This window comes from Phaethon aethereus (genome assembly GCF_964289735.1).
Source record: "Phaethon aethereus genome assembly, chromosome: 3".
In the NCBI taxonomy this organism is placed as follows: Eukaryota; Metazoa; Chordata; class Aves; order Phaethontiformes; family Phaethontidae; genus Phaethon; species Phaethon aethereus.
The window spans coordinates 65,294,863-65,437,532 of record NC_138576.1 but is presented as its reverse complement, the minus strand read 5'-3'; the positions used below and the strand labels follow the sequence as shown (position 1 = coordinate 65,437,532).

Here is a 142,670-nt window from a genome sequence, read left to right as displayed (position 1 = left end):
ATCAGTGTCTAACTACTTACGTGATTGCACACACACAATATTTTCTATCAATCACAAGTGTTGTAAAGAGCCACCTTTCCTTCCCTCCAGTCCGAAGGCATCTTAGCATGCCAGAAGCATTTTTATAAAGGCATGTTAATATGTGCTTTTTTGTTTACTTTCTGCATTTCTCTCAGCTCGTGCAGCGAAAAAAAACAAGCAACTTTCACTTTTTTAGTTTCACTTTTAGACTGTAGTTACTGTAAAGTTTCAAATGCAGTTGTGGTATTTTTATCATTGAAAATCAGATGTTTTTTGATATTTTGGCCAGAAATATTTTCAATAAATATTGCTAACACATTTGAAGCAAAATAAAAGCGCATGTTTTCCTTTAACGCAGGCTTCCTAACATAAGTTCCTCATAAAAGAAGGTAAGAGGGTTGATTAAAAACTCTGGGGAGGCAGGCAGGAGACTGGGGTTTAATGCTGCTTGTATCACATACCAAGTCACTCAGAGGCACGTATTTAGCCAGATTCCCCTACTCGTGGATATAAGTTATGTCCAACAGCGTGCATGGACATTTTTGTTCCAGCAAAAGGTGTTGCATGTGGGCGCCAGCCTGGTGGCTGCACTGCTGGCTTCGGGAGGGGTACCTGGCCTCAGAGGCAGCTGGATGTGTCGCCACCCAGATTTGCATGTGCGACCGGGGCTCCGAGAACAGCCAACACGTAGGTGTGAGTGGCAACCACCTGCCCACTGAAAATGGACGCTGTTGTGGACCCGGTTAGGGCCAAAAAACATGGCAATCCATGGGGCAGCAGGAGATGCGGCTGCTTCCACACCATCATACCCACGTTTTCTTGCAGCCAGGTTGAAAAGCCAGAGAAAGGGTAGTGAGGTGAGAGGAAAATCTTTCGGCCGATCCCCCCTAGGCTATGCATGTGCTCAGAGAAAGAAGGAGATGCTCTGCTGGCTCCTACTCCAGCTGTGTATATGGCATAGCCTAGATCTTCGGGTTTGCACACCTGGTGTTAACACATACAGTTCTAAAGCCCGCTAGACCACTGTTACCCTGTGATTATACCAAAGCCCCTACACTGAAAATCTGCAGCGTGTTCTGGTACAGAACTAGAATAAGACTGCATCGATGCAGGCTTACCAGTTGACTGCATTATTTCTTTTTGTTTATTTATTTTTGAAGTATATTTGTCCTTAGCCCAGGTCTGGTAGCAGTAAGAATCTGATGATAAGGCTAGACTGCACCGATTGAAATTTGATATGAAAAGGATCACCAACAGAATAAGATATCTGTTTCCTTTCTGATGCAACATCTGGATTTTTCTGATGGCAAAATCTTGGATGATCATGTTGGTATAAAAGGTAAGGGGAAATCAAGAGGGACCTGTGCTGGGAGAAAACTTTAGGTTATCGCTATATAATATAGAATGAAAGGAAGGGACATAACTTGATGAAATTAGGTTCTTGAGTGAGGGAGTGAAGGTAAACCTAACACTCTTCAGCAGAGGCTCTTTTTTGTGGTAAACCCTCTTTGTTTGTGTATGGCTTGGAAGGAGAGCAATGCCTGAGGCCTTCCAACTGCAAAAATAGCGTACTATAGGAGCTGAACATATGTTGTACAAAAGCTGTTATTTCATTTGTTCTGAAACAGCACGGTGGTATAGTAGGTGCAAAGTGAGGCTCGGGGCAAGTGGCACCAGTTCCTTGGACACCAGCAGAACCACACGTCAAGTAGGCTGCCCAAGTGCGGTGGGCTCGGTGGTGCTCTGGGTGCAGTGCCCCCCTGTGAAAACTAGCCCCTTTCCATGTAAAAGCCTACCTCATCATACAGAATGATTTAATTTCTTTTTCCTTTGTAAAGCGCAGTACTAACAATAAGAAGCATTCATTGCTTATGCAGCTCCATCCTTTTAACCTGTAGCAGGGCACTGACATTCAAAGCAACAGAAAATTAGCAATATGGTGGGGTATTGACATTGTATGTTATCGGCATACCTGGAGCAATACAACCCTTCCAGCTACTCTCGTCACACAGGAGGCTATGTGTTTTCTTGCCTTTATTTTATTGCTAGCAACTAGTATTTCAAAGGCAATCGTGGTCTTTATTTATTTATTTAAAACACGATGTGATAAAAATATTAGACAAATTTGATTAATAGCAGCAGAGAGGACAAATAAATGTAAACATAGGCAAATAAGTTTATTTTCTTAAGTGATTCATTTAAGCATACTAATGTGTCAAGAAATAGCAATATGCCTTTCAAAATGATAAAGTAAACCCTATTCACAATAGAAGTGATTTGCTCTATGTACATGGTTCACCTAGAAGGGTGTGGTTACTATAATGTATGCCTGGCTGGCAAGCAGAGAGGCTTTTGTTCTGTAGCTGCTTTTAAAATTGTCCTCTGACAGAGGTGCACCTTTGCACCGGTTTAACAGAGAATTCAGCCTGCTGCTGGTTCTCTCCCATTTTTGCTCTTGTAAATGCAAAGCCACTCCAGTGATGTTTCTTGAGGTACTACTGATACACCCGGCTGTACCTGAAAGCAGAGCTTGTGTAGTTGAGGGCAAACGTGTAAATGAGTTTAGAACATAGCAAAGTGCCATAGGCACCAACGGTTTACGTTTACCCTTTTTTCACTGTCTCGCCACTGCGGAGGCTTGGTTCTCCCTTACAACAGTCTTCCTTCCCTCTTGTTTTATTGACTTGGTACACGGAAAGGAAATACATTTGATTTACACCAGTTTAAAGAAAAGGGTGGGCAGACTTGTCAAGCCCATTGTCTGTAAAATTCATACATTTCTCCTTGCACTGGAAGATATGTAAAGGAGATGTGTCAGCTTCTGTGGTCCTAACTCACTGGTTGCAGTCTTTTCTTACAGGTTTCCTTTTATAGGTTAACCCATTATGAATCCCATCTTGTAGATTTGTCACGGACACTTACACTTCACACACAAAACCCTATTTCCCACCTAGTCCATTTTCCTCTTGTTACAATCCAATATTTTACAGGCCTATAACCTTCCCCCTCTCAAACTTTCTCCCAGTGTTGGACTAACTGAATGTGAAGTGGAATCAATCCCCCCTTTCTTTTTTCATTTTCCTCCACACTTACCCTATTGCTGTGCTGGCCTAATGTAGGCTAGATGGTAAAGCTTTTCATTTCTCACTATATTTGTTTTACATCCTCAGGCCCTATGTCACTGCTTTCTGTATTAGTCAGTAGGAGGTGCCAAAAGATTGGCAAGAAAAGTAATTTTTTCAAGCCGAGACAGAATTAATCACCTCCATTTTATACCTTGCAACCCTGGTTACCCACTGCTGTTCAAGAGCCAGTCAAATTATGTTTGCAGTAAGGTTGTGTACACAAATAAAGCTGTGCTCCTTCCTGTCTTCCTTGTGCCCATAAGTGCTGCCATTTACTTCATTTAAGCTACTCCTACATCACACCATGAGTTCTGAAAGAAGTTTACTGGATCCTAACTAGAAGCAAGACTAAGTGGTTAGATAGGTGCTTGCTACCACTTCGAGAACTCTGAAGCAATCACTATGTTATTACTGAGTATTTGTGTTCAACAAACTTTGTGTATCCTGCTTGAAAATGCATTCACCAAATGTTTTTTAGCAATAACTCTTCAAATTGCTTGTAACATTGCATCTGCATTCATTTACATGCCCTGGTTTTCGATGGTTGGAAATGTTTCGAGGACCTGCAAAAATATTTCCTGAGGCACCCTGTAAATGTCAATTGACAACGATTGAGAACTTATGGTTTGAGAGCTCAACCAGATAGGAAAAGGATAGTCAAAAGTATTGAAAAGACGCTCGGCTTCCTGAGCAGAGGGCACCTCAACAGTGGCTGGATGCTGAGTTTTCTTTAGGGATTTGAGTCCGTATTGGGTTTCCATGGCAAGGTTAGCCTGAAAGTTAGCCTTGGTGCCTAATTATGAAAAGGAGTTGGTCCAGTGGACCGGTGACATGGGCGAGTAGAAAACCAGAATGACTTGCTGACAGCGCTCGCCTTTGGGAGCTCTGCTGTGCAGGAGCTACAAAGACAAATTGTGAAAATGAAAACAGCTTTAAAAGACAGGTGTCAAAGTGGAATTTTCTGTGCTTTCCTTTACTTCTCCCTTTAGGGAAGGCCGGTGAGTTATACAGAAAATGATACTTGGAAGACTCTTTCATACATTTTCTTATTTAGATACCACGGTCTCTTGCCGTGCACTCTCTCACAGATGTAAAAGAAGCCATTAACTCTTGCATTCACACTTCCAGTCCTTTCATTACGTTCATTACTAATGATTGCACTTTCTGGACACACTGGTGTTTGCATCCTTTTTCTTTAATGATTTATTACTTCTGTTTTGTGCTTCCCATATGTTTCCGGGGAGAATTCCCTTCTTTCTCTTACTAGTCTTGTTTCTGCTTGCTCTTTCTGTGTATGCCAATTAATAATGAAGGCTGTGCCTGTGCTTCCCCTCCCTATGGCACAATGTGGTTTTCTCTAGCTCTCACTTTTTGTGAAAAGAAGGCCATCTACTGTTGCTTTCTAGTATGGATTACAGATCACCCAGCAAATGGCCATATTATGCATGCAGCTTCAAAGGTGGGCTTCACAAGTGGCTATTCTCCTGTTTATAGGCACTTCTTATTTTGCAGGCGTATCGTGATGCAAAAGTCTCCATAGCAAACTGAAAAAAATCTTCCTTTTTTTTCCTTCTTCAGAATAGTAACCAATATATTTGGGTCATCTGTTCAGCTGCCATAAACTTCTGGTTTTTTATTTTGTAAAATAGATAAGTGTTCAAGTTTGTTAATCTGAGAGTTTTCCCCAGATGGATTTTTTCCACAGTTATACATCAAGCACCTTTCCCCTTTCCCATCCTCACTGATGTTAGAGGGCAGGACATGATCAGCTCATGATTTAGACAACTATTAGTGACAGGTTTTGTCAGTTTAGCACATTTTTGTTGTATGGTGGTTGTTGGTTTGTTTTTGGGTTTTTTTTTTTTACAGTGTGGTTATGAACAGAAAAGTAACTTTAAAAATTGAACCTTGGTAGTACACATATCTATTCTCCATATGTCTTGTGAGTCATATCTGGATAGTATACTGACAAAAACAAGCTCTAGTGTTGTCAGCACTGTAAAACACAGAGAGCCATGAAAAGGGAGCTGGCCCATCATCTGCCTGTTGTACCACCAGGTCAGCAGTTGGGTTCTGATTCCTCAGCTATTTTTGGAGATGCTACAGAAACTGAGCATCAAGAGTGATTAATTTCTTGTTGGCAGTGAACTTGCTGTGGGGACAATTGTTTGGACTTCGGTTTGATGGGGATATTATTGTTAGATTAGAATCAGGTGCAGCCAAAGACAGCTTTTCTGGTTTGTACTTTTAGGTCAAGGTTGGATATTTCTTCCTTTCCTTCCTGTGAAAACTGGCTGAGGGACTTGTCATGCAACATTATTATTAGAGAAAATTTCCTTTACTTAGTCACCTATTAGTCTTAAGATTGTAATAAAATATTTACTATTTGGTTCATTAACAATAAAGCATGAGTACAACAATTTTATTATGCTTAGTTAATTTTTTGTTCACTTGCAATCACATATGATTTCTTAGTGCCTTGCCTCTCTTGATGTTTTCACATGGGACTTCAATTTTTTTTTATTTCAGTTTTAGGTAAATCGCGACTTTCAGAGATATTCCCTTTTCTCCATTAGAAATACAGCTACGATCATAGGTCCTCTGGGGAGTGATTTCTTTAAATACATCTTCTTTACATAAGCAAAATTATAGAACAATTCCATCTTCTTGAGTATCTGACTCTTTAAATTGATCACTAACAGAGAGTCAGTCTTGCACCGTGTGTGATTCCTGTGCAAAAGAAAAGGAGAAAGAAAGTAGGCAAAAGCTATCTTTAGTAGCTCTGAGATTGATAAAACAAGGTGGATCCTTAGTGCTTAGTGCATAGAAATAGAAGACAAGTAGAGGCAACTCACTTTTCTTAAACAAGACAATTAGGGAACCAGGTAAATTGCTGGGGGGTGCATATGAATAAGTAAAGCATCCATCCTTACTGATCTATCACTTGTCAGATGTTGTTTTAATTTGATTAGGAGGCCAATGTCTGCTTCTGCTCCCACTCTGCCCAAATGTAACTGGAGAGCAGGACTCAACTCTTTAGGGTGAGGTACTAGAAGTCAACAGTGGCAACACACCAGCTAAGTGCCATTATGGAGCTGTGACAAATGACTTCTTGACAGACATGTAGGAGCTATCTGATTACACAGGAAGGGGCATTAAAATTAAACTCAGATGCTCTAAATCTCAACGTAGCAAGCTAACACGCACACACAAATTCTCTCCTCTGAGGTGCCAGTGCCTTCTAGAGGTCGAAAATGAAGCTGAAGACATCTGCTCTGGGTTAGAAGAAATGTAATTCTGGAGGAGTTTGGACAGAACTCAAAACGTTTTAATGTTTCTAATATAAATGACGAAGTAGTCAATGACAATGTTTAAATGGTCCATCTCTAGTTTTCAGACTTAGCCAAATGAATGTCATGACCTGATTACAGGAGCTGTTCCTTCAGGCTGCTTTAAACATGGTCATAAATCCCATACCAGTTCATACTGCACAAGTTCCTTTGACTATGCCACTGCAGGGGATACAAAAACATCCAACTGAAGTAGATATATATTAAAACTATTTTCACACTACCAGAGGTTGCTTTTGTGGCAAATCATGTGATTTTTTAATGTCAGATACCTCTCAGCTTTCCAAGCAATAGAGGCAATGTTGCTGCTTCTGTTCAAATGTGAAATTTTAGGTACTCCTGATAATGCTTCAGCAACTTTTGTAGAAAAGTACTCACATGATTTTACTGAGAAAAATTTTCCTGTGATTTTGCAGACAGTGTTCACCTTTGCTCTTCACCTAAATTCCCATCTAAATCTAAATGGATCAGAGACAGCTGGACTCTGCCATAAGCTCCATACGACCTCTACCTTCTATACCTAGATAGGAAGATAGATAGATAGACAGACAGACAGACAGAGTTTCTTTAAGCATCAGTCACTGAGATGGCAAGTGTTTCTCTGCAACGTCTGTTTTATTTAGCTGACATAACAGGAGCTGATCTGTATATAACTATGCCAAGGAAGGATCATCTTGTCTGCACATTTCTTCCAGTCTCTGCCTTTGCTTGAGGATATTGAGGGCTGGTGATAATGCAGTAGAAATTATATCTTGCCAAAAAAGCTTTGAAACCTTGCCCTCTAAACCATGGTCCTTTTTTTTCATAATAGTTCCTCTGGAATTCCCCAGTAAGAAAACATACTCTTAACCTTCCCAGTGACATTTTAGTTGTACTTGGCAACAACACAGTTCATAAGTATTTTGGCTAATATTCTAGCCCAGCTGGCTATTGCTCTCCTTCTAGTGCACCAAGATTGATATCCACTCTTCTGGTCTTCCTCAGACAAAGCTGGTATTATCAGAAAATCACCCTTTTTTTTACTGCCTTACTAAAGTGTCAGACTTCAGAGATTCTCTGGCTTTTTTACATGCTGTAGGCTACTCTAGAAATGTGGGGTTTTTTCATCAGTTTCTAAAAGCCTCAGGGCCATCCTGCCTTCTATTTTCAGTTTCCTCTCCAGGTTTTAGGGATTACCCTAAATCTACAAAAGAATATGCTTTTTTTTTGCTTGTAGCTAGCAATTCACTACTGTTTGAAAAGGCAGGGGGTATTTTGTGACTATTTACTCTACTCTGTAAGGTTCTGATCAGGAAAATGTAGTTGGTTTTGACTTTCCCAAAGAGCAATGGCCTGTAGATATCCCTGACCCTGTGATGTCTGTGCTTTCTTCCACAAGATAAATACATTGAGATTTTTGTTTCTGTAACTGGATGACAGGTTGGGATATCCATTGTTATAAAAACTTTCCGTAGGACAAGGTCATGCCTGGCTTTGGAGTAATTATTTACCCCAATACTCTATTAGCAGAAATCTTGTGTAAGGAACGAGTCATAAAAGCTTCACATGGTTTCATATAAGAGAAGAAAGAAAGAGGACTGTTTTACATGGAAAGTAGCAATACCAAGAATATTCTTTGTTTTACAAGAAGCATTTTCAGGCAATTTGGTACACTACACAATACTTTTTTTAATGGGTGTTGCAAAGACCCCGTCATTCTGTATTCCTTTCCTTTCTGACACAGATGAGCTGACTGCGGAGAATGACCTCAGGGTTATTGTAGGCAACAGTGAAACTCACAAAAGATTCATTTGTAGAATAAGTGTCTTCCACTGGTCCAATTCAGAGGAGACCAGCATGAAACACACCAGTTATTTCTCTTTGCGTGAGGAAGATGTTCTCCACTTGCAGTTATCTCCTGTGCTTTCTGAATTAGTAATGGTGATGTAGGCCCTGATTCAGGGAAACACTTGCGCACTTATGAACCTTAAGGCAACACTGAAACTATCTTGACTTCCTTTTGATTAAGCACATATACTGAGTACAAAAGTATGAAAGGTTTCAGGCATTCCTCAGTTAGCTTCTTGGGTTGGAAGAGGGGAAATATTGCCAGCACTGGAAGATTAATTGCAAAATTAAAAACATTGGCCAAATGGAGAAATCTGAAAACAAGCTGTCCTGGTTTCAGCCAGGGTAGAGTTAATTTTCTTCATAGAAGCTAGCGTGAGGCTGTGCTTTGGATTTGGGATGAGAAAATGTTGATAAGGTGCTGATGTTTTGAGTTGTTGCTAAGTACTCAAGGACAGTCCAGCTTCTCATGCTGGCCTGCAGCGAGCAGGCTGGGGGTGCACGGGAAGCTGGGAGGGGACACAGCTGGGACAGCTGACCCAGGCTGGCCAAAGAGATATTCCATACCATATAACGTCATGCTCAGTATATAAAGCTGGGACACAAGCACTATTTGCAAGAAGGAAGCTCTGCCCAAGTCCACGTGAAATACCATATCTTAGGGGAAACATATCTGCTTGCCTGGTGTCTTTGGGGGAGTAGTTACCTGAACACATTGCTGTCCTACCAGGATTTTGACAGTTTGTTTTTGGTCTAGACATATGCTGTGTTTCATCCTGCAGGATCTGTTACTGTGGCACTTGGATCTCTTGGCTAGAGATTTGATGCTCTGCATCACTGCTGCAAAGGAATTGCCTCTCCAGATTTTCATCCTTCTTGCCTCGCATTTCAAGAGACCCACATCCTTCAGACGCTCCCTTTGAACTTCTATCTCAGTTGCATTGGTATGACAGCACAGCTCAACAGACCATTAACCTGTACCCTTCCTATACACTTGGCCTCAACAAACTGCCACTGTGCGGTCTCTGTAAAATGCCCTTTCAAGTCCAGTTCTCCTGCTGAGCTACCAAGGGCAACACTGGTTTATTTTAGTTTTTATTAGTGATGAAGATTGTTGTATACTAACTCTGACAATAGAAACACCAGGCCTGTTTCAAAGCTCCTATGCTTACCATGAAGTAGGAAATCCACTTTCCAGGGTTCATGAGACTTACCGACACAAGTAATAGAACCTGAGAGGATTGGCTCTGCATGCTCCTCCTGGGTGCCTTGTGTTCAGCACAGGACTGAAAAATGACCCGTCCTCTGGCATTTTCTATAGTTTGCATTTCTAGCACATCTGTGATCAACATCAGTCTTCAAGGATTGCCTCCTGCTTTGATTACATATGCTTGCTATGCTTTTCTGTGTCCATTAGCTGCAAATACTTTTGTAATGTCTGTCTCAAATACTTTGTTAAATGACTGACTTCTTATTTCTTAGGGTCATCTCAGTGGTGTTCTTTCGAGTGCCGATGTGATATGACTAGACCATCCATCAATCCTTTTCAGAAATAACAATTATCAGGTTGTCTCAAATTTAATTATTCTCATAGAGGTACATCTTGGGAAATACTTTTACCATCTCATAGAGCTTTATTTGGACATCAAGTTATAGTTAAGTTTCCTGAGGCTTTTGTCATACCAAACTTTTTTCCCCCCTTGATTAGGAAAACTGTGATTGGCAAAGCAATGTTCTCCTCTTCCTCCCCTACTGCAAACTGAGGGATCTCTCCCCTACTTTTAATTGTCCTTGTGTTAAAACTTGGTGAGAATTCCTTCTATTATGGCTATTCTGTAACTTTGTCAGTGTTTTAGTGCTTTGGAGTACTGAGACCAGAGTTAGGTTTTTGTCTTTACCAAAGCTAAAGTTGTTTAGCTTGAAATCACACTGGAAAGCAAATTAGTAAAAACAGTGCAAAACATGGTATAAATGCTATTATTTTTGCTCAGCCTGACTCATATTAATTTAGCTTAACTATCCATTTGAGATAAAAATTTGTATGAATCACACATAGTTGGAATTAATTTTACTGCATCAGTTTAACTGAAAATGTAATTTTAAAACTATATAACTTTTAATACAGACAAACCTCACTGGTAATACATAAATAATACTATTTACATTCATTTAAACTCCCTAGTTACTACCCTTCTCAATGTACTTAGTTAGTAAAACCTACAAGCCAAAGTACTTGGAGAAGTTACTAAGTACTTCTTAGAGATAATAAGTGATTGACTTAAGTGTTTATTGATTAGTTACTCCATTCCTGTATTGAGGTTTGGGCATATAAACTATAATTTCAAAAGCTCACTTAAACTTTAGAGTGGCAGAGATGGTGGGTGAGGGTATGTAACAAATCAGGCAGAGGAGGTAAAAGAGTAAAGTGGTGTAAGAAACAGGTTGTTAGATACTGATCTAAAAAGATGTGTACATACATGTATATCTAAGTATACATGTTGGTCTAGACAGAATTCAGACTCAGATGCAACCCTGAACTTAGTTATTAGTTCTTGAATAGGGTCCTTGCATGATGTCGTCTTCCTGCTTCTGTCTATAGCAGAGTCAAAAGGGTTTTTCTAATCATCTAAACGAGAGTAGGACAAAGACCAGAAAATAACACATGAAGCTCAGTCCTAAATGCAATGACTTCAAGAGCAATGGCCAGCAGCAAATCACATAGGTACAACTTCCTCAAGTGCTCAAGTGTGATCCTGGAGTTGCTGAGCTCACTTGACAGATTAAGAGCTTAAGAGAAGAGGCCTGCATGCTGCCGTAGATCTGTTGCATGACCCAAAGCACGTCATCTAACTTCAGCAGGTCCAGCTTAAGGACTGTCACAAGGGGTAATAATATTTCCGTTCCTTAGATGACATTGCAAAAGTTAATCCATTAAAGTTAATGAGAGTCACTGAAATGATCATGGTATAAATCAAATGGAAAGTTACTGAAGCAAAAAACTCTCTGAGAGATATCTTTCTTTTAGAACAGTTTCTCCTGCTCCACTTCCTTCTTTCCACACAGTGGAGGTCAACAGGGGCAGAGACAGCCCTATTAATTTTTCCGATCTCTATAGATTTTTATTATATAGTATTTAGGCAATTTTCTAAAAGGGGAGCCATATTTATGCCTTTTTTTAAGCCTTCAACATCTCCAGCCTGAGAAAGTTCAGCTTGGGTTTTTATATCAGATATTTAGGTCTGTTTCTTCCTGGAACACAATGCAACATGAAGGATAATGGTATCAGTGTCACCCATACAAGTGAGACCCGATTAAGTAAGGTGGGACAACTTCTTTCATCTGAACTATTCTGAAGTCTTTTTTCTTTAACACTTAATCACCGCAAATGCCTAAACTATTTGTGAGAAAAAATTCCGTGTTGATTTTTAATATTCTTATCTTTCTGTTGAGGCTTGAGAGATCTCAAGGAGGACCTCTAACAAGGGAACATCTGAAATGTAAAAGCAGCAAAGAAAACAAAGCAAGCAAAAAGTTGCATGAAATTAATGTTCTTTTAAAACAGCAGAGAGAATCATACCATCTCACATGTGTTTCTTATTCTTACAAAACATACTGTACAGCAATGCTCAGAGCCTCCGTTACAAATGATAATGGTAATAATATTAATGTGGGTCCTTATCTAAGACCTGCTGAAGTCAGTTAAAGGCCTTCCATTGATTGCCGGGGATATTAGATCAGGCCCTTTCAGAACATATTTTGGTCAACTCTTGTCCAACCGTTATTTTATATAGGAGAAAGGAGTTTTATCTCTCTTCTGCACTCTGGGCTTCTATCAGCACAGTGACATCCAAGCGAGTGATCCAAACACGAGAAAAGCCCAGGCTGTCCCAGTGGTGAAGTACGGAGGGTGTGGCAGTTTTTAAAGAGCCTCAAAACAATGACACTTTGGAGAAAAAGACAGAATGAGGGAAAATAAATCACAGAGCAAGACTGAAAGGTAAAGAGAGAGAGAGGTATAAAAGCAGTTCTTCAGTTTTTCTAAAACAAAAATAGTCCAGTCATGTTAAGACGTGAGCAGGTGGGAAAGTACAGCTTCGCAGCTTTAAAATTGTATATTGTTTTTCAGCTGTAGCACAAAAGAGAGTTTGAAAAAAGTGAAAAACATTCCAGCAAGTTTCAGAGCAGGAAGGAGGCTATGCCAAATTATTGCTGATCAGTCTATACAGGTGTGCTTTCTCCCTCACCTTGATGGGAAATCCCCTCATTTAATCTCATAAAATGTAGCAGAATGATTGTAAGCAACTTCCTACCTGCTGTCCTTTTCTTCTGCTTTTCAAGCCACAGCAAGGCAACAGCAATTGAGACCCTGCAGGTTTCAGCACATGGATGAAACCATATCGGCTTGCACAGCGACAATAGCAGTGGGGTTATGGAGGGACACCAGCAGCCCTGTGTAAGGTAACATTTAACAGAGCAGGGTCTAGCTTAAGCTGTTTTCTGTGTGCTTGGTCTTCCCCCGAATACTTCCTCCCACATTTCTCAAGAGAGCTTGCTTTACTCTTAAAGAAAGAACCATGTTACATGATGGCCCATTTCAGTAGGGAAGTGCTGACTGTAAGTGGGATGGACAACATTTGTTTTATATTATTTTAGAATAAAGATGAGTCACAGGGACAAATACCTTTAAAACCGTATCCTATCATATCCTTTCTCCATTATACACAAAAAACTAGATACTAATATTTCCTGTTGCACATTTGATTGTCCAAAAACCAAAATGACCAAAAAAAAAGGAAAAGACAAACACAACACAAATGTATACTTTTGTTATGATCTTCATTATCAGATTCCTTCAAAATATTGGAAAATTATGAGAAAATGCCATTCTGCTGTCAAAATACAAATATTTTGCAAGATTTTATTTTATTTTTATATAGTTTGACTCTTACTCTCAATATCAGCTTCTATGTTATTTCAGTTTTCTTGTGCTATTTAATTTTTGATTCATACTTTTATTTTTTAAAAACCTTTACATTAGTGCTAATATGATGTCCGTATTCTGTTTAACATTAGAAAGAATAATAACACCTTCTATTGCTAAACTGACATCATGTAGCTGAACCATTCCAATATTTAGTATTTTGACACTGTTGTTTTGATGTTTCCCCAGAAACCTTTTGGAATTTGTTTTATACAGTAAATCTCAATATTTTGACTCTTTGTCCTAAATTTGGAAATGCAATTTCTTCTTACCTGGCAGTGAGCTTATAACCAGCACCATTCTCTTCTCAGTTTTCATGGGGTGCATATGAGATCAGACATTCTTCTTGTCTTTTGTTTTCATTCCTCTTACCTCACTCATTCCCATCCTAATGGTAGAGCCATAAAACCAGCACTAAGTCTCTTCCCTGTGCACTCACCCAAATGCCTGGTACTAGAGCTCTGACATTTTTCCCCTCCTGTAGGAGCTCAGATGCTGGAAGCCTGATAAAAAAACTTAGACAGTTGGAAAAAAACAGGGCCACATCTTACTCCATATAATTTTGGTGAGATACTGTATTTTTTTTTTATGATTCGTTAGTATAAAGGACAGAATGTGAGATGAATAATTCAATTAAATCTTGTATTAATTTTGCAAACATACCACAAGAAAATGTATACATCAGAATATTTGGTAGCAATTGACATATACATTGCTATTTCTGCATGCGCAATGAAAACATACAGCGTATTCCTCTGGCACTGTAATTTACAAAATGTGAATTGTTGAAGAGCTTATTATAAATACAGAGAAAAATATTCCATTAATTTCAATTTATTTTTAATTATTATAGTTTTTCACTGTTTTTGATACCAAATAAATAAAGTATTATAAATGAAATATTTGACTAAAGTGAACTAAACAACAAGTTAGAACAAGTCTTGAGAAAAAAAATCTATTAATTATTTTTTATTAATTTCCATCTCTTTAGATTTTTACTGTGATGAAAGATATAATTAAAGCTTTTTCACCAAAGGCCTGATCCAAAGCTTGTGAAAGGTAATAGGTGCTATCACAGTTTCATTAAAACTAATTGGCAAGGCTCTTCCATCAGGAGGAGCAAGATTTTGAGCATCATAACTTGCCTGAGTTTTGCAAATTGAAGCTTTATGTTTTGAAATTAAAATTCCTGTTCATGCAAGTACAGCCTGTAAAAAGTAATGAACAGAAAGCTGGGTGGAAGTCTTGAAATGCTTGTTCAATTGAATTAAAATATTTTCATGTGAATGTACTGATTTTTTTAAAGATTTTGCAAGAAATTACCAAAATGGTCTATCATTTAAATTTTCATATGCTATATATTGATGTACTAAATACACAGGGCATTCTGTACTTACTATTTTAGCTTTTTCTATCATAGCATTAGCCAAAACCTCAAGGCCTAAAATAAATATTGTGACTTAATTGAAACAAGTACTCACAGCATATTTCAATTAGGAAAAAAAAAAAAATTAAATTTTCCTGCTCATTTGGGATGAAACAAAATGGTGGCATCGCTGAGTCTCACAGGGAGCGACAGTTCTAAGTTGCACGTCGGTGGCCCACTTTCTTCGGTCACGCGCACGGCTTGTCAGCCAGTTATCGTGTTGAAGTTGGTGGAAATTTTGCCATTGAGTGAAATGGGATGACAGCTAGAAACTTGATTTTCTTTTGAATAAATACATATCTTTCTTAGCTTTTCCTGTTACCTCACCACCTCCTTTCCTCTTGCACCTCCACAACCATCTCTCATTTCATACTGCCGCAACCATGTCCTACCTGATAGACCACTGTGGGCTCTTTGCAGCTTGTGACAGGCCACGATTTTTCTTTTGCAAACAAAGTGTCTCCCTTTCAGTAAGAGCTGTCTTACAGCAATGCCTCTCAAGGTCCTATATCTCTGTAATCAAAATACGCTCCTGTTATGTGAATTTAAGCTGATTCTGACTAGCCAGGAGGAAGGAGAAAAGAGGAAGGACGCTGGTGCGGTTATGGTGGTAGCCAGAGCCTCTGGGGATGAAGGTGCATTTCCCTGTTGGGCCACAAATGGCTGTGGTGGCTTCAGGCAAATTACTTAAAGTGCTATACAGGTCTCTAAAATGTTACTTAGGCAGCAAAATAATACTTTAAAAACCACGGTCCTGAAACCACTGCTGGTCAAGACCTGAAATTCATCAGGCCCCTAAGCTTTTGTTTCTCTCCGCCTGTGTAAGAAATGCTTCAGTGTGGACATGACTGAACAGCTCGGTGCCTGGCTCATGCTTGAGCTTGCCTGGCCAAAAAAGCCTTGGCACTTCTCCACCTGCCTCCCATCGGGGACGGGGCCTGGCTGGCAGGCTCACCTGCTGCCAGCTCCCCCGGCTGGGTCCCAGGTGAGGGGACAGTCAGTGCCTTCGCTGTAGATCGTGGTCACACTTTTCAAGTGCATCGCCGCCATCTTCCACCTCCGCCGGCTCTGCTTCAGTCGGCGTTGCAGAGCGGCCGGGGAGTGCACAGGCTGGTGGTTCTCTCGGGTGGAAGTAAGCCGGGCGGGCATGGCAGGAGCACACCGAGTGCGCTCCTGCGCTAATCGGCTTCCAGTGCCTGGTGCCAGACTACAGCTACTTGCAATTAGACCTCCTGGAACGCTCACCAGGTGGACACGGGTCCCCAACGTCAACCATTTCATGCAGCGAACCTGCGCCCGTTCAGCTGCTCTGCTTGCTAATGTAGACACAGAGTGGGAATTAGGTGCTGAGATGCCCAGCTGTGTCCCCTTTGTCCCCAGCTCCCCACCCAGGAAGGAGGACGTCAGTGCTTTTCTACCCGTTCTATGTGCAGCTACCGGATTTCACCCTGTGGCTGTAAGTCAGGTATTATCTTCCTTGAGTAAAGGTTTCATAAAAATAAAATGTTTTTTCTCTTACAAAGATAAATGTTAGGCCAAGTTCTGCACTTAGAAACTCCAGGATCTTGGAGTTTTCTTCCTCTGCTTAAACCTTTGTAAAAAGAGTCAGAAAACCTGTTATTCTACCCCAATTTCCTTTACTAAAAGGCAGGCAAATACTGTTGTGGTTTTTCCAACAAGATGGCTGGGGAAAGATGGGAGCTCAACAACCTTTTCAGTGTCTCATGGACTTTTACATTTCCTTGGTTTTTCTTAAGTGAACTCTTCTCCACACTTCCCTTCTCACAGGTGTATTTAACTGATGCACATTTGACCTTTCTCACCTCTGTGTGCACTCTACCACTGTCAGGTGGTTAGTCTAACTTCTCCAAAACTGTCTTTCTGTCTATATCATTAAAACATTTTATTTCCATATCCTGACTCTCCTGGTGATAACTTAAAAAAAAATAAATAGAGCCTTCCTTTTGTTAAGAAAAAGGATCCATTTCAAGCCATGTTAATTAATCTTTGATGAAATCTTGAGGAAGACAAGACAATTGAAGTTTTTAAGTCCTGTAAGAGGGAGCTAAGAATTTTAACAGAGTTGTAAATATAGTAAAAGGTTAAGATGTTTTGAGTTTTTAAATCTTATGCAATAAGTCTTTGAGTAAGATGAAAACTGAGTCTGGCATCAGAATACTTGAATGGCAGGTATCCAAGTGACACTGATTTTGCAGATTGTTTTTAGCTCCAGAAAGTCCAAGAAAACTCAAAAAAAGCTAGGTACGCTTTCTAAATACCAGTCACAATGATTATAGTAGGTTCCTTGGGCACTCCTTGAGTAGCTGAGAAAGATTGTCTTTTCCTTGGTTTCAGGACTGTAGCAGAGATCATGAATGAACTGGATTAAAAACAGTCTTAATTTTTTTTTTTCCTTTTTCTTTTTTAGAGAAGATGAAGTCTGTATACCAAGTATGTAGCCAGGTGCATAGAAAAGCAATATATAGTTTCAGTATGAAAATCACCACCTCTCTGCCTCAGAACCCTATAACATACACATTATACTACACAATCTGGCATACGCTGTGATTGCCACTTCCAGAGACATGAGAGTCATACAAGCCAACCGTGTCCTTCAGTCAATTTTGGATCAGGCCCTTGGTTGCCTTTTCTGAATTGAGCACTGGCTCACTCAAAATCCTTGAACAAGTCACTTGGGGAAATCTTTTCTAAAAAGTCCCCCACATTTTAGGTTCTTTTTTTAGGTAGCCTAATTTAGACACCTGCTGGTAAGTGTTTAAAGCCAGACAACCGTAAACAGAGGCATGCAAAGTCAGTGAATACTTTTGAGCCCTTTCAGCCTTACCTCTGTATGGCTGATTAATTTCTGGTGTGATTTGGGAGGCCCAGATGAGTTACATCAGGGCTGAATTGTGAAATTTAATTTTGTATGTTTAAAATTTGTTGAATTTTTATCAGAAAAGCTGATCAAGATCTTCCAACTGGAAGGACTAAAGGTAAGTCCTCAATCTACTCATCTATCTGTCTATGAAATATGGCCTGCTTTGATGAGGTTTTGTGTCTCCTGACCAAAAATGAACAAGAATATTGGTCAGCTTCCATAACTTTAGACATTTAAGATTGAACTGAACCACTCACTTCAGACTGTTACTAGCAACAAGAAGTCCTGAATTACAATTTATTGCAAAAATACTAAGGAAGACAGGATGAGGAGAAAGCACATTTGGTGGTAACCTTTTTACTGCTGAGCTTATCACTGTCACATGGAATTAAAAGCAAAATCAAGAAACAAAACTTTGAAAACAAAGCAATCCACAAGAAAAAAGAATCTGACTCATGGAAGGGATACCTTTACTTGCCTTATTGGTAAAAATGAATCACTTCTGTGTGTGAGAGCTAAGTGAAAAAAAGATCAACTGTAAATATCGCTTTCTTTTTCCTCCCTTTTACCCTGTTCTTGTACCTACATAGTGGTTGCTATGAAAAATAAATTACATTTGCTGAAGTGATATCCACGGAGGCAGATTCCCCACAACACTCAGCCAGCTGACCTGGAAGTTAATCTAGCTTCCCTTATTTTGTTCAGTTGTCCAGGCTTTGGGCCAAATAGCATAAGACTAATTTTTAAGACTCAGCTGATCTGCCTTTGTACTTAAAGCCAGCATCTTGCTGTTTGGGAAGCTCTTGTACTCAACTAAGATGCAGGAGTGGTGTTTTGGCTGAGCAGGCTTTGATGTCTTTGATGCAGAAACTTTGTGCTTGCCATTTTAGTTTGCTATATTTGATGAAACTTTCTTGTGCCTTGGTGCCTCTGAATAAGCCTGGTCTTTTCTCTGTGCAGTCTGTGATAGTAAAATAAAGAGATGCAGAACTAAAGGTGATTGGACTCTGAAGTTAACAAAAAGGTATGGGTATCATTCAGTGACTAAAGGAAATCCTCAGCTTGACTTCAGTGGATGTTGACCTATGATACAAGGGCCTAAGTATGTGATATGTACCAATGTCCGGTAAAAACAAAAGCAAAACCAACTCTATTGATTAATAGATTTTTTTTTTTTTCAATAAAAGATGGCATAAAAACAAGAAATATATTTTTTTTTCCTTTTTAAGAGACTGCTATAAAACTAAAAAATACTTGCAAATAAAATAGCACCAAATTATTCACATAATACAGGTTGACATATTCACATTCGAACAGTTGGGGCCAGATCCATGACCTCTTATAAGTCAGGCAAACTTACTTTTTCCAAGCAGAGCTATAGCCAGTTTTCCCTCACTAAGCATGTGACTACTGTTTTTCAAGTACCTGAGTGTAAATTGATGATGGAAGTATGGAGCCATCCCCAAAAGACTACCGCCACTAGAGTAAAAACAAGTGTCAAATTAGTGTCCAACCTGTTGTTGAAATATTTCAGCCACTCTGCTAGGGAAGCGAGTAAAGTCTTCTAGAATCTGTCCAAAAGACTTTATCACCCGTCTTCGTACCATTATCACTTGTATTAACAGAAGTGGTCTTTGAGTCAGATCCATAGATCAATTTGTCAACTTCACAATACAATATGCCTCTTCAAAACTCCCCAGCACAAGCAATATCCTTCAACTTCTTATTTAACAAAGAGAACTAGGATCTGCAAGAGGGCAGAGAAGCATGATACGTCTAGTATGCAATATGGATGTGACTAGGATACTTTTGGGGGCTCACAGTATAAGAACAGATAGGGAGAGCATCATCAGAAATCTCCCCAGCACAGAATAAATAAATATTTGCTTTTTTCCTGGACATGTGATATTGTTGTCTCTCATCCAGTTTGTGAGCCACTCCAGTTATTGGTCTGCTGCACTGCCCAGATAGTTCCTCCTTTTGTGTTTGTGGCGTTCTGCTCCTGTGCAGCATTGTGCAGGTTTCTTCTTTTGATCTGCAGCACACTAAATTTTGACCATTGTTCCCATTTAAAAATATTAGTGTGAACTTTTCACCAACATATTTGTGGCTGCCCACAAGTTTTTAAAGTATGATTTCTGTACTGTGCAAGTCTTTATGGAAATATTAAATATTCAGAAGACCTGAGATACTTTCTTTTTTTGGTGGGGGATCTCTTATAACTAGATTTGAAACCAATTTTTTCAGCCAGCTTTATCTGCCTGACGGTGACTATATCTAGATTCTGCTTCCCTATGAGAATGACAAGTGGACAATGACAAAACTTTACTTCAGTTGAAATATAGCCTAACTTCTGCTTCTTCCTTCTGTGCCTCGTCTGTTACCTATCAAATCAATAAATTAGTTTGGTTTTAAGTGAGCTGTACTCGACACACCCTTGTTGCCTGTTTTTATCACTTTATTATCTTTAAGGCACTTGACATGGATTGTTCAGTAATTTGTTTCAGGATTTTTATATACTGATTAGTTTATGATGCTCAGCATCTTCACATCTTCCTTTCTCCCTCTTTAAAAGGCTTCTGCCCTTTCTTATTTTCTGCAGCCTCCTTTGTCCTCCCCAGGTTCCCACAGGCAATCACTAATATTTGGGAAAGTATCTTTATTAGTTCCAAAATCAGCTAGTTTGGCTACTTCCAAGTTTGGGTAGTTTTGTCAAGAGTAATTTTCATCTAGCTCTGCCAGCTAGAACATAACTCACTTGACTAAATGTTCTTTAACCTACTTTTCCTATGCTCTGTATGGTACTCTTCTGCCCTTGTTAAAATATATTTTCTTCCAAGTGGCTGATAGCAATTATCTTTCATGTTTGTGTGTGTGTGAAGGCATGCTTGCTTTCCTCCTACATTATGCAATGGATCTATACGTTGTTTTCCTCTTCTTTCTAATATATTCATAGCTACTTTTTTCTTGCCTTCTATGCCTTGTGATAATTTAAATCTGTTTTACATCTGAGGATTTCTGATTTTTCCCACTTGAACATGCTTGGAAATAATGCTTAGAAAATAATATGCCTTTCAAGAGTGCTTGCTGTTACAGTAGAAATCCTAACCTGAAGGCCAGGAAATACAAGTTTAAGTACTACTTCATTTGCAAAATAAAGTTTCAAAAGCAATGAGAATTAAAGTGAATGGGAAACAGACTGCAATCATTATTCAAAAAAGAAAGTGACCTCTACATCTCACTCAAAGCTGAAAACCAGTATCTGTATATCATATGTCATTATGAACTAACTCTAAGATATTGGATAAAACACTTCTATTTTTAGCCTTTGTCTTTTAATATAAGGAAATTACAGAAAAAATAAAGCGACTGATGTTATTAGAAAAGCAACGTTAAGATTACAATATTTAAAAATACATTATTTTTTCCATAGAAGATTATATTGTGGGTTTGACATAGGAATACCATAGATATATCATGAGATGGTTTATGTTAATCATGTAACTGACCTAAGATGTTTGAAAAGTATCATACACACTTCATAAACAGCTTCTGTGAACACTTATTGACCCTTGCATGATCATGCACCTTTCTCTCCTCTGTTTAGAAGCCTAGACTTTTCTAAAGAGGCTGTGTTTTCTTTTAAAAGCTGCCATGATATGCCTTTGAGCATGTTTCATTTGCTGTTTTGACTGGCTTGACTTCTCACTTCAACAATGTAGCTGAATTACAAGTCTTGCATTAATTTCAATTCATCCTTTTGATAACATTAATAATAAAGAAGTCAGTCTTATCAGGAGCGAGGATCAAGGAGGATTAAGAAGCTGAAGCATGTGGGATAGAATAGAGTGTGAATCGGGTCTGCCAGGTGGAAAATTAAAAGATGAAGAGAGAGGAGCAGGGGGTGGCTTATGAAACAGAGGAGGAGGATGAAATTGGGGAGCAGGGTGTTACCCTGAAACTTCAGGCTTTGTGGGAATTCACAGGCTATCAGACTTGCCTTCAAACATGCCAGCCTTTTCTTAGCGGCACTATGAGTATAGGCCCTGCAGTTCTGGTATTGATTACAATAAAGGTGGCTAACATCGTTACTGTACTGCATGAAATTGGGAGCAGGTCACATGTGGCTGCTATGGTGAGGTCATGGTTATGAGTCTGTGACGGGGTCTGAATTGCTAACTACTCCAGGATGCCTAGGGTAAACAGGTTCAGACACAGGCCGCCTTGTGACCTAGCTCCAAGCCCTTTCCCACCCATTTCACAGGGCAGTGACAGGACAGCTGAAGGAAAAGATGCTTCACATCCCACCTGTCACCACATCCTCCCCCAGAATCTCTCTGCCTGTTCTCTGGAGATATATATTTCTTGCCTGTGGCCACATGCAGATTATTTTAAGTAAGTGGCCTGAAGGAGCAGGAGAACTGGCTGCAATAGATGGGTATCATACAAGGTTGAAGGCTAGCTATGAATTTCTGGATGCTGTTGTGGCCACATTAATTTAAAACAGGGACTAAGTTGTTAGCATGTTACTATTCATAAGGGAATTTTCAAAACACCGAAGGGCAGTTAGTGCCTAGTCCCCAGTGAAAGTCAATGAGGGCTAGAAACTTGACTCTCAGCAGCATCTCCCTTCTGAATCACTTACAGGTTTGAGAGAAAATTAAATTAGGGAAGAGGCAGACTAAGGAGTGTTGCAGGGGTGAGTAGGAATAAAAAGGGGGAGGACAGGAACAGCAAAACTTACCCAAATCTTGGACTTAAAGGAGTAGTGCATTGGCCGGGATTGGCAATCAGCAATGGGAAGTATGGCAGGCAGGAAAACACATCTGCACGCATCTGTGGAGAGAAGTAATTTTTTTTAAACAAAAGAGTATTTAATGTACTTGCAGGTTTCATGTGTTAAAATCAGTTGTTGCTTCATTAGAGCATTTGCAGTGTGGCTGGTAAATTTGTAGATATATATAGATATCCTTTGGGGTCCAAGCAGCTTTTCTCTGACTTCTAGTGCTATGTTTAAAATAGCATGAGGGCTGTTACTATAACAAGGCTTTATCATGTGCACAATTTAAATTTGCCAAAAAAATGGGGATGCAAAGGAAAGAGAGGGACGGTGGCTGACTGAGTAATGTTCAAACTGTCAAATTCCTTATGAACAAATTAGCTGATCCTAATCTAGTTGACATTGGGAAACCATCCAGGATTTTTTTTTTTTTATATAAGATGACTACTTATTGGAACCGAAACAACTGGTTCTTTGGCTCTGATTATATCCTTCCTCACCACAGACTGCTTGGTATGGCTAGCAGAGAGAAGCCTTATTCCTTGTCTTACGCATCCTGCCTGTGCATCAATGCAAAGGGTTGGGGAAGGGGAAAAGGGAAACCTCTTTGCTGAAGGCAGCCTGGAGAGGAAAGGCTACAGTAGCCTGGTGTAGATGTAAGAATGCTAAAGGGCTGGTAGAAGGCTAAGCTAGAGGTAGGCCATTCCACCATACAACACCAGGTGGGATTTTGTTGTGATCTTTCCGAAACGGGGCCTTTCCTTTTCCATCGACTTGGAATAATTATGTGCTCGTATTTTGTCCTCCTTGAACGTGTTGGAATCAAACCTCTGACAACAAATGCGTAGAAGATAACTCCTGATGTGAAAGACTTCTGTTGTTATGTGGGTGAGCTGTGCCAGTTTCAGTCGTCATGGGAAATATCTCAGTGTGCATATGCTGTACTTAAATGTGGTGCTTGGGAGAGTTCTTCAGAAGTCTGTTCTTCAAGTTTTGTTCCAGTTCCAGCAGGCTGGTCCACCAGCTCAGCTTTCTGGTTGAAGAATGAACAATTTGTTACTTCAAATACCTTTGGGTTATAGATTAAAAGTGAGGTTTGGCTAAATATCAGCAGATGGTTGCTGGATGCTGGGGAACTAAAAGGCCACAACCAGAGGGAAGAGAAGGAATCTCACGTCTTCTGTTCAGAAACAAAGAGGAAAAAGAAAACCCTTGAAAGGGGAAAATTAAGAGTTACAGCAACCACATATTAGAGCTAATTGCATGGACACTTTACGAAATTTGATTTCAGTGTGGGGGGAGCTTAATTTGCTCTTGGCAACAGGGTAGAATGCTTAATTCAACTTAACAAAAATACGTTTTTTGAAAGAGGAAACAAGACTGACAGAATTTTGGCATGTCAACAAAAGGCAAGAATACAAAAAGAAAAGGATTAGTGAAAATGAAGATCAAGAAAGGATCAAAAATATATTGGCTAGAGTCCAGGAAACATTTGTTACATTTTATAAGCAATGCTATTCTTCCCAAGTGTGTAGAACAGAGGAACTAACTGATCTTTACCTAAAGCGATATTGGCCACCCTGTGTGCTAATGAACAGATGTCCCCAAAGGAATCAGAAAAGCGTTGATCTCCATACCATAACCGAAATGGCATAAACTGCCAGGTCCACGTGCATTAAAAACAAATGGAAAATTCAGTAAGGACTTGCACAGTTATATTGATTTATAAGTAAAGAATAAATGGCTAATACACAATAAGCTGGTTTTACATTTAGTAAAAGCTTTTCTTGTCTTCTATTTCTTACAACATAAGGACTTGAGCAACTTCATAAAATGACCAGACAGCAGGCTTAAGAGAAGGAGAATATTTTTTCCATGTGATGCCCAAGTGTGTGGTATCCCAGTGCCATAGGATAGCAAGAAGGCCAAAATATAGATTAATTAAAAGAGATCAGTCAAACAAGCATAGGATGGGTCCATCAGGAGGTTTCAGACTGAGAGATCCCTAAACTGCTAATTATTGACTGCTGATACATGCCAGCATCACTCAGTACTTGGCCTTGTTCCTTACATCCTCCCCTCAGCATTTTTGCTAGTGGCCAATGCAGACGTTGGATACTGAGCTAGATCAGTCTCAGGTCTGACCCCGTGTGAATATTTTTACAGTCTACTCTTGCATTCCTATGACCTGATCGTATTTCTGCCATAATTTTATAACAAACAACTTAGGAAAAATTTACTCTTAGCTGCAATTCCCAGCTGAGACTTGGTAATTAAATATATAATCATTCCTTTACGAAGTCAAACAGATTAGCTCAAACCAGGTTAGTAGTTAGCCTCTTTGATATTGCACTGAAATGGACTAGGAGTGTTCACACAGTCAGCAATGATAGGAGCAACAAATAATCCAAGACCAGCTTTTTTTTACATGTGGTTGCAATCACTGATGTATGACTTGCAGTAGAATAAAAATTCAGAGCAGAATTACTGGAAGAATTATCTGACTATTGGTGTTTCCCATCCAAAATTTTCATATTACCTATATGTAACAAGATGCAGAATGAACAGACTGAGGAAATTCTTCCTGCGGTCTAAACTGGGAAGTGTATAATTCCTTTTATTCAAATAATTTATCTGCAAAGCAGATTAAATTTGAATGACTTTCCCAAACTATTCAAAGGTACTCCAAAACTGTATGATACCAATTTTCAAATGTGTTGTCTGGATACCTTGAGACTGCTGGGACATTTTTTTACCATGCCTAAATTCAGATCAAGTGAGGAAAGAAAAGGTGTAGGTCAGAAGACTGTGGGAACTGTCATGAGGACTAGTAATTATAGAGCTGAGTCTTTCATGGCTAAACTCTGTCCACATGGGCACTGCTGAGTGTGTCAAATTACTTTGATTTAGCTAGACTCAAACAACCCACAACTGCCTCTTTCTGATATGGAAAAACTTTTTTTTCAGTTTACATTATGTCATTTGGAAAGGGATTCACGCTTGACTGGGAGGAACATTCTCATACCTGACAGAACGTCCACTGAGCTATTTTTATCTGAGCAATGATACTGGTGTAAGCAAGTGACTAAACATTCCTGCATAAATAACGCACAAGTCACTAGTCAGAGGCCATGTTAGTAACTAAGAGACGTAATCTGGTAGCATTCCAGTGGTCTACTAACATGAGCTCTGTTCTCTTGGTCCCATTCCTGGGAGATGACCACCACCACCAGAGTTACAAGTAATTTACAGTCTGAGATGGAGTAGTTAAGATCTTGATGCTCAGCAATAGAAGTGACCTTCCAAGATACAAAGGGCAAGAAATGTAAGCAATCTTAAGCTACTACAGCCCATTAATACAGCTGTTTAGAGGCTTAAAAAGAAAAAAACTAAATTGCAGGCTTTTGATATGAAAAGCTGCCAAAGCCATTTGTTTGCCAAAAAAAAAAAAAGTTTTTGGAAACAACTAGAGATTGTTATCAGAGTTTTAAAAAACGGCAGTGAATCATCAGAAGTCACTTGCAGTGACTCATACTGTTGTCAGAGTTTTCATATGTCAAGCAGGTATTTTTCTCAAAGAATACATTCTGGTGCCTTTTTTTTTAATTTCAGTTATTCGGGATATTACTTTGTATTTAGTCTGCTACAGCAGTCCATACTATGAGCTCATACAGTTCAGTCTGTCAGACTAGCTAATTGTGCAACGCTATGTTCTGTACCCCTTTCAGGTCAGCTGTTAGGAGCTTTGAATAGTCAAACCAGAGACACCTGAACTCACCTTTGGCTTACAGAAGAAAAATCTATGTGTAGGTACCCGAGAAGCACTCTCTTGCCAATTGCTATAAGGTGGGTTGTGTGGGCTTCTTCCCTTCCCAGGCCCTGAGTGCAGCATCTCTGCCTTGTGCAAGCTGGACCTAATCCCATGCCCAGCTGAAGCCCACTTACGTTTGACTTCACTGAGCTTTGGATCTGGATTCTCGTGTGGAGTGTAGCAGCAATATTGTTCATTGACATTACCACCTCGAACATTGCCAGGATGATTTCAGCTGTCTCCTGGAGCAGTGCTAAAAGTCTTTTAAGTAGAGGGATGCAGTTGTGCTCCAGACTTCCTTCTTTGCTCCTGCCTTATTAACCACCTGTGCAACGATAGTTCTTAGAGGTTCAACAGCAGCTAGGTGGGTAGGATTAAATTTTCCTGTAATGCATGATTTGGTGTGGTACCATGCTACTTCCTTCAGGATATGAGCCTAAAACCACTCCACCCCATTTTCAATAACACCTGTTAATTATTTGGTAGAATTTTTTAGTCTGACTGTACTCAGTCTCTGGGGAAGAGTTTTGCTGCTGATTTTAAAGTTGTTTTTCCATTTGGCTGGTTTTTTAGTCTTCTTTTCTATATTCTACATGACAGGCTTATCTTTGGAATTTTTCATTATTTTAACTATTAGTGCAGAATTGTACCTAATAAATGTGATCCATCAATGTTATTCCTTATACCTGCAGTCACATCTGGAAGAATGTATGTAACATATATAACAAAAGGGCCAGAGAGTTTCTCTGAACATTTTTTTTTAAATTAAAATATAAAAAAATGCATTTTTAAAAGTTGCTGTAGAAATTTTTGAAGAAATTAATTGTTGGTTAATTTTAAGGTAATTACTTCATTTTACAGTAATTCATTGCTGGTTTGTTGATTTGGGGAGAAATATTTTTCATCAGTACAATACACTGTTTTATATGTAGGGCCTGATACTTTATGCAGGTTCAATTTAAAATCAGTAAGATTAACTGTCATGCAGTTTTGCCAGTAGCTGCCCCCACACTTCTCCCTCCAGGCATTCTTGGAGTGAAATCCAAGGGTTTTGCTGTAGGTGGAAGGAGCATGTCCTGGGGCATCTCAGCCGGGTAGAGCAGCCGGGAGCACACACTAATCTGCAGCAGTGACTAAGCTGACTCCCCACTGCCCTTGTTAATACTAATCTCCTTTACAGACAGTTTTGCCCTTTTGTCGGACTCACCAAGGCTTGCACAGAGTAGCACGTGGCTGGATTTGAGGAAGCAGTCATTTTGATTCTCCTCTTCTGACATATTAGAATAAAGCTGTGGAGGCATGTATGAAACAGTGTGGTCTATGGATGTGTTATCTCTTTTCTGTTGTTTGACAGACTTTCGATCGCCTGCTGACTCATTAAAAAAAGAGTTGGCAGATGAGCCACGATGGACCATGTGCCCCACTGGTGATAGGAATGAAAAAACAATGTCTTGGGCTGAAAGTTTGTTTTAGCCTTTGCTTCAGAAGATACCTTTCATTATCAGTCTTTGCTTTGAAACACATATTCTTACAATTAATTATGTTCAATTTTGGTCTTGTACTAATTTTGAAAGTCTTACTTTGGTAAATATATATATACATTAAAAAGCTTCTGGGACAGTTATTCTTTTTTAATTGGACTTGAGATTTTTTTCAATATTCTGAAGAAAATTGATAATGCTAATCAAACTGAAACAATAACCAAATTTTCTGGGTGCCTATATTACAAGTGCTGTAATTGTACATTGTATTTGTATATGCAAGTAAGCATTTGAATGTTTAGAATTGATGCATAAACATATCAACATATTCCGTAGCTATTTTGCACACATATATAATTGCATTTAAAGATGCATTTGGGGTACATCTTCATGCATATGCTTATTGAATAGCCTACTGCATGCTGAGTATTTCTGATTGCAGAGAGGTTTTGTATGTGTAATTAATAGGTTGTTCCATAAGCAAAGGAATTGCTGGCTTCCTACAGATTTGAATCCTTTGTCCCTTAACCATTCGCACCACAATAGCCCCTGCTCAACAGTAATTCCCTCAACACCTCCAGTGCGAAGGAGATGTTGGTATCATGGCTGTCCTGGAGACACTGATGTGCTTGGTGGCTAGCCACGATGTGCCGGTTCATTGGCCCATGAGACAAATATTTTTTGTAACTGCTGAGTTCTCCTCCCTTTTGCTCTACTGAAGTATTAATGTGGGATGGTATTCCACCTAGGAGTTGAATTCCAAGAAACACTTAGGATCATAATTATCATTGAGATACTTGCCGCACTGAAATTTCTAGAAGCTGCCTAGTGAAATCAGAAGGTATGGGGCAGGAGACGTACACAGGAAGAGTTAGACAGACCTCTGGACAGATAGCACAATCAAATCCTCATTTCCTCAGGAGATCAAACTAAAAAATAGAGAAAGTTTATGACATTTGACTTACAGTAGCTACCCTAACTTTTCAACAACTCTAGGACTGAGTTTTCCCCAGACTCTGTCATTGCCCTGGAACCCACGTCCTGAAACTAAATTTTCACTGAAAATGCAACAACTAGAACAACAAAGACAAAATGTTGCATGGTTTTACTGTTACAAGCAAAATCTTCCAAATAAGGAGCAGTAAATAAAGATTTTTTTCTACTTAGTCCTAGAGAAAGTCTGATGTAATAGACTAGGGAAATCTTATAACCACATGAAGATATGGGCTATAAATACACCATTCTTGCATGGTGTTTCCTCAGATCTAGCCAGAATGACCTACAATTCTCCTGGCCTGGGTTCTTTTTACCTTGTAAATAATTTTCAAAACTTTTGGTGCTTTTGTACCTCCTTGGCCTAACTGTGGTCTTTCTTTTATTTTCTTTTTTTTCCCCTTGCTTCTAGTATTCAAGGTCTCTTAGCACCTGTTGACTGTCTCATTTCCCACACTCTGTGTCATCATGTGATAACACCAGCTGAAGGGCTTCTTCTAAAACAACAACCACAAAGGCAGACTGTGGTTTTGAGAAAGGCACATCTTGCAGAGGGTGACATCCAACACTATTGTGGTGCCACCTGCATCTATGTTTGAAGTAGTCTCAAAAGTAACACGAACCATGTCTGAGTTTGTATGAGTGTGAGGGGCCCAGTGTAGGACCTTGAAGAGAAGATTAGTGGGCTTTAAAGAAGTTAGTTACTAGCTAGCAAAAAGGAACACATTTTAAGCATTGAAGTCAGTTACCTCCATTAAGGTAATTTGAGGCCCTAGCCATATCCTCACATGCCATGACACCTATTCCTTAGCGTTTTTCCAATAACTACAGCCCCAACTGTACCACATTCCCATCCTACCTTGGGATCCCAGTAGCAGCTGTAACCACAGAAGGTCTTTTTGCTTGAAGCTTCCCCTCGTTCAAGGACTGTGAACATATTTTTTCCTAAGACCTCATTCCCTGCTTTCAGATATATTCAGTGAAGGAGGAAGTGACATCTGCTGCTTACCTGAGAAGAAAACTCACCACCATCATGACAGAATTATGATTGGGCAGCAACAGTCAATAACTCCCTCCTTCTTCCCCAAACGGCCAGATAAAACTAGGATGGTATCAGTAGGTGTCTCTCAATGTTCAAGCACCTCAGCTTGAAGGGTGGGTTCTTCTCACACCATTACTTTTTACTAGAGGGTATGACACTTTCTGGAAGAAAGGTACTGCCAAAGAGACCCCAAAACCATGAGAAATACTGACAAAACCCAAAAGATGCTTGGATGACTGAATAAAATTTAAAATACTTTCTATTATCCCTCCCACAAATGAATGGGAACAATGGATGGTTCCCTCTGCCCACCTGAACCTGTGGAGAAAATTCAATGCCATAAAAATTAACACTATACTCAAATGCATACTGAAAGGTTATCTACATAGTAAATCTTGATTTCCTCCCCTGACAGTCCAGAAATTAGGTTGATTTTAAGACATCTTCGGAAGACAGCTGTATAGAGTTGTGGAGCAGTCTGTCTTCTTCAGAATCGTTCATCTTCCCGTAAATGCTCAGGATTTTCAATTCTCAAAACGCTGCTTTGTCATGTTATTACATTTACCGTGATCTCACGACTGTATGCACCAAAGCTGTGACCTTTCCCTCACAAATTTGTTTTCATTTGCAGTAAAACTAACCTACCATCAGTCAGGATGGACACCACCTGTACATTCCCTCAGCACATAGAGCCAGCTCGGCTAGCTGTTAGCTTACTTTTAAGAATAGCTACCACATCACATATTTACTTGTGGAAACAAGCAGGAAACAAGATACTCAAGAACTGGGATGCAGGTTGAAGCTCTAAGAACCCACATCTCGGCGATCCTGAGGCCCCCAGACTGCAGTAGGGTGTACTAGATAAGTTTGCTAGACACACAGTAGTCCAGACAAATAGAAGGGAGGAGTGAAGGGAGTATGTACACAGGGAGTGTTGCATAAATGACAGAGAAGTAAATTGCAGATGGAGAAACCTTAGAGAATGACTGCAAGCTTAGATAAAGGTCATGGAGCTTTTCGTACACTTGCAAATAAAATAGGGCCAGAGCTCATACTCATACACCCTTCTGCAGTTGCTGATACTTTCACAGTTTTAGCACGCTTCCCAGCATGGTTTTGGCCCTCACCAACTAGCACTACTACCCTGGAAAATGTGTGGGCATCACTAAATGGACAGCATGTTACCTGAACCTTTCCCATTAGGAGGTTTGGATAAGATTAATCTGTTTGGGATGGGGTGGTGGGGATTTTCAGACCCTGGACTCAAGCCATGGCACGTGTTTTCTGGCCAAGAGACCTGTAGTAGAAAGGAGGCAGAACAGAGTGATCCGGGGCTTTGGATGCAGGTTTTGACCTTTTTTTTTTCTGGCTTTGAAGCATTTACTCATGAGATCAGGATAAAACAATACATCTAAAAGTCATGCACCAATTCAAATAAGAACTGATTTGGATAGTTTATGTAGGAGGCCAGATTATGTGGTAACATCTATAATATGATCAGTATTCCTAGGCAAGACAGAAAAGAAAGTTTGTCAGAAAGGAATGATAAACTTGCAGAGGAACCATGTACAGGTAAGTTTAATTCATGTGAAGATGATAGCTGCCTCAAGGTTAAAGGTAGTTCCATTATTACTGAATGTGGAAGTAGAAAAATCAGTAAGAAATAAGTACAAAATCACCAGGAATCTGTGTGTGGGTCATAAATGCACATAAAGTATTGTTTTCCTGCTGTCACTGGTCTTACTAGGAAAAGCCTCACAGTCCTCATTGGCTTTTGAATGAAGCATAAAGAACTGCAATCTTTCTAGTTAAACAAACCACACATATTATTCTTGACAGATTACTTTTTGTCTTTTAGACACAGACAAGAGGTTTCATTCATCTTTTTATAAATTTTTTCTTGCTTCTGTGGAGATCACTTTCATTTTGTGATTTTTTGAGGGGAGACGTTTTGATTTTTCAGAATCAGGTGGGTTTGTGAGAGCAGAGGTAGAAATACTGAAATCACCTCATTTTTGTTTCTTAGTGGGAGGCCCACAGGGAAGAGCAAAAACAAGTTTCCTCAGCCCAGACAAGTTTAGCCAGATAATGTGAGGTGAGGGCTGAAACATATTCTCTGATCATCTGCAGGCCATGTATTTGATGAGCATAGAGCCCTTACTGTTGATGGTGTATAAGTGCCCCAGGAATCATCACACTAAAATTGCATAACCAACCACTCGGTGTTCAGTAGAACAAATTTGCACTAATGAATGGGGACGCTCTTTGAGAAATATTGTTATGTGAATTCTCATGTCCATGAATCAAATGACAAAAAAAAAGTTTCTTGTATATAGTGCTTTTTTTTTTTTTTTTAATTGTTGGTGGCTTAGCTATAATCCTTTACCAGAAGGGGCTGTCATGACTGCGCTGTTAAGACAATGGTCTTACACAGCTGCCTGCAGATCACCCATGTCTGTCCCCCGCTTCACAGACAGACACCCGAAGGCCAGCATCTGAACCTTGCTTCTTCCCACGATCCCATCTGACTCTCCTGCCAGTGAGTCACGGCAACATTTTTGTTCTACCTCCAACCACCTCGCCACTTGAAAGGCGGGGTGCCGGCTTCATTTCCTGGTTTTCCGGGCTAAGTTTAGTTCACAAAAGGCTGCCGAACTACTACAAACAGATAACATGGAGCTGGGGCTCACCACAGTCATTATGGGTGAAGCCAGGGTCACCGTCACACAGCAGGAAATCGCCAGCTGAAGACACAAACTCCATTAATGTAAAAGTTCTGCAACATTTGCGAATGTACCTGTAGCTGCTTCTACTCACAGAGGATGGATGGATGGATGGATGGATGGATGGATGGATGGATGGATGGATGGATGGATGGATGTACAATGCGCTCCCCAGAATGAGCATGGCAGTCCGACTTCCCTTGCAGCTCATGCCGTCCCAGACCCTGAGGAGGACCCCTAACTCCGACCAGCAGAAAGCCTAATAACAAGTAATTTTAAGCTAATATTTGCACACTCTGACAATTGACATCTACATTTTGAAGCACACACTCACTTTTCTCCACTCATCTGCTGAGCGGTCCTTATACAAGTCTCTCCGTACTTTGTTTTTCATTAGACATTTATCCCCCAAGTCAAGAAGGGAAACAATAAATAGTAAACAACTACATATGTACTGCATATAATGGATAGAAATGATTGATTTTTAAGTAATTATTTAATTGGTTGGCTTTTAAAAGGTGATTATTTAAAGATTTGGAATCTTTATTATTACAAATGTCCCTTTTCCTTGAAGATTCAGTCATGGGGAAAATGAGTATAGAAGAATTCATTATTCCCTTCTTCCCTGGGGCTGCAATTATAATGTTAGTCCAGATAGTACCTATTACCTGCCTGCTTCCTGTTATTTTTGGAACGATCTTAAACAGGGTGAAAGTGCTTATTCAGGGTGTGAGAATAGGAAGGTTTCATTTCACCTCTCCGAATATAAACTCTATATTGAGCCAGTATTTTACATGACAAGCTAAGGACCAAAATCCATTGACTTTTATGTGAGTCTTTCTTACAATAACATCAAATAAATTTGGAAGAGACCCTGAAATAACAAGAATATACATCCTGTGGGGATCTGGAGGAGATGTTGCATTATCATTCTCAGCAAATGCAGTACACCATGTGTCAGTGCTTGCAAACAACAGTTTTTTCACTTTCTTACTCTCACAAAGTAGTTACTGTTCACATAGTTAAGTATGTTAGGTCTGTATTAGGCTCAGACTATAAATAATCACATTGCTTATACCTTGATCAGATTGTTTGTTTGAGCATTTTCATGGAATAAAACTTGTTACATTGAAGCAACACATTCATCCATTCACCAGCTAAAATAGTGTAATTTTCAACATTGCTGATGCAAAGAGATCACATTTAAACTATACTGAAAGCCTGTCTATGTTTTACCTTTCACTACTGCTATAAAGCACTATAAGAGACAACTTTAGCTTCCAATCAGAGAGACGGGATAGCATAAAGACTAGCAATGTTTGGGTAAAATGCAATGTAGACCGAGTTTTACAGGTTTTGCACTTTATGAAGGAAATATATGCAACCATTTTGGCTTCCCTCAATTACTATTTTCCCTTCTTCCTGTATACATCTTTCTCACAGCTACTTGGTTGGACTTATGATCTTAAAGGTCTTTTCCAACCTAAATGAGTCTATGATTCTATCATTCTACAATTTTGCCCTCCGTTCTCATTTATTTGATTTTCCCCTGGCTATTTTCAATAGAGGAACATCCTCAAAAGATTTCAAGAGCTTATTCTGTGTTTTGGAATAGCTCATAACCATGTGACTAATTAAGGCTTCTTTAACTTGCATTGGTGAGTAATATGGTTTTCTACTATTTCACTCATAGGCTGGGATTCTTCTCAGAATGAGTGCATGATGTAAAAGACAGGAACATCAATTCCTCTGTGTCTATACCTGGATAGAATTTTCCTTAAAAAAATACTACTTGTATCGAGGTTATGAAGTGGAATATTTAAGTCCTGCAAATTTAATGTGCAGCCATGCTAAAGGTGTCTGCAGACTCAAGAAACAATTCTCATTTGAACAACGTTAATTTATTTAAGGAGCCTACAGAAGTCATATAACTTGTAGAAATGCAAAACTACTGCAAGATTAAAACTGGACTTTCAATACATTGACAGTCTTTTGGTTAGCCATAAATATATATGTGTTTATATCCATCTTTGAGATAACACTGTTTTACTGCAATTGCTGTTGTGTGCCAGTCTTGGAAAAGAACTGTGCTGTACTCAGTAGGGTACAAATACAGAAAAAATAAAGATGTTCCTTTTTCAAAGAGCTTATAACCTGAGACAAGCATTTTTTCTGGTTGAGAAATAGCTTTCACCATACAAGAAGTTTTTTTAAAAAGTTGAAATCAATGAATCACAATCTCTTTTTCCTCTTGAGAGGTGATCATTTTTCTTGATATGCACTCAAAGATAATGTGTCAAGTCTGCTTTAAAATACTGGAAAGCATCATGTCTTTATTCCAAGGTGAAGGAAGTCTTGTACAAGCACATGGTATTTGCTAAGCCCCTATATTTTTGTAAACTGTCAGGCTCCCTCACCAGCCAGGGAAAAAAATCCGGTACCACACCCAAGCCTCTTTAAGGTGCTTCCCTCAGGCACAGTTTATTATCTGAAATGCAAACTTTACCAAGCAGCACAACACAAGGTTTTTTCCCCTGACTAAAGCTACTCCCAAGGACCCCTACAATGAGGAGTCAAAGGATCCAGTTGAGTTTCTTGGTCCGTAGCAGGGCTCACTTGATGCCTTCCCTTTTGGACAAATAATGGCTCAGGAGCGCTGGTTTCAGTGCTCCTCTCCCTCTTCCTCAGGCTCAAAGTGGCAGCCTCGGTTATTCGCCTCCTCTTTTCTGTGTTTCACTTTTTTTTTTGGACTTAATCTTGTGTTTTTACAGATAACATCCATTGACATTTTCTCACTGCCTGAGAACATAGATAAGAAATTTTCTATACCTATTATTATCTTTTGTTGCTCAGCTCGTGGTTCCTCTAGCAGTAGCAGGGTGTCTCTCTAAAACAATTTACTCCACTGGAACTCGATGTAGAATTTTGCAGTTTTGTTCTACCAAAATCCTCTCCTTTATATGTTTTGTTGATCTAGTTAGTGTCAAATTGATTCATGAAAGCAAATGCAATTATCTCTATTGACTTTCATGAGGTTTGGACCAGGCCCCAAATGAATTTCTATAAAAAGATGACCAGAATCTTTTAGTTGGAGAGTATTAGTAGAATTCTGCCTGTACCATTTATTGAGAATTACATGTGAATTTCCACACGACCTGAACGTGGAAAAAAATTCCACAGCTGAATTAAAATGAAGCAGGAACGTTTTTTGTTTCTATTGTTAATAATGGTCTTACTGATCCTGCTTGTAACATTTCCAATAATTCTAAACTTTCTTTTAACAAAATGACCAATACAGAGTGCTGGCATTGCATCACAGCTGTAAATTATAATCTCAAATTTATGAAATAGATCAAAGCACTGATGCATCTACCTAATGTTCCACCAGAATAAGGTTTCTGGATGGCAAGTAGATACGAAAATTTATTCCTATAGGGTTAAATATGTTCCCAGTTAAATTTCATTGAAGCCACTTTTACGTGCCTTGCCAAATAAATTATACTGATTTAATTAATCCACTCTTAATACTGCCGAGTATCAATTATTAAATACTGAATAGAAGTAATTTTGTTAACTCCTGAATATCGTACCATCAACTTAAGCAATGTGGATAGGCTGTGACTATTTCTATAAAATACTTCAGATTGCAGGAACAGTTTCTGCCAAATAAAACAAGCTGTTCAACAAATAGCGAAGGGCTGAAACCTAGATTCTTCTGCACTGCATCTGTTGTCCCCCAGCTACCCTTCACAGCAGTAACCAGAGCAGTCTCTACATCTCTGCGACACCATCATAGGGCCCAAACTGTAGCTAATGTGAAACTCTGCATACACGCAGGACATCTCACAGTTCAATTTTAGATGTTTTTCCATCTGAGGGAACACTAATTTGAGGCGCTCTCTCGTATCTAACCACTGAATTTATGAAGATTGAAGGAATATATGAAAACAGTTTTTCCATAAGCCTTGCTTCCATAGAATCTTGCAGAAAACCCCACCCAGATAACTGATGTAGAAGGAAAAATGAACTTAATTCTTGATTTCCATGAGTGCAGAGCAGAGACTTTGCTGCTGCAGGGATTTGCTCCATTCAAAGATGACGTAGTTGCTACTGTAAGTCAGATATGTTAGCTTCTTCAGAGGTTGTCTGCAGGAATGATTGGTGCAAGGTACACCTGATTCAGTATGAAGTCTTATGGGAAATTAATTTATCCATAGCAGAGGGACAGAAAGAACCATTTCTTCCCACTGTGACCAGGCATATTTATGAAAAATGACTTCAATGCTAACTGAACTTGGCTTACACCACAAGATGGTTGTGTTTTTCAGGGAATTCATTGCATGGAGACAACCATTAAAAATATGTGGACTTCATTGCAAAGATGAAAGTTCACCACATCTCCAATCAGCAACAAAATCATAAAAAGCAAATTATAATTTTAAGCATATTAAGCAAAATTTTATGTTCATTAACCTATCCTCAGACACAGCTTAGAAAGTGAGACGACAGCCTTTTCAGAAGGTGATACTTTGGAGGTAGAATAATATTCTAAGTAGAACATTAAGTTAAGCTTTTGACACCAGTATTAAAATACTGATTCATAAAGCCTAAACCATGCTTGCTTTTATAAGCAGTGCAGATATGAAAATGGGAGAGATGAGTAAGTTATCTCCAGTTAAACTGAAATCCTGCTATCGCCCACGAGGTAGTTGCTGCAGCACTCTAAGGCCAAAAAGCTTACATGTTCCTTTTCGTAACATACAGTGTACAGGCTAGGGAACTTTGGACTGGTACTGGGTTTTTTTTTTTTTAATTGGTGTTTCTCCTTTACACTTTGTGGCTAATGTTTTCCTATTATCAAGGTCTTGCATATTTGCAGCACCCACCCAACTCTGTGGTATTATGTGTATTTTTTTAAAGGTCTGAGTGACAAGTACATTGATATAAGTGAATCATCATTTTGCAGGCATAAAATTTTATCAGATTGGTTTTCAAGTAGATTTATACATTTAAGACAGTACATCTGCCATACAAGATTAGCTCATGGAAGATAGGACATTTGTTGAAATAGCGGGTGATAGAATTTTATAGTTCCAACGTGTGAAGCAAACTAGATAGACAGTAAATGAGCATCTTGTTAAGTAGTTCCTTGTTATCAGATAAAATAAATAAAACTCAACTAAAAGGATATAATTCTGCAAGATTAGGGCAAGTTTCCATTCCCTGCTAGTGTCACTGCTTTGTGCTCCAGGACTACATTTGACTCTAGGATACAAAAAAAATAACCAGATGACAAAGCAAGGAAAGCAAAATAAAAGCACATCTGAAGTGCATTATCTCCTGTGATTGTAGGATAGATTAGCAATACCTGCTATGGGATTCTTCAGTCTGCAGGACATGAGAAGTAATTGAGAGATAAAGAGGGACTTGAGAATTACATGTAGAATTACTCCTTTAGAGCGAAAATTTTTGGGGGAGGAAAACAAAGACTTTAGTCAAAGACCAAAGTATAGTATCAGTCTGAATGAAGCAACATTTCTTATTCATCTAATGATGCTCCCTGTCACACTTAATAATACCATATACCTCTTTTCAGCCTGATATATCCCAACTTTACAGATTTGGTTCTAAGTCTCATGTGCAAATGAATGTGACTCAGGAAGACCCTGCAGGTAGCAGATTCTCAGAGGTGAGTATGGTGGGTTTCCCTGACTCGGTGGCCACGCCATCCCTGCCATTCGGATGCCTGTAGTTTGTCCCTCCTCCATCACATAAAGGCAACGGCATCTCAGGCTGCCTACAGACCACAGACGGCTGCTCAGCCTTGCGACATGGACGCATGGAAATGCTCCACGCTCCACGGTACTGTGCACACTGCCAGTGAGGCTGTACTTGAAATGAGCCTAACGAACACCACGTAGCTGAGATTTCTTTTTCAGGATACCCCACGACTCGCCCAGGCCCCATGTGTGAGTCTGCACTTCAAATAAAATGAGCAGATTCACTGAGTTTGCCACAGCTTCAATTAATATATGAATATCAAACAGTAATTATTCTGGATGTCTTCTGAAAGTCTGAATTTATTCTTCTGCTGGAAGTCTTTGTTGCGTTTTCCAAGTGTTAGGCAATTTCTGCTGCCCTCCCACCCCCAACAGCTTTTTTTTTAAGGTCAGTAACCAGAAAGGGCAAAAAAATAAGTCTCTGAGAGACTAGCATAGAGAGTTTTCTTGACAACATATTCAGTCTTTTCTGCCCAGCATATATAGTTGGGTTTGCCAAAGGCAGGTCCCAAAAATTTAAAAGTGCAGAACACAGAAAACAAAATCAGAGTAATTGTAAGATAATGCTTAGAGTTTCTAAGAAGCTGCCTTCCCAACAAACCAGCTATAATTATGTCTCCCACAAGCATACATGTGTCAGCATTTGCTTTTAATCTAAGGTCTGTATGAAGAGATCAGTAGTGGAATGTCCTGGTCAGACTTCTATCATGAATGACTTTATCCAGAAAAGTGAGGGACTTTTCAAACTGTATTCACCCTGCTTTGATTTGCACCTGTGGACGCTTGTGTAATGTTTCTGAAAAGATACTTTCCACAATCTACATTCTTTTTTTCTATTGAGGCAATAGAAAAAGATCCTGCTGGTGTTACTGGAAGCTTGACTGCACCCCTGTGTTTGATAAATACATCTCACCACAGACATACTGGTGAAGACACAGTTTATGGTAGTAGCCAGGATCCATGACAAATTTTTAAAGTGCTTACTAAATTGTGTATACAATCATATACAACAGAATGCTGCCACTACATGTATATGTGAGTCATTATAATATGCTTTAGCACAGACACGTGCATCATATTCAGCCGAGTCATAATGACAGCCTTGTTTTGCCTCTTCCTTATGGCTATAGCTCCCATTAATTTGTCCTGTTAGTCATCTGTAACAATTAAAAGTAGATCGAATCACTAATATGAAGATTTCCATACCTTGCAGAACTTTTACACAGATTTTAAATATTTACTGTGATCATGTTTAAGTATTCTTGTCATCTACAAAACTATCTAAACTGTTTGGATCTGCTCAGTTTTCGGCGTTGATCATTTCTTCTGGCAGTGAATTTTACAGTATAATTCTGTGCTGAATGAAAACTGTTTACTTTTATCAGTTTAAAATTTGCCTTCTTTCAGTCTCGAGGAATTTCCTCTTTTACTAAGAGGGAAAAAAACAGCGGTTATTTCTGAACCATTCCCTAGTATATACTTTGGTCATGCCCCATTTTATACACCTCCTCTGTAAGACAAATTCTTAATCCTTTTAATCGTCATGTGAGAAATTTCCCATGCCCCTGATGTTTCTCATCACTTATCTCACTCTGTAGTAATATACTTCATAGACCAACTAGAAGTGAATGCCACGTTGTGTTGTAATCATACCTTGTTTTTTCATTTGCATTCAGTGGGAAAAACAATTGATCAGGGATTTGCAGTGAGTGCTTCACAGCAGCTGTAGCTACCATGCTCTTGGCAACTGTGCTTGAATTTGAACTCTGGCTCTCGCAGCCGTCTGGTTCAGGGTGGTTCCCCGCCTTGCAGAGACTGAACTTCCCTTTCTGGGCTGACGTTTGGGTCATTTCAGATGAGAAGCAGTCTGAGAGCCAGCAGGGAGGCAGCAGGATGACAGGGGAACTTCAGATTATGCCCAAAGTGTTTTGGGAAGTATAGATATAGCTAAAGTCACTGAAGTGTCTTATTTCTTATTGTAACAGTAAGTTTACATACACAAATGGCTCATGTTAAACCATCCAAGTAGGCAACTTTTCCAGATCAAATTGCCATTACATTACCCATACATTTAGTTTAGCTAGATCCTGTTGAAATTGTATAAAGTCTTGGCTAATGTAAATCACTAACTCAAATGCGAAACTTGTTCTGCAGACTAATCCATTCTCAAAGAAATAATAAATATATTTAAAATCTTGTTCACACTGTGGAAAATTGGAGACACTTGTTATTTACCATATGTACAAAATGATCATTTATTAACACTCTGCTTTCTGACTCCTAAATCAGCTTCTGATCTACATGGTGTCATTTTAAAGAAAAATAGACATGTATTTATTAGCTGCAATTCTTTTCATCTAGTCAAATAATTTATCAGCTGGAAAAGGGCTTAGTGACTTTGATAATATCTATATTTTAAAACTTAAAACCCACACTGCATAGTGTGGTCTAACATCTGGAATTATGCTTTTTTTTTTTTTCCCAGACCATGTCTTGCTTAACTTTGGTTGAAAGGGAAACAATATTGAAATAGACTGAATGTTTTTTAACTAAGTACTTTAAAACTGCTAAAAAGCTGGATAACTTCACTTTAAGAAGAAATAATAAAATGGGAAAGACTTTCTGCTTAACTAAAAGAAATTAATAATATTTTATTAATCGATGCTTACTATTACAAAAAAAAAAAAAATCAGTAGTGCTGGAGCTGGGAGTGCCCAGGAGACTGCTGAAAAAAACAGGATTACCAGTGATGCTGCCACTTGGATTGAGACCGGTGGTCTTAGTTCACTTCTTAATGAACATGCCTTAAAGTAATATATAATCTCAGTGGGCAGGAAGGAAATGAACACTTGTAGTGTTTACCAGAAGTGACCTGGCTAGTCATTCCTTGGGTAGAGCTGTTGGAGCCAGACTGAGGAGGTTCTTTGATGTTGCTTTAATTGCTGCTGAAGGAATAATGTTTAGTAATAGACTGCTTTGCTATCAGATGAATACCTTTCCTGAAGCTTGCATTCACTCACAAATAGCACTAACTGAGGTAGAGCTAGGGCTTGAGGACTAAAGCTTATTATTTTTTAAACACTTTTCTGTAAAACGTTTACACAGGTCTCAGAGTGAAGGAAAGGCAAGGAAAGACCACAGCATACTTATGACTCTCTGAAGATACTACTGTAATATGAAATAATTGTGCTTCTGGATGAAATTGTTGTTGTTTTTTTCCTCAAGTCTTCATATGATATAACCTACTAAACTTTAAATGAAGAAAAATACCAGCCTTCCCAGTTCGCTCTTAATGCCATGGAAAGACTATATAGTGTATCATCTCCCACACTGGGCTTAGATAATTTTTATATTTTTACAACTATTATTTATTTTCTTCTTTTAAATACTAATCTTGAAATCTTGACAACAATGTTGCATTTGAATATCAAGCAAATGAAATGTGGGTCATATCTGTGGAGGCCACAGTCACTGAAAATCAAGAGCGATAACATAATAAATGTGAACATAAAATTCAAACATAAAAAATGATTATTTGATAAGCAGCTGATGATTTGTGTAAAAAGCATGAATAGGAAGGATAAAAGAAACATCTTTGCATTAGGATGGTCAGGTGTGGAATGAGAAATGTCACTACTTGAAAGAAAAGAAGTGCCAAATTTACATGATTAAGATTTACTGGTGTTTTCAACATTTGGAAAACGGGATCTAAGTGATTTTGGAGGCTGTAAAGAGTGCCATTTCCAAGGTAAAGCTGTAGGAGGCAGGCTGGAAGGACACTGTGAAGGCTGTAGTGCTAAAGTGTCTTTAAGTTACTTCACTAAAGGCTCAGATAGCACATACTGGAACCAGGTTTTGAATTTAGAAGTGTGTCACCCTGGCTGTGTAATATTAAATCATAATGTATGATAGCAATTCTTCACTTTTGTATCTTTGACTCATATTAAGAGATTGGGATAGATAAGGATCAACACAGCTTCTGTCAAACGTCTGATGTCGAGAATATTTGGGTCGCTAAAGGTTAACAGGACACTAGCATTAATTACAAATCTTTGTTTCCCATTCTATTTTAATCTTAGTCCCATATGAAAGATATTATACAGATGCTAAGTTTGTGCAGCTGCATGTGCTGTTCTGTACAAATTAATTAGAAATATACAAATAACATAAGGAAACAATCTTCACATTTGCATATAATTTGTATATGAACACAAACTTTGGCTTGTGTTTAACACACCCTGCCTCTGGCAGTGACCAGGAAGGATGTGGAGTCACAGATAGTGACAGTTTTGGCATGTGGGCCAGGATGAGACAATAGTTAGGTGGCAGTTACAAAACCAGGGTATGTGTGTTTGTAGGGATGGGTGGCTATGTGGTGGGATATCAGAGGACACCTGGGGCATGCAGGTGGCTGGAGGAGGCTGGATTTCTGGTGTTGTTAAGACCGGGTAAAAAGATGGTAAATAGAGTATTAAAGGTCTTGAAGATGGAGACACCTGACTTGAGAAATAGTAACGGGTTCTTCTGCCTAGCAGCTCCGGAGGGTGTAGATGAATGCAGGTCTCTCTGGGGAACAGCTGGGCTGGAGGATGTAGAAGCAGGTGAGTCTGTCAGAACTGTAGCTCAGCGGGGAGCACTGGTAGGGCCTGTGAACAGGGATCTCTCTCCCATCTCCCTCTGCCACCAAAGCTTATGTTCTTCTCTGCTTGCCCTTCTCTCCCTGACCCAGCAAGGGGAGTAACTGTAGGGATGTTCCTTGATTACCTGATCCCTTGGCATTGCAACAGCACTTCCAGGCTGAAACTCGGTTTTAGATGGTGCTTACAGTAATGTGCCAATGACATCAAACCAAGACCTCCGCAGAGCCTAATGCTTTCACATTTTGCTGTTTAACACTGCCAATAGCAATGCTAATTAATAGTTTGCCTTTACCTACAGCCAGCTCATTTAATCCTGGCCACTAGTCAATCACTGGATTGTAAAAGTTACTGGTCACCAACAAGCCAGGTCAATTATTTGAGCTGTTTCAGATCCAGAATTGAAAAAATCTTGTAGTTAGTTTCAAAAACTCTGTTCCTGCAGCAGTAGACAAATACAGAAAGAGTATTTTGAGAGTATGTTTAAACGAGCATACCCTTCAGTGAACTTAGGCCAACCCAGAATGCTGTGGTGACATGAGTGATGTAACTGTTTTGAATAACCTTAAATATGCTTGCTTACATATGCACACATATGCTTGCAGCAGTTCATCACGTTAACCTTGAGGCTTGAATAACGACGTAGCCATGAGGGTTACACTGCAAAGGCCAAGACTGCACCCGGTTGTCTGACAGACCCGCAGCAGCGCCGGCACCGGGCCGGCTGGGTTACCCCGGGCCGGGCCTGCTCTGCGCGGGACTGAGCACGACGCCACCGGAGGCTGCGCGCAGAGACCTCCCAGAGCGCGGTGCCGCAGCGGCTCTTCCCTCACCACCTCCGAAGAAGCCGCGGGAGGCGAAGGGCGCAAGGCGCAGCGACGACGCAGGCCCTCAGTCTAGCCAAGCCCGCCTCGCGCCCGCCGCTGACGTGGAAACCGGCCCAGCGCAGGGGCGGGGCACGAGCGGCTTAGGGAGCCGCCCCCTATCGGCCCGCGCCACCAACCGACCAGGAAGCGGCCGGGCGAGGCGGGGGACGCCGCGCATGCGCGCCAGCAAGACGAGGGCGGAAGGGTGCCCGACGCGCATGCGCAGGGGGATTCCGCCAGGCCGGACGGACACCAACATGGCGCCCTAGGTCCGCCGCGCCAGCACCAGCGCCACTGCGGGCGAGCGAGCGAGGCGGCCGCCGCCATCATGTCCCGGCACAGGAACGTCCGAGGCTATAACTACGACGAAGGTAGTGGCGAGCAGGAGCCAGCGGCAGAGCTGCGAGGGACGCCGCCCCAGCAGCTGGTGTCATTCCCCCCCCCCCGCCCCGGCCCGCACCCCTTACCCCGGCGGGCCCTCCTGCCCCGCGAGGGTGCGCGGCGGTAGCCTCGGGCGGGGCCCGCACTGGTGGAGGGGAGGGCGCGGGGGGCTGTCAAGGGCGGTGGGAGGGGAGAAGCAGCCCCCTCCCCTTCGCGGGGGTTGGATGAGGCTCCATGCGAGGCCTCGCCCTGTCCCGTCCGTTTCCCCCACCCCCCGCCGGTTTCCCGCCCGAGTGGCGGGCCGGGCGCACGTGGCCGCGCTGCCGCTTCCCTTCGGGGCCACCTCCTGCTGCCAGCGCCTCCCAGGAGCTTCCAGGCGCGGAAAGCGCGGCCCTGACAGGCAGGCCAAGCCGTGGCAGGCTTTACCAGCGTTGCGTTAAGCTGCCGAAGTTGACCGCTTTCCGGGCGGGTGGGCGTGACTTGAAGAGCAACCTCGGTACAATTGAACCCGACCTTCTTCAGTAAAACCTAAAAGTTTGTGTTCCCAGTCTAACTCTAGCAAATTGTTGCTGATGTTCAGCCATCATACGTAATTCATACAAAAATTGCAAGAAATACTTCTGCCTGCTTCTGGGTTTTTTTGTTGTTGAGTGGACAGATGCAATGTGTATATGTATTGTAGTAGCACAAATTGGGTTGTGCATCTTGGAATTTTTGTGAAAGTTATGTAAATCCATGTGAGCCATGACATCTCTGTGGCCTACCTTGCAGGTTTTACTAGTGCTAATTTACCTAATATAGGCAAAATCTTAGGCTGGATTGTGATTTTACAGCTTGATCCTTTTGTCCTCTATGTTTTCTTCATCACAGGTTGAAATGTTGATTTCAACTGAATCTGTCATCTGTGAAATTGAGTGCATAATCTGTAGAGTTCATTTCAGTGTTTGTACACTCATGAGTATCTTGTTTAATGAGGTTGCAAGAGATACATAGTAATTTGCTGCAGCCATATGAGGCTTAAATTGCTATTGCTATTTGAAACTTTACTGTTGGATTACACATTATGTTTAGTTAGAAGTGTGTATATGTGTGGTCTTTATACTTACACTGTATACTACTTTTGTAGTCACATACAATCATTTCAGTCCCAAATGAAGTATGTTTTTGTGTCTTTTTTTATTTAGCATAATGCCATATGTTCTTTTTATGCCACTTACGATTTTATAATGCTCTGTCTGGCCCAATTATTTGTCTCCTTTCTAAAGTAAATATTGGCAGTATTTTTTGGTCTCCTTTCCTAGGAAGGTTTCTGAGGTCTTAGATCTTGTGGCCTTGATTTGACCATATTTTATTTCTGCTCTCTCCTTTTTGAGATGTTGTGATCAGAACTGAATGTGGTATTCTAGCTGAGAGTATGTTGATACTGTGGAATGCTTTTGTGGCTTCTACTCTATTCTCTCTAATTTCTGTCATTTTTTTAATAATTATTTTTATCGTCAATGCAAGCTGAGACATTTTCACTGAGGTGTTTTTTTTTTTTACTGTAGAAATTAAACCAGTATGGGATATACAAGTAATTCAAGTAATGCGCACTGACAAGACTTACCTGGATTTCACTTACTACTAACTGTGAATGTTAACCATTCACAGAAGTCGTCCTGGAGTTCTCCTTGACACTCCAATTATTGGCCAAACTACAAAAAGTGTTCTTACCTTGAAAAAAAATGTATAGCTCTTCTTTAGAGTTCTTCTAGATTAATTGGTCCTAGCATGGAACCAGGAGACAATGTGTTCTTTTCAACATGGTCAAAAAGTAGATAACAATATGCTCTTTTTTTAAAGACAAGCAACCAAAACAAGCCTATAGTATGTTTTCTTTATCCCATGGTAATTTCTGAAGTAGCTTCCTGGGTCTTTCACTAAGCTTTTTGTACGCTTGTGCCCTTTCAGCTGTTTTTGGTTGGCTTTTTTTTTGAAAATTACAGTGGATTTAGAGCTAGGTTTACTTCGATTTTCTTGTTCCATGTCGAGAGATAAATGAACATTTCGTGCCCCAAATTCTGAGCCTTTTATACATAGATACAGTGTTGTAATGTCCCAGTTCTGTGGTCTGTAAGTTGATATCAGAGTGCAGATTTTTGTTTTTTGTAGGTGTTAAGCGGCTTTTTTCTCTCTCTCTTTTAAAACAGCAAACAATACATGTTATTTGTGAAACTGCCAAGTGTAAGAAATAACATCCTTAAAATATTTAATTACTTTTTTCGTGTATTTCATTATTACTTAGTGAAAATTACAAATTTATTTTCAAGATTTACATAATACTAGGATTTGGGGGAGGGGGGATAATTTACTTTCTCTTTGTGTTTCCTGATAACTGATTCCTAATACTTTTTTGTTTTCAATGGGAAAGTATATGGCTATGTTTAAGTAACTGTATAACATTCTTGCTTTTTGGCTGAAACAATTTTGTGTACTCAATTGTGAATTGTGTTTTTTGCTTTGCTGAACTTAAGTTAAAAGGTAGATGGCTGTGAGGATAAACCAGAGAAGAAAGCTGAGAAGTAGTAGATAGATGTGGAGTAAAAATGCTGATCCTGAGTTGCTGGAGTAGAGATTGTAATTGAACTGTCTGTGGTTAAGACTACTGACAGGTCAAGCAGAAATATGAAGTGCCTTGGATAAAGATTTGTGGAACTGTAGAAAGTTGGGTTTGGATTTTGAGGGTGGATTTTCAAAGGAGATGCTGAAGGAGGAGGTGTGAAGCATGGCAGCTCTTGAAAATTTTCAGCTTTCCTAATGATTAGAGTATTAAATGTTAAAATTCCATTATTGTAACTTAGAATTTCTTACCTAGGTAAATAAACAGTACTTAACTGCACTTCTGGAATACTAGAGATGCATAATTTCTTAAAACCTTGTGTAAAACTATCCTTTAAATTATAATATTAAGTGTTAGAAATTGTGCAGGCTAATCTTACTGTTTCTGCTTTGTAGATTTTGAAGATGATGATATGTATGGCCAATCAGTAGAAGATGATTATTGCATTTCTCCTTCAACAGGTTAGTTCAAAAGACTACATATAAGCAATGTCCATCGATTCCTACTCTCATATTTATTTCTAGAACAAACCAGTTTTTAAAAGCTAGTGAAACTTTTGAAAAGTACCTAGTGGCCATAATCCTGTTAAAGTTGGTTAGGTAGTGTTAGGCATTGTTGTACTTCTGGAAGTCACATTAGACAACTGGACACATCTTCAATCATACACGTATATTATCTTGCATGGTCAGAATATACTTGACAATGTAAAAATGTGGTTTATGGGAATGTGTTGCTAGTCTTGAAATATTTGGTATCTTTAAAAATTGTTAGTAGGATCTAGCTGGGCTTAATGCTTGTGATTCTGCATCTGGTAGTTGATGTCTTTTCAGTAAATGTGAAGTAGGGACTCTTATTGTGGGAGACAGCACTGGTCCTCACTGGCTTCTGTTCTCATGGAAAATCATGTGGAGCTAATAAGCCTTCTAGCATTTGTCATGTTGCAAAGTAGGTATAAAAATAGCGATGCTGTGTACTTGGGTAAGACGTAATTGGAGCGAGCGGCTCAGCCCAGCTGAATTCAACCCAACTGTAGAACCATTTGGTTGTGTTCTCCAGTCAAATCTCTGACAAGATTATCAGTTCAGTATTTCCCCAGATTCAATGGCAGTGTTTCTAGAGCAGAGTAGGCCCTGAAAATAGTATGGCTGATGTTGATGTGAAGCTGTGCTCCTGCAGGTAGCTAGGCTGGATCTAAATCTGCTGTGACTGTGATGTAGTCTGTGACCTCTGGCCACAGGTACTTGAGTTAATTAGATCTTTAAAAATCTGTTCCTCTGTCATCCTGTTGATTTTAGATAAGCGAATCTAGGTGTGTATTTTTATTATTTGTAGTTACATTCCATGATTTAAATTCACACTGTCTTGCATTCAATTTCTAAGTTTAATTGCTATAATTTTTCAGACCTTTTCTAAGAATTAAGGTAGCCTTATATTTTGTGATGAAAATGTGCAACATATTTACTTTTTAACCAAGTATAAACTGCTAAATTGCAAAAATAATTCTTGTTTGTGCACCGTAATTTTCCTAAGAATTCTTGTTTTGTAAATGAAGCTTACATATAAATCTGATCTAGATTGTGTAACAATCTTTCAATATTTGCTTCAGTTATGGTGATTGAATATGAAATGGCATGCATCTGGGAAACAGTTGCTAAGGCTGTACTACTTCCGGTTATACCTATGTAATTCAGAGCTGGGGAGAATATTACGTAAGGAAATTTGTTTGCCTTATACTTTGTACATTTCTGAGAGTATGTAATGACTGGGGCTCATGTTCAGCAAGAAGTTATATCTATATATGCCTTAATGTGTTGCTAAATCAGAATGGAATTATGCACTTGTTTAAAGTTTTGTGTCTATAGATTTTAATTCATGGGCTGTATTTTCAATGAGAATCCAAGAAGAGAAGAATGTGTTCAACTATTAAATTGTTATCGGTAGTTTGACAGTGCCATATTGTAAAAGCAACGTTATTTTCATGTTAATTTTTTTTTACTTGTAACTGAGGTAAAAAAAATAATTGTGGAGTAAGGTTTTGAAGACATTAGGCTATAGATGGGAATTTGGTGTTGAAAATACTCTTTTTCAATCCTGGAGTATATTCTTTTGTTTGATACTGAACTTTGCAGAATTATTGCATTGCATGGATACAAGGATATTGCCCAGCCTGTGGTTTCACTGTGATGATGACATATTCTAGCATGAACTGCTGTATGCTCTGTACAGTCTTCAGGTAGTAGTCATTATGCAGTAGTGTCCCATTCCCCCTGGTGTCCCCCCGCTCCTGCCATCACTCACCCCAAAACCACTACAACAGGTCAGCGTTCTAACTTTTTTTCCCCTTTAGATACATTTTGGTTTTAAAGAATGAAAAAAGATTTTACTTTTTTTTTTAATACTTTGTTTTTTACCTAATGCAGCAGCACAATTTATCTACTCCAGACGAGACAAACCGGCAACATTTGCTGAGCCATTAGAAGAAGAATATGGCTATGAAGGTACAGATGATACTGCTGATTATGTTACATCCAATCATCAGTTGACTGAAGTTGATAGAGGTAATTATAGAAAATAAATAATTCTCAGAACAATCTCTTATGAATTAAGGACTTACTAATATAGTCTTAACGTTTGTTACTTGTCTGACACTGCTCACAATTTTGTAATCTTGTAAAACAATACCCTTCATGAGCATAGCTTCAGTGGTGATTCTTCAAGTTTGTAACTAGCTTTTGTATGCTGCGTGTAACTTGGTTGCATACATTGAAAGATTTTCTTAGTTTCTTATTAGAAATAATGAGATTTGATATGAAATTCAGATGTAAGAACAGCTGTACTGGCTCAGTCCAAGCATCCATGTAGCTCAGGGTTTTGAATCCGCAAATGGATGCTTACGGAAGAGTATTAGAAACAGAGTATTTGTTGAATGATCTTTTGCTTGTATTACGTTCCTAATTATGGCAATTAGCAGTATTTGAGAGGTTTTCAAAGTTGTGCATTTCCTTGAAACAGTATCTGTAGATACCTGTATCCTCTACAATCTTTTCTTACTCTGCTTTGAATTCATTAGGCTTTGGTTTCCATTCAGTTGTGCAGCTGTGAATTCCATGTTACAAGCAGAGTTCTGAACTGAGTGGCGGGGGGGAAAAAATACTTGCCTTTTTTTTTGTAAACTTGCTGCCTCATAGCTTCATTACGTGCCATGTGAAAAAAATTCACAAGTCTCTTTCCTAAGTATTAATAGTTAACTTAGTTTTTAATGGTTTGGAAATAATCTGGGTTATTTTTAAAATATTCATAAGCTCAGAGTAAAGTGTGTTGATGAATGAATAGACAAAATGCATGAATGAAGTTTGGTATTTAAAAGAAGTTTGCAGAAGATTCAGAAACAATAGATGGAATAGGAACAACGTAGATTCCATGTCAAGTAAATTGGTAGAAACTATACTAATGCATAGACATATGGATAAATATGATAAATTGGGGTGTAATATACATGTTTTTACAGCAGGAAGTAATGCTGTGGAGGGCAATTTGAAAGAATCGGACAGTATGTGGATACAGGTTATCTAGACAATACAGTACCCTGGCTTTTCAGAATGCTTTTGACAGACTCAATCAGTTAAGAATTGATATTGGAACAAGAAGGAAAGTAATATGATGAACTAAAAAAAGATTGAAAAGAAACTGAGAAATAACGGTTTCTAATGTGAGAACAGCAGTGGTCCCATAAGACCTGTTAATGTTTTGTATAGTGTGCAGTGTTCGCCATTAATACAACATTATCGATTGCAGTCAATCTGGTTGCAAAGAGTTTGACAAGATTGTCCTTGTTGAGCGTTGGGTAATAAAATGGCCAACCAACACATTGTGCAGGGCTCTGTCAGTACTTGTTTTGCAGATCAAATGTCTGGGGAGCATTGACTTGCTATTTGGATTAGAGGTCGAGGGTGCTGGTTTAAGTAGCATTGAGGAAGTTAGAATTCTGTGGTGTTGAATTCCATGAGCAAAATTCTTTAAACAATGCCATCTTTGAGGAGATGTTCTGATAAAGAATCTGTAGTTGTCTTCCTGTTGTTCAGTTCTGTTTTCTAAAATCCGATCTGTCAGAAACTGTGATATTCAGGAAGATTTTCTTCTGTTTTGTTGTGTTTGTATGTCTGATCAGCACACTACTTCCAGTGAGTGGCATCCTGGTGAATTTTCAGTATCTTGTTGTGTGGCAAGTCAAGACTTAAAAAATGTGTCTTACACTATTGAGAGAGAGAGAGAGATAGATACACACACACTACTTGACTATAAGTCAAGGCTTATACTAATTACAGAAATATGCTCCAAAGAAAAATGATTTTATGAAACAAAAACTGTATTAAAGTTTTAGGAAAGGTAAAGATTGCAGCTAGTTTCAAACCTGGAGTGTTGATCCAGAGTTTTCAGTTGTTAAGGCCTGAAGGCCCCCAAAAGTGCTGTTTTACTTTGGATGTTAATTATAGCATCTGTAAAGACTAAAAATGTGCTGTTCAATGGAATTCCTCATTGACTTACGAAATTACTTTGGATAATTTTAGTGTGATTATTTGTATTTCTTCTCTGCAGTGAAGATAGTTAATTTTACAACATTGAAGTATTTCAATATTGAGACTTATGTAGTAGTTGGTGATATGTTCTTTATAGCAATGTCTGAAATTAGTCAAATATTCTGCAGGGTTTGGGGGCAAAGTTTATCATGGCAGTAAGTGAGATTGAAATTAATTTCTAAAGGTTTTATCTCTTACTGTGATATTTTTCTCCTGTTTTTGTTAATCAGATGTGTGATGCTAGTGGTTAGGTCGCTTAAGACATTTCTTTGTGCAGGTTATAACAGTAATATGTCTCTTTTAGCCCGTCTTAATTCATGCCTTGATCACATGAGAGAAGTTTTGGCAGAGTCTGTACCAGAGCAAACAATGGTGCAAGCAGTACTGGATAGTAAATTTGATGTACAGAAGGCTTTGGATCTTGTGCTTTCACAAGGCAGTAAGCAAAATGTGAAGACCAAGAATGAGGATGCTGTGATTGTAGGAAAGATGACAAAAGGTATACTTCTATTTAATTGTTTATGTTCAAGATGATTCATTTCTATGTACGCTTTAATTTTGGCTCTATAAGCTGTGAAGGTGCTTGTTATTGCATTAGTCATTTATTATAAAATTTAAAAAGACCAACTTACTCTTCTATTTCTGTGTTCTAAAAACATTTAAAGAAAACAGTAGCTTTCATTGAGCTAGAAGTCAAAATAAAACCTTAGTGTCAGCTTAAATTCAAACTGCAACCATCTGCAGTTCACAGTAAATTTCTGATTTCTTATATATGACTTAACAATGAATATATGTCCTAAAAGTTGGACAACATCTTTTTATGCACTTCCATTTGTTTGGTGAACTGGCATCTCCCATCCCCAATACCTCCCTTTTTTTGGTAGCGTCTATACAGCAACTTTCTTATTTTGATTTATGTTTAAATCTTCGTAATCTTTACTGGCATTCTGTGCTGATTCTTAGAGTTTCTTAGGTATTTCAGTAGATACCTCTAATTTAATTGTAGAATATTGCTTATCTTTGGATAACACTTAGTAATTAAATGCCTTTTCATGTTTCTTCTTGATTTTTTTGTTGCTGCTGTCAACTTTAAAAAAAAAAATGGATATTTCGTTGTGACTGCACTTCCATCTGAAAATTATTGGCTATTGTAAGGTAAGGAGACTTACTTTGTTGTCCAGAAATATGTATTGATACAGACAGTTTCTCTTGTGCAGTAGAAAATGCTGCTGACAACACCAAGAAACCTGGGTTTGGAAACTTGACAGCCAAAAGTGGTTCAGCTTGTTACTCTTTAATTACAAATGACAGAATGCTCCTTAATGCTGAAAAATCCAATATACCTTCACCTGAAAGGAAAGAATTGAAATCCTCTTCACTTGTTCTGTCATCTTCTTTCAGTGATGATTTATGTAAAGGATCATTTTGTGAACCTGTGAATAAACAGGCAGAGAGTCAACTACCAGAAAGTGCTAATGCAGTAAGTTTGATTCCTGACAGTGAAGATACTTACTTTAGCATAGGAGGTAACCCATCTGGAAATTCTTCTTTTAAGAAGTTGGAATGCAAGGAAACACAGGACTTGAAATCCTTGCTGATGCATAATATGATTTGTGATTCTCTGAGTCCTGAAGACAGCATTCCTTTTGTTTCCTCAAATACTTCTGATTGTAATAGTAATGCAAATTTTTACAGTCCTCCATGTTTAACAAGTGCGTTAGGAAAAATGGCTCTTGATAGCAAAGTCAGTTGTACTGTAAATAGAAAGAATGAACTTGAAAATTTTTCTTCACTTCTGCAAAGTAGAAAACAAGAAGGCCCTTCTGCAGACATGGCTGCTTTGCCAGTGTTAAAGTCTGGAAGTACATCATTGGCTGACTTACTCCAGGAGCACCAGGAAAGCAGTGCTAGCCACTGTTACTCTTTGGCTGATCTTTATACCCAATCAACAGCAAGTCTTACTGATATGAAATTGGGAACCACACCATTATCACAACTAGTAAGTCAATCACAAACTTCAGGTGGGATGCCAGAGCTAACAGGATCTTTGTCTTCTTTAGCCGTCTCTAAAGTTTCTCCACTAAAAGGGGTTGAGAATTTATCACTCTTGGATTTAATAGCAGAGACTATTGAAATAGATAAAACTCAACAAAGGACAGAATTCCCCATGCTCAATGTAGCTGAATTGAGGCCCTCTGAAAGAAACAACATTGATTTAAGCGTACTTGTAAAAAATGCAGATGTATCTGCAGAGCAAAATGTGGTAGGACAGTCAAATATTTTAAGCCCAGAAACTAAAGTTTTAAAAGAAAAACAAGGAAAATCATCTGGTTTTGCCAAAACAAATAAAAAACCCAAAAGAGGGCTTACCCCTAAGAGGCAGGATTTGTCCCTTTCGTGGATGAAGGCACTGCGTGCAAGACCTTCAGCTTTTGCTTTAACCTTGTGTCTCCGTTATCCTCCAAAAGGTTTTAAGCGGCGCGCAATTGGTATACATAAAGCTTTCCTCTACAGTAGACAAGTACAAGACGTAAAACCCAAGGAAACTGGTCCTATGATAGCCATAACACCATTTGACTTCAAATCAGCATCTCCTGATGATATTGTAAAAGCTAACCAAAAAAGAGCTTTTACAAGAGAGTAGAAAAGAAAAAAAAATAAATCAGTATTTATATTGTGGTGTATTAAAAAAATATACATAGGACCTATTTATAATCCAGAATTGATGTTGTTTTTTTTTTTTAACATTTTTTAAATTGACATATTGCAGTTCTCACTGTTTGGTAGCAAATTCGTATGTGAACTTTTAAGCTGTGGCACTGAATATCTTTATTTTTGCCTAATTTTCACTGACAATTTAACATTTTTAACTTTTGCAAAGTCTTGAACTTTAGTATATAGATATTGTATGTGCAAAATTATATAAACACCAGTGGACTTCTCGAAACATCTCTCTAAGTGTTGAACATACAGTTAATTGGGAAGAACACTGAATTTTTTAAAATAATTTAGTTTTGCTATATGGTGTATATTTTGGGGAGCAGGAACCTCAGTTTACATTGCGACAATTCTATTAAATGTTCTTAAAGTTAAATTTTCTGATAAGGTATGTTATTAAACTGCCAGTCCTGTAACTGATGTTTCCAATCAATGTCATTATTCTCTTCTGTCTTTATACTCATTGCAATATTACAACAGAAATACCTGTATTTTTTTAAAAGCCTCACTAACCTCAGGTTTTTGACAGTTGTAGGACATGTATAGTTTTTGATAGGACCAAATTTGTAGAGGAGCAAGCAATTAAAATTGTGTGCCCCTATCTCTCCCTTCAATCAGCTGTCAAAATGTGATATTCAGATTTTTAAAACAGCTATTTTGTAGGTATATACATGTTGCATGTATTAAATGAGAAGTTTCACTAAGATTCTATAGTTTATTCCCAAATAAAATTTTCAGAAAAGCATTGGAATAACAATTGCTTCAACTTTAGTGTGGGAGTCTTTGCTCAATGGAAAAAAGCAGATCAGGCAAAGCATAAGTGCTGTTTGTGTCTGCCTCTTGTCTGTTTTGAAGAAAGCTTCCTTTAATAATGGAAATATATTCTCGTCCGGTGCTTGCACCCATTGCTGTTACTTTGAATCTTTAGATGGGAGATCAGAATCAGGACGTTCCAGACTTACTTTTTTAGCTGATAATTGCCAGATTCTGGTGCCCCTGTTAGTCAAATTAGTAACTGCATGTATGTTTCACATTATCTTTTAGTACACATTGCTACTTTTAATGTATTTCCAGTGTCAATGTCAGTATTCTAGATCCTGAACAGCAGTAAGTGCAATCAAGGTACTGCTGCAGCTAGAAAAATATGTTTTGTTCATATACTGCTATACACTTATTCGTGCTAAATTGATGCTATTCGGCAGCTAGTATGGAACAGTAGATAGAATTTTCATCTAGTTTTAATCTAATTTTTGTTGAGCTTGTTAAATCAAAAAGGAGACAGAAACTTTAGCTTCATTCTTGACTTCAGGTTGCACTACAATTTTGTTTCTAAATAAGAATAGAACATGTTCCAGTGCTCTCAGGTAAAAATTTCATGTTTTGTATATTTTGCTGTTTGTCTAGTTGATGCTATTGTCATTTAGGACTATGGGCAGTGTGACCTCTGACCTCTTGAATGAAATTGATGTTTCTTACCTTTACTAATAAAAGTTTTATATAATGACAGTGCTGCAGTGTTTGTATTCTAGTGGACATATTAATCTAGCCATCTGTATCCTTACCTATTTTGAGTGCCTTAAAGCATTGAAGTGTAAATAATACAATCCACTGTACGTACTGTGATCTGATAAGTTCATGAGCAGGAACATAACTGATTTATTTCTTCAGAAGACTTCCTATAGAAGTCTGGCTGATACTGATTGTATACTGGTTGCTTTATTAGTTAGTCTTAATAGCAAATTCTGCTTTTTGAACAATATGAAATGCTTTTCATCAATTGGTTTCTCGTTAGCCCAAATATTAACTTCCCACTGCTTAAAAGTCCAAGTCTCTTTTTCCCACTGAGGCAAAACATCCTATATGGAGAGTTTAAAATTAAAGTTAAGTTTTTCCAAAATTGTGTGTATTCTTCTAGTAGAGAAATTCTAATTCTTAAAGTATTAGTGCAAAGTTTGGCATTGTCATGCCTGGTATATTGTTAGGTCATTTTGCTTTCTTATGCTCCAAATAGTCTCGAGGCCCTAATTAATGTAGGTAGAGATCTCCAATACGTTTGTGTGTTTTAAATTTTAATTGAATAGCTTCATTTTCCCCCCTAAATATTTTCTTTTATTCTTGTTGAACTTCTCTTTGGTTTTGGTCTGTTTTCTCATTCCCCTGGCTGCTCTTCTTTGCATAAAACTTCTTAGCATTTTTAATAATTTTAGAGCCTGAACTGGACAGAGACCTAAATGTATGTCCTATGGATTCCATTGGAAAGTATGTACAAGTAGTAGGGGGCAGTGTGTAGTACTTGGAGCTCAGTTTTGCCATAGATTTCATGCAGATTAAAGTTTGAACAAGTGACTGAAGCCAAAGGGCATCAGCATTATATGTTTATCTCGGATCTTACTGTGGGATTGATACCTTAGTAAACAACTATGGATCCTACTAGGTAGCTAGATTTTCGTATATAAATACTTTTTCATTTGCATTTGTCTCAGTGTTGTTAGTGATCTTGAAGTAATACATGCTGTTCAGTGTATAAGGAGTAGGAGAGGCATTCTTCAGTTTGCAATCCTGAATCCTGAAGTGAGCCTTGAATTAGTACAAACCTGGAGGCTGAATACTTCAGAGGTGCCTAAGTGGTAGATAAACCTGAATTCCAGTTAATTTTCAGCAGAGGTTATTTATTTCCATGCTTGGAAAATTTTACAGTTTTGTTTTTATAAACAAAAGGTAATGTGTTACTATATTTGCTTTTTAAATGAAACAGGTATTTTAATTTCCTTAATTATTCCTTAATTTCCTCACTGAGAAGTGGGTTTGTGTCATTAGTGACAGTTTAATTGTCTTAGAATACTGCATGATATTATGGTATATGGCATTTTTGTATAAGAAGTCTGTGTTTGGCCTTTGCACTGAAGCATTTCTGCCTAATGAATGTTAGAATTGTTAACTAAATCAATTATTTTGTGCTTAACACAGTGAGCTTATTTTATTGATGTATGTATAAAACTGCCCCCTCCCTCCCCATCTTGCAGCTGGAGTGTATCTTTGTCTAGTACGGGTAATTGTGTTTGTATTGGAATTCACTTATTAACATTGCAAAGTTCTTGTGTCTGTGTTTTTGTATAGACATAAAAAAGATAGTATTCAACTACATAGACATACTACTTGTGGTACTCAGACTGTATACTAAGGTATTTTGTACATTGAATTTATTTTGTACATAATTTTTAAGTGTCTGCTGAATATTTTTAATATAAAATTGCCTTGTGAACATTGCTTTATGTACCTAAATAAAATGCATATTCTTAAAGGACTGACTTAATTACAGTTTCTTGTTAACTTACATGATAGAAGTAGAGTTGTGATTGAATGTTCTATAATGATTGTATCTATTGTGGAAATAGGCTTCAGCTCTTGTCTAGGTTTGCATGGGCATACTTCTTTCCATGGAATATTCCTTTGGAGTAAGTAAGGCAAAGACTGCCATCTACTACTGTGTCTTCAGATACCATATTGAGGCTCCAGTTTGCTTTTAGTTATAAATGGGTTTGTAAATTTTTTTTTTTAATTTTGATAGCATTTTTAAACCTTATTTGGATCTTAAAAAGGAAAGTATATCAGTAAAGTAAGAAAACAGCAACTGTCTAAAGTTAGTTCTCAAGTTCTTTGTTACAGTAGAAATTAGAGCTACTACAGTTGATTTCTTAAAATCAATATTCTTAACATGTCTCTAAATACCTGTTCCATTTTTCTCTTTTAGGTTTGCTTTTTCTAGCTGATTTCTATCTGTACTTGTTTTGGGAAACCAGGGTAAACTAAAAGTCAAAGTATGAGACGGGTAGGAAAATAGCAACCCCCGTTGGGGTATCAAAAATTATTGATGCTTTGTAACCATTGGGATGTGACTTAATGTAATTATATTTAGCTGTTTTTTAATTGCAACAGAAAACACTTTCGTTTTGAGAAGAGTATAGACTATTAGGAGCATAAGCTTCAGATTTAAAAAAAAAAAGGGATTAAAACTTTACATACCTGTTTTTACTTTTTATTCAGAAATAACTATATGAGTAATTTCTCATTGAATTGTTCAGACAATTCTCAGGATCTTAAGATTCAGAGGCAGCAAGCTACCTGAATTTCTGGAACTTGCAGAATAATATTTCAAAACCTTATTTCTAAGAGACAAAGTGGTGCAGTGAAGCAGTCTGCAGTTTTGTGTTTTGCGCCATTTCCTTTCATCATGTCATTCAAATACTTTTTTCAGTAATCAACAATTTCTGAAAATCTACACTTATACAAAAAGATAGAGCAACTACTACTACTGCAAAAATGAATAGCTATGCAAAATATTTGTAGCAACATAGGTCATAGGTTGTATTTATGAAACACATGTAGTTTATTACAGTACCTTTATACAAGGGCAGTAGGTTAGGGTTGCACACACAATCATTCACATCTCTTTCAAATAAAGTGCTCAGCTTTTAAATGCTGTTAAAGCATTTTTGTGTTAAGTGCTGATTATGAATTGTGGTTGGGAGAAAAAAACAAAGCACAAGTTTTATCGCATTGTAATTCATGCAGTAAAAATAAACTTCCTAAAGTGCTGAAAGGGGGCTGCTTTTTTGTTTCTTTGGAAATTGATATTAATTTTTATGGATCACTTCTTTTTTGGTTTATGTGAAGCGTAGACAGCTGAAACTCTTTAAGTAGTTTTTCTGTGATTTTTCTGTGTTTTTTCTGTAATTTCTGCAATTTGTGATTTTAGGTGATTGTTGATTCTTAGGAAATGGTTCATGGGGTTTTGTTGTCTATGTTACCACGGAAGTATTCTTTATCTGGTTTGTGTATGTGTTACATTGCATACTTAAAAATGGCCCATTAAAAACAATTGTGAGGTATGTCAGTGGTTTGTTGGTCAAATAATTGATTTGGATGCTTAGTGTTGGTAGGATTCCTTTAGAAAATAACCCATTGCCTTTCTCTACAACTTTCTGGTAGCCAAATGACCAGAGGCTGACTAGAACATGTAAAATGGTTGTATACTGCAGAGATACATTTTGAAATAACTCATGAACAATTTGTTAAGAATTACAGACTTATGGGGACATAGTAAAAATTGTCATACTCTTTTTATAGTGAGTATATGGTCGTTTTAGAGAAGAGTTGCTTGTGAAGTATGTACTTATCATCATGTCAATGTATGGAGGTAATAGCTGATGAAGATGGACATTATGTTAGTATTTCAGTTGGCTATTTTGAGTAGTTTTGTCCATAAAATCAAAGAATGAAATCTTAATATAAATTTCTTTTTAACTGGTAGCATATGTTCTTGACATACGTAGCATTTCTCAGGCGTCCTTCACTTATCTTAGCAGTGGGTGTTAGTGATGTTCAGAGATTGCAATCTGAAATGCATTATTGTAGTAAGTTTGCTTTCAATACAGTGAAAAGAACCAAGAATTTTTGTTTGGTGTAATTTAGCTGATATTTGTGGGTTCTCTGAGATATTTTTCTTAAAGTTCAAATTTCTAAAAAAATTTTATGTAAAAATGGTACCCTCTTAGTCAAAAGGATCTTCATTCTGTGCATATTTGTTTCATTTCTGCTTGCTTTCACTGGCTAAACTACATAATTTCTTTTTGTCCATGTTAATATTGCAAAACAAATACAGATACTGGTGAGTGAGCTGGATTCTATTCCATTTCAGGCACCATCAACAGAATTGTTAAGCACTTTATGACACTAAGATTTTTGGTTTTAGTGATGTATGAGCAAAAAAGAGGTCAGATGTCTGTAAACATGCAGTCCTTGCAGGAAAGTACTGTGAACTGAGCATGTTTATTTTGGTTGTTGTTGGGGTAGCAAGGAATCTGCTTGTCTTTTTTTAAAATGAATTTTTTGTAGTTGAGCAATCTTTGTGAGGGCACTGGCTGTTTTGTATTATGGTAATTTCTCAGGAATAACACCAAGAATAGGGCCTTTATAGGACCATATGTATAAATATTTAATAAGAACAAGCTTTACAGTAAAGAGTCAAAATTGAAAGTAAGGCACAGGAAGTTGAAAAGCCTTACTCATGATATGCCAGATAATCTAGGAATAGAGCACAGGTCTCAAACTGAAGTCTAGTTTTCTAAATATTGGACTATACTGCTTTGCTTGCAGCTGTTAATAGAGAAGCAGGTATTTTTCACTGGCATTTATTTTTGATTTATGATTTTTATTAATACTGCATGTATTCAGGTTTTTGATGTAGCTGTTAAGGCAGTGTGGGCAGTTTCAAGAATACAAGCCACAAGTAAAAATAATAGGTGCTTAGCTTGCATTTTGTTAATATGGTTTATCTTTCAATTTTCTAGAATTCTTTTTTTTGCCTCTCCTGTATAAATATCTTCATTTTTGCTTTATACCAGTAACAAATAAACAGCAATCCCACAAACATTACCACAGTGTGATTTAACATAACTAGCTTTTTCTTTTCACTCAGTTGAATGCAGCAAGGTTTGTTTTTTGTTCAGAATGATGGGTGTTTCTCAGTCCATGGACGAACACTTACTTGTCTTCTGTCGTTTTGTGCTACAGATGGACACTTGTGATAGCAGTTGCTTCCTAGTGCACCGTGTCAGAATGCATATTATTGTGCTTTAACAGTTAACTTCTATCACTCCTGCTTTGTGGTTAATAGATAAGTGAAGCTGGAGTCTTAAATGAAAAAACAAACTGATACTTTGGATTTTATTTATAGGGAGAATTCCAAAGAAATCCTGGAGGAGCAAATACTCTGAAGTTTAATGGTGATGTACAACATATTTTTGTTTGATTAAGTCCCTTAGGTTTTACTTTCATCTATCATACAAGGCTCTAATGCTTTCATTTTGTACAACCCCATGCAACGCTACAGGCTTGGGGAGGAGTGGCTGGAGAGCTGCCCGGCGGAAAGGGACGTGGGGATGCTGGTTGACAACCAGCTGAATATGAGCTGGCAGTGTGCCCAGGTGGCCAAGAAAGCCAACAGCGTCCTGGCCTGTATCAGAAATAGCGTGGCCAGCAGGAGTAGGGAAGTGATTGCGCCCTTGTACTCAGCACTGGTGAGGCCGCACCTTGAATCCTGTGTTCAGTTTTGGGCCCCTCACTACGAGAAGGACGTTGAGGTGCTGGAGCGTGTCCAGAGAAGGGCAACGAAGCTGGTGAGGGGTCTGGAGCACAAGTCTTTTGAGAAGCGGCTGAGGGAACTGGGGTTGTTTGGTCTGGAGAAGAGGAGGCTGAGGGGAGACCTCATCGCTTTCTACAACTACCTGAGAGGGGGTTGTGGTGAGGTGGGTGTTGGTCTCTTCTCCCAAGTAACCAGCGATAGGACGAGAGGAAATGGCCTCAAGTTGCGCCAGGGGAGGTTTAGATTGGATATTAGGAAAAATTTCTTCACTGAGAGGGTGGTCAGGCATTGGAACAGGCTGCCCAGGGAGGTGGTGGAGTCGCCATCTCTGGAAGTGTTAAAAAAACGTGTGGATGTGGTGCTTCAAGACATGGTTTAGGGAACATGGTGGTTCTGGATTAATGGTTGGACTTGATGATCTGAAGGTCCTTTCCAACCTAGTGATTCTGTGATTAGAAAATCCATTATTTATACCCGAGTAGCTCAGAAGAAATTTTTGTCCCCAACTTCAATTGACTATGCTAACTTTTCAGGAACATGACAGTTCTCAAATGCCTGCTATAGTGATGAGAGCCCATTGTACTTAATGATACTCAGATATGGCATGTATTCAGTTTGTGACAATGTGTTCTTCACTGAATGGAAATGTTTGAAATCTGACATGAGTGATGATATAGTTATATCTTAAATCATGGAAAGTAATGAGAATTTAAGACTTCCGTGTTTTGTGTAAGAAAAATATATACACAGACTTTGAGAAGTTACTGAATCTTGACACTGAGGTACTGTGTGGGTTTTAGAAAGGAAGTGGCTTATTTCAGGGAAAAATGTGTCACCAGCAATGAAAAGCTTTTTAAAATCCTTTGAGATACCTTTTTGAGATTCTCCTCAGACATTCTGTACCACCTACACTGGAAAAAGTGACACTCGAGACTTCTGAGTTTTCTTTTATAGTCCTTTAATACTAGTTTGGTTTACTTTTTTTCAGACAAAGTGTAAACCAATACAAAGTCAATAATTTTCATAGTTGACTATTCCATGTATGAAAGTTGGGTGTTTTGCTTGGAAGCTAAGAGAACTTAGATAAAACTAAAAATGATGGTGCTGATTCCAAAAGAACCAGAGATCCTGGGGACACGGTAGCTCCACTTGTTCTTACAGTGTCTCAGTCCTTTCAGGTCATGGTAAAGATCAGCCATCAGTTGGTTTTCTCTGTGTCTTTAGAACATAAAGTGAAGAATTTACTAGGTTCTCAGATGTTATTACTGGAGTGTCAGGAAGGTGTGGTTGGAGTCACATTTGTAAAGTTTTAAGGATGATTGCTGCTGTAGTACTGTTGTGTTTAAGCTTAAACATTGTAAGTCCTACCTGAAGTTTGCACGAGTAGTCAAAGCAAAGCTCTTGACAAGGCTGAGACAGTAGTATTTCACTGCTGTAAACCAATGCATTTCAGCTCTAGAAACTAAACATTAGAAGTTTAGGCATATCAAATCCAAAACTGTGGGACCAAAAGAAACCACTTAAAATGTATCAGTTACTGATGAAAAGGAACTTGAATGCTAATAGAAACACATGTAAAAATTCAGAAATTAAGTTAAAAGGTAAAAGCCAGGAAGGTGTAAAAATGCAAGCTTAAAACACAAAATTACTTTACAATGTCTGTTTATGCTCTGTGTCTTTCACTACAAATACTATTGTTCCTTCCCTGTAAAATTTGTGTTATCAATACCTACCTTATCTCTGTACTGTCTTCTGGATGTGTTTCTGCATTATCATACTTTTTTTTTTATTCTGTGTGATTCAGTATTGTTATAAAAAAATACTAGTTGCATAATCTAGTATATTATGCCACATACATATGAACAGAATGCCACCCACCCACTACCTGTGTGCCTCTATTTACACCTGAACTGGTTTGTTCCTGGGTGACAAAATGTTACCTGTTTTTCATCATCTCAGGTTCTGTTTTCTTTCATAAAAGTAGCATTTCAGTCTTCAAAGTGGACAGTTGCAAATACTTAAAGTATCAGGTTCCTCCCTTCTATTATACTTGACACTTGAAATGGCCATTAAACTTAAAACTTGTGAGTTTACTGGCAGAATCCCTGGTAGAAATTCATGCTTAAAATGCTAAAAGCTTGAAAAACTAGGTAACTTTAATATGGAAAATGCCCGTGTCTGCAGGAGCTGTGATGCCCCATTGGCAGAGACATGGAAGAGCTTTGATTCGCCGTTGTTGCTTCTGTTCTTCCATATTTTTACTGCATATAAAAGCTCAGCCTAAATGGAAATTATATATCTAATTAGTTCCAAAATACGAGTTGAAGTTGTTTTGGGTACTCCTTGTTTGGGTCCTTGTTACCACTTTTTGTGGTTTTAGAATCACATTTTCCTATTTTTAATGTTTTCCTCTTCCCTATTGCTGACCCACATGAACAGGAAAATGACTAACTCTGCTTGTCAACTAGGCAAGATGGTGAAAATGTATACACCAAGTGCTACTGAATGCTTTAGCTGAAAAAAGGAGGAAAAGTGCCACTTAAAGATTTTAAGTAAACATTTTTCAAGGCAGAAATGTGATTTGAATTATATGCTTTTAATGCTGTTGTTCTGATTACATATTACAAACAAACTATTGTAAGGTTGCGGATGCTATCTGTTTGCTTGCAGATACTACTGTAAATGTGAAGTGTCTAACTACTCTTTCAACTGCATCAAGGAAGAGGAAAACATTAAGCAATGAACTTGAGTCCATGCAAGTTTCTCTTCTAAAGTCACAATAGGGTGAAATGCATTGCTTCAGACTGGCAAATGAACTTTTCATGGCATTCATCTGTATCTGATAAATTTTGTAAAGCTTATTTAAATCTACAGGTTATATTTTACTTCATGCAGGTTTTCTTCTAAACTCAGATATGCAGCTTTTTATAAATCGGTTTGTGTCTCTGATTTTTGGCAATGAAGAATAGAGCCTCCAGTGCCATGTTTCACATCACATCTATATATAGGTGGTTGTTTTCAGAATATATATCTCCCTTCTTCAGAGTATGGTGATGTTCAGTCTCCGTTTTTTCTAGACTTCATTAAACAAGTTCATCTTTGATAACTCTGGAATTTAGATGTGTTTGGCTGGTGCCAGAGGAGTTTGTAGGAAAATGTGGAACAAAGAAATTTTCAGAGTAATAATGTACATAAATAATGCAAGTGTAGTTAATGTAAAGTGCAGATAATGTAAAACATGCTGCAGTTAAAAAGGGAAAACTTAACTATGTAAGTGAACACATTTCTTATGCAAAAGGGTGGATCAGTTTTTATCAACTTTTCCTAAATTTTAATGCAGAACAGATTTATTTTTTTTTAAATGTATTTTATGCTTCTCAAATGTATGTCAAGTAGTGTACTTGTACCTTGTTTACTTCAGCTTGGCCAGTATCTACACTTCTCCTTGCAGCGTTTTCCCTGATAAATACAATTAGAGCTTAATACTAGGATTTTGTATCAGCTAGCTACTGAAAGCCCTACTGTCAGCTTAATCATCTAATTAATGTTAGATTCACTAAATCCACAACAATGTGCATTGTTACTGGTAGCATCCATAATCTGTTTCTTACGGAATTTTGTCTTTCTGGTGTATAATCTTTCGTAGCGAAGTGTACAAACAGTGTGGTGTACAGCAGCGGTCCAGGAAAATTACCTTCATGGCTTTTAAGATAGCTTAAGATTTGTCTTGAAATTTGTAATAATAGAAGTGTGAACTTGTTTGCCTTTTTTTTTTTTCCCCCCCTACTAATACGTTTTTAATACTGCGGAAGTTCTGGACTGCAGATAAATTCAGTATGCTTGATCAGCCTACTGCATTGATGCAGCTTCAGTTTGTTTTGCAAGTTAGATTCAGAGATCTTTAGCAGTTTCACACCTAGGTTTCAAAGATTCTTTGTAAATGTGTTGCCACTAACACATGTAAATAACAAAGAATGCTGAAAGCTTTTCTTTCTCTGTATTCTTTGTATTTTTAAATAGCTGTTGCTTTCTTTGCATTTTTGCCCTTCCTCAAATATACTCTATATATCAACAGAGCGAGATAGCCGTGTGGCAAACTAATTCTGTTTATTTAGGAAATGAGCAGGGTGCCTTCAATTAGAATTAAAGGAAGCAGCAAAAGTAGGTGTCGAAGCCTGTTGATATTATAGAGAAGACAAATAGAAAATTTGACAGAAGCGAACTAGAAGAAAATTATGTGGCAGTGAATTATGCCTTAGTAGTTTCAAACTGCTTTATCTAATGGCTTGCATCTCAAGCTGTGCTTTCAGAATGTGGTGATCCTCTCCTATGGATGTAGTTATTATTTGTCTTTTGTTAGCTGCTATTGAGTAGGTTTTCATCTGTGTAGCACTGAGGACAAAACTGAGATTGTACTCTTTTTCTTTCCCCCCCAAGGAGGAGTTGCTCCAGTTTAGGAGGTGCATACAGAAAAAAAGTCCTTTACAGTACAGGAATATCTGGAAGGTCTATGAGCAAGAGCTGCTAGTGGTGATGTAGCTAGCTATATCGGAAGGCTGAGCTTTGGATCCTGGTATTAAGGTAGAATAAAGTGCTGGTTCTCTGTAATACTTCTAGCCAGTCAAGGTCTCTTCCAGTAGAGAGCAGTCACATGTGGAAAACCCCATTTTCATATACCCCATTGTTATGAACATAGTACCAGAAATGTACATGACCAGACTGTAAGCCCCATTTCCCTTTTTTTCTCTTCTCATATTCCACCATGAGTGGAAAATAGCATTAAGAAGAGTAAGACTCTGGATGATGATGGGAAGATGTCCTGATTTTAAGTGATATCTAATAAAAAAAAAAAGGAGGCCACACTGCTAAGTAAAAGCACATTGTAAAACGTAATTTTTAGTGTTGAATTGGTAGGTTGTGAGCATGTGGTAGAAACGTCTTGTTTGATGCACATACAGCCTTTGGTTTCATGATGTAAAAACACACTGAAACCAAAATTCAGTTAGAAGGAGGAAATCCTAAGTTTGTTTTTTCTCCTGGTGTTATCTTTTTAAAATTGATATTGAATATCTACAGAATACTTGAACTGTCCCATCTACATAGAAATTAAAAATCTCAGTTCTTTTTAATTATCTTAAGCTGAATCAGGTGTAACAAAAAGTGCTATAACTTGTAAGCTGCATTTCTGAAATTTATACTGAAGAATTGTGATCCTGCAGTTAATTTTTTTTTAAAAGCTACTTAATACTTTGTATTAAGTATTGTAATGTATAAATACATTGTATTAATGGAAAGCTGAACTAATGGCATAAAACACCACCCCTTAATCTGAGATCTTGGAACAGTTAAGGAGAGGAAGAGCAGGTACTTGATCAATAGTAGTCTCTAATTTGGAGGAAAAAAGCAAAGGAAAAGCAGCACTTTGTTAATTATTTTGCTTGGTTTTGATAAGTGCATGTGTTTTACATCATTATTTTACATTTGGTCCTAGTAAAACGAGTACTATAAAAGGTGTATGTTCACTCAGCAACTTTCCTTTGAACAGATTGTGTGAAATGTTTAACTTTACCTAATTTACATGTGCAAAGGAGAACAATGCATTTTTAATGCCTTTTGTTTCCAACTTGTCCTTTCTTAACATTTATTCTTTCTGAGACATTAAAAATGGTAAAAATCTGAACAAGGTTAACATTTTTCTCTTCAAAGTAATTGTTCAGGTGGCTTTTAAATTTATGTATTAAACCGTTTAAGAATCACAGCTTGTTAAAATAAACTCAGTTAATGTATCATTTAACTTTTTACAAGGTTATACATTTCCAGTAGTTTCTTAAGTTTTGGATGCTAAGAGACTGGTTGGAATGGCAAAGAGGTAAGATTTTCAAGTTACAGTATCTTTGAGCTATGCTGTTTTGTAAACGGCTATAAAATATCATATCACCTACTCTATCCTCTTATCTTTTAATAAAGCTCTTTTGTTATAATGGGCTTATCAGCTGCTAGGTCTGGAAGTTTTTCTGCATTTTGGGCTTGTCAGCTATCAGAGGTACCTTTTGCATCATTCCATCAGCTGTATTATTAGTTCATGTGAGCAGACATCTTGGTTTTTTTCTTTAAAAATTTTATTTACAGTGGTCAGCTACTTAAATGAAAGCATCCATGTGCACAGCTACAAACACTTGGTCTGAAAAAAAACTTCCCATTGTCTTGAGGGCACATGGTCAGACACTGTTGTGCTACACTGCTTTAAAAGGTGAGAGCACCTATTATGTGTAACATGCTAGTTCCTATTTCGCTGCTTATTCTTATTCCTTTGGAAGCTTTTTTTCATCCAGATTAAAAGGCGTTGCTTATTCACTTGCATAGAACACAGTCAGTTCTGCAAAGCAGGCAAGCTTGTAGAATGTCAGTCTTGTGTTTTATTGGTTTCATCTTCATTGGAGCCTGCCTTCCAGCATCGTTATTTCCATTCTAGTGAATACTGTCAGCTTTTTCCTTGCCAGTTTTGTCAACTTATTAAAATTGCTTATGGTCAAGAAACATAAGCACTAAACATTGTTCTGTGACAATTCGGAAAATGACAGTGTCTAATTTCTTCGGTCAAAATAATATCTATTAATTTTTATTTGGGGATTTATAGTAGCTCAACATTTTTCACTGTATTACAGGTTTTTTTGTTGGCAACAACTTTTTGTTTGGTTCTTGTATCTAATTGTAATGTTCAATATAGAGAGTTGCTGTAGTCTTTGGTACGTTGGGTTTTATAAGAATATTTATGGTTCCTGCAGAAAAAGTTCTGTAACTTTATTTGTCTTTGTACCTTAGTATCTTTTTCTTCAGCAGCAATTTTCTGTTTTAAGGGAAGCAGCAGAATGTCCTGAAGCAGTTCTTGTTGAGCTCAAGTCTCCGCTATGGTTATGGATTGTAGAATTTAACTAGCATTTAAATATTTGTACCAAAAATGCGAGAGGTCTGCTTTGAGTTCTGTATAAGAACAAATACTGAACATCCCCCACAAAGATGGTTGTTTTTCAACTGAGACTCATGCCCAAAGCAGATTGGTAGTCTATAGTGAAATAAGTTTTAATAGGAAGATTGTAGCTTGCCAAAGTGGAAAAACAAACACAGAAAAAAACACACCCAAAACAAAATCCAAATCCATTCTTCACTGTGCCTCCTCCCACCCCGGGCAAGAGTCTGAACATTTACTGTGCTGTGGATGATACATGTATCCACCACCAACAGTTTCTGTTGGTTATAGTGAGGACTTTGTACCTAGTTTTACCAGATCTCAGAGAGGTGCCCTAACTACTAGCTTGGGAGGATATCTCCATCTCTATTGAGTAGGAGGTGGTGGGCATGGTGAGAATCATCAAGAAGTCAGTTTTGTCACAATGCAAAGTAAAACCCTTGAAATATGAACTGTTCCACATAATGTGCTTCCATCTTCTCAGTCTCATTTCTGTTGGCAATTCCCTACCACCATTCCTACCGTCTTTACCTTTAATGAAATTCTAATGCATACTGTAATTTCCTTTCATCTTCATTATAGGTAAAGCTTTCAAAATTGGAGCCTTTGGCTGCTTTTTGTAAAGTATGTAAGTAAAGTGTGTATCTTTTGTCTTTTTAAGGAAAAAAAAAAAAAAACCAACTAAAAAGGGAAATCTCTGAGAATTTGCTATTTAATTACCATAACCTTACAAGCAGAGATGCAAAAGTCAGTGTCAGTCAGTGAGTCTGTCTCCCTTGTACTCATGAACAATTCCTATTTTTTTGTTATTAAATGCATTTGTGTTTCAACTTACAGTAAGGAGTGTGTGGGTGTGTATACATAGTGTTTTCAATTACTGCTGGACCTTGATTTTTTTTTTCTTTTAAACCATACTCAATCTGTTGAACATTTTTGATTCTTTGAAATCATGTCTTATATAAGTCTGTAAACTGCTTTTTTCAAGAGCTGATAAATTCTTGATATGTGATTAGGTTATTCTTCTGGTCCTCTGAAGCCACAAATCTTCCTCTCTGAAATGTGCCCTATGCTGTGACATTGCCATCTGCACTGCCATCCTTGAAATCATGGAGGGTCATGAAGTAAAAGCGTTTTTCTTATACACGGCTCCCTTTCTAGAGAAATAAAGTAAATGCGTGGACATGTAAAAACTTGCAAAGTTGACTGACTTTTAAGAAAAAAAAACTGATTAATTCTCCCACAGATATGTCAACTCTTTAGCACAATCAGGGTCTAGTGTGGTTGTAATGTCACCAGCAGAGTGGGAGAGTTGAGAATTCAGAGAATCTAAATTAAATTCACTAAGGTTTTAGCTAATCTTACCTTGAAGTTCTCACTACACTAAGTTTGCAAAATACAATTTTCTGGAACTTATAAATGCTGAAAATACTTGCAGCTTCAACATACTTAATTGTGCGGGACTAGTAAATATGTTTTTTCTTCTGCAACTTTGAAAGGCCACCTCAGTAAATTTCTGGAGAAAGTTTGCTGAATGGTTGTAGAAGAGTTGAACAGGTGTAAGATGATTTTCCTTTCTATGTACTAACAGTTTGCTGGTATGTTTTTCTTGTTCACTGTTCTTATATTTAAACTTCCGTTTCATACTGAATTAATTTTGGTGCATAAATGGAACTTGTGGATCAGGAAAGCTTTCTTTTGTAAAATGCCTTGCACTCCTGTATTACAGTCAACACGAATAATGTACTTGTGTACATAATGTCGACATGTAAAAGGCATGATGCTTCTGAATTACCTGGATGTTGTACAGGCAAATAGCACCATCCTCTGGCATTACAATATTAGTTAAGAATTAAACCTGAAATTGCTGTCTGTTATTTTTGGAAATTCAATATAATTGCAGTAGAAGGTACATATTGTACTTTCAGTTTTACATACTCATTTTGGGCCACGGTTTTAACAGAAATTCTGGTAATTTGCATGGACTCTGTGTATTCTGTTCAACTATGTGACTAGCTAACGGGGATATCTTTTTAGGGTTACCCTGCCCATAGTGCTGACTCTGCTCTTTACATGACCATTTATGGTAGAAAGTTGCACTTCAGAAATATCGGACCGAGCTTTTTCTAAATCTCAGTGAAAGACAATTCACAGTCATTTAGGAAAAATTCGTTGAATTAGGAAACACCACCAACGACTTACGGTTCTGTATGTGTGGGAGAGTAAAGGTGCTGTTACAGAACAACTGCAAATGTCTTAATAAATTATTTTTACAGCAGATTGTAGCTTCAGTTATGGATTGAGAAGGGGCATCATTGGCATTGCTAGAGTGCAAAGCAATACACCTCCCACAAATAAGGTTTCAGTAGTTACAGGATGAGTTGTACTCAGTTACGATTATGTGAAGGACTGGATTTTAGTCCATTTAACTCTAAGCAGTAGGCATGAGAAATACCGCAGGGACATTCTTGTCAAAAACTTGACGGATAAGAAAGTCACTGTTTTGATTGTTGTGAATTCCTATTGGACCTTTACATATTTACGTATCAGAAGCATCAAAAGGAGGCAGATGACATTTGTGTAACCTCTAGAAGAAAACAGACACCCTCCCAGTCCACCTTTCTGTACAGCAGATCTCCGTTCTTTTACATGGGAGGGGTTGGCTTAGTGAAACTGGAAATCTTGAGAGTTTTACTCCAGTGACAGTGCCTTTCTTTCCTCTAATGTATTAACTGAATGTAAACCAGACCAATTATCTATGTTTCTGGAAAGACCATACCAATGGTCTTCATATAGAGCTGAACTATGCATTCCTTTGTTGACATGTGTTGCTTAAACATAACTTCTTAGAGATAGATGCCGATTGGAATGTTGTATTGAGCATCGAAATGTTGAGACATAGAAGTTTCATCTGCTAAACCACTGAATGCTTACAGCTGTAATAGAGGTCAGTAAAATGTTTTATGTAAAAATATATATTATACCGTTCTCTGAGACATTAGCTTTTTGTGGGGCATCAGATACTCTAAATTAGATGAACACCATTCAATAGGAATGATTGCAATAAAGAAAAGAGTCACAGAGGAAAAAATAGGTTTTATAGGTAACATTAATATTGTGCTGTTTGAGTATTGAACACATGTAATTTGAGTAAGTCCTGATGGCCAGAAAGGTTCCATGGGAAGGTGTTTGTTGCAGGTAAGAGCAGCAAGAGAATGCAGCAGGACCTGACTGCTGTATTCTGTGTCATTTGGCTTCAGTTGGGGAGGAAGTGTTGATGGCAAGAGAAATGGTGAGACTCCAGAAATTTTGACTAAGTTCCAGGCAGGGGAGAAAATGTGTTGTTGCCTTGTTATAGCATATTCCACCCCATCCACTTCAACCTGATCTAATGTCAGTGTCTGTCCTTCTCATCCTCTAATTTATTTATTCATGTTCAATTTTTTTCGTTTAATTTCTGTTTGTGCCCTAAACACAACATTTCCTCATGTCTTTCCAAGTTTTTCATTGCAGTTCCATTTTTTCCACTTCATCATTCCAAACCCCTTATCTAAACCATTCCCAGTTTACTACCTATTTTCCAGTCATTGGCCATAATTGTTTTTCACATTCACTTTTCTCTACCCATAGTTTGAGTTCATTTTCAGTTCTGATCCTCTTCTGCTTCCTTTGTTCATGTTTAGCTCTCTATGTAACTTGCCACCGCATATGTGGCCTCTTACTTTCTCGCCCTCCTTACAAACGATTTTCCCCCAAGTTAGGTTGTTAATTAATATTGTCAATTTTTTTGTGGGCAATGTAGCTGTCATTTCAATTTCTCTGATTAATTGATTTTCATTCTTATGGTCCTTGTCTGTCCTTGATAATTTGTTTGTCTTGCTGCTTGCCATTACTCACTACACTGTTGGTTTTTGTTCTTGCCCCCCAGTTTTCTTACTTTTTATGATTATCCAGATTCACCCCTCCAGTTTACTGATGTGGTAGGAAACTACAGAGAGCACAGGAGAGGTAGGATTTGCTTTCAGGTGATGCAACCGAGTCCAGCCTGGTCAAAAATAGCCACAGCTATTTTATATATAGTAGTATAACTACATACTGAACGTTCATGAAGTATTTTGGGGATTTATTTGTTAAAACTTAAGCCGTAAGAGCATGTGCAGACTGTTTTCTGAGGCCAAATTGAGTGGATTTTCAGAAGGTGAAAAGATCACTTGAGGGATTTTATTTATGCAAATAATATGTTTTTCAGGTACCATTTTTGAAAATAAACCATTCTGTGTGATCTCTTCCCTTCCCATTTCCCTGTTCTCCCTGTCTGGAAGGAAAAAAGAAAAGTCAGCCCCAGGCAGGTACCTCACTTGAACAAATCCATTTTTGGACTAAAGAGTTCAAATTGTTGAAAGTTGCAAGTATTTAAAGCTCGTAAAGCCTGAGCAATGAGAGGTGCCAGCTAACTGGAAGAGGCGAGGCTGCCAGCCCTTCTGACTGTGCCTGCTGCACATCCAGTTGTTGCAGCTGCATGTAGTGAACCAAACTGTTTCTGGAACTTCAGTCCTGGGGTAGCAAGTTGTTGTACTGTTTGTGTGGACAAAGAACTGGCCTGTGTTGGAGATACTCAGGAATATCACACGAGAGCCTGCTGTATCCCTCCTCCCTCCTACTGTATCAAGCCTTAAAAACAAAACAAAAAATGCTTGTAGTCAAGTGCAAGTAGATTTTTTTTTTTTTCAGAATTTTTCAGTGAAAATGCCTATTCCCAGTTTCATGAAAAAAAAGTCATATTCACCATCTGAAACTTTGCAGAGAAGGTAATAGTTATAACAACAAGACAAAGTTACCTGGAAAACCCCTGACTCTGGTTTCTATTAGGAAATAACCTTTCTTTTAAAAAGAAAAAGTTCAGTGTTCTTGTTTGGAGAATTGTTTTCAGTAGTATCTTTAGAATTGCTGTGTCTCAGCTCTGGGACGTGACTTAGCAAGTTGCCTTTTCTATTATTTTGGACTGTTACATTACTTCATAAGTGCTGTGGATGTTCGGTAACATTCATTTGTATATTGCAGTTCATAGTAGTATAATGTCACACATTTTCCTAAAAATGAGTATTTTGAACTGGTATAATTAAAATACTAAAATAACATCTAATTTTGAATTTCTTCACGTGTGGAATTTTTATTAGAGCTAGGTGGTGTTTCTTTGCTCTCAGATGTGCTCCTTGGAGGGCTGCTGATGTTTCTAGTAGGAGAGAGTTTTCTGAATAATTTAATTTTTCCTTTCACAATTATCCTATATTGCTTTATATATTTGCATAAGAACGGATTTCTGTATGTTGAACTTATTTCTCACACGTATAACGGACTTTGTCAGTGATCTGTTACATCCAAAGAAATTTAAATGATGGGTTATAGGGATGAGTGCATGGCAAATTGCATGCAGGCAGAATGTTTTAAAGGTTAGCGAACTATGTAAATTTAGGAAATCTGGGGTGTTCTAAGTTCAGTAATTGTGTTATGTACTGGTAGGACATGGTTGAGAGTCCTGGACTTCCCAGCACTGTGATGTGTTGATAATACTACTACTCGCTACCGCTACCACTGCCACTGAAGATCCACTGTGCTCTGTGGCAAACTTAACTAACCTGTGCTGCAAGTTGCTGCATGTCCTACAGCATTTTGTAGAATTTGAGTGTCAAATAATTCAGCTGAATTATTAAAAAAAATTAGTATTATATCTCTTTAATTTGACAAATTTTTATATTTACTTATGTTATTGTTTTTCCTATGTGCTATGAAATGTGAAGGGAAAAAAATACAATTATACCATTTTTAAGGCAAATTAAAGGTTTTAATTAAAGGCTAGAAGCTTGTGAGGTCTATGGCATAAATAGAAGGATATAAACAGTTTCAAATTTGTCAGCTGGGATATGTTACAGTCAACATTTTGAAATAGCTGATTACAATGATGGATGGATGTATTAGATGTTGATATAAACCCACATACATGTGGGCAAACAGGATACATGCTTCAGAGCATGACATTGTATGTAATCAGGCTGGCATCTCTGCATCTGGTTATCTAATGTGTAGTCCATATTTGGAATATTTTCACAATTGTAGGGTCTTAAAATTAGTTTTAAATCATAGCACAGCATATAGGAAGGGAGGTATTACCTTGATAGAGGCCTCAGTTATTAAATCTGCTTTTGGGACACAACCGCGTCTTGTCTGTGCTTCTGTTGTTACTAATAAACTCAATGTTGCGCTACCAGTAGTGTATGCAAAAAGTATTTTTTTTTTAATCAGTGAGTCAGGAAACATAGCTGGAACAAGTGCATGACATGGTGCACAAAACCAGCACAAAAACAGTGCACTGTCTTGTCTTTTATGCAGTTGGTGTCTGTTGCTGTATAATCAGTAGAGAAAGGTGTAAGTGCCTTGCTTGTGGTTATATAGAAAGTCTGTAGCAGAGTAAGGGATGCAAACTATATCTTGTAGATCAGAACGCATGGTGTTACATGTATATTTTTCCATGGTAGTGCTGATTTAGGCAGCACTAGGAGTAAATTAATTCTGTCTCTTGTCAATAGCATCTAGGCTCCCCAGCCCCATTCAAAATTGAAATAGTGTGCAGCCGCCTTCTTTAAGTGCTCATACTACTCTTGAAAATAGAAGAATCAATATAAACCAAGTAAAAATTTCAAAAGCATGTAAATGACTTAAAGCTTTAAAGAAAAAGAAACTGCAATCTGGCCACAGTTAATTAGCACATAATTCCCTTGGAGGTGCATTCCTTTGCCAGTGCTGAAACACTGGTAGTAGTCGTTTTGTGTGGAGACATGGATTTATTTAAATGGGATTGCTGTCTGCAAAAGCACAGACTCAAGACATGCCTAACACGTTGACATTCTTCCTGTCTTGTTTTTTCAAGCTGAAGTCTGGCGTGTTAAAAATTCTTGTTCATCTTATCAGAAGCAGGCTTCTCTGTATGGTGGTGTAGTTGAGGTTGAAGTTTCAGTGCTGTTATACAATTTGATGAGGGGAAGACAAATTGGCAGAAGCCTCCGTGTATAGGAATCAAAAACAATGGCATTTTGTTTCTATTGTTGAAAAGGTATGGCCATCTGAACGAAGCCAGTGTGGATTTAAATACCCAGTGCTAGTATGCATTTTTCCAAATATGCCAATATCACTTCACTTGGTATTTGACATGTTTTTCTTGACACAGTGGTTGTTTAACAGAGTTTTGTTGTTTTTATGAGCCTGGGAACAGAGTAGACTGACAATCAGCTCTTCCAAGTACTGAAGCATAACTTCTGTACCTTCAACAGAATTAGAGAAAAGACTGATTTTTATCTTCCTGTTACTTTCAATGTAAGTATATAAATGAAAGAAAACTGAAAAAAGAACTTCTCAAGCCTGTTACGTATGATACAGAAGCCAAAATAATTTTTTGATTTGTTTGTTTAAATCTTTTACAGGTTACTCCTTACAACCATTTTTGCAAAGGAGATCCGAAACCTAGGGAGTTGCTTACAGTAAAGGAAGATGACTATATCCATACACTGTTGCTATTCCAGCTTGAACACCCAGAGAGACTGTTTTAATTTTTAAAGACTGTCCCTGTGTTTTACTTGCTTTCTGCAAGTAAATATGTGTCTACATCCTGTTTATCAGTCTGCAAATACTTTATTGTGCCATCAGATTTTGGGGTTGTACTTTTAATAATTTTGAAGTTACAGCAGGTCTTGTTAGTAATACTTCTTGACTAAATCAAAAGGCTTTCAAGTCAGAAGATCAACTGGCAGACATAGGAAAGGTATAGACAAAGAGAAGAAAAAAGGGAAGAGAGCTTTCATTGTCAAGTTGTCACACACTGCCGTAGTTGTGCTGGAGTAACATCAGTGCAGGTCTGTCCCCTTTGGTGTTCAGTTGATCCCAGTTGAATACTGAGACAAGGTGTATCAGTGTATGTTTTGTTTTGTAATAGTGTTTGACTCATAGCTACAGTATGCTTTAAGTACTCTGATGTCAGTCTTAAGTACCAAATATCTCCCTGAAAACTACTTTGCTTAAAATAGGCTAGAAGTTTTGTTTTTTAAGCATTCTGAATTGTTAGAACTATCATGCTCACAAGCCTTTGCAGTTTTGCAAATTATGAATGTGTACTTTCTGTTTTCATGGAGGGAATTTTTTTTAAAATTTTTCTAGTGTTAAGTTAGTGAAATGCCAGAATTTTTTATGGAGAGTCCTCTTCAGAAAATCTCTTGCTCTGCAGTTTGACACCATTGGCCAATCAGTGCATTTACTTGCATGTGATCCACTCTTATTTTTGCTTTTTGCAATGCTAGAGTAAGTGAAATGTAGCAAGGGGGTACTGGGGCTTCTTTAGGAGCTTATGAAAGATGTGTCTGTCTTTGTCTTTATTTTATGTGTACTCTTGATTTAGGAAACATATTGTCATTGAATTACTTAGGTATGTGTTTAAGAATGTCCAAATGGCAGTAGGCATGAAGAACTTTATGAAGCCTTTCTTGGCAAAAACTTATATATCCCTTATATCCTTTCCCTTCAGAGGTTAATTTTCCTCACATTTGCTCTTGCCCTAATCAGATTGGGATTACTGCTACAGTTTTTCCAGGTTTTGTAGTGCACTTCAGTTGCCATAGGATACTCTGCTTGTTGATTAAGAAGTGTTTTAAGGATTGTGTCAGTATTGTGCATTGACTTCCTTTTAGTTCCAAGGTGCAGTTTAAGGATTTGCATATGATCTGTTGAGTGCTGAATAGCTTTTGCTTTGCCTGCCAAAGCAGATAAGAATTTATCCTGCAGTTTTCTCAGGTGCCCTATAGATTAGATAGTAAAGCATACTCCTTTCCTGGCCTTGTGTCCTTTGTAATGAAGCATATAATTATTAATCTTTAATGGTGCCTGCAGTGCACAAAAGACAGACTTGGTCCTTATTTCAAATGCACTGCTTGATTTTATTGTACTTGCTTATAAAGACATTGAAGTCAGGAAATTATATTTGGCACTTCTGTCAGTAGTGTTACTAATAATTCTTGCATTGTCTTTGCATCTATTTGAATGCCACCATTCCAGAATTACCTTCTGTGGTTTGGTTTGTCTTTATATGATCCCAGTATGCTTCCTTGCGTCACCTATGCTGAAGTATTAGTGCTTTATAAGAATAAATAAATAAACCACCCAAACTGTCTGTGCTGGCGATGGACAATTACGTTACTTTCTCTTGCTCTTTGTAATTTTATTTTTGTATCTTATTTCAACATTTAGTGTTTCCTGATCTCTACTTCTAAATTTCTGTGTTTTCTGTGTCAAATACTTGATTCGATGAATGTATTCTCCTCGTACATTTAACTTTGGATCAGTGTCAAACACCCCAACAGTATTTGTACAGAGTGAAGCTTAATTTCTAAATTGATTAGAGAAGATGTATTTTGTAAAACCTTTGACTTTTGGATTATATGTAGCAAATATTGCTAATAGTTTGCAAGTTATTTTCAGGTTATATGACTGAATTGTTAGCTTGGTTTCTTTCAACTAATCTAATTTCAATTTAATTGTGTTTTTTGTAATTTAGTTCCTAGCAGCGAGATTTCAAACGTGGTATTTTCTGAGTTAACTGTAATTCAGCTTTCAAATGACATGTATAGCATTCATATTGAACTGGCAGTTGAAAGTGATGGCTGCTTGAAAATTGTTAGAATTGAAGTGGTGAAAAAACATAGCAAGTTGGCAATAAAAGTAATGTAATTTTTACTATAACTCAAGTGATTAACTATTTATTAAAAAATGCTGTATGTGATCTATGTAGGAGTTTGAAGATAAAACAAAATCTTTGTTCTTAACTAATAGTCCTTGTCCAGTGATCTGAGAATTTTATATTCTGAATCTTTACTATTTGCTTGTCAGTCACATAATTTGTGGTTATTGTAAACCATGATTTGTGCTGTTGCCTTTATTCCTCTTACTATTTTTTCTTATTTACAGTGTAATTGGTATGCAACTATTAATGATATACATCCAGACTACTTCTTCCAAAGATCTTAGGGTTGCATATAAATAAAATTAGTATCAGCAGATAAGGGAAATGAAGACCAAGTCATCAATTAAATAAGAATGTCTGAATCTATAGTGCAATTGTTTAGAAAAGGTTGCATAGCAGCTTTGTTGGTATGCTGTCTATTATAGCCTTGTCTATGGTATTCTGTTTCCTTACCTGAAGTCTTCATCGCAGCCTTCATATACTTTTTATATAACCTGCAAAGCAATATGATTCTGTTGTTTTAAAGGTGTAGCCATCATACTTTAGAATGCATTAAATAGTTAACCTAAACGAGCAGGACCAAATGACTCCAACAGTTGATCTTACAGTAGTCATCTAAAATACTTAAAAGATTAACTTGTTATTCAAAATAAATTTTCACTTGACTGACTATCTGAATTGGTCTATCAATGGAAGAGTAGCAGCATTTTTCTAGTTTTTCAGATACATCTGTATGTGAAGATTGTTTAAAACTTGCAGCTTAGTTCTGAATTCGTGTTATTGTTTTACTTTCCTGTGTATGTAACATCCTTCAGAACACAAGGTACACCTGCTGTTACTCGCACTGTAAAGCTGGATGTCTTTTTCCTTGAAGGGAGAAGGGATCCAGACATATTAAAGAGGGAATTGTGGAAAGAGAAGAGCTGACTTACTACTTTTATTTAAACTTCCTTTCCACGGAGTAAACTATTTATTTTTTTTTAATAGCTTGACAAGAAGCTGTAGTTTCACAAAATTAAGAATGAACCTTACTGTAATTGTGTTTTCATTTAAGTTATGGTAAAAATTCATACCTTTAAAGTAATTAAGTTACTCAACTTTGGTAATTATTTCTAAATAACCTTTCAATTAACTAGCTTTTGGGTATTGCTTGGCTTCTTCAGTGTAATTCTGTAAAACAGACAACTTTGTTTCCAGGTTTCACGGAAGGCCTGGTAGCCCACACATATGTAGCTTGTGCAGCTGCTAGCAGTACCTGAGGTAGACGTACTTTTACCTTACAGTAGCCTTGAGTCACCACAATGTTAAGGCAAAAGACAAACTCTTTAAGAATTAATCTGATCAACTAGTAAACAGTTGCAAAGCATTTCTTCATCCTAGTATTGCATGAAATGCTTCTGGCATCCTGCAGAACTGCTGTGAATAAAGCTCTTGAATGGTGTAGGTGTCATGTGAACGCTTGGAGAGACAGATTTTCACAATAAATATAACTCTTCATGAATTATTTTGAATAAGTGTGTAATATATGCAAGTAAGACACTGAAGTGTGAGAATTCATTATCACAGACTAGTATCTTTGGGTTGAAGTAATGTAACTTGTTAAACTTTAACACCTGTTAGTTGTAACCTTAAGTTCAAACTTACTTTTTGTCTATCACTAGGAAAAACAAGAGATTCCCAGTCAGCCAGAATGGAATCTGAAATTGTGCCAAAAGTTACCAAAATGACAGTGTCTGGAAAGAAACAATCTATGGGATTTGAAGTTCCATGGTAAGCCAAGCCCTTGTACATCAAGGTACATCAGCAGCTCTTCTTTCAGACTGATGCACCTGTAGCAAGTTTTCTTCCTTTTTTTTTTTTCTATTTTTTACAGCAGTTTTAGTGTCACTCTCCAGAACTAACCATCTCAGCTTCTTGTTTGACTCAGAATTACTTTCAGAAGATGGTACCTCACGTTTTGAGTTTAACAAATCCTTTCGCTATGAATAGTGCAGAGAGATATCAGGTAGTCAGATTATTTAAACATCCGTTTCATAGAATACTGAACTTTCTTGGGGTTCGTTTATTTTAAATTTAGTTCTCTAAGTGGAATTATGAAATCAATAAATCTTAACTGTAATTGCTTGTTCTTCAAAGGAAGTAATACCTTTAAGAATAATTTATGAGGAAAACAATCACTCATGGCTAAACTTTGCCTTCCTCTGCAGCTTTTATTAACTTTAACAGGTGTTCAGGGTACAACTGTTGTAGAGAAGAAATGGGTCCTCCTTATGCTTTAGCTAAATTAGAGTGATTGAGCAGTAGTTCTAATTTTATTCTGACTTGGAACTGTTGGGGGGATGTCTTGGGAGAGCATGAAAACAGACATCTGGATCAGAGTCTACCTACAGCAGTAGCCACTAGTGAATGAGAAATGTCATTACATGTAGCGTTCTATGTCTCTCCACCATTTTTTGGGGGAGAGGAGATTATGCTGTTTGGATTTTTCTTATTTGGATGTGCTTATTCTGGTTTTGAACCTAATCTTATAATAACCACCTAGTCTGTGGCAAGAAGTTCCATAGTTCATCCTCAGGAAAAAAATTTACAAGCGTAAGCAGTGCCAACACCCCCACCTCATCCCAGTTGTAGTTCTGACCTGGAAAGCATTTTTGCAAGTAAGAAGGCAGCATCGTCTTTATTTTACAGTGTTTTGTGCATGTTTGATAAATGAGTGGAAAGTAAGCAGTTGCATCTACTTAGTCTCTTAAGCACATTTAATACAAGGTGTAAAGCTGATGTCCTTATTCCATTTATACTGCTAAATGCCATTGCTGAGAGACATCACTTTCATTGAGCTACTTAGATGCAGTACGCTCCAAATGAAAAACATCTGGGCCTTTCAAAATACTCTTTCTGTGCAGTTTGAGTTTTGCAATATATAAAAGGGAACATAATTTATTTCCTCCCCTTTGCCTTTGCTGATCCGTGTCTGTGGCTGTGACAACTGGACTTGATCATGAAATTCCTATCAACATCATGGCACCTTCATCTCTGGTGTTTCTACTACACTTCTTATAAGTTGGAGTTTTTCATGGGAACTTTGGTGGATTAAATTAATTTGGATAGACATTGACAAAAACAAAGGAATCTTAAGTGAGTGAAAAAGATCTGCCAGCTAGTCTTGGATAGTAGTGATTGAATTTTTTAGCTGTAATAATGACTACTTGGAATGTTTGTTTATAAAACAGAGCATATAGAGAATTTTTCTATCTCTGATACTTATTTACCAATTTAGCAATTACCACATCTTGTGTATGTGTGCCTGCTCCATAGGGAAGGAGGAGATGCGAAGAACGCTTCCTCATCTGTAGACTGGAGTAATTCCTGGATAGGCTAGCGATGACTCAGTCTCTGAGGAAAGATGGTTGGCTCTAACATGGTTCTCAGGTACTCTGCTTCTCTTCAGGGACCCTAAAATAGTTTGTATCATGCTTGCTTCCAGTTTAGTGACATACTATTTTTTTTTTGTGATGGAAAAAAATTAAGCCTTCAGGACCTGCTGGTAATCCATTTGGATAAATCCTCAATATTGGGAACATGTTTTTTTAATTCACCTCACTTATTTATTGGTACTGCTGAAATACTAATTAAGAACAAGCCTCTTTTGCATCCAATTTCTACAGCAGATTAGGCATTTAGCTTTAAGTGGGAGGAATGGGTAAGTGGAGTGATATGTAAAAGAGCATGAGATTTGGAGAAATTTGGAAGAAGTCACAATTTGAATTGTATAGTTACCTGCATGTCTAAAGACCTCTGCTTCAAGGAGTCCATGATGGCTTCCTTTCTTCTTTTGTCCTACAGGCCACTGTAGAAGCACTGCCAAGGCACTAGGACCTTGACATGAATAATGGGGGTGGATGCCTTGACCCTATTTGCATCATATTTTTCCTTCTCTGCTGTAAGACAGTGGCATTTGCTTTCCTGATTCTTTTCCTAACAGTTGGAGCTTGACTAGCTCCTTTCCACAGTCTCTGCCTAAAGTCTGTGCTAAATATATTGTGCTTAGGTGAAGCACTAGCATTGTCTTGCAAGCTTGTAATGACTTTGTATGCATCCATTTCTAAACTTGAAAAACAAAGGAAAAGGTGAACCCCTGCCTTAACTCCATGAGTATCAGAGTTGGGTTTTTTCTTCTGCAGTTATCTTGTGGATTATTGACAGCATAAGGATGAGTTGTCATGGGACAGAATGAATCTGTGTTTAATAACACCTAAGAGAGGCTCATTCTTTGTCTATGAGGACAGGCTGAGAGAGTGGGGGTTGTTCAGTCTGGAGAAGAGAAGGCTCTGGGGAGATGTTATTGTGGCCTTTCAATACTTCCAAGCCCCCTTTAAGAAAGGTGGGGACAGACTTTTTATCAGGGCCTGTTGCGATAGAACAAGGGGCAATGGTTTTAAACTAAAAGAGGGCAGATTTTGACTAGGTAGAAGGAAGAAATTTTTCACAATAAGGGTAGTGAAACCCTGGCCCAGGTTGCCCAGAGAGGTGGTAGATGCCCCATCCCTGGAAACATTCCAGGTCAGGTGGGATGGGGCTCTGAGCAACCTGATCTAGTTGCAGATGTCCCTGCTCATTGCAGGGGGGTTGGACTAGATGGCCTTTTAAAAGGTCCTTTCCAACCCAAAGATTCTATGATTCTTTTGGCTCTCTTCAGATCCTTTTTATGTTATCATTGCAGTGATAAATGTACTACAGAGGGTTTATAATAATACAGAGTTCTAAGTACATAGTTTATATCATTAACCAAAAGCATGGTGTTAAAAATTGTTCACAGTAGTTTGGATTCTAAAACACCTGTAACTGTGCCCCTACCCTCAAGCCCAAATACCTGTATAGTGTTGGTGCAGACACCATTAGAAGGTGGTTGTATAGTATGTATGAACTAGTTTTTGTTGTCACCTTTTAGGGGATCTTAAAGGACCATGTTTTTAAAACCAGTGGCCTAGCATTAGCAAAAGTAACCATTCTTTGACTAGCTATTCAGTCTTTATGACTCAATCATATTATGAGGTATGACCTCACAATAATAAATTAATCCTATTTAAAATGAATGGATTAATAGAAGTCATTAATAACCTTTGTTGCTGGGTATTCTTAGTGGGATTGTCTACAGAAAATGGAGTTTGCTCACTTCTGACAAACTGTTTTTGCTCTAGCAAAACTATTTACCAGGCTTTTTCTTTGTGTTAAGTCATGAAGGAAGCCAGAAGAAGTTGTGAGCAAAAAAAAGGTGATTGTTTTAACCGGCCTGACCAATATTGTGTAATTAATAATTCTGAAAGAGGAAATAAATGTAGACATTCCTGTAATGACTGTAAGTACTCCGAAAGAGTCGGTTGTATAAAAATAATCCACTAATTGTCCAGACTAAAAGATTGAAAATAATGTTTAAAAGTTAAATTATGCAGAGTTATTAAGCTTCAGATAAGCTTCAGCAGATAAGCTTTCAGGTTCTTCATTGAATGCATGCTACTGTGAACATTTCAACAGTTGTGTAAGATTGAGTGTCTTCTAACATGTCTTATAACAACATAGGTTGTATTTCTTAATTTTCCCCAGAAAACAGTGATGTAACCATAACATTTTACTCAGTTTACTGTTACGGTCCTTGTTGGCAAGACAACATAGGAAGTTTTTGGCCCGGCAGTTTTAATTCTGACTAAATGTTCATCCTTGCCAGGCTTTTGTATGTCTGCTGATTTCCTAACAAAAAGCTCTGGTAAGCTCTTTTGGCATTTGTGTATCTTTTGTAGAAAGGGTATTCAAGCTTGTCAAGATGAGGTTATATACTGGAGCTTGTCTAAAGCTGTACTTGGTGGTACAGTACAGCTGGTTTCAAAAGGCCAAATATAAAATGCCGTAATTGTGTGACCTGAGGCAGTAGTATGATGTAAACCTGTCCTTCTCCTTCAAGTGGTTTAGGATGTTATGATAGGATAAATTCTTTTGAATAGACTTTATACAGAATTGTCTACCCATTATGGAGAAGTGCAGGTACAATCTGTGCCCCTGCAACCGGCATAAACTAAGTTCTTTGCTTAGCTAATTTGAGAAACGTGCTTGTGTGTCCAGCCTTGATGCAAGACCCTAGCCTTGGGTTGTGGAAGTGTAGCCAAAAAAAAAAAAAAAAAAAAAAAAAAAAAAAAAAAAGAAGAGTGCTCACATTTCTGCTTTGGGGTCTCACAGTCAAGAGAAAAACTTGGCTTTGGGCCTTATGAAAAAGTTATCAAAATCAATCAGTCTGCTGTAGTACTGATTACATAGGTGGTTTCTGAAACTGAGGGGAAAAAGTGAGACCTATAAAATGTCCCATGCTGCTTAGTGCTATGATGAGATGCTAATTCTGCGTTCAGTCTGAACTTTTCCTAGGTTTGTTTACATCATAACTCTTGAACTGCTTTGTTCAGTAGATTAACATGTTTGGACTATATTGTTTCCTGAGATATATGTAATGAAAAAGGACTAATACAGAATCACAGAATCATTAAGGTTGGGAAAGACCTTCAAGATCATCAAGTCCAACCGTTAACCCAACACCACCATGCCCACTAAACCATGTCCTGAAGTGCCACGTCCACACGTTTTTTGAACACTTCCAGTGATGGTGACTCCACCACCTCCCTGGGCAGCCTGTTCCAATGCTTCACTACTCTCTCAGTGAAGAAATTTTTCCGAATATCCAATCTAAACCTCCCCTGGCGCAACTCTTGTCCTATTGCTAGTTAGTTGAGAGAAGAGACCAACACCCAACTCACCAAAACCCCCTTTCAGGAAGTTGTAGAGAGCGGTAAGGTCTCCCCTCAGCCTCCTCTTCTCCAGACTGAACAGCCCCAGTTCCCTCAGCCGCTCCTTATAAGACTTGTGCTCCAGCCCCCTCACCGGCTTTGTTGCCCTTCTCTGGACACGCTCCAGCACCTCAACATCCTTCTTGTAGTGAGGGGCCCAAAACTGAACACAGGATTCGAGGTGCGGCCTCACCAGTGCCGAGTACAGGGGCACAATCACTTCCCTGTTCCTGCTGGCCACACTATTTCTGATACAGGCCAGGATGCTGTTGGCCTTCTTGGCCACCTGGGCACACTGCCAACTCATGTTCAGCTGGCTGTCAAGCAGCACCCCCAGGTCCTACGCAGACAGAAAATGAGAAGTAATGTCAAATAAAAGCAGAGATTTCACGATGTGGGACTCTGAAGCACCAAAATAAGTAGGTTTGTTTATAGAAGTTGAAAAGAGGAAAACTGGGAAGTTAATTGTGGTACGTAAACAGAAAATGGAGAGTAAAAACACACACTGGATGTGGAGGCACTTGAGTTTGAGAGCCTGCATGAATCCTTTCCATAGAAAGTAGCCACCAGCACAGTGGTACTGTATTGGAAAGGATTTCCATTTTTCCAGGACGAAGCAGCCTCTTCTCCCTAGATAAAGTTCTAAATACAGTATTTCGTAGCTATTTTCAATATACTGTAATGGTCAGTGGTTTGTATATTGAAGTTTGCTGTGATATAATGTTGTCACACCTGTAATAACTTCTTCTGTTCCTGTCTTGCTGCTTATATTAATGTCTCATCTTGGAGCTCTGTCAGGCAGTAAGAAAGCTTTTGGTCTCTTGAAGATGTTACTTAGTGTTTGTTTTTAGTGGTCTTTGCCGTAACAGGTGAAGAATTATAAGAATTATATTGTATATTTTCAGAACGCTTGTGTAAATTAGGAAAATATCCTCATTTACAAATCACAGAGAAGAAGAGTGAGAGAGTATAAGAGAATAATATATTTAGGGTTATTTACTATAAGGATTAGTATGATGATCTGTGGGAGGATAGGGTGTTAGAGAAAGGGAGTTGGGGAATCCAAATCTCCTTAGTCCTAGATGCCTTTTTTTATGCATAAAACAAATTTTCTCAGTATTGATAAATGTAACTCGTTTGTTACGGCTCTATATAAGCATTGCACTTTAAATTGCAGCTCAGATATGCTTAGTATCTACTCTTTATACTATATGGCTGTTCTCACAATAGAACATTGCTATGTTTCGCTGCAGTACCTGTGTATGTGGAAGTTGTTTTAGGATCGATGCTTCAAAGTTGACTTGGGGTTTTACTTCAGAGACAACTATCTCTCTGTAGTTGTTCTGCACAACTGTTCTTTCCCTCCCTGTTAAAAGAATTGGCTGTGGGAAGCTTTTGTTTATCTGTTTCATGTATTTTACAAGATTATTTCTTATCTTGCTTTTGTACACAGTGCTTTTCAGACAAGATGTTCAGAGCTGGTATCTGTGCAGTTTGTATTCAGCTGCTTATCGCTTCCACCTTAATGGGCTTATCACATACTCTTTGTCTGGGGCTTACATGATAGTGAAGGGAAAACTCAATTTTTCTCCTATATTTCTACAGCTTCTTTGTCATTTGCATTCCTTGTGTTTTCTTTTTTTTTTTTCCCCTAGTGTGATTGCTGAACAAAATGGCCATACCAACACACTTCAGAAAGGACTGTTAAGTGAAGATGCCAGTGTAGCTTCTGGGGTACTTGAGGTGGTCTCAAAATCTAGTCTTTCACCCCAAGTAGTGCAGGTTTCAGAAGACCAGACTTCAGTGCCTACTCCGGTAAAAAAGTCAAGCAAGGCAAAACCACAAATAGATGTGAAAGCAGAGTTGGAGAAGAGACAAGGAGGAAAGCAACTACTTAATTTGGTCGTAATAGGTAATACTGTTAAATTACATTTTTGACAAATGTAGAGATTAAAAGCTGTGTTGTTTGAATCTGGAAGTGATACAGAAGCAAAACTGTCCTTTCTTTAGGAAAGGGAAATCTCATACTGTTTTCAGTCGCATCTGTTTGCTATTCTTCGGAGGGAGTACATTCAGATGTCCTTGAGTAGGACCGTAAAGTTGACTTAGCTTCCTTCTGACAGTGTAGTAAAATGTACTTTGGTTTGGTTTCATTCCTGCAGTGTCGTCGTCTTGGTGTGAATTTGGAAGTGCTCTATGGCTGTCATGCTAACTGACTGTATCAATAAACCGTCTTGCTGTATCTCTATCTTACAGGAATGTGAAAATCTATGGATTGCATAAGCATTGTTAGTGCATGTGATTTTCTTATGTTTTGGTGTATTTCTTCTTCTGCTATATTTAAAATGCATAAATTAATAAAATTGATATGATATTTATTTTGCCCCACAGGACATGTTGATGCAGGTAAAAGTACTTTAATGGGTCATCTGCTCTACCTTTTGGGAAATGTGAACAAACGAACTATGCACAAATATGAACAGGAATCTAAGAAGGCTGGCAAAGCTTCATTTGCCTATGCATGGGTCTTGGATGAGACTGGTGAAGAAAGAGAAAGGTAGAAATATTTTTTAATGGGAATTACCTTTTTTTCCTGAAACAGCAGCATTTGTTAGGAAATATCAATCTACTAATAATACTTTTGTAGAAATATTCTAAATTTTTAAAGATATTTACTCAATGCTTATTAGCAAATATTTTTCTTTGTCTATATAAAGTACGTGCTATCAAAAGAAAAAATAATATTGGTTGTAAGAAAGGTGAATAAAAAATTGAGTATTTCTTCACGTTTCTATGCAGTGTAGGACTACAATGTAGAATGCTTCTAGTAGCTGAGTTAGTTCATATAAAGCTGCCTTACTGGTTTATTGCTGCAAAATTTCTCTCAGTTTGGTTATCATTCTATGGGAAAGTTCTGAGTTAAATTTTCCTATGAAAGGGTGTCAGAATTATAAACTTAGCACTGAAATGTCAGTCCGTTACATGTGACTTACATTATGTTGAAAATAAAAATCTATAAATTAATTAAATTAATACATTATATTTGTATTCTTTATAAACTGCCTTTAATTTATTAACTTGAAATACAAAATTTAAAATTAAATTTTATCATATTGAAAAAGTATGTAATGGGGAAACAGTGATGCTAATATAAAAAGCGTAAGACCTTTTGAGAACACTATATAGGAAGCTAAAGACATGATATTCTGTGTTCACAAAATAATAAAAAAAGGCATTTTCTTTTGTGTTTATATTTTTACAATCATTTTTCACCCATGGTTTCATAGCAGATAAGCTCTTCTGGTTGCACAGAAGATGATGCTGATGCTGAAGAACATGGATTAAAGCAGTCCCTATCTAACAAACTCTTGTTGTTTTTAAAGGCAGATACACTTTTCAGTGTCCCTGTATATAGCTAAGCTTTTGCCTATGTGAGCCCTTTCATTTATGAAGTGCACATACAAACCTGAGTTGGGGGGGGGGGGTGGTTTGGGGAGGGTGTGGGTACAGGGAAGGGGGGAACAATCCCGAAGTGACCAAACACAAATTTTAAAAGTAGCCTTACATTAATGAGACTGACGAGATTGTAGTAGTAGTGTTGTTGTGACGTTATAGTCTAAGGATGTAAAAGAGGAAAAGCTGATGGGGGGAAGGTCTTTTTCTTAATCCCCGTAGATGTAGCTGGGTGTAAAACAGACGAACTTTGAAGATCAATTCCTTTCACAGATCTGTAATAGAAAATTAAGCACCACATTAAGTATGTTATTTTCTTAAGACAAGCTACCTTTGATAGGGTGTAAGAAACTGGAAATAGAGACAAGTATTTATTGCCTGCGAAGAGTAAAATGTTAACAGAAAGTAAAGTTTGTGGAATAATTGTCATGAGCCTTAAAAATGGTTTCCCTTGGTCTGTGAATTTTTTAGCATCCAACAGTTGTTCATTGAGGTAACAGACTTCTCTTCAGAAGAGACATTGTAACTTTTAAGGGAAGAGTTTTCTGAATTGGTATTTTTGATTGATTCTGTTTTCTCTTTACTTTGAGTTTTGTATTTGTAAAGAAATATGTTCTGGAGCCATCTGTAAATGTTTGTAGTTTTGAGGGAGTTGTTATGTTGTGTTTTTTCTGTCATTGGAAGTAGCATATTTTAACAACCTGTGCTAATGTGAGAAGTTTTGTCCCTTGAAAGTGCTTGTCTGTCTTAATCATCTGGAGATGCAGATGACTAACCAAGACACAGACATGTGCATGATAGGCGTTTGCATTTGATCAGGTGAATCCTATCCTATGTGCTGTGCAGAACATGTGGTTGTTAGTGAGATGTGGAACTGAGTCGAAGTGCTGCGATCCCTCCTTGATAATCAGTAGTTCTGCATGTGGATCTTTGCAAATATATAACTGTATTCCTATAGTCCTATAGATGCCTTTTTCTGAAGAGCTAAGTATTACAAGTAGAATTAGTAATGATTTAAATATGTAGTACAATTTTCATGTTCTTACACTGCGTGTTGGGACAAGTCTGTGGGTGCATGAAATCAGTACTGTGAATTCTGGGTGTTTGTTTCTTCGGGACAAGAATTACTGAAAGGCAACTCTAGAGGTCTGCTTTTCCAGCAAGCAGATTTCTTTCAAATTTTTTTTGTGCAGGCTATATCAGATGAAACCTATGAAGTGTATAATATCATGATTGTGTTTTTAACAGCTTACTTTATATCTCTATGAAGCTTTCAAAGCAGTTTTAATGGTGCGTCGAATGTATGCTTTGTTTAAGGGGAGTGACAATGGATGTGGGTATGACCAAATTCGAGACAAAGACTAAAGTAATTACACTGATGGATGCTCCAGGCCACAAAGACTTCATTCCAAATATGATCACAGGAGCTGCACAGGTAGAGATAGTGTTTTAAAACTCTTTTTCCAATAGCATTAGTATTTGTACCTTTTTCTTAAATTGGTTTTCTTCTTCTTTTAAAATCTAAGATGAAATGGAATCATTGATGGTGCTAAGATATCTCTGAGATTTTCATGAGTTTTCTAAACTTAAAAAAAGAATTTATTTTTTTAACTTTAAAGGCAGTTGCTTTTCTTGTTTTGGGACATTAACTTTTTGGGAGTTTTATTAGGGAAGTAATTTTAATACTAAGTTGCAGTTTGATGAAATCAGACTTGAGCTTTGAAATGTGCCATATTTCTACTCAAGAAGTTCTGTCAAAGTGGTTTTCTAGGTAAAGATTTTAACTGGTTTTGAGCCTAAAGAAGAAAAGATTTGGAGAGATCAAACAAAAGGCATTCTTCTGTTTTTTTATACGGAATGACAAAACATAACATAGCAAAGTTTATGCAGAGTGCATCTGTGTTGTCAATAGGACATTTGCAGAGACTATGTGCCACTTGTTGAGGAACAGTAGGTAAAGCCAGAAGTATTGGGCGCTTCCCACTGAGTTCAGTTACCATTCTCATATAGGTTAGTTACTTAATTTATGGAAATAGTAAATTGGGGGGTGGAGGAAGAATAACATGTGATTACATGACATAAAATGTCTGAAAATTTTTCCACTTAAAGGCACCCATTTTTAAGTAGTAGAATTGATTCTCCAAAGTAGAGGTGTAATCAAAGATTATTTTTTTTCTGAAGTTAAGCTACTGTTATAGAGGTTTTTGCTTTGTGCATGTCATTACATTCTGAAATGTGAGTTTCATCTTAAGATCTCAGTAAGGATGGGTACTGTTAGTATGAATTTACAGAGAGAGAACTATACTGTAGTTTGTTTGCCCCAAATTGTGCTCTAACTCTGAAGCACAGCCTGGGTAAGAATTCAGACCTTGTGACCCAGTGGTTAGGCTGCAGAATAGTCAGAAGTTTGCAAATTAGTGTAGAGTCATCTATATTGTGGAGCATATGTTGTAGGAAGGTCAGGAGTTTTAAAATTAGAACTGGATCTTTATTTTCAGAACAGTGGAAAATGTCATCTCAGCCACACCATATTCTTTACAACTTTAGTTTAAATTGGTTTGTCTTTTGGGGGAAAGGTAATACAGACAGAAATGTTAGGAGAAGACTTGCAGATCCAGCAGCAGTTGTATCAGTTCAGCAGAAGATGGGGCTGGCCAAATATGACTTGGTATCTCTATGTTCCCTCGGCTCTCAGGATGGCGGGGGGCTGGTCTGTTCTGAAGCCTGTTAAGAAATTACTGAAACTTTGCAAGTTTCTGTTGCCTATTAGAGTAGGCTCAGTGCTGAAGCAATGGGTGGAAGAAAGCAACCTTCTAAATGGCTCTGATGCCTTTTTATCGTGGAGAATTCTGTTAGGAGGTGAATCCCCAACTGCTGTTATGCAAAATGCAAATCAGCCTTATCAGGGCCAGGATCTGTCCTTTGATACATATGGTTAATTCACGTAAGTCCCCAGGCACGGTTTTTATAATTTAGAAAATACAGGATGTCCTTTTTTTGAGGGAGAAGTTCACCACAATGCATTTTGGAGGCTGATAGCTGTGGGGAAAATCATCCCTCATCCTTTTCCCGTTCTCACACTTGCACCATCTCTGTATGAGCTGTGGGGATTTCACTCCTAAGACAGGGCGAGGGAATTCAGAGCCAGGACAATGTGCTGTCTCTGTTCCTTCTCCTGGCATCCTGAAGCATAAGCGTGTAAGGAAGGGAGAAGATTGAACTTGTTCTCCTCTCTCTTTCCATTATGTCCATCTCATCAGTCCTATGAAATTGTCTTACAATTTCTTGCTTCTTGACAGCAGTACTTTTATTGTTCACGTCTGTTGCCATTGCTTGATACATGACGATGGTCTAACTGGCTGTTACTTAACACCAAAGCAGGAAAAGGAGAAGAAATATTAGCAGCATTTAAGGCTAACAGCAAAATCTGTGGTTTCTCCCTGTGCTTACATGCTGACTCTTGTGCAGTGCTGTAGACTGTGTGATACCTATTTGCTCTTAATGCTGTGGCAGAGAGTTTGCCTAGGTGATAAAATAGGCTGCTTCCTCTTTTCCACCTGATTTTGCCATGCTCCAATGTGAGTGGACTGTGAAGCATCCGCATCCAACATGCAGTCAACCAGTTGTCCCAGTGATACAATGAGGTGATTTATCTGTAATTTTTGCATCTTCTTGCTATGAAGGTGTCCAGACTGAGGCAGGGAGAACTGGACATTGTGCTCATACCCGTTCTTAAGCTTTTGGAGCAAGGGCCACTTTTGTATAGTTGAGATCTGTGCAGCACATTCATAGTGGATAGTTTGAAGAGGACAGGTTCTTAAAACCAAGAGTTGGCTTGTGTTTAACAGAAAATGGTGGTTTATGACATGAGATGACATAATATCTCACTGAAGTGGGCGTGACACAGGTAGGACAGAGCAGTTTCAATTACATTTGAAGCACATTGGGATTCCTCCCATGTAAAGTAAATTTTGTGTGAAATATTGCTGATTGACATATTTATCCAGATTATTTCCACCTCTTAATCGCTTTTGATTGTGTTTTTTTTTAATCTAGGCTGATGTGGCTATTTTGGTTGTGGATGCTAGCAGAGGAGAGTTTGAAGCAGGGTTTGAGACTGGTGGACAAACTCGAGAACATGGATTATTAGTGCGCTCTCTTGGAGTGACACAGCTAGCTGTTGCAGTCAATAAAATGGACCAGGTACATGCTTAATTTTTTAATTTAATTGAAAGGCTTCCATCTAGCATTGTGGTCCCTAAGTTTAAGGATCAACGTTGTGAAACCAATAATGAAGTATTGTTTCTTTCTTTGATTCTCAGGTCTGTCTCTTGTGTTTAGACTTTACAATACTTTTCTTTTTATTTATGGGTGTGTTTTCAAAGGACACAGAAGGATAGTTTTGGTGCTAAAATGCGGTCCCTCTTGTACTTGTGAAAATCTCACATAAGCAGTTGCCCCTGCATATGCCACTGGGTTATCTTGGTGGTCATTCTGGTCTGGGCTAGATGACCTTAAAAGGTCCCTTTCAACCCAAAGATTCTGTGATTCTTTGATAAGACCTCAAGAGCTTTATTTAAATCTGTAAGGTGTGTTAGATATTACTAGTTGTGTTTCACATCATTACTGTGTATATGTTCTTGTGAATCTGAATTTTGTGTGTAAACTTAAAAAAAAAAAAAAGTGCTGTTGAAGGACAAATCAAACTGAAGGGGCTTGCAAATTAAGTGGTCTATTGTTTGCTATCAGTAATTGTTAATGTGTATGCTCTTATGTGTTCAGCTATGAATCCACCTGATCCACCTATAAATTTCATAGTTATAAATTCATTGGGTGCTGTGTGTGAAGAACACCTACAGGTACTACAGAACTGATGACATGCAGCTGTATGTCCAAGTCATGGTTAAAAACCTAAAATTTTATTATCATAATCTGTTTTCTATTTTAGGTCAATTGGCAACAGGAAAGATTTCAGGAAATTACGAGTAAGCTTGGCCAATTTCTTAAACAAGCTGGCTTTAAGGTAATGTAAATTTATGAGGTCTTTGTTGCTTTGTTTAGGCATTTGGGTAGGATGAGCTTTTCTTCCAGTCAGGTTATTTTGTGTCACTTCCCTGCTACTACTACGTGCACATAGTATGGCAGATTCCTTTTCTTACTGGCAAGGTGTGCATTGAGCCCTGGATAAGGATAGTCAGTTCTTTAATACTCTTTCTGTCATCATCTTTGTTTAGCTCTGTTGAATCTTTGGGGCAGTCGTCTCATTTGTAGTTTCTTGGGATTGTTGTCTACAAAGCAAAATAGACCAAGGGTCGTATATGTTAATGTTCAGGATTACATGAATGACAGTAGAGAGTTTTATACCAGAGCAGCTGTCAATGTGGACTATGAACTCAGAAGAACACTCTCCATTTGCTGTTCTTGACTATTCTCCTATTTCCTCAGTTCCAACTACTATCCCTGTGGACTGGCTGTGGCCTTCCTGAAATCCCGATGCATAAACCAGCAATTCAAAACGAAGTTTTGCCTGTCAAATATGGAATTGGAGTTTGTTACCTGAACTCAGTTTCCAGTTGTTAATGTTGCTATCATCATGTTTAAGTATCTCCAACTCTGTTGGAGCACTGTGATCAGGCAAGAGATAAACAAAAGGGAAATGGATCTACTGCCTTCTCCAGGGGAAATAGGAATGTGCCAACTGTTCTTTTATAGCTTAGGTGCATAATACTGAAAAAACGTGCCTCTTGCTTCTGATAGAAGATCCTGTTGCTATAATGTATGCTTAATGTCCGTTTGTTTTCTTAATTAGGAATCAGATGTGGCTTATATCCCAACGAGTGGCCTTGGTGGTGAAAATCTGGTCACAAGGGGTCAGTCAAGTGACCTCATAGAGTGGTATAAAGGAAAGTGTTTATTAGAGCAAATTGGTGAGTGCAATTTTCCTCATTTAAAAACTAGTATATCTTAGTCCTGTGTATGTCAAAACTTTCATTTTGGGGGAAATGTGGGACAAAGTCGTTGGAATGCAATATAGTTGATTTATCCCTAAGTGAGAAGTCTAAGAGTCTTATCAATTTATTTGCAGATTCTTTCAAGCCACCACAGAGATCAGTGGATAAACCCTTTAGGTTGTGTGTTGCTGATGTTTTTAAAGGTTGGTTGTTTTTATAATATCGGTGAAATGATGGTGAAAATATTTAACACAAGTGTTGAAAAACGATGTATAAATAAGACTTCAAGTAGGAGCTTTATGTGTATTGGTAGTCTTGAGCAGGAATAGTAAATTTTCAGGCACTGTTCTTTGTCAAGTTTTAGATAGTACTGCTGAAGGAGAAACACAATGGAAAAGAAATTGAGGAAGAAAATCTGCATGATCAGCTAATTGGCTATGTAGTGAGTTGATGTTCTGTGGGACAGAATTTGGGAGTTTCTCTTTCACAAATTGGTTCTTGTTGCCTAAATGAATGTTTCTTAAACGCAAGTGTGACTTTGGGCGCTTTTACCTTTCACTACTAGATTTTAAAAAAAAAATTGACTTGTTCCTTTTATGTTCATTGTTGTAGCTGTAAATAATGGTAAATTCCTTCATTTTCATATAAAAATTTGTGGGAGGGTGAAGTGAAAGAAAAGGTGTGGGGGAGGAGACTTATAACCAGCCAAGGATTTAATGAAAGGTAGCTAGCTATTCCCTAGCACTAATGCAGATATGGACAGCAAATAACTATAACGAGGTCTTATTCCCATTGTCTGTAGAAAATAGACTGTCTTAAGCCCTTAAGGTTTTCATGGTAAACTTGTTAATTTTTTTGGTTATATGCATTTACATTTACAGGTAATTTAGAAGAAATAAGGTTTGTAACACTCATCCAATTTGAAACGTTTCATAGGTCCCTCAAGAAATGTTGCAAACTAAATAACAGCATGATTTGAAATATTGTAAATAATTGTAGTCAAATATTATTATTGAAATTCATATTTTAAAAGAAATTCAACTTTTATGTATAGGGGATTTTTAGGGGAAGTGCAAACAAGCCAGATCAAAATACTGATTGTAACTGGAAAAATCAGTTTTGTGCAATTTTCATGTGGATTTTTGAGAGAACACTAGATGCTGTACATGCCCTGGATTAGCTGATGTAAGGTACTGAAGCCATAATGTTAAATATTGAAACTTTGCATGAGAATTTACCCTAGTGCGTTACTGCTAGTTTTGTCATCTAGCCTGTCACCGTATTTTTTTTTTTTTTTTTTTAATTTTGTGAGCTGTGGGAAAGTATTTTAGGATTATTGATTGAGGTCTTTCAAAATTTTATCACAACTTTTTGTTGCAGTAACCATTTTTGTGTTGAGCTGAGTTTCACAAAATGAGCAATTTTGACTAAATCTGTTCTGTGGAAAAGTCTTGATTTTTTTTTTTTTTTGCTAAAGTATGCAAAAAATGTCTTTGGAAGGGACTCAATTTACATATACAGGGTTTATCACTAAATGTGGCCTTTTAGGTGTTTTTTTAGGCTATTTTTTTTTCTTACTTTGTGATCTCAAAACTTAATTAACTTAGATGCCACCAGAGGAAGTAGCTACAGGTACGAGTACATGAAGCAACAGTTGTTCTCTGCTCTATTCCAGTGCCTGTGCATGCTCAGGAGGAGCTGTCCATAAAATTGTGTAAAAAGTGAGAGTGCTGAGTGTACTCCTGCATAGTTTGGAAAACCCCTTTCTTTATTAAGGTTACCCACACATATGATTCATCTACCTCAGCCTGATTTTAGCTGTTGTCCTCCATAGCCCTCCTAATATTCTCTCCAGGCAAACTATCTCCTGATCCAAGAAGTCACTGTAAATTCCTTCACCGCTGCATCAGTCCCCACCTATCGTATTATAATGCTGTCTAGGGTATGACTTGACCTGACTTTTAAAGAAGCCTTGTCCAGCAGCCAAATCCTGAGGACAAAGAACATGTCCTGGCAGAACCTGAGTACCATGAAAACACAGAAATCAGGCCATTTTTTATGCCCTGATTCTGTCCCCCACTATCCATTTTGTACTTGCATTGATTTCATGGAGAGCTGAAGGAACTTGACACTTTGCAGGCAGCAATCAGCATGGGAGAGGGCGAAGCTTCAACCACCACACTGGCTTATCAAGCCATAGCTGGTGATGTGGAAAAAAAAGAGAAATGGCTGTTGATTGTGCTTGCGAGTGTTTGGGAGCCTGGAACCAGTTCACATTTCCAGTTGCCTGCAAGTACTTGCAGAGGCAGCTTCAGGTTCTTTCGTGTACCTTGTTGAGGTGGTGTTTGTACCATGACTTGGGGATTCTTTTTCTAGCAAGTAGCTGCTTCTCCAGTTTTCTGTTCTTTTGACATCCAACATGTCGTCTGTTAATGGACTGCATTCGTCTCATTTGCTGGAATGAATAGAGGAAAATTAGCTTGCAGGCATACTGGTGATATTTTTCCAGCTAGATAGATGGAAGCATTCATCAATACTGGTGATGAATGCAAAAGAGCAAGTTTGTAGTGTGTAACCTCAAGTTTTGAGGTCAACTTGCTCTTTTGAATTCAGCTTTAAATTAAGCTTTCAATCTAATGTGACACACAAAATACCAAGGTGCTTGCTTATCACTGAATTCTAATGCTCGGCAAAAGGTATATTCATTGTTTGTACGGATACTGAAAATGTCACTGTAGAATCACTTCAGAGGATTCTTTTTAAACAGACCTGCAAAGACGTGCTAAGGAGATGAGGCATTTCTTAAGGTGTATGTGCATAAATGTGCACATGTTGAAAATACTGACATAGCATTCAAATAATGAACAGAGTATTAGGACATATTTTAGACTAGATATCAGGAAAAAATTTCTTTACTGAGAGAGTGGTCAAGCATTGGAACAGGCTGCCCTGGGAGGTGGTGGAGTCACCATCTCTGGAAGTATTCAAAAAACGTGTGGATGTGGCACTTGGGGACATGGTTTAGTGGGCATGGTGGTGTTGGGTTGGTGGTTGGACTTGATGATCTTTTCCAACCTTAATGATTCTGTGATTCTGTGACATTGAAGAAAAACTTTGCAGATCTTTTATTCATAAACACTGAAGTCATCTACAATTAAAATAGCTCCTCATATTCAATAGGACTGAATCAATCTTTGACTTTCCAGGAGTAACAGTAATATGCAGACAGAGCATGTATGATTCTAACTCAGTTGAACAGTAAATGGCATAGGAACTTGTACCTATATGCATGAGCATTTTTATGAGAGGTCTGTGGTATGTTTATCTGTAACTGTAGTGAGAAACCGATGAATTAAATAAAATTGCTAGAAATTAAGGGGCTTAATCTAATACTGAAAAACTAAAAAATATTTCTTCATGTACCTACATTTGTTTAAAGAAGGATATTTCTCCCTTAGTTCCGAAAAACATAAGACCTAGAGGTTTTGAATTTAATGTTTCATTTTCATTATGATGCACAACTGGCTAACTTGCAAGTACTGAATACTGTGCTGGGGGGGGGGAACCCATCTTCATTATATTAAAAGCTCATCTATGTATTGCTGAAGGGGTAACTTGTGATGGGAAGTTGACCTTATTATGAAGTTTTTTGAAATTATTGCTGTGTTCATTACAGACCAAGGATCAGGATTTTGTGTGACTGGTAAAATAGAAGCAGGCTATATTCAAGTTGGAGAACGACTTCTGGCAATGCCTCCCAATGAAACTTGCACTGCAAAAGGTACAGCCTTCAGAAGCGTGTTTACTTTCAGGTCAATACTGGGCTAGAAGCAGTTACTGAAATGGTAACAGACTGTCAAACTGATACTAACTGTCAAACATAAAATGTGAAAGCATAAAACGAATTTCTTTAGATGTGACTGTGTCTGTATAAATATGTCTATGAAGAGTATGTGAAATCTTGCATGTGTTTTTTTTTTTTACCTTTTCTATCATATCAGATATTCCAAGTGTTATAGCCTAGTGATTTTTGACACTGCTTTATAAAGAACCTGTAAAAAAATCTGAGTTCCAGCAATGTCTATAAAAACATACAGTACAGGAATCGTTAATTCTTTGCTGTGGAGTGTTACTGCTGTTAGGAAGTGTGAGGATGTTGAACAACCTTTAGAAATTAATCTTACGAATTAGATGTGAAAAAGCTTCAGAATTAAATCTCTGCTGTTTGATGTTCATGAGATTTGTCACTGATCCTTTCATAATGTACAAACTTTCAGGATATAATTGTCCTAAGCAACTACAAAAGAGAAGAAAATTGAATTTAAATTTCAATACATGTGATTTCTGAAAAGAGGAATAGCTAAGTCAAGACATGAAAAGTTTAGCTGTTGCCTGATTAAGCTTGCTCTTTTTGTACTGCAGAGTTGTTATTGTTTCATATGCAAAAAGAAATATAAAATTATTCTTTTTCGACATTGACCAATGAATAAAAAATTAAGCCCTCAAAATAAATTAATAAGTTTCTGTATCTAACTAGCCTGAATTCAGTGATGTGCTTGGTTTGACTGTCCTGTTCTGTTCCAGAATCAGCTTGTTCAGTGCTAATTTGGGAAGTTCTTCAGCGTGCCTGTTTATATGGTTGTATGCACATTGTTTGCATGCACAGGAATGTTACAATAACATGGATGAATATGGGTGTCAGACTACTGTAGTCACTCCTCTGTTTTGCGAGTACAGGAAGTAGGATGGAAAAAGCTGTATTTTGTCTGAGTATCCCCCATTGTATGACTCTGAGGTTTTTCCTCTGTACTGCCTCTCATATGGCTCAAATGCAGGTGAAGGTTGGGATATTAGTTCATTAACCATGTATTGTTTATATTTAATGTAAAGAAGAGATAATTCAATTTATCATACAATGTTTACTCAAGGTAGTGTGTGCATTAGGATTCCATTTTTTCAATTCAAAAGGCTGGGTTTCACTTATTCTGTGAGAACGACAGGTGAAATAATTATCAACAGTGCTTAAAAAACAGTGCTTAACATGCTTGTAGTTGAGTGATGCTTTCTGGCATGTTTTTGACAAGTGGTTTTTGGAACAGATTTGCAAATCAATAAATAGCAAATAGCAAATAAATAGCAAAATAGAACTAGATCCTATAAATGTATGCAGTATTTGTAAAAAGTGGGGTTTTTTTCTTTCCTTCTTGGTATCTACCAGAAACTTCAGAATGTTAAGTCAGGAGCAATTAGTTTTGTCCTCACCCTCCTGTCAGGTTATCTTTTAAAGCAAATAAAAGACATCAAAATCAGAATATAATTACTTTTAAAGATGCTTTCTAATAGACGCGATGTCGTGAATGACAGGCATCAGTTACGCTTTTTTATGAAAGAGTCAGCAAACTCACTTAAGGTAAATGAAAGTTGACATAGTACCATTAAAGTATATGAAAGATGCGGTCTAGGGTGTGTGTGTACCTCAAAGGATGGGTGGGGCAGATACAGAGATATTAGTACTACGGCATTTTCAGGACTGCGTCATCTGCGCTGTGTGACAAGTGCCAGGTCCCCTCCTCTGGCTTAAATAAAGCCATGTTATTGTGCAGGGTGGGGTGAGAGAATAGTGAGTCCTCACCAAGGGGAAAAAAAGCTTCCTTAGTCTTCTCAGTTAAAAGCTTTTACTCTCAACCCATTCATACTGAAAATTGATGAGTAATGGTTGATGAAGCACAAATGGCCCAAACAGAGCTGTTTGTTTGTAGCTCAGAACCTAGGTACTTCACTGTGAGGTTCTGTTCTTACTCATTTCCAGGAATCACACTGCATGATGAGCCAGTTGATTGGGCTGCAGCAGGAGATCACGTTAGTCTCACTTTGACCGGCATGGATATCATCAAAATCAAGTGAGCAAAACTGGGTTTCAGTCTAAGTAACGGTTTGTTTTTAATGAAAAGTTTTATAACTATGACACTTAACAATCAGCAGTTTACTTGAAGAATGATGTGGCTACCAGGATATTTAAAACCAAAATGATGCATATCACCTGGCTTGCATGTACAGACGTTGGAAACATCTGCTACATGTACAACGGCAACCTCAGAAGAATACTGTTAGTTTTCACACTTTGCCCTAGTGCTGACACTGGTAACCTTTGAAGCCTTTTTCCTTAAGACTTGTCTTTGGACATTTTAATTGCTGAATTAAGTAAATCCTTACTGCTAAATAAACCAGAAGATTTTTGAAGAGCTTACCGGATCATAAATCATTCTAACAAAACACATCCAAACAACCACCATTGTGTACTGATAAGTAAATCTGGACAAATGGAATTGATGGAAACTGTTTATTCAACACACTTAGCTTCTTGTAACATTTGTTTTTGTAAATGTTTTGCTGACCCTTTTTTGGGGGGGTCTGATACATTCATTGAGACACAGAAAAATCTCTTTGTGTCTATTTCAGCCTGTAGGTTTCAAGCTTTTAGGTAAGTGTCAGTTGTTCTTCAGGCTAGAAAATTGGATCCATAATTTGTTCATCTTTTTTACGTTACAGTTGGACTTCACACAGCAAACTTTCAAGCTACTGTTTGAAAACCTCCTTGCATTAATAATTTTGCAAATTTATGCTCTGCTTTTAAGGGAGAAGTACAGGCTTTTCTGTATTGCCGTTTTGTAATGGGGTGTGATTCTCTGTGGTAAATGGAGGGGAGGAAAAAGTCTAGTTCTACTTGCTGAATGAAGGCTTGAGTCAATTCATTACCTGGATGTCATTCATCTTTTGGAGGACTGTTAGGTTTGTCAAGAAAATGTACGCAGTTTTAAGTCCTCTTGATGAAATTTGATTACATCTGATGTATACATTTAATCATGCTGCTCACTCTCTTGTTTTTCTGGGTTGGATTGATTTTCCTTTCATTTTAGATGGCTAAAACTAGCCACTGTGAAAAAACTGTCTAGTCTACCATATTGACTTGTAATGAGCAGCAGCATTCTTGTGACTCCACGTAGGTTCTTTTGGAAATGAGCGCTGCTAAGAGCTTAAGTTTTGAGAGTCCTGGTCACAATGTTCCTTTCACAAAATAATTGTTAGAGGCAGCAGCACTGCAATTTTGGGCACCCTGCAATATTTTATGCTCTTGATTTGGAACAATTAATCTCTGAATGAAAGTCTAATTCTTCAAAGTACCTACACACAGGAAACGGTGACATTTTTAGAAACTGATTAGCAATGGATGTAATTGTTCACTGAACTAGACAGACCTCTTCATGCATACCCACAAAATACTGTAGACGTTGTCTAGCAATTAATTTTGTTACAGGCTTTAATACAGCGTTCTTGATCCCCGCACCCCCCCGGATTATATTGAGGTGGTGTTGTCTTTGATTTGCTTAAGTATTTATCTTTTTCCAGTACAATGATTAACATTTATATGTCAAAATACATATAATTTTCTCTTGTTCTCCTGTCTTGTAGTGTTGGCTGTGTATTCTGTGATCCCAAGGAACCAATTAAAGTTTGCACTCGCTTCAGAGCTCGGGTTCTTATCTTCAATATTGAGGTTCCAATCACTAAAGGATTTCCTGTAAGTCACTGTTAAAGTTCCTGTTCATTACAGGTTGCTCAGGGCTTTTCCTCTCCGTGTTTGACCTCCTGAATATGAGAGGCATTTAGTGTCCAGAAGTGATTCTCTCTCTCCAGAGGAAACGGATTCTTCTGCAATTTGAAGAGGATGTGAGAGGCTATTGTGGCTGCTTATGCATATTCTTACTGACTTTTAATACACAGCTGAGCCATTTCAGAGGACATGAGTTCCACCACAGTCAGGCTGGGCTGTCCTTTTAGAAAGCTCATGCCATGTAGGAGTATAATGATGCACTTAGTTGTAAGATACCTTTTAAAATAAATAAAATACCGGTTCATGCTATGGAAATGCACTGAAGTGGCAAAAGCAAAACACTTAAGAATGAAAAATGTATTTATGATGGATCTGTAGAGATCACGAAGTTTAGGAACTGGGAACAGTTATTGAACGTGAGGCAGAGACTTCTGTGGGAGAAATTTTATAAGTATTTGTTTAAAAAAATCAGTCTTAAAATACTTGAAAACATCAACTTCTTTTACTACCTAGGATTTCTGATTATTGCAGAATGTTTAATAACTGAAGAAAACATATTTTTAGGTGCTTTTACACTATCAAACTGTAAGTGAACCTGCTATTATTAGAAGACTGTTGAGTGTCCTGCACAAAAGCACTGGTGAAGTGACAAAGAAAAAACCTAAGTAAGTGTTTTGAGTACTTAATAACCACTCAAGAAATGGGCTGACTTTTGATTAATATACAGTGTATAAAGCAGGTTCTGTTATGAAGCATTAATGTGTTTATAAGAATATGCTTTCATTGTTTTAGTTGGTTTCATGTTTAGATTTCAGAGCGCTTTACGAAGTGAAAAACCTCCTGCCCACTTGGTAAATGCTGAGCACCTGAGAAGTAAAATGACTTGCCTAAGGTCACTTGCAGAATTGGGAGTGAATCCTAGATCACCAGCCCTGAACTTAAAGGACTTTTTTTTTTTTTTTTTTTTTTAACATTATCTCTTTTCTTCCTGTAATAGCATGGGATCGTTGGTATAATTCTGGAGATGGGTTGCTGTCTAAAATAAACTCAACTAGACAGTGGGTCAGAGAACAAGATTTAGGGAGTCTTCCCATAGAAGTTAAACTACGGGAACATCTGTCTAGTTATTTAAAGCTGTATTTGGGTAGAAATGCTATTTGATACATAAAACGTTACCAGAATATTCCTTTTCCAAAAATTGCATGTCTGAAACTGTTGCTGAAAGATAATGGGAAGAAAAATCATGACTTCTATAGAGCAATGAATTGGCTCTTTAGTCATTGGGTTTGAAACAAGACTTGATTTCTACTAGACATGGAAAAAAACAGGTATTAATGAAATAATTACCTTCAAGACCATTTGCTAAATGTTGTGGTAGATTCCCTTCTCTAGAAGTTTTTAAAGAAAACTCAGATGCCTTATTAAAAGGTATACTCCAGGCAAGTGAGTTTTCAGTCTGGTGGCTTGGGTTACACTTGAAATCAAGCTTGATCATTATACTTTTGGCTTTTTAAGTTGTGTTTTTCCATTTATTCACTGTTCTCTTTTTCATTTATGCATGCATGTGTTTATAATAGAGTTTTCTGCTTATTTACCCGCAGGTTCTTGACTAAAGGACAGAATGCTCTAATAGAATTACAAACTCAAAGACCTGTTGCTTTAGAGTTGTATAAAGACTTTAAAGAGCTCGGGAGGTTTATGTTACGCTACAGTGGTTCCACTGTTGCTGCAGGAGTTGTCACAGAGGTATGGCATTTTTGTAATGACTTTCTGTACTGTAAAGGAATGGTGTTAACTTTCGCATAACACTTAGTTTTAATGGTTAAGGCCTGTTTTACACCCTTTGGCCTAAAAAGTGAATTAATTCTGCTGAAAAAGAGACAGTACTCCAGCAACACGTGAAGAAAACTTGCCACGGTTCTGTTAAATTTATTAGGGGCAAAAATTACTCTCTTCAGAATTTTTGTGTTGTGCATTTTTTCCCCCCTCTCTCAAGTTAAAAAATAACCCTTCACTATTTTAACATACATCAGTCTTCCTGAATTCTAATTGCCTGTATAAATATACCAGAAGTAGTTTGTAAATAAGAAGTGTTGGCCAATTTTACTGTGGCTAGTTTGGGTCCCAGATCTTTTTCTGTTAGTATTAAAGACAATTTTACATTTGAGTCTTACCAATACCTGTAGACATTTTCTGATCCTGTGTAAGTGAGCGGAAGCAAAGGCTGTGGGGCTATATATAAATGTTTTGCCTTCTGTTAGGAGCAAAAAATATGTATGTCCCTCTGTCTGTCACTTTAATCCAAAAATCCTGGTAAGATTTTTTAGAATTTAAGTTCTAATTCTAGGCCTGAGGGAGAGCAATTTAGTCACATTAACCAAGTTCTGGTACTGAGACTTAAAGCTGAGTCATTTAATGTCAAAACTTGGAACTAGGGCGTGAGAATTTCTGGCTTCTCCCTGTGTGCGTAGGAATGATGTGCTACGTCTGTCAGAGGCTCTGGGCTATACAGAGCTTTAATGCTGTTAACAATCTGTCTGGTCTTAAATAGGATCCAGGATTAAGGCTTTAATCTTGCACCCATTTTTCATCGAATTTAACTTGAAATGAATGATGTCCTATTTAGACCTATGATGTCCCATGTTTGTGGAATTGGGAACTAAATAACTCTTTGGTTGTTATTTGGGAATTACTATTTTAGTACTTGTGACCTTGTTCCAGAGAATTTCAGAGCAGAAGGAATTATTTTTTCTGCAGCTCACTATATCATATTGAAAAAAGCTATGATCGTTTCATGTGTAGTACTTCGTTTTTCACCACGGGGTTTTTTTTTGCATTTGCTTATATTTTTAGATTAAAGAATGACAGTGGTGCCAGAACTTCCACCGGCCAACCAAAATGCAATCAGATATCCAAACTTCTGTTTAAGAATCCAGTTACTTCAGTTGAAGGAACAAGTGCAATTAATTGGGGAGAAGATTATGATGACTAAAGTTAAATGGTGTGAGACGCCTGGGGAGCCCTTCATCAGTCTCTCCCACTGCAGAACAAGATGCCAACTGACAAGGAACTGCTACTGTTGCACTTCTCGTTCTCAAGAATCTTGTGTGTTTCTCATTTGGAATTTAGCCCTTAGAGAGCTTGATGGAAAAATCTTAGAAAGTTGAGTTAGACAAAAAGGTGATACATCATCATGAAACAAACTCCTTACTTCCAGACATAAATTGTTTACATGTTTTCTTTGATTTGCTTTTTTGATGCACATTAATTCAGTAAAGTAAGTTTCTTGGTCTAATATATTTTTAGGTTTGAGTTAAATGCATATTCAGGGAAAAAAAGAACTATTTACTTTGGTTTCAAGAGAATGGCATGCAGTATTATGCCAGGATTGTTTTCCCTGTCCCAAAATTTATTTAAATTTATTTCTTTTGCTGTGTAGTGGAAGCAGTGCCAACATTGGCTAACTTTATTTTTTAAACTGTAAGAATAATAAAATAACTTTGTCTGAGCATAATTTTTGTCTCCTTCATTTTTTGTTATTTAAACACTTCTAAATTGTGTTAAATCATTCTTTGCTTTCCATAACTCAGAAGTTTCAGAGTAAACTTATGAGTTAAAATGCGAAACAGGCATGCGACTTGTCTTGCTGTGGAAATAATTTCAGTTTCTCTCACGTTACTCAGTGCAGCTACTGCGCATACATATCTCTTTCATCCAGACTTAGTGCTCTTTTGAACAAAAGCTGACAGTTTAATCTTGGGATGTATGCTAAAGCCAGATTTCGTGCTTACTCAAGGCTGTAACTCCTTCCTGCTTTTTAGTAATAAGACAGGCAACTCACAACTGAAGAGAGGGTCCTGCCACCTCCAGCATAAGCTCAGGGCAGACACACTTTACTACGACTTAGAAAATTTTTTTTTTTTTTCCGGTAGGAAGTGAGAGAGGACCTCAGGCATTTCAGGACCTATATGCAAGTGTGGAATGAAGCCAACTCTACTTTGGCCATAGTAGTAGTGTAGTAGGGAATGAACTAAAGTACTCACTCCAGAGCATCGGTCACTGGGGTTAACTGAAGTAAACCTGTACCCTGTGTAGTGAAGAACACAAAAAGTCTGTGATCATTATTTAGTTCAAAGTCGTGTACAGTCCATACTTACTCTTCTCATGTGCCTTTTTTGGCAGGTAGCTTTTTTTGCACTTAGCATGCTTTAGCCCCAATTCAGCAGTTACCTGCACTTGACCACATAGATAAATTGTACTGTTGACTGTGTGCACATTTATAGAAGTATCAGCAATGCTTTATGTGAAACGACTTTTGTAAAATCTTATGAATCTGAAATACCTGAAAACTGTTATTGCCAAAACTGAAGCTTATGAATTATCTCTATTTGTTATGTCTTTCTGTAGTCCAGTGATTGCATTTAAATACTTAGCAGTTTCAACATGCCGGCTGTGAAGGTTTCAGCGCACTTGTTGGATTTCAGAGATTTGTACTGCCAAGCTCCTCTGTTGAACCTATTCCACTTGAACTTGCCTTCAAACCTTGAAAATGTTTAGGTTGCTTTTAAGTCTGGGGACAGCCGAAGTGCTGCAGGCAGAAGAATGTGTCCTCAGTTTTAAGGCTTCAGTAAATTCCTTGCTGTTTGTAGACAAGGAAGTGTGAGATGGGATGAACCTCTGATAACCCTTCTCACACATGGTTGCATTAAATTTTGAGACTCCGTATTCTGTGATGACAGAAAAGCAACTGCCTGCTTTCCCCGTTTGTAGCTTGGGAGAGCCAGAGGTATTGCCTAATCCAGTTTCAACATGACTGCACTACCTTTCAGCACTAATTTGAACTCTGCCCAGAGTCGCTAGTTGGTTGATGCATAAATGATCTGTTGTTGTGTAACAAAAATATATCACCTTTATTCAATCACAATATATTTGCATGTTGATCCACAAGAAATTTGATGGCTTGGCAGTGGTCTAGGGTGCAAAAACTTTCTAAACTGCTGGTTGAGATATTCACAATCTCCTGGTGACAACATACTGCTGTCCAACATGGATGTAGTGTTTTGAATATCTCTGGAGTGCAAGAATGTGGCATGCAACCTTAGACCAATTTGATAATCAAAGTATTCTCTCTTGGAGAAAAATGGCTTTTACACAGCTCTTACTGGGCAGTTTGGGTTCTTGGGAAGTTAAAGAAAAACCTTATATGTAACAGGCTTTATAGTAAGGGGCTTCCACTGGAATATCTATGGAAGGGAAATCATGAAATCCTGTGTCTTGCTGCTTTTTTTAAAAACTGGGTTTCTGACAACATACCACAGAGTGTACCATGTAGGACTGAGCTTCTCAATTGTTTTGAATTGAAGGGCCACTCAGCTGCTTGTGGTGTATGATGTCGGGGGATATTGGTGGAAAAAAAGAGAGTTTCTTATGTTTAAAATCTTCTGTTTTGGCAGAAGCATTATTTTTGGGGTTACAAGGAGAAGTGTTGATGGTGACAAAATAGTGAATGTGAGCTGCAGACATGCTAGTCCAAGTGCCTTTTGTCTGTGTCTGTTGGTGGTAAGGAGCAGGTCCCTGGCTAGGTGTTTGGGTCTTGAATTATTTTGTATAGATGTTGCAAAATGTCTTCAGACTGTAGCTTGAAAAACTTGTATAGGGAGAAATTTCCCTGTCAAACCATTCTTTTTCTCCCCTTCTTCTGTACTTTATTTCCTGTAGACAGAGGGGAGCTGCTTTCTAACAACTAAGCTGATCCTGCCTCCCTGCTTCAACTCCTAGGAGAGATCCAAGTGTCACAGAAATAGTAACTTTTCCCCCTTTCCTCTTGTCTGCTGTTGTTGCCAGGGTTTGTTCCCACTCGTGAGCGAGTGGTGCAGGGAAGACAGAGAGAGAGGGGGAGGAGTTCAGACTCTGTGCAAATACATACAGACCTACTAATCTAAACTGATGCCTCATAGGAGAAAAATCACAGATGAAGCAAGCGGCTAACGATGGCTCACTCAAAGGCTCTCCTAGTGCTGGAAAACTTTATAGGTGGCAAATTTGTTCCTTGTTCCTCCTACATAGACTCCTATAATCCGTCCACTGGGGATGTCTATTGCAGGGTGCCAGACAGTGGCAAAGAGGAGGTGAGTACTATCCAAATGTACAAAGAAGTGAAAATGTTAAATGCATATAACTAATATTTTGAGTGGGAGAGGCTGGAGGTGAGAGAACAGAAAAACGATGAAGACTTTAATGCTTAAATGAGTAAGTTCTTGATTGTATTGTACCACTGTGTAATCGATTGCTGCAGCAGTAAATACTGTTATTTTTTTACATTTTGCTGTTAGAAAGTTACAGGCTGGATCCTAGGCTGGTAAATCAACAAAGCTTCAGTAACTTCAGTGGAGCTCCTTCAGCTCACGTGGGAGATGTCTTGTACATAAGTTAACAATAATGCTCAGACTGGCTGTAAGTATAAACAATCTGTAAGAGAGAAAAGGGTTTATTTGTTCTGTAAATAAACTTAGAGGCACCGTATACATCCGTGTTCTGCCTTAGTGTCTTTATGTTTTGCAGTTGTCACTTAAAAGGATTTTTGGCTTGTTGACTCTTTCCTGAAGATGGCAAAAAGCTTCCAGACCTCTCTGGTTTTGGTATTAGCCGTTGGGTGTTAAGTGGAGGTGATGAAGTGGCTGCGATGAGTGTACGTTTCCTTATGTAGCCTGTCCTGTGCATCGATGTAATGTTTCCTAGTCCTGTGCTCTCTAGTGGGATGAATGTTTCCTGGCACCTTATACGTGTTCAGGTGTGGATGGGCAATGTGACATTCACCTGGGGAGCTGCCGTTTCATTGATGCTACTTTATAAGGGACCTGCAAGTGTGTGTCCAACGTAGTGTTTCAGCTTTACTGGAGAGAGAAACGACTAGAAAAGCTTAGGTAACACAAAAGGCTTGGAAAATATTGACAAGTAGCGTACAGTACTTTCAAAATTTTTTTAAAAACATATTGCTACTGTGTGCAGCTGTTCCCTTCACTTGCATTTCAGTGCTGTTGACATCTTTTCTCTTTTTGCTTCTCTCAGCAGAAACCTTTGCACTGTAATTTCAACTGGGTAAATATTTTACTAGATGCTGATGACCATGGGGTTAAAGAGTAACAGATTGGGTTTGCTAGAATACATCTGTGTAAGTTCATTCTAACCCTAATTATACCTGAAAAGACTTCTCTTTGATGTGCAGGTGCAAATCTTCCTGTTCATTCATTTGCAAAATCATTAAAATGAGAGAGATGTGAGAATGCCAGGACAGCCTGACAAAAGTAGGCTTCTGGCCACTCTGGAGAGATATCTCAAATACACTAAAGAGCAATGGCTTTTCTCTTTCAACTTTCTGAGGTAGTGGTTGTGCGTAGGTTCCTGTGCAGCAGGAACTCAGTTTAAATACCTGTAAAGTCGGTGAGAGCTTTACTCCTGCCTTTAGACAACTATAGAAGAAGATCGGGCTTTGCAGAGCTGGCAACCGCTAGTGACTGATGGAATATGCTGCAGGGGAAGACGCCATCACGTACTACTAAGCGGGTATCTAGAGATACCAAAATAACCATCTAGGCCCAGGTTAAACAAAGAACTTGGGATGCTGGTTTCTAGCAAGGCTCAACATCCAGTTGGATTTTTTTTTTCTTGATTAATTTTAGTAGAAGGTTAGAAGGCAGAATGGAGACAGACAGCAAATCTGTTGCTGACCCTGGAATTTAGCACCAGGTCAGCTGCAGTGGCCATTTCAGCCGATTTCTGACAAAAACACCAAATAGGTTTGTGGTTTGGTTTTTTTTTCCCAGGACCTAATTTGTCCCCCAGATGTCCCCTAGATGTCTTAAATTCCAAATAGCAGCACCAAAGCAAGCTGAACAGGTGTCCTGTATCTCTAAAAGACTGGCTGGTGAGGGCTAATTAGTCCTGGCAAATATCTCCTTAAAAAAAAAAAAATAAAAATCTCTCTCTAAAGAGACTTGCTCCTGTGTGTTATTCCCTGGGAAAGCAAACATCATGTCCTGAGGGCAGTTTTGGGTATCTTGGTATCAATCTTTTACGACAGGCCTGGATTGTGTGTTCTTCCTCTGTGTCTGTCTTCTGCAGAAGAGGAAAGCAGAAGGAAGTGTTTCAGACACACGAGTTCATACTTGAATTCTTACGCGTGTTTTCTTTGTGGCTTAACTTTCTTTGCTGCTCTTTGCTAGTCAAGCTAAGGAACTGTTCAACCTTTATACACTCTCTGTACCAATCTCTCTCCTTTTTTTCCTCCTACTTTTTTTTAGATCGATCTGCTGCCATTTCATTCCTTTGCTAGTTTTCTGCTGTCTGTGAAAATGCATCATCATCTTCCTCCTTCTAAACCTAACGGCGGGTTAAAAATGCAGATACCCTCAACGTCACGTCAGCCCTCTCTTGAAGCAGGCAGCACCTGGTGGAAAAGGCCGCAGAGGGGAGGGCGGACGAGAAGCAGCACCACAATGGCACCTAATGACGGAAGGGTGGAAGAACAAGTTAATTGGCAAAGGGGGTACGGTTTCACAGCGGGCACACCTTTTCAGGGTAGCGTGCCGTCCACACCTGCCTCGCTCAAGAAGCTGCAGTTCCCCTTTCCCAGGCCTGCTTTGGCCCCGGTGGCTGACGGCCCGCTGCCCTCGGCGCCTGAGCAGTAGGTTGTCGAGCTGCAGTCGAAGAGTAGAGTCTAAGTTTCTCAGCTTGGCCAGTGACCCGTGTGGCCTTTGTGCCTTGGTTTATTTTCCACCTTGGCCTCCGTACCGGTATCGTTCTGGGCCTCCAACTCTGGCCCTTATTTTTAGGGATACCATAAATTCTGATGTGCATGGTGGGGAGGGCAGGGGGGGAGGTTTTTTGCCTGCTTAAACGTTCGTGCCCTCCTTAGTAAAACATCGTCGGAGTGTATATAAATGATTTTGTGATGGTTTTTATAACACCCATCACTTGGTCTGAAGGAACAAATTTGGAACTCAGTTTTGTGGAATTGGTGGAAAGGAGCCTTCAGTGACTGCACGGGAACCAGCAATATGGCCGTACTAGGAGAGGTCAGGATGATCTGATTAATTTTACATCAGCATCCTCCTAGTTATTGACTTCGGCAGACTTCCAAAAGCTGAAGAAGCTTATGAGCAAGAACTATGGGAAACCAGCTAAGACAGCTTTGGCTAAAAGCCCACCTTGATGCATGAATTAGACATTGGAAGCAATAAAGAAGTGATACATGGGAAGAAAAAAGTGGGAAATAGGGCAGTTAATTAAAATACGGAAGGATGTTAGTAACCATCTTTAGTAATCTGAGAGACTGGTAAACATCAAGAAGGAACTGCTTATAAATTAATAGATGCAGGTAACTTCCATTTAGGAGCCCAGAGGAAATGCCTAATGGAAGAGAAAGCTTTCTGGTGAATTTTAATTCTTTGAAGCCTAATCTGCTTCAGAAAAGTGCTGGTAATCTGCCACTATTCAGAAAGGTCAGGCTGAAGGACCATGCAGCGGTTACACACATCTCAGGCGAAATACTGACAAGACTGGTGTGCATCCATATAAATGCATATAATAATCTTTCATATATGTAGACTTCATTAGGTATCTGATGAGAGAACTGACTAAACACCAAGAGTTTAGAAAGAAGCTTTTGTTTTGTGTTGGGTTTTTTGGGCTACCCCTGCCCCTTGAGGGCATTAATGAGTTTCTAGCTGTGATCAGGTAAGATTAAAAACTTTCTCTGAATGTCTATTCTCAGTCCTTGCTTGAACTGGCTGGAGGAAAGAGAAGAGGAAATCAAATGCTAGCAAAACAGCATTCCTTCCCCAGCCCCTTACTTTATCATTGCCTGGTGCGGCTGAAGTCCCATGTTGAAAGGACTGTGGACGTTTAGACTGAGGCTGCATTTGCTTTGGGAGATTCTTGCACTTTCCCCCATGAGGAACAAGATTCTGCATGAGTTCAGACAGTGGCACTTGCTGGTGCCAGTTGACCAGCCAGGCATTTCCTTTAGGCCCACAAGTTGCTGAAATTTAGAGAAAAGGAAGAGGTACGGTGACAGCTTCTTTTCTAGATACTCTATTTCAATAACACTTCTTGGGTTATGGGATAGTGTCCTGAGAAGCGGAAAATGGAGAAGCTATCAATAGTCACAACTCTGAAGAGATGTAGTCTTCCCAACAATGTGATTTGGATTACTAGCCTCTCAAATATGAATTCATCTGCTGATTGTTTGAAATTCTTTCTAAGGCCTTTCATTAACATTCACTATCCCTCTTTTGCTTTTTTTAGGTGGAAGCTGCTGTCAAAGCTGCCAAAGCTGCCTTCCCATTTTGGTCCTCAAAAAGTCCATTTGAAAGATCTCAGATCCTGAACAAATTGGCAGACCTGATTGAACATGACCTGGAAGCATTTGCACAGGCAGAGTCAAAGGATCAGGGTAAAAATTGGAACTGGTGATCTCAAATATAGTATGTCTTGTTGAATATTGAAATGGAGGATATGGTCCAAATTTTTAGTATGGTATGAACTGTTGGAGCAAATTAGAGTTGATGTGCATGATCTTTGCAGAAGTCACTGATTTTGGATTCCTGTGGCATTCTTGCTTTTCAGAATTGCTGACTTTGACTTCAGTTGTTAGATATTTGGAATGCGCTACTGCAGGGAAGCTGTTGTCACTGACTGTGGTTGCACCGTGCCAGGGATTACTTGGGTGCAAGACAAAAAATATTTCCCCAAAAACATGCAAATCAGCTTTCAGAGCAGAGTTTGACGCACTGTTTCTGCCCATGATAACACAGCAGTGTGCTTGTTTTTGTTTCATTTCAGGAAAAACTATTACGTTTGCTAGAACAGTGGACATCCCACGGGCCGTGTACAACTTCCGATTCTTTGCCTCTTCCATCCTTCATCACACGACAGAGTGCACCGAGATGGCAACCATGGGCTGCGTACATTACACCTCGAGGGCACCAGTGGGAGTTGGTATGGTGCTCCTGAAACACTGAAAAGCTTGGCAGATAATCTGCCTCAGCAGTGGCTCAACACAGAAAGAGGATTTTTCAAAAACATTTATTGTGTCTGGATCCTGTGCTAAAGCATGAGCAACTTTATGTAAAATCATTTATGTTACTTCATGGTAAAAAGAATGCTTACCTGCCTTAAAAAGCATCTGTTTTAAACAGGGAGCTTATAAGAAAGATGGGGACAGACTTTTTGTCAGGGCCTGTTGTGATAGGACAAGGGGTAATGGTTTTAAACTAAAAGAGGGCAGATTCAGACTAGATAGAAGGAAGAAATTTTTCACCATGAGAGTGGTGAAACCCTGGCACAGGTTGCCCAGAGAGGTGGTAGATGCCCCATCCCTGGAAACATTCCAGGTCAGGTTGGACGGGGCTCTGAGCAACCTGATCTAGTTGAAGATGGCAAATGGGTTGGACTAGATGGCTTTTAAAGGCCCCTTCCAACCCAAACTGTTCTATGGTTCTATGATTTCAGCTTGTGACTGGGATGCACGCAGGTGACTAAACAGCTTTTAGCTGGGGAATTGCTGAACTTGGCCACTAGATGCTGCAAACTGCTTCGGAAATTAAAGTGAGCTGAAAAGTAATGGAGTCATAATGATTCCATAATTAGGTGTTTTATCTAAATATATATGGATGTTCCACATTTACACTTGAATTATTTAAATATAAAATTGCTAACCTAGAGGACCTACTTAAGTTTTGTGAGCAGTGGAGGACATGAGTACTTCTGGTAAAATTACTCTCATAGGAAAAGTCACTCACTGCATCTGCTCCATCAAACAGCAAGAAATTCTGTGGCTTTTGTGAGCAATCACAGCTAACAATTACAGATTGTTTTTCACTATCTCCTATATATATGTAAGGTGAAAGTATTCCCAAAGGCAATTACTGAAAAATTCTGGTCATTCAGCAATTTATGGAAACAGTGCTTTGTACACTGATAAACTTTGGCACTCATATAAGTTGGGCTAAAATTTATCAGGAAAATATGCACCATATGTTATGCATGCTCTTTTTTGTATTGAAACTGGGGTTGGGAGGGAAAGCAAGACAAAGCAAGAGTGATCTGAGCTAACACACTTTACCTTAGCTTGCTGTTGGCTAATACAGAATGTTACCACAGACCAGTTGATATACATAGTTTTCATGGCTAACCTTGCATTAATATTCTTAGAAAACACTGAAAAGCTGCTGCGAATATAAGATTCTGCCCTGGGGAAGCAGCAAAGCTTTGATTCAGAGAGTTTGGCTGGTCACCTTTAGGATCATTTGCACAAATCATATAAAATTATCTGCCTCTGAGAAATGTTTCTAGCTGCAAATTTGTAGTACAATTGTCTGGAAATAAAAGCCACAGCCAAATTCCTTTCATAAATATGAACTGGTGTATAACTGCTTAAGGTTAGATAACAGAGTTTTGTCTCTCAGCAGACTGAACTGTCTTTTGTGTTTTTGCTTTGTAGCTGGTTTAATCAGTCCCTGGAATTTGCCACTGTATTTGTTGACCTGGAAAATAGCTCCTGCCATTGCATGTGGAAATACGGTGGTTGCCAAGCCAAGTGAGATGACATCTGTCACAGCTTGGATGATGTGCAAACTCTTGGAGAAAGCAGGTAAGTCCCGTAGTGTGCTAGGGAGGGGGAATGGGGTGGGAATGCTTGACTGTGCACTAATTTTTTGTTGTAGAAATCAGACAGTGCTCAAAGAATTTGGGAAAGACTGTTTGCTGTAGCTGAATGTTGCACTGGAGAATAAAAATCTCTCCCTGTCCTCATACTACCCCATCTCCCCACCCCAAGTGTTGCTCAGTTTTTGCCACTACCTTCTCATAAAAGTCTTCTTGTGCCTCCTTTCCCCCTCCTACACTCCTCTTAAGGGTGTCGTAAGTCTGTGGTGCCAGCAGAGGGACCATGAGGGTGTAAGAGAGTGAGAATCCGCTCTCAGTGGCTGTGTTGTGGCTGTATTTGGTGCACTGTTAAGAAAAACTAGGAGGATAACTGCTGCTTCTCTGAATGAATTAAAACTGAGTGTCTGATGGTGGATGTCAGGCAAGCTTCACTGATCAGTGGAATTGGTTTTATCTTTTAACCTGTGACTCCCAGAGTTATGAAACGTCATGCATTTCAGCTACTATATGAGTTAACGGTCAGTCTTTGCCACCCTAGAGCTACTGGCAATTTTCTAACTTCACAGACAAAACATAGTGAAGTGAAACCCGCAGAGCAAGGGAAAGGGTACGATGACTGTGTGCCTTTCTTCCCATCAGGAATACCCCACGGGGTGGTGAATGTGGTCTTTGGAACGGGCCCCAAGGCAGGAGAAGCACTCGTCTGCCATCCCGATGTGCCTCTGATCTCCTTCACGGGAAGCACGCTGACAGCCCAGCGGATCACAGAGAAAAGTGCTCCACACTGCAAACGGCTTTCGCTGGAACTGGGAGGGAAAAACCCCGCGATCATCTTTGACGATGCCGACTTGATCCAGTGCATCCCCACGACCCTGAGGTCCAGCTTTGCCAACCAGGTACCTTCCAAGCTCGGTAATGTATAAAACCCGTTTGCAGCAGGAGGTGTGCATGTCCCTGAAGGGGTGTGTGCGCGCATGTGCGCGTACCTTTGGATCCAAATCCTGAATTTTCAAGATTCTGGCTCATAGGCAAACTGCAAATAAAAAAAATATGAAAAAATTTTCATTATTCCTGTGGTGGTTTGACCCTGGCTGGACGCCAGGTGCCCAGCAAAGGCTGCTCTATCACTCTCCTTCTCAGCGGGACAGGGGAGAGACAGTATACTGAGCCACTTGTGGGTTGAGGTAAGAGCAGTGAGAGATCACTCACCGAGTACCGTCACAGGCAAAACAGACTCGACTTGGGGAAAAATTGATTTAATTTATTACCAATCAAATCAGAGTAGAGCTGCTCCAGCATGGGCTTCCCATGGGGTCACAGCTTCCTTTGGGCATCCACCTGCTCCAGCGTGGAGCTCCATGGGCTGCAGTGAACAGCCGGCCTCACCATGGTCTTCACCAGGGTCTGCCGCGGAATCTCTGCTCCAGCGCCTGGAGCATCTCCTGCCCCTCCTGCTTCACTGACCTGGGGGTCTGCAGAGCTGTTGCTTTCACATATTCTCACTTCTCTCTCCAGCTGCTGTTGTTGAGCAGCAGGTTGTTCCCCCTTCTTAACTCTGCTCTCCCAGCGGCGCTACCACCGTCGCTGATGGGCTCGGCCTTGGCCAGTGGTGGGTCCATCTTGGAGCCGGCTGGCACTGGCTCTGCTGGACATAGGGGAAGCTTCTAGCAGCTTCTCATAGAAGCCACCTCTGCAGCTGCCCCTGCTACCAAAACTTTGCCATGCAAACCCAATACAATTCCACAAGCAGGGAAACAAAATAATAAAGGGCTCTTCCTAGTACTCTCTATCAGAAAATAGCAAGGTGTCATTATCCCTCTCAAAATAGGTAATATTGCTTATCCTTCCAGAAAACAGCTGTTTTAAATCCCATCCTGCAAGTAAGTGGGAAGCTTACTGATTTTCTGGAATTAAATTAGGAGACTCCCCCCAAAATTCTATCAACGCTCCTCTTCCCTCATCACCACCCTTAGGAGAGATCACCAAAGCCATGAAACTGTATCAGGGCAGATGTTCAGAAAAGTATCTGGGTACTAGAAAGAGTTTATCAGGAAATGAAAACAGATCATTCAGAACTGAAAATCACATTTCCTATGGAAAATGTTGGAGAAGACAACATGTAATCAATGAAAAATCAAATTTATTTGCATTAGTAAGTGACTGTACAATCCTGTTATTGTTATTCTGTCTTTTTCTTCTTTTTTTCATCTGGGAAAAATGCTGCTTTGCTGTGTTGGTGAATGTAGTTTGCACTCCCGAGGATGCAGGGACCCAAGTCTCATTCTGGGATGTGACTCTTCATACGCAATAGTACAATGTAATAGGAACTAATATTATTGTTTTTGTTTCTTTTTGGTAGGGTGAGATCTGTCTCTGCACCTCCAGGATCTTTGTTCAGAGGGGCATATACAGTGAGTTTTTGAAGAGGTTTGTGGCAGAAGCTAAGAAGTGGAAGGTTGGGAACCCCTCAGATCCTACAGTCAACGTGGGAGCACTAATAAGTAAAGAGCATCTAGAAAAGGTGATATTACATGGAGTTTACCTGATCTCATCTCATCTGTTAGAGGCCTATGAAAGGTGATTTCAGAGGTGTATGGAAAGGACCATGGCCTCTCCCAGATTAGCTTTGAGAGGTGATGGTTCAAAGCCATTTTAAGGTATCTTTTTCATAAGGTTTCAGTTGCCTGTGGCCTGGTATCATGTGATTACTCCAGAAAAATCAACTCCATGGGGAAAATAATTTAAAATGACAAATAGTATTTTTTTCCCATTTGAAGTGAAATAATTCAAAATGTGTAAATTTAAATCCTGAATTTATACTAACCAATCTTACAGTTCAGCAACATTTTCATTGATTTTAATATTGCATTTGCTGACATCACTTATTTGCATGATAAGGTTGTTAACAAGTTAAGAGTTTTATTTTTATATCACTCTTTGTCAAATTCTGGGGAGTACAAGACAGTTTCCTAGGACTGCTTGCAGTAATTTGGAGTTGCATATGGGTAGAGGGAAGCTGATATGGTGCACAGTTAAACATAGTCTGCTTTAGTGGCTTATATGAAACGAATTTTTATGGTGTCAGACACAGTTCAGGAGAGCAGATGCTCACATCCCTAAACCATCTGACACAATCAGTGTAAGCAAGAAGCAGACCAAAAACTGCAGAGAGAGAGAAAGCCAAACCTTTGCCTCAGCAGGTTCTCCAGGCCTGCACAGAAGTAGAGTGGCAGAAACACCCACTTCACAAGTCTCGGTCTGTGGCACCACAGAGGACTTCTGAGACCTACCAAGGCGGTTAAAAGAAGAAAAAGAGAAAGAAGCCTGGGGGTATCTCTGTGGTGTTTCTATAGGGAGAGAAACCAGGCAGCGATTTCAGAACAGCAGAAGTAGATCAATAACATGTCCTATGTGTTCAAGATAGCATATGATAGCAGCAGCCATGGAAACAGCTTTATTTATTGATGAGATTTTCTATAGCATTTGTGGCTTCATCATCCTAGTGGCATGTAACCATTTAACAAGCCTGCCTGTGAGGTAGGAAAATGTTACTGATCCCTTTGAGTAAATGAGTGAACCATGGCTTGGAATACGTGGCAAACTCCAGGAAGAAGGAAGGGAGGCTCTGGGACCACTTGTGTTTTCACCAAGGACCTTACCCTTTTGAGAGTGCTTAGTGAGAAAGGCCAGCAGTGTTGCCTGCTAGGCTAGTAACTGTTTGGGAGAGAAAGAGAGAGAGAGAGAGAGAGAGAGAGGGAGAAATAATTTTACATCAAGAAATACCCAGCCTTACTTTTCTGGAAGTATAACAACCAAAAAGCTAGGGAATGACCTCTGTTGTTAGGAGGGAAGTAAAGGCAGCATGATCTGGTTGGCGATATTCAGGGGTTCCTGTTGATATGCCCAGACTAGAGAGGTGGACCCTCAGGATTTGAATGTCCTTTAGCAGTGTTGTTTTCCTGCTGCTTCCCCAGGTAAGGAGCTATGTGAAGAAAGCCCAAGCTGAAGGAGCCAGAGTCCTCTGCGGAGAGGGAGTGGATTCCTTGGCTCTCCCAACTGGCAATGAGAAAGGCTATTTCATGTTGCCCACGGTTATTGCTGAAGTCAAAGATGAATCTTGTTGTATGCAAGAAGAGATCTTTGGTCCTGTGACATGTGTGGTAGCATTTGATACAGAAGAAGAAGTGATCGAAAGAGCCAACAGTGTGAAATATGGCTTGGCAGCCACTGTGTGGTCCAGCAATGTGGGACGTGTTCATCGGGTGGCACGAAGACTACAGTCTGGGTTGGTGTGGACCAACTGCTGGCTTGTTAGAGATCTGAACTTGCCATTTGGTGGGATGAAAGCCTCAGGCATAGGAAGGGAGGGAGCAAAGGATTCCTACGAGTTCTTCACTGAGGTCAAAACCATCACAATAAAGCACTGACATATGTCAACAGAAGTATTTTAGGGTAAAATAAATGACAGTAATTTGCGTTACTGTAAGTGGCCTTCTGGAACACAGGATGCTATTGTGGCCATCTTCTTCTTGAACTTTGGTCAAGTAACATCAATGACAGCTGAAAATAGGCATCCCAAATGCTGATGTTGAATTTAATCTTAAATGAGAAGATCAGCACAGACTCCACAATCAACCCAGCCCAAGTCAGTTGACTTGCTTATCTTATGGATCCTAAAGCTTTTTAAATTTTTAAATTCCCATCTCAAAATTCTGTCCCTCTGAGGCAGATTGGAGAAAGGATGATATATGGCTGTACCTGTGGTTGGTGAATTACCTTGAGGGACAAAGTGGCAAGCACGTTGTGAGGCTGATATTGTAATGGGAATCAGCCTGTTTCCACTATAAGCAGTATGTTCCATGTACCAATCCATATGGCACTTCACTGATATCAGACAAGGACTAATGCTGCGGCACACTAAATGCCTAAGGCAGTCCCTTTAATCTAGTAAGCGGTATTCAGCCATGGGGTCATGAAATTCTCATGATACAATGAGATAATAAACATTTTAATTATAACCTGTTTTATGGTATGTGGCTGAATCATCCTAAGACTTCTTCTCTAACTGTTTTAAAATTACAGCCTTTTGTCACTTCTAGACCTCAGTGACGGTGTTTTTCACATCCCTGTACAAAGATTTGCCTGCATCAGACGGTGTCATTCTTCATTAATAAAGACTGGAAGTGACTCCTAAGAGAACTCATGGAAATGTTTGTCACCAAAATGTAAAACCACTGGCAACTTTCCCTCATTAATTTACAGAGCTTTTTTTTTTTTTAAATTGGGTATCTCACAAACTTGTTCACATTCCACAAAAGAGAAAAAGCACTTTTCTTAGTAAAAATAAAAATGCCAACAGGGTGTTTTAAATTATGGCTGCAGAAAGGCAGTCTTTTCACTCTCTTTAAATGCTTTTTGGTGAGAGGAGTCACTGGAATAAATAGCGGTGGTGGTGTCCCCACCTTGCGTGAGTCATGCCAGGGACTGCTCTAGAGGTCTTAGAGTGGGGGATGGATCCCACCTCTCCCCTTCCATATGTCACTCCAGAGCGAGTCTCTGTGTGTGTCCTGAGTTGGCTGAAAAGCTGATTTTCTTTTTCAGAATACGTTTTGAAAATAACTTTTGTACCCCAGAGCTGAGGCCCGAGTGTGTGATGAACCTTGAAACCTCTGGATCAACCCAGTTGCAGGGCAGACCTACCAGGCGGGCTGGGAACCCGGTCATCTGATGGATTTGGAACAAGTAGCCCCAGCTGGAGATGAGTTAAGGAAATACATAAAAATTACAGGCTTAGTGAATTGATGTATTCTGAAGAAGCACAAACATTTTATTTTAAAACTCTGCCTAGGTCTACTCATGACCATATGGTGGCAGCAGAACACCTGCGTTGGTTTTTTTGTCCTCAAGTCTCTCATTTTGCTGGGAGGGGAATGAACACCTATATCAGTGCATGTTTCATTCTGCCAGTTTCTCCCCCACCCCAATCCTGTTTGGAAGAGCAAAAGAACCTAAAAGCTGTGAAACTCTTCACCAGTTTGGGGGGCAGGCATTTTCAGCACCAGCAGATAGAATATTATACAATTAGTAGATTTGGATACGTTCCTTCCCCCACCTGGATCTGGTCTAGGTTCAGTTTTAATGAGCTGAATTTTCTTTCAGGTGTTGATTTTGGCTTGGTGTTAGATGTGATGGGAGATTTCTGTATATATCTCATGTACAGGAGATAAAGGCCCGTATGTCATCTATGTGTTTCTGGCCCAAGACATCCGAGGTATTTTATAGAGGTGGAGTAGTAGGTGGGGAGGGGACAGAGCTCTGCCGGACCCCCAGATGAGGGGTATAGAGATGGCAACTCCATGCCCACCATGGCTCTGAGGGTTTCTCAGAGGTGAACTCCTTCCTTCTCCAGTTAAGGTGCAGTTGAAGGGCTTTGCTTATTGTGCTATTTCTTGCCCTTTTAGATGATTAGAGATTCATGGATGTATATATATATACGGGTGGCTGGGTGGGTGTTACCTAGTGGGGAGATTTCTTTCCCTGCCTGCAGCAATGGGTAATTCTTAGGTTTCACCTGCCCACCTCCAGCCTCAGGTCCCAGCCCACAGAGAGCTGCTGGTGCTCGTGGCTGTGAAGCAGGCGACATGAGAGAGGTTACCTGCTTGTACCATGGGCTGTCTGTGGGGACACTGAATTCTCCTACATACCAAGTGCTATGAACTTCCCCATATTTTCTTTATTCAGACTGACTTCTAGTACAGCCATGTGTGTGGATAACTGTCACCTTACAGATTAAGTAGTCCAAGAACTTTTTCCTGCAGATGACAAAGGTGCCTGTTGCAGCTGCTTTGTTTCTGCGTTTTCTGCTCTCAGTCCCCGTGCACAGAGAAGAGGATATCCTGGAGGAGAAGGCAGGCCGATCCAGGGCCTCAGGCCGACGGCTCTCGCAGAGCGCTCTGGCTACACAACCTGGAATTTTCCAACCCGGCAGCAAAGCTTTTTTTTTTTGTAGACTGCCCTGGCTTGCGCATGAAATCATGTGGCCGTTGTGAGGATTTGTTTAACTACTGTTACGTAAAACCTGAAGAGTTGCTCCATCTGTTAATTCTTACAGATGGAGCAAGTACAGTTCTGTTTAACACCAGAAGATTATCTCGCTGGTGTGAGATGATTACTTTACTTGGGTAGGTAGTAATATATTTGCCATACTTTACAGCTCTCAGTTAGCATAGGGCTATTTTTGTTCTATTTTGGACCCTTTCTTAGCATGTTTGTATCTGTATCCAGCTATTGTCTAATGCTTAAAAGCAGCTTTGCTTGGGGAGACTCTGTGGAGAGGAGACACATCACTTCTGATGTTTATATTCAAATCAAGCTACGTCCCTGTTCCAACAGTGTTTGTAACTTAGGCAAAACAAGAAGTATTTGTAAAACTCTCAGGGATGAAAACTGTTTGGGTCAAAGACAGTTTCATGCCTAACAACTTAAATGTGCAGAACTAGAATGTAAGCTAGGCTAGTTTTAAAACCTTAGCTTTGGATTTCCGAACTTCAGAAAGCTATACCTTAATATTCAGCTTCACAGGTAAAGTCAGCTCTCTTATCCATAAGACCTTCCTCTTATAACAACAACAAAAACTAAAAAGAGAAAAAGTGTGGTGGGATCCTGAAGGAACTGTGAGGACTTTCCTGTCAGGCTTGTCCTCAGGGCTGAGATACAAGTTTTTGCTCAGTCTGGAAGATGATTGCTCAACACTTGTTTCAGCTCTAGAAGGGCTGAAGTGTCCAAGTATTTGACTTCAAGCTTCTTATTAAGCCTATGGATTTTCTGTGTGGTGAGAGAGTGAAAAATGAAAACTGAATGAAATTTTCCTAGGCTGGAGGAAGACCTGGGTCCCACTCTTCACCCGAGTTAGTAGCTAAGTATGCTGTAGAAAGGTAAATGTAATGAATAGAGGAGACCCAGAACAGCTGCAGGAAATCCTGGCCACTGGGAGCTTTTCTTCATTGACTTCTGTTCCCCTCCTTTCTGAGCATTTGGTTTTGCACCTGGGGGGTGATGCTTGTACTTAGGGTGCCTCAATGCCCCAGCTTTGTTGTTCTAGAAGGTATAAAATCCCTATTGGCAACACTTGTGCTCTAGATGAAGAGTGGTGTATAATGAGAAAAAGAGGGAAGTATTATAATATACACACGTAATCCCTGCAGTATTGTAAACTGGATGCATTTTAATGTAGCTGAAAGCTAGTTATGCATCCAGAAACTGTATGTGTATGGTGTTGCCTTCTGAAAAGGAGCAGTTGAAAAGGATTTGGAAATCATGAGGGAAAGCACAATCAGTGTGAGAATACCAGCTCAGCCAGACCAGCCCAACAGAGTAGAACTCAGCATGAGCTCTGCTACATCACTGCAATTAATGAGGGAGCCAGCATGATCCCAGAGAGTATAAGCAGAAGTGAAAGCAGAATTTAGAGTATTTCAGAGTATAAGCAGAATTTGAAATGACAAATAATCTTTACCTTTGTACATGGTATTACTGTCATGTTGTGCATCTATTTCTGATCTCTTTTAAAGGATGTGGAGGGAGGAAAATTATTCCGAATTTTGAAAAAAGTCCTTCTAGTGTGGGACTTAGACCTTGAACGATGTGTTGTGACATCCTTTGGCTTCAGAGACACCTGCTTTACTAAGACAACTGGTGCATGTGTACATGTGTGTGTTCAGATGCAGGGAATAAATTACAGGGGTCAGTGATGAATCCAGAGGGGCAGATGCACACTACTGGGCTGGTATTTCAAAGAGCAAGTTTTGTCTTCTGAAGCACGGGAAGTGGTGGAGCACACCTCACAGATGTCCTCTCTGTTGGGTGATGAGTTAACCATGGCACAACCTGGTTTATGGTGTTTCCCTTTAGCACCAGGTATCCTCAGTCATTTCTTAGGAAATGCAAATGCTCCCACAGAAGGGAGCACAAGTGTCCTGAACGGGCTATGGCCTCTGTTTTAAAGCCTGCTGTTTATGTAAAGGGGGAGATGTGGAGTTGTGACCCGTCAGGTGGATCAGGCCAAGGTTTCTCACCTGGTTGCGGCCACTCAGTCTTTGTCCTGGGCTTTGGGAAGATGTGCTGGACCTCGCAGTTCTGCTCAGGTGAGGGCAGGGATGCCTGGTCCAAGGAGCCTGCTGGGGCACGAGTCGGAGAGAGACGGATGCTAAACCACAGTGGAGACCAAGGCGTAAGGAGCCGTGCACCTGCACCATAGGTATGCAGGGCCTTTGCACAGTTGTGCGTGAGGTGAGACAAGAGCATTTCCCTGTGTATGAGGGGTGTCATGGAGTGGTCAGAAATGGTAATGGTGGGGCCTGTATAAGTCCCCAAAAGAGCAAAAGTCGTCTCTGAAAGCAATGCTAATGAGAGCTATCTCCCAGTTTCAGAGAAATGGAAGTAATTATAGACGGTTTATTGTGGAGAAGTAAGGGCACATATTCATTCACAGGGTGCTAAACTTGCCCAATTAACTCTGAGCTCCTGAAATAATGAAAAGATTATGCTGCCATTTTAGTAATTGAATTTTCTCCTCCTTTGGGAATAGCGCACATTAAAGTGAGGATTTACCCTCGGTTACAGAGAGATTTCTTGCTTTTCTTCAAGTTTGGCTGATCCAACACAAAAGTCAGGCAAAAGTCACATTTTCCGCAGCTGTTAAATAGCATTTTCAAGGGTTGATTTTTCTTTTTTTTAAAAAGGAACATTTTCCAATCTTGCCTTAATTTTTTAAAATGGATTTGTTTACACTTACTTGGCTTGAGTGAACTAACTGTTTACCTGCTGAAAATGCAAGCATTTGTCTTCAGGAGGGGAATGCCAAAATGTTTGTTGGTGGAAATAGCAGAATGTCAGTCTGGGATTCTATCTGGGATTTTTGTGCTAAAATATCCATGTTTTCACATGAGTACTTGTTAGCTGAAAACAGAAAATTTCAGTCCTGCTTAATGGCTGTATTTTGGTCACCATTTTCCAAGGAGACACTGGAGCCAGTTTTCCATGTAGAGGACATCGAGTAGCTATGATAAGATAGTCTTAGGAGTTTGATTAGGAAATTACCTCTTTCCTATGCTGTTTTGCTCCCAGAACTGCACTAAGGTTTTTGAGGATGGAAACAATACTTTTGTAGCCCATAATTATATTCCTACAGTTAATCATTTTTTTGTCAGAGCTGTCAGTTTTGCCTCTTCAAATGCATCAGTTTTGCCTCTGATCATCAAATGTGTCTCTGGACTTTGTGGCTTTGAGTCATATGGGACAGGGGTGAAAACCAGCATCCAGCAACAGCCACGTGCACGAGAGTTTGCGATTTGAAGAGAAATTTGCTGCTACAGCACTGTGAGATCCTTCAAATCAGTTGACCCCTGCAAAGAGCTTCAGGCTGCTTCCTCTGTTGGTGATATGTTTTCAGACCTTTGCTTTGTGTTAAACGCATGTATGTGCATAGCAATTCAGATACGTAGTTTCCATACTGCTCCAGTAAGGGCAAGGTGAGCTATTGATCCATGTATTTCCAAAGAAAATACCACTCTGGTCTGAGACCTTACCTTCCTGTTCAGTTTCTTTCCATGAGCAGCCTAAAAGAAAAACAGTTTTTCAGATTCCTGAGCTCATTATAGCAAAACCTGATATTTATTCGTAGTGCTTAACACCATAGACTCATCTAAATAATAAAATTCCCTTATTTGAAGAACAAGGGTCCAGGGAGGTCATGTTCCTCTCAGCTGATACAAACTAATGTCTACTTTTGATCATCAGCTGATGGTTTGGTCCTGGTTTTGCTGTCACCCTGCCTACGACTCACTTTTCCTCCCAAGGTCTGATCAATACCACTTTTCCCCTCTGGGGTTAGAACATTGTTTTACCAAAGCACCTTGTGCTTCTCCACCTGAGAGATGTGGCTTTTCACCGCTGGGGCAGGAAAGTCATTCCTGCAGTCTTCTTCCTGAGGTTTGGCTGGGCTATTGCAGTTTATGGAGTTTGGAGGTGAAGGATAATGTTCTGTCCAAGGACAAAATTCAGCGAGAGGTGCATTTCTGTCTGATTTTTAAATATGCTTAATCATTCTTTCCTTGCTAATTTATATTTGGAAATGAGCTTTCATGCACTCAGATTCACTTGTTTTGCTCCTAGATACCATTTCTCACTAGTGTTAGTCAGTGATATGAATTATTTAATGGACATACTGTGCTTCGGAAACAACATTTTTAGCTGGGCTGCTATGTACTTGAACAGACTCAGAAAAAAATCACTTTTTTAGGAAGCTGTCAGAAATCTTGTGTTTTAAACATCAAAACTCAGAGCCCTGAATGTTGAAGAAAATGTCATAGTCTTCTAGCAATATTTACTCTAATGTCCCCTTTGAGTTACCTGTCAAAAATAGGTAGTGAAATCACATTTCTGACTGAGATACAGCTTGGAAGTACCAGTATCTAAACAATCCCTGGGGCTCCAAATAAAACTTTGATGAATAATCCTATGATTGGACAATTTTTCTGGCATACATTTTCTGTGCAACATCAATCTGCTTTTTATGTTTTTTAAACCAGAAAAGATGGATTCTGGTCATCTATTCTTAGCACTTCATTCAGAGGTCTTCCCATCTTCAAAGCAGTATATGAACTTTAGCTAATTAAGCCTCTTTGCACATCTTACATCTGGAAGTGTGAAGCATTTTTCATTTTGCTGCTGAGGCAATTTATGGGCAGAATATACTCTAATACCTGCAAGATATTTTCTTCAAAGGGAGTTGAGGGTGTTTTTTTCCTGTGCAGTCATATCCTGAAGGGCTTGAATAACCTTGCCAGAGAAGAAAGTCACTTTGGAGGCAGAAAGTTCCTAGCTGAAATGTTCTTACTTATTCCTTTCTTTGGTTGTAATGTGGTTTATGTGGTCTCCAAGCTCCCTGGAAAATGCTCAGGATTTTGCTGGAACTCAAGGAAAAAGGTCTTGGCTGGTGTGTATTCTGGCTGTTGGATATCTGGTAGGGATGAGTTTGAGCAGAGCTGGGGTAAGAAAAGTAAGAATGAAAGCTTTCAGTATGCTTTACTGGGAGGTCAGACTGCTTTAATTCAGGCAGTCTGTATGGGTAGTTCTTATTTCACTGTAGGTCACTCTTGTAAATCCATTTATATACCTCTAAATCATAAAGAAACCTTAAAGTAACAGTAGATGGTATTATATCACAAGAGAATTCGTATGTGTAAAGAAGCCAGAATGTAAGTGAGAACTAGACTCAGGTGAAGCTCAAAAAATAAAAAAATAAAGGTTTTACAGGTGTTGCTGACTTTTGCCTTTGAGAACACTCGAATCATGTTACCAGAACACAGAAAAAAAGCAACTCCTGACTCTTGTACTCAGGACAGGAAAAGCACAAATCTACAGCAATATTCTGAGCAATATTAAATTTTCGTTTGGATTTCACTGCTGTTAGCAGTGTAGGAACTTAACTTATTTTGGTTTAAGGAAGCAGCCATTAATGGCTGAGCTTGCACTACATGGAACTGCCATTTGCATGCTGTCAGATTTCAGTAGCTCTCGAAAGAGCTCTGTTCCTTGAAGCTAAGTCAGACCAGTTGTGTGATTAATTCACAGCATTATTTCTCTTTCCACGTGCAGCCTACTTAGCTATTCTCCAGGTTAAATTTAAGAAATATGATCACTCAAAGCAGTGATCAGGCATGGACTAATTAGGCCCTGCAAGGTCCGAACAGAAGCATTGGGCATGCCAAATCAGGGTTGTGCTGTCTTATCTAAACTGGAAGTTGCCCAGGATTTTGCAAACCTTGTGTGAAATCTGTTTTCTTTTTCTACATGGCCCTGAACAATTTGCCATGCTTTGAATAGCTACAGGTCTAACTTTGTATGAAGAGCCTGCAAATCTCCATACAAAATACTTGATATCTGAAACAGCAGCAATGGGAATAACTCTTATTTCTCTGTAGGGGAGGCTGGTCCATACTTTGTTAGTGGAGAGGTGTGGATGAGGAAAGTGCTCTCTAGTCCTAGGGAGGACATTAAATGCAGCCTTTTGTTCTTCCAATGTAGATGGATGTGCCTCTACTGCCAGAGACAGCTCTGCTCTGGATGGTGGAGCATGGTTGGGGAGCTCAGACCAGCCCTGCAGAGCTGGGAGGACTCAGCCTGTTCTCGTTACTTTGCTTCTGATCATCACAATAGGAAGTTTGGCCAAGCACGGTTTAAGTCTGCAGCTCCAGCTCTTAACTTTCCACTTAGAGCTACAGTTCTCCCCTGGAGTGGGATGGGGGCAAAGGTAAAGAGGCAGTCATTAGACTGTGTGACCAAAGTATTGTTTAAAGGTGACCGTACATCCCGGATCAGTGGCTGTCTCATTTTCCCCCTTTCCCTCCACAAGCACCCCAGAAGGTTAACACAGTTCATGTTCTTAGCGGTCATGCAGAGCAGCACTGCACCCTTTCCTCAGGATGCGTCCACGCGGTCTAATCTTTATAAAGACCACGTCCTGAACTGAGAGGTGAGGGTCACGTTACCACACAGGGAAACGAGAAACCTTTCCCTACGCTTCTTGTAAACGTCAAGTCTAAGTGATGAGCCCTGTGAAAAGGTGAGGGGAATCTCCCCACCCCATCCATGGACCTTTTGGCACCGCATTGTGCAGCGTGAAACACGCTCCGCCTTGGGTGATAAAAGGAGGGCTGCTATTTCTGCCTTTTGGCAGCGCCAGCGCCCTGCCGCAGGCTCACGGTGATAAAAGGGCTGTGAGCAGCTCGTACGGAGCGGCCGCGGCTGCGCTTTGTCCCGCGGTGGCGAGGCGGAGTGTGCTGCGCGGGCATGAGGAGTGGCTCTGTGTGGAAACAACCTATTCATGACACAACCCCACCTATTCTGGAGAAGAAATACGGGCAGGGTCATACACTCCTTCCTCAGCAAACACCCTCAGTTTACCTTGAAATTACAGCTTCCAAAGGGGCATTGCTCTTGCTCCGTGTAATTTATAGTGATGGCTCTGTGCTATATTTAGAGTGGTGCTTTCTTTCTACTGTAAAATATTTGCATTGTGGTTATTTAGACTTGTTTCCTCCACCACACCTAATTCTGCGGAAACTGTAGGCAAGTTAAGAAGAAATGCTGGTAGAATTAATAGCCCAAGAGACCTAAATTTCCTCCTCCACAAATAGAGGCAGGTCAGGCAATAACTTCTGGAGTAGGACCTCAGCTCGGCCCTGCTTGGACTGAAAATAAGCAGCTCGTTCTCACTGCGCACAGAAACTGCCAGTGAAGGTGCTGGCAGCCATGTTGCGGCTGAGGGTTGGGTCCGACTCATTCACTTCATGCTGCTCATCAAAAAGACATTGGGCAGCACCATCTTTTGAGCTGTGGCACTAACTTGATCCGGGACCGAACCAGTGCCCCGGCTAACAAAAGGTCCTGCAGTTTGTGGCTGTCTCGGGTATCCGGGAAAGCGCAACAGCAACGTTGCTGCTGCGAGGAGCGGGCGTCTGCGCACGCTCAGCCCCCTCCCCTCATCCCGCACGGTAGGATGGCATGGGGGTCTTCGTAGTCTCCCTTCTGATAATGAGCCGGTTTTAACCCCTGAGGTGGCAGCGTATCTTTTGCTTGATACAGTGGTTAACCACTGAAGGGTGTGTATAAACACATGTACTCTTCCTTAAATCCAATTATCTGGCAATTCTCCACAGTAGCCTGGGCCTCATTTCGTGCTGCTTTTGCTCCTATTAGAGGTCAGAGAGAGCAACTGAGCATGTAAATAAACTCCCCGACTGTTTTCTGTCCCGCTAAGGAGCTCCCTGAGAGCACAAGCCTGCCGTATGAGCACTCTTTTCTTGTAAGCCAGCTGTAAAGCAGTAAATAGCCCAGTTTCCTCCCTATAAACCCACCATTTTTTTTTCTTATTCTGTCCCTGTACACCTCCAGTCACCTTTGAGGTGATAGATGTTTGATCTGCAGCTGGTACATCTGGGCAGACTGTCATTGGTTTACAGTGGTTACCAGTTTGACCCCGTTCCTTGGGGTAGTCCAGAAGGAATTCTACCAGGACAAAAATACACCACAGTCTCTTTTAATGCCCTCGCACAGTCACTTGTGTCTGCAAGTACTTGTGAAGCTGAATAGACTTATAGGACGAGATTCACCTGAGGCTTTAGATGGACAAGACGAGACTTTAGTTCTATTTAGACAGCGCCTTCTCATGTTGCAGTTTCCCCAAGCTCCTGCTTAGCCACCGCGTAAACCTGCCATCCTCTCTGCATTTAGCATCCCTCAGTCCTTTCAAATGTGTGTCTAAAAGCGTCACTACTGCCTCGTGCCAACCTCACCAGCAACTGGGCGGGAGGGGGCATGAATGCCCCCGATAAAGCTTTATTTTTCATACATTCCCTGAAGTTAAATTGTGAGTGAGCGGGAGAGCTGGGAACACAAAACTCTTGTTTTCTTGCTTCCAAGATAGCCTGTCCAATTTATCTAATGGAACATAAAAGCAGGTTTTTTTATAAATGCTTGCAGTTACTGTAGTACGAACCCAAACTGGCTCTTCCCTGCAGCTGGGTGGTCACGTTCACTTTCTCTGGCCTATTTATCCATGTCCAACACTATGAATTTTGCTTTGCATCTAAAAATTCGGAGTTACTATACCTAGTTTGCATGGGGCTGTAGGTTTTCACATGGCTTCTTGAACGTTTTTGAAAGGTTAAAGCTGAGGGGAGAAAATGGTGTCATTATCGAGGGAGAGGAAGATCACACTTTTCCTATCACTCTGTATCTGATTGCCTTCTCTCTCCTTCCTTTGCCCTGCCCAGACTATGAATAGGGAGTTCGGAGGTGTTTCCTGCAGGCCAGCTGCAGTATCGTTGCTGGAAAGTCTCAGTTACAAGTGAAGAACACAGGCTGGATCAAAAGTGATGAGTTACTGGTGACTGATCTCAGCTGATGGAGGAGAAAAAATGACTTGTCGGTGAACTGGGCTAGTTCCCAAAAAAAGAATCCATCACTTTGGAAAAGAGATTAATGGAGAACATCCAGCAGCTCTGCTGGCTGGTGGACAGCAGTTTGCACTGCAGCCACCGGATGAGGCGTTTCATTGTGTCATTGTGTGATTATTTATATCTTCCGTTGACTAGCACATTTGTTTCCCCAAAGCAGAGTGGGTGTATGATTTGCTATTTTTTATTCTTTATTAAGTTCTAAATATAAACCAGCCCTGACGGGTGTGTAGATCTGTAGTGCTAATTGATTTGGATGGGATGGGAGGAGGCTGAGGAACTCCCCCCACCCGCAGAAGTCTCCTCTCCTTTTCAGTGTTCACAAACTTCTGAGCCAAGCAATGAATTTTCCTTTCTGCCTGGTTGCTGTTTATTTGAGGAACAGTTTGCCTTAGTCTGCAGCATTAAGATCGTTCGATATCTATTCTTTCAAATGCTACAAAGAATTTCACCAATAAATTCATTTGCAGTGCTGTGTGTTCACGATTTTTGCTAGAGCAAGCATATATTCTGATAGTTATAAGCCTCTTTGGCAATACATGGCAGCATGACAATGTTTGAAGAATGGTGTGCTAGTGAGGTCCTTTGGTTTGCCATCTCAGTTGAGGTAGGGGATACAGCGCCACGGAACAGCAAAGATGCAAGTGTTAGAAACCACAGAAGTGCCTGAGAATGATCACGTAGGAATTAAGGCTTCTCCCCATAAAAAGGTGGCAGGATCAATAGCCCAACTGAAGTGCATCTACACCAACGCACACAGCATGGGCTACAAACAGGAGGAACTGGAAGCCCTTGTGTAGTGGGAAAACTATGATATAGTAGCCATCACGGAAACATGGTGGGATGACTCACACAACTGGAGTGCTGCAATGGATGGTTATAAACTCTTCAGAAGGGATAGGCAAGGAAGGAGAGGCAGTAGGGTATCCCTGTGTGTTAGGGAGTGTTTTGACTGTTTAGAGCTTGACGATGGTGGTGATGGGGTTCAGTGTTTATGGGTAAGAATCAGGGGGAAGGCCAACAAGGCAGATATCATGGTGGGAGTCTGTTATAGGCCGCCCAACCAGGATGAAGAGGCAGATGAAATATTCTATAAACAGCTGGGAGAAGTCTTACAATTGCTTGGCCTTGTTCTCATGGGGGACTTCAGCTTCCCAGATGTCTTGCTGGAATATAATACAGCAGAGAGACAGCCTAGGAGGTTCCTGGAGTGTGTGGAAGAACTTCCTGACACAGCTGGTGAGTGAGACAATTAGGAGTGATGTGATGGTTGGAGGCCATCTTGGGCATAGCAATCATGAAACGAGAGGTTTTGATTCTTGGATAAGTGTCGTGGTTTAGCCCCAGCCGGCAACTAAGCACCACGCAGCCGCTCGCTCACTCTCCCTCCCACAGTGGGACGGGGGAGAGAATTAGGAAAAACCTCGTGGGTTGAGATAAACACGGTTTAATAGGACAGAAAGAAAGAAGGGAACAATAATGATAATACCAACAAAGGAATGTACAAGAACAAGTGAGGCCCAAAACAGAAATTGCTCACCACCCCGTGATCGACAGCCCGTCCCCGAGCAGCGATTTCCGCCCCCCAGCCAACTCCAGTTTATGTACTGGGCATGACGTCGTATGGTAGGGAATATCTCTTTGGCCAGCCTGGGTCAGCTGTCCCGGCTGTGTCCCCTCCCAGCTCCCCGTGCACCCCCAGCCTGCTCGCTGGCAGGCCAGCACAAGAAGCTGGACTGTCCTTGACGGCTCAGCAACAACCCAAAACATCAGCACATTATCAACAGTTCCTCATCCCAAATCCAAAACACAGTCTCACACTAGCTTCTGTGAGGAAAACCAGCTCTATCCTCGCTGAAACCAGGACAATAAGCAAGAAGGGGGCTCTGCAGAACTGCTACCTTGCACTTCTGGAGGGCAGACTTTGTCTTGTTTAGGAGAGTGGTTGACAGAGTCCCTTGGGAGGCAATCCTGAAGGGCAAAGGAGACCAGGAAGGCTGGACATTCTTCAAGAAGGAAATCTTAAAGGTGCAGGAGCAAGCTGTCCCCATGTGCCGAAAGATGAGCTGTCAGGGAAGAAGACCAGCCTGGCTGAACAGAGAGCTTTGGCTAGAACTCAGGGAAAAAGGTTAGTTTATGACCTTTGGAAGAAGGGGCAGGCGACTCAGAAGGACTACGAGGATGTCATGAGGTTATGCAGGGAGAAAATCAGAAGAGCCAAAGTCCAGCTAGAACTTAATCTGGCTACTGCTGTAAAAGATGATAAAAAATGTTTCTATAAATATATTAGCAATAAAAAGAGGGCTAAGGAGAATCTCCATCCTTTATTGGATGTGGGGGGAAACATAGTGACACATGATGAGGAAAAGGCTGAGGTACTTAAAGCCTTCTTTGTCTCAGTCTTTAATAGTAAGACCAGTTGTTCTCTGGGTACCCAGGCCCCTGAGCTGGAAGACAGGGATGGGGAACAGAATGAAGCTCCCATAATCCAAGGGCAAACAGTTAGTGACCTGCTACACCACTTAGACACACACAAGTCTACAGGGCCAGATGGAATCTACCCAAGGGTACTGAGGGAGCTGGTGGAACTGCTCACCAAGCCACTTTCAATCATTTATCAGCAGTCCTGGCTAACTGGGGAGGTCCCAGCTGCCTGGAAGTTAACAAATGTGATGTCCATCTACAAGAAGGGCTAGAAGGAGGATCTGGGGAACTACAGGTCAGTCTGACCTTGGTGCCGGGGAAGGTTATGGAACAGATCATCTTGGGTGCCATCACGTGGCATCTACAGGACAACCAGGTAATCAGGCCCAGTCAGGATGGTTTTATGAAAGGCAGGTCCTGCTTGACTAACCTGATCTCCATCTATGACAAGGTGACCCACTTAGTGGATGATGGAATGGTTGTGGGTGTTATCTACCTACACTTTATTAAAGCCTTTGACACCATTTCCCACAGCATTCTCCTGGAGAAACTGTCTGCTCATGGCTTACATGGGTTGTACTCTTTGCTGGGTAAAAAGCTGGCTGGATGGCCGAGCCCAGGTGAATGGAGTCAAATCCAGCTGGCAGCCAGTCACAAGCGGTGTTCCCCAGGGCTCAGTGTTGGGGCCAGTTCTGTTCAATATCTTTATCAATGATCTGGATGAGGGGATCGAGTGCATCCTCAGTAAGTTTGCAGGTGACACCAAGCTGGGCAGGAGTGTTGATCTGCTTGAAAGCAGGAAGGGTCTGTGGAGGGATCTGGACAGGCTGGATTGATGGGCCGAGGCCAACTGTATGAGGTTTAACAAGGCCAAGTGCTGGGTCCTGCACTTGGGTCACAACAACCCCATGCAATGCTACAGGCTTGGGGAGGAGTGGCTGGAGAGCTGCTCAGTGGAAAGGGACCTGGGGGTGCTGGTTGACAGCCAGCTGAGCATGAGTTGGCAGTGTGCCCAGGTGGCCAAGAAGGTCAACAGCATCGTGGCTTGTATCAGAAATAGTGTGGCCAGCAGGAACAGGGAAGTGATTGTGCCCCTGTACTCGGCACTGGTGAGGCCACACCTCGAATCCTGTGTTGAGTTTTGGGCCCCTCACTACAAGAAGGACATTCAGGTGCTGGAGCGTGTCCAGAGAAGAGCAATGAAGCTGGTGAGGGGTCTGGAGCACAAGTCTTATGAGGAGCGGCTGAGGGAACTGGAATTGTTTAGTCTGAAGAAAAGGAGGCTGAAGGTTGAAAAGCAACCTCATGGCTCTCTACAACTACCTGAAAGGAGGTTATGGTGAGGTTGGTGCTGGTCTCTTCTCCCCACTAACAAGCAATAGGACAAGAGGAAATGGCCTCAAGTTGCGCCAGGGGAGGTTTAGACTGGATATTAGGAAAAATTTCTTCACTGAAGAGGTTGTCAAGCATTGGAACAGGCTGCCGAGGGAAGTGGTGGAGTCACCATTCCTGGAGGTATTCAAAAGATGTGTAATATGGTACTTATGGATCATCAACTTCTCGAATCACATTTTGGTTCTGATATTTGTAAACTTTGGTTTTAGCTTTTTAGCTTTAACTTTGCCTCTGCAAGTTTGAAATACTGAACAGCAAAAGGACAAAGCACTGAAAATCCAGCAGGAAAGTTGCTCCTGTGAGGGACCCTTTTCCCTAACGGTTTAGACCAGATCCAAATGCGATATACTTTGAAACATCAAATCATTGGAAATTTGCCTGAAATTGAACCTGTGCCCATCTAAATGTTCAGGCACCACTAATGACAGACTATAATTCTATTATGTTCTTTTCTTCAGCTTCCCCTGGCTAGGCTGAGACTTAAACTAGTGTATTTTAAGTGGAAGGGTATATGATATTCACAGTTTCATAAGACCCGACTCTAACATTATGAATTTGACTATGGACCTCAGGCTTTACAAAACATAGTTTGGCTGAAGTAAGACAAGCTCAGTTACTGTGCATGAATAAGCACTGCAGTATGAAAGAAGAACATGGGAAAAAGCAATAAACATTTTATCAGCTGAAAACAGGAAAAGACAATGTGATGTGATTGATTTTATGAGAAACTGTTTTTGACAAATCCAAAAATAGGTAGCAGAGACAAAAGAATTTTCCACCCATGAGTTCCCATTTCAGAGCTAGCTTAGTTAAGCAGAGTTAAAGTGCCTTTTTGGAACCAATGTGAAGTAGTATTTACGAACACTGTTCAACCTTTTTACTTATTTATTTTATTTTATTAAAAAGTGACTGTTCTTTTGCATGCAAACTGTCAGAATTAATAGAGATTCCTACAGGAATAAGTTATGGAAACTACCTACCATTTTTTTCCAGCCATACTCATGAAGGATTAGTGTATACCTCTTGCTGTCAGAGGTGTATTTGATTTGAATTTCAGGGGTGTTGTCTGTGCTTTACTTTTGAAGTAGAGCATCAGAGCATGCTGAATCCCAAGACACCCTTGGGTCCTCACTGTTGCTGTTGATGTAGTCTTTTGTAGCAACCTATATTCAGATTGCATATAAGTCCTGTACGCCTTTGTGGCAGGTGATAACAAGACGCTGGGTCGAAATGATCCTGGAGTGATGTCAAGGAAAGACACCTGACATTTTTCTACCAGGCACAGTCACTGAAAGGGCAGAGGCGATAGCTGGAAGCTGCAAAAGCTCAACTGTGCTTCAGCTGAGTTGTGGGGACACTGTTGGGGAACTGAGCTGTCCTCATAAAATTCCAAAAAGTTAGTTCAGGATCAGCCTCGAGAGCATCTCCTAAAAGCAGGCAATTTAGGAGGTCTGAGGTTTTTCAGCACAGAAAACAGTTTCAGAAATTTGTACAAACTTGCCTGTGACCTTCAGGCCAGACAATAACTTCTCCCTTCCTATTCTGTCTTCATTGATATTTTGTATTTATTCTTTCCCACATAGTTATTTTTTCTTCAGACTATTTGGGAATATTTCTCTGCTTTCAGTGGTGATACTATATTTGTTCTTTGCTCTATAAGCTTCAGACAGAAATCGAATGCATATTGTGCACATACAATAAAACTACAGACTTATGATAATGGATTGAATAATCCCTTCTTATACCTGCTTTGAATGTGATTAGCATTTGCATAATAGAGTCTAATAAATACTCGTTGCGGTCTGTTCAGTCAACAGGAAGGACATTAGATGCTAGTAAAACAATTTAATTCTGAAGGTTTGAATCTTCATTTTATAATCAAAACACATTGCCTTTCACGCCAAGTGCTGTGCTACTGATTGTTGCCATAGCAGCTATATTGTATTGGGCAAAAAAAAGTCTGTATACTGAGTTAACCACCGATGTATTTTTAAACAAATAAAATTCTGATTGACTTCAGAGGACAAGTTGCACACTTAGATTTAAGAATATGCTGAAATACCTTATTAGAACCGAGGAACTCTCAGAGATATTATTATGCCTGAAGACAAAATCTTAAACTTAGCGAAGCAGAGGTGCCTCTTTAATAGCCTGTCGTGGCAATAAAGAGTGGAAACATAAATAAATTATGGTTTCCATAATCAAAGTTAATAACCTGAATTTAATGCTTGTTTGTTTCAGAATCAAATTATATTTGGAAACAGTGGAAAATAAGGAGCTTTGCTACAGCAGAAATATAGGACACAATTGCCAAATAATGTAAGAAATGGCAAAATTATTGCACCACTCAAGAGCATTACTGTAGTGTTCAGTGGAACTGAACTGTCCTTGCTTGATACCTTCTCAGCTACAGATATATGAATATCTTCACCCATGATAAGTCAAGCTGTCCTGAATCAAAGACACTGACAGTCAAAAGTGGTTAAACCACATCACAGATACCCTTGGCGAATTAGTGGCCATTGCCTCACAGAATCACAGAACGGTAGGGGTTGGAAGGGACCTCTGAAGATCATCTGGTCCAACCCCCCTCACGCTTCCAAATACCCGTTTCCTAGTACACAGGCTACCCATGTGCAAATGTTTTAAAGAAGTGATTCGTTCATGCCTTGAGCCTGGGCTTCTGATATCCATAGCTCCCGGTGTGTCTCACTTTGTCTTGGCCTTGTCTTCATGCTGCTGAGCCTGATAAACTTTCCTTTATTAGCTCCTGGCATATGACTGTCTTATTCCTGCTTAGTTTACTCACATTCAGCATTTACCTTCAGAAGTGGGTTAAACAGGAAAATGCTCTTGTTACTTCTAGGGTAAGAGTGTCCACGCATGGAGAGTTAAACATAATCACTACTGGATGTGATGCCCTGTGGCATTCGTGCAGCTAGGCGGACTGTGCATCCCCTTTACCCCTGAAAAGGGATGATTTCTACCCAGCAGTAGATGGTATTAGGCTGGTCCTTGTCAATAAGTAAGTTGCCTTAGAACTGATGCTGTAGTCATTACCTTGCCCTTCACGCTGAGTAGAAGGGACATTTAAATGCTCCTGTATGCAATGAAAGCTGTCTGGAGATGTACGAAGGGACAGCCCAGCTTTTTGGGAGGTGATGGATAAGGGATTTCCCCTGGGACAGGATGCAAAGGCGGAAGGGAAGGCACCTGTTTGGAGGGTGCCGGTTGTGTCGGGAGGAGTCAGGCATCCTGGAGGCAAAGAGAGAAAGCGTGAGCTGATCCTGCTCCCACCGAGGCTGCCGGGACGCTCGTTAACTGGCCTCAGCAAGGGCAGTCGCGCTGCATGACCCTGTGTATTTAGGAGGAAAAAACAGATCCCCCAGCCGTTTTCTGAATTCTATCAAAAGTCCAAAAAATGGGAATTAATTTCTAAAATGGTGTTTGGAATATCTGCTACCATCTAATTTAATAACTTGGGAATATGCAAAGCACCCTATAAATCTTAATCAACTAATCATCCAGCAGACGTCTGCGGTGAGAAAAATACGATCGCTGTGTTGCAGACAGAGGAAACTGGGGCACAGGAAAGATGAAAGATTTAGCTAGGCCCTTTGGTTCCATTTTTAATTAATACATTTCCCATGTACAAAATTAGCCAGTTAAAAAGGAAAGTTGTGTGGAACTGTTAGCTACACAAGTCAGAGAAATTGGTTTATTAAGCAGAGTTATTTAAAGAATATACTGATCTCCATACCTTCCATCAGTGGGTTTCAAACATGCTACAGAGGCATCAAATCAGCTTGTTTTTCTCCTGGCTAATATTTTTTTTCCACCCTGCTACAGTACTCAGGTGCCAGGGTAATGAGGTGGTGATATCATTATTGCTATAAAACCCGTAATACAACAGAACAAAGAAACTAGTATGGGTACAAAAAAATATATTGGAATTTTCTTGTGTTACATTAAAATCCATTAGCTTAATCATCTTGAATGCCATCTTTTGGGGCTTTACAGCAGCATAATTCCTCCGCCTTTAGCTTAGTACCTCCTGATTTACACTAGTGTCTGTGAAAGTGGGCTGTACTTGTAATTTGATTTTGTGTTTGCAGTTGGAATGAAGCTCATTTTTTCTGGGCTAGAATTTTAATACCAGAGGCTCATGGAGCAACAGGGCTTGAAGGACCTCATGAACTTGTCTAGGCTTTGCTACTGCTTCAGGCCAGAGTAATTACACCTGTATGTTTATTAAATTTGTCCTTAAAAACCTCTGATGGTGGAGAGTCCACAGCTTCTTAGGCACCCTATTCCAGTATCGCTACCTGTACTGCTAAAATGCTTTTTTGCTAGCATCCAACCTGAATTCTCCTAGCTGCAAATGAAGGTCATTACATCTTCCTTCCATCCATGATGGACAGGAAGATATTATTACTTCTGTCCTTTTTCCATTAGCTTTTTGTATATTGCTGGATGATTTTACCCTATGCAAGTCTTTCTCATATATTATACTTACTGGATCTCTCTTGTTGTTCGCTGCTTTCCCCTGGATTTCTTCACACACTTACGAAGGTGACACTCAATCCTGGCTACGGTATCGAAGTGGGAGCTTGCCAGGACAGAACAGGGCAAAAAACTACTTCCTGTGCCTCATGTAATTTGAGAATTACATGTTAGTGCTGAACAAAGATCAGATTTGAAATATTAAAACCATCAGGATCTGTTCCTTTATCGTTCGAGAAGCCCTTTCCCCGTTGTTTTCTATAGACCTTGTCAGATGCTGTATGAGCGTGATGTTGTTATGGCCCAATATGCAAACTATAGTTTTCAGGAAAGTATTTCTTGTTGAAAGAAAAAAAAATGTTAGCAATGGGAAAAACTAAACACTGCATCAGTGAGGAAAAACTAGCTCAAACACAAGTGTGCACAAGTTCCTATTTGCTTCTGCATCAGGAATCCGACTCCTGCTGGGATGTATTGCCATTTCTCACTGAAAGAATATGGGAGAACAGTTACTGGTAATCCTTTCACAAATATGTTCCTTCCTCACTGGCACTTTTTTTACAATGATGAGAGAGAAAATAATTTCCCTGTGGGAAACTCTCCTCCCCAGTATTGAGCTGATCCCAAAGTCCTCACACAGAAAAAATGCATCAGCATTGCTGGAATGTTTTCCTCATGTTTTCAGTTCATAAGGAGTCCTTCTTCCCTCCTTTATTCTGGTGCTGTATTAACAAGTCCTAATAATGCTTGAGTACAGTACTTTGACTTTCAGCGTAAACCATGGCTGTTGAGGTGATAGTGAATGGTACCACTAGTGTTCTTGAATATTCTTAACGGTTTTGAAAGGTAATATATTGTTCAATGTTCAATGTTTTAGTGCTCTGCCATTAATTTTTATCTCCAAACACAAAATGAATCCTCTTTTGTGAGAATCATGAAGTTGTTGACACAATGCCCCTCTAAACATGAATTTTCAGTTTTTGTTCAGTTGTCAGGAAATTTGTTACCCATTTTGGGGCTTATGGTGCTATTAGACAAGCTATGATAGAGGTGGTACTATTTGGAATATTTGTGCATTGAGCACAACTCAACAAAAATAAAACAAACAATCCTGTGCTGATCCTGATTGCCTTCAACCCTGTTGCAGCCTCTGATTTCCGAGGAATGGCAGTGCCTCCCTTCACATGCTGGTTGCATGCTGAGCAGGTCTTGGTTGTGGGATGCAGTGACTGGCAGAACAAGTTGTCCTCAACATCTTCTATTATTTGTGGCTGGAAACCCGTAAGAAAGGTCTAATTTGATATTTCTTGAATTCCAAGTAGGTAGGAACACCCTGGTTAAAGGTACATACTTTACATTAAGCTCTTATTTTATATATATTAGATATATCTAGTATATGAGGTTATCTGTATATTATATGTATCAGGTAACTACACTGGATTTGACGGTGGAACCACTCATTTGTCATGGGAGGCACGGCTGTCTGCCAGCTTTTGAACTGGCTTAGAACCTCAAGGTCCTGTTGGCTATTTGGTTATCTTACTCCCCTGGATGACTGGCTTTTAATTCTGGTCCTTATTTTCCCCATCTGCAAAATAAGACAGTATTATTAACTGCCCTCATCTCAAAGGCAGAGCCTTGTGCCCTCTAGTACCTTGCTCTGGTACCTCTGAGTCACCTTGGGCTTTCTTTGTGGGAGAATGGGGAACGGGGGGAGAATACAGGCAGGGGAAACAGACAGGAGTGATGTACTTCTGGGTCATACCTCAGATTAAGGACTGGACATGGTCAGAGAGTGCATTTGGATGTGGGAGCCAGGCAGCACCCCTGTGCCTCACATGCCCAGGGAAGCACAGGGACACCATGATCTATGGCAGACAGAGATATACTTGAGGCTCCTAAATCCTGGTTGGCTAGTCTTCCTCTCACTCATTTTCCTCTCAGTTAGTGATAAAGAAGATGAAACATAGATTTACCGGTGAGGGAAAGGCAGTAGTCCCATATCAGCACCTGCCAACGCAGCGGACACGTGTAACGGTCACGTCCCAAATTTGAGACCATGCAACTGCACCCCAGTCCCCACCTCTATGTGCAGCCTGCAGTGGTCTCCTGGCCCGGGGCAGCTACACAGCAATGCAAAGGGATGGGTTTCTTCAGGCCAGATGGAAGCAGAAGCAGAAATATGTGGGATTCCCTGGCACCCAGCCTTGGTGCTTAGCTTGTGGGAACGCGTGGCTTCTGGAAGGCACCCACACCAACACCTGGACCTCAGTTCACAAGGATGGGGATAAATCAGCTTTTGAGTAACTGCCAGCACCCAGAGATCACTGCACGTTTGTGAAGTCTTCTGTGTTGAGAAATTTTGGTTTTACTTTTCTTCAAAAAAAAAAGTTCCTTCCCATGTTTGTAGTTTTTCCCACCTGTGAAATAAATCTTTTGGATGTAGCTATATTTAGCTATATGTAATTGAGACAGGCAAGCTCCAGCGTTGCAAAGCTCATGGTAAAAATCAGAATAGCCGGCAACATTTGGTATTTTTCTCCAGGACTTAGGAATCATACAGTAATGTCTTAGTCACTGCTTTTACCACCACCACCACCACCACCTGTTCTCATGACTGATCAGAGAAAACCTGAGCATGTGAACAGATTGAACACCAAGGGATGAAAAGTCTGGAAATCAGAGTAAGAGCTTGGACACCACTCACTGAAAAAAATGTACATTTTCAACCCCAGCTGACAGCCCGAGGGGCAGAGTGCGACTCTTGGCTGCTTTGGGGTGGCCGAGCTGCTTCTGACACCGAGCTGCAGCTTTTCTTCAGGCAGCAGCAGCAGCCTGTAACAGCGCTGGTGCGTCACTGTCTCCTGGGAGCTGTTATTTAGCGCAGCAGCAGCTAATTAAACCCTGGGAAGCGAAGTGCTTGTGAAGCGAACCTCGGCTCCGTCAGCCGAGGCTGTGCCGCCTTTCACACGGGTCGTGGGGACCCTTAAACCCGGAGCGTCGCTGCGCGCTGGCTTGCCTGAAGCCGGGGAGCCGATGGGGAGACCCGCTGCCCATCGGCCTGCCGGGGGCCAGGTGCCGAAGCGGCACCCTGCGTCCCCGTCGTCCCCCTCCCCGCAGAGGGTGGTGGAGGTGGCGGTGGCTTTCAACCCAAACCTCCCCGGCAGCTGTTGCCTGCGAGAGGGAAGGCGGCTCACACCCGCACCCTGTTACGGCAACAGGCTGCCTGCCAGACTCCCTCTCCCACCCAGAGGTGTCACTCAGGGTTTGTTTTTAACTTGGAGATGCAAATTGATGGAGTTTTCTTTGTGCCTTGAAGGAAGAAATCACTAGATGGCACTGCATCACCGCAGGATTAAGCCACCTCCCTCTCTTTAGGATGGATGAAAGACATTACCTACCACTTTATTTTCAGCTGTCTGCTTTCAATCTTTACCGGGGGGGGAGGACGAAAAAAAAAAAAAAAAAGCTGTGTCTGTGTTAATAAAATGTGCTGTAGCACAGTTTCCCTCTCTAGTTTCAGGAGTGCTAGCCCTGACTCATTTACCCGTGGGATCTTCTGGTTAGAATAATACACTTTACATGACTTGATTTTTGTACTTTGTTCTTTTAGCCTGTTTCTCTCTACCTGCTATCGCCAACGCAACTGCCTCAGAAGGCTCAGTGGAAAAAAGTGAGATTGCATGTTTAGTTTAAGGCTAAACTCTCTCAAATATGGGTGATGTTTGGGAATGGTCCCCAGCTAGGCTTCTAAGTTCTTAAAACAAATGAAAATAATAATAAATGGACATGTTTAGCTACATGCACATAAATGGCTAATCGAGAGCCATCCACTGACACAAGAGTATAGACAGGATTGTTCAGCAAGCCATAGTTTCAATAAATTACTGCTATTATGTGCTGTAAATATCAGAGGCTTGACCAAAATTACC

The 142,670-nt window shown here is 39.4% G+C and overlaps 3 protein-coding genes across 7 annotated transcripts; all 3 read left to right on the top strand.

Annotated features, from left to right (window-relative positions):
• Positions 1-44,052: 44,052 nt before the first annotated feature.
• HBS1L (HBS1 like translational GTPase) lies at positions 44,053-103,593 on the top strand (the record flags this gene model as incomplete). 3 transcript variants are annotated; one of them, XM_081997114.1, is made up of 18 exons in its annotated part: positions 44,053-44,095; positions 47,100-47,165; positions 49,125-49,262; positions 51,586-51,780; positions 52,442-52,618; positions 79,550-79,658; positions 86,371-86,627; positions 87,107-87,272; positions 89,486-89,603; positions 92,225-92,371; positions 93,117-93,191; positions 93,978-94,095; positions 94,254-94,322; positions 97,796-97,900; positions 99,929-100,019; positions 101,590-101,698; positions 102,296-102,396; positions 103,333-103,593. In XM_081997114.1, the coding sequence occupies 18 exons, from the start codon at positions 44,053-44,055 to the stop codon at positions 103,535-103,537; spliced, it is 2,289 nt and encodes a 762-aa protein (XP_081853240.1). In that variant the 3' UTR covers positions 103,538-103,593. The 3 variants fall into 3 exon arrangements, with proteins under 3 accessions (XP_081853240.1, XP_081853241.1, XP_081853242.1); XM_081997115.1 differs by lacking the exon at positions 52,442-52,618; XM_081997116.1 differs by lacking the exons at positions 49,125-49,262; positions 52,442-52,618.
• LOC309403722 (uncharacterized protein) lies at positions 53,113-54,476 on the top strand (the record flags this gene model as incomplete). Its single annotated transcript, XM_081997969.1, has 1 exon — positions 53,113-54,476. One exon carries the CDS (start codon positions 53,113-53,115, stop codon positions 53,923-53,925), a length of 813 nt encoding a protein of 270 aa, XP_081854095.1. The 3' UTR covers positions 53,926-54,476.
• Positions 103,594-107,721: 4,128 nt separating the features above from the next.
• Positions 107,722-118,824, top strand: ALDH8A1 (aldehyde dehydrogenase 8 family member A1; the record flags this gene model as incomplete). Of its 3 annotated transcripts, XM_081997466.1 has the most annotated exons (7): positions 107,722-107,859; positions 112,037-112,184; positions 112,574-112,729; positions 114,234-114,383; positions 115,037-115,293; positions 116,757-116,918; positions 118,372-118,824. In XM_081997466.1, the coding sequence occupies 7 exons, from the start codon at positions 107,722-107,724 to the stop codon at positions 118,822-118,824; spliced, it is 1,464 nt and encodes a 487-aa protein (XP_081853592.1). The 3 variants fall into 3 exon arrangements, with proteins under 3 accessions (XP_081853592.1, XP_081853593.1, XP_081853594.1); XM_081997467.1 differs by lacking the exon at positions 114,234-114,383; XM_081997468.1 differs by lacking the exon at positions 116,757-116,918.
• Positions 118,825-142,670: the final 23,846 nt, after the last annotated feature.